This window comes from Xiphophorus couchianus, chromosome 9 (genome assembly GCF_001444195.1).
Source record: "Xiphophorus couchianus chromosome 9, X_couchianus-1.0, whole genome shotgun sequence".
Taxonomy (NCBI): domain Eukaryota; kingdom Metazoa; phylum Chordata; class Actinopteri; order Cyprinodontiformes; family Poeciliidae; genus Xiphophorus; species Xiphophorus couchianus.
In genome coordinates, this window is record NC_040236.1 from 19,815,624 (window position 1) to 19,937,519 (window position 121,896).

General features: G+C 41.5%; 4 protein-coding genes across 6 annotated transcripts; 1 reads left to right on the plus strand and 3 right to left on the minus strand.

Annotated features, from left to right (window-relative positions):
• Positions 1-55,093: 55,093 nt before the first annotated feature.
• Positions 55,094-59,888, minus strand: bloc1s2 (biogenesis of lysosomal organelles complex-1, subunit 2). The gene is made up of 5 exons (XM_028028378.1): positions 59,678-59,888; positions 59,372-59,488; positions 57,415-57,534; positions 57,175-57,279; positions 55,094-56,282 (listed from the first exon to the last, which is right to left on the minus strand). Exons 1-5 carry the CDS (start codon positions 59,841-59,843, stop codon positions 56,251-56,253), a joined length of 540 nt encoding a protein of 179 aa, XP_027884179.1. The 5' UTR covers positions 59,844-59,888; the 3' UTR covers positions 55,094-56,250.
• A 1,125-nt stretch (positions 59,889-61,013) lies between these two features.
• Positions 61,014-99,417, plus strand: usp24 (ubiquitin specific peptidase 24). Of its 3 annotated transcripts, none has more exons than XM_028027741.1 (67): positions 61,014-61,437; positions 64,965-65,133; positions 65,335-65,402; positions 65,494-65,637; positions 66,726-66,851; positions 67,129-67,164; positions 67,271-67,336; positions 69,327-69,392; positions 69,730-69,804; positions 69,940-70,098; positions 70,199-70,313; positions 70,411-70,514; positions 70,939-71,046; positions 71,155-71,250; positions 71,359-71,520; positions 72,733-72,825; positions 74,423-74,530; positions 74,606-74,755; positions 74,839-74,970; positions 75,643-75,754; positions 75,833-75,909; positions 76,022-76,162; positions 76,317-76,370; positions 76,493-76,626; positions 76,776-76,842; positions 77,206-77,316; positions 77,407-77,505; positions 77,593-77,766; positions 77,842-77,927; positions 78,327-78,435; positions 78,516-78,671; positions 78,754-78,851; positions 78,966-79,061; positions 80,708-80,930; positions 81,029-81,191; positions 81,276-81,437; positions 81,812-81,882; positions 81,976-82,136; positions 82,825-82,886; positions 83,017-83,208; positions 83,305-83,419; positions 84,375-84,519; positions 84,610-84,729; positions 84,820-84,945; positions 85,016-85,114; positions 85,218-85,300; positions 85,384-85,525; positions 85,613-85,732; positions 86,584-86,798; positions 87,353-87,477; positions 87,574-87,715; positions 88,874-89,024; positions 89,110-89,205; positions 89,294-89,397; positions 89,500-89,613; positions 90,829-91,036; positions 91,148-91,237; positions 91,407-91,509; positions 91,601-91,719; positions 91,815-91,928; positions 92,016-92,081; positions 92,158-92,224; positions 92,328-92,406; positions 93,340-93,415; positions 95,201-95,287; positions 95,386-95,496; positions 96,999-99,417. In XM_028027741.1, exons 1-67 carry the CDS (start codon positions 61,159-61,161, stop codon positions 97,059-97,061), a joined length of 7,884 nt encoding a protein of 2,627 aa, XP_027883542.1. In that variant the 5' UTR covers positions 61,014-61,158; the 3' UTR covers positions 97,062-99,417. The 3 variants fall into 3 exon arrangements, with proteins under 3 accessions (XP_027883542.1, XP_027883543.1, XP_027883544.1); XM_028027742.1 differs by having other exon boundaries at positions 76,493-76,608; XM_028027743.1 differs by lacking the exon at positions 72,733-72,825 and having other exon boundaries at positions 61,159-61,437.
• A 1,302-nt stretch (positions 99,418-100,719) lies between these two features.
• pcsk9 (proprotein convertase subtilisin/kexin type 9) lies at positions 100,720-111,289 on the minus strand. The gene is made up of 12 exons (XM_028028759.1): positions 110,791-111,289; positions 110,423-110,614; positions 108,454-108,586; positions 106,301-106,434; positions 106,061-106,202; positions 104,769-104,965; positions 104,513-104,696; positions 103,580-103,756; positions 103,341-103,489; positions 103,097-103,262; positions 101,258-101,424; positions 100,720-101,156 (listed from the first exon to the last, which is right to left on the minus strand). Exons 1-12 carry the CDS (start codon positions 110,971-110,973, stop codon positions 100,965-100,967), a joined length of 2,016 nt encoding a protein of 671 aa, XP_027884560.1. The 5' UTR covers positions 110,974-111,289; the 3' UTR covers positions 100,720-100,964.
• Positions 111,290-112,694: 1,405 nt separating this feature from the next.
• Positions 112,695-118,830, minus strand: bsnd (barttin CLCNK type accessory subunit beta). Its single transcript, XM_028028760.1, has 3 exons — positions 117,433-118,830; positions 116,318-116,385; positions 112,695-113,002 (listed from the first exon to the last, which is right to left on the minus strand). The coding sequence occupies exons 1-3, from the start codon at positions 117,607-117,609 to the stop codon at positions 112,909-112,911; spliced, it is 339 nt and encodes a 112-aa protein (XP_027884561.1). The 5' UTR covers positions 117,610-118,830; the 3' UTR covers positions 112,695-112,908.
• Between the last annotated feature and the right edge of the window lie 3,066 nt (positions 118,831-121,896).

The following is a 121,896-nucleotide window of genomic DNA, read 5'->3' on the forward strand; positions in this document are numbered from 1 at the left end:
GTCTGCTGACCGACCAGGCAGAAACGTAAAAATCCAAATCTGTAAACTCGTCAGTGAACATTTGCACCGAGTGCCAGATTTAGCTAACAACAGCACTCCTAAGTGTGAAAGCGGTTCTTGAAGTGAAGAAGACCAAAGGTGAAGTACTGTAATGGGCCCCTTAGTGAGATTGTTCTCACTACATCCCATAAGCCTGCTACTTCCAATAATTTGCAGAAGTCTTTTGGATGAGAGGTGGAACCTTTTACTTAAACTGTCGGGATTTTTTGCTAAAGGTGTTCATTTCTAAAGGTCCTGCAAAGAAATGGCTGGTAGATAATCCACATCCAAACTTGTCTGAAAGACACAAAACAGCTAATTTTCCCCCATGTTTGGCATATTATTTAAAGAACATCATAGGTGTCACTTGAGCTACTTTGTTTGACTTCAATTTATGGCTTATGATCCCAAACTGAGGTCCCCTTGTTAGAGGGGAGCAACGCTTTTTGTGGCCTGGATATAGAGAAAAGTAGTTCAGTCCAGAGTACTAAAGTTATGGTTATCAATTAGATTGATTAATAGGCTTGTGTTCGCACTGTCAGGGAGAAAACCGCTAATTGATTGGGAAAAAGAGAACTTAATGATATGAACCAAAAGACCCAGAACCAAGAAATAGCTTTAAACCGTGATCTCAAACGTCGAAGACTTAAAATTACATCCTCTTACCGCAGTGTGACCCACATGTACATTCGCAGGCATCGGACATGCTACCACACATACAGTATATGTGTGTGTGTACGTGTGGAGAACCTGGCCAAACACAAACACTGCATTCCTCAACAATGGAGGATCTTATAGATGTTGGCAGGGCTCTTCTTCCCACAAGCAGCCTCATCCTCGCCTCCATCTGCATACCGCAGTCCACAGGAGACAGGCTGGAGCTCCGAACGGCGCTGAAGAACCTCTGAGAAGGCTGCGTCTGGTGTGACCAGCCCTCCCGTCCGCTTACAGAACACAAACAACAACACCAGCGGATCTGAGGAAACCGGAGTTGGCTCAAACAGGACAGGGTTCAGCTGCAGTTCTCTGAGGTTCACATGGAGACAGCGAGGCACTGAGGGGAGGGGTGGGATAAGGAGATTATGATGGATGTGGTAGTAATTCAGATTCCTCATAATGTTGTCAAAAGCGCCACAAAAACATTTCCAGCTTCAGAGAGAATTACTTTTTTTTTCAACAGCACCCAAAGACTGCCAGTGTCTGTGCTGGGAGAGTCAGAAAGGGACAGATTTCTCATGTCTGCTGTCATGTCATCATCTGCTGACGTCTCCTGCTTGTGCTTGACTTAATTAGACGTCAAGTCTACCACTGAAATGTCGATTCATGTAACCTGACAAGGCCACAACACCCCACCTAGTGGGCGTCGATTTAATTGCAATTGGATAAAAACTCAAAGAGGGCCTCTGGCATAGAGAGGAAGCCAGTTAGTTCACGTGGAAAGTGGAGTGTTCGATAACGTTAAGCGGACAGCCATTACAATGTTCTAGGGGGTCTAGAACATCCAAGGCCGTCATTAGGACTAATGGGGAAAACAAAAAGGCTGCAAACTCAGCATTCTCAGTTGGAGAACAGCACACAGTTTATAAAGATATGAGAGTTGCAAAAGAGGAGAGAGGGAGCGCTGGGGAACTAGGGAAGAGGAGTGTTTGTGTAAGAGTCTGCAGAGGTTCCGGTTGGAGTGCGATGCCATGATGGGATTCATTTGAGCTGTAAACAGCGCGCTGTAATATCATCCACCTGACCCCGCTGGAAGCATCCTGTCCTCCCGCCGCCTAAATCCTCCTCATTAAGAGGTTTACTCGGACATTCCTATATGACTACTCAATGAGGGGAAAGTGTAATCTTCCCTTGTAATGTTGATGCCGTTCGGGAGGTGTTCATGTGAGGAATCTTCCAGGAACAATGGACTCATAGAGGGGAGGGATATTTATAGAGGTCCAAAAATGACCGTTGCACATAGTTCCTAGTACTGTGGTCTGATGGCCGTGCCAGATGACTGGCGGGGGTACATCCTCTTTCTCCTCTTGTTTCCTTGATCGCCGACAGCTTCCTCCTTGTGTCTCCTAAAGTTTTTCCGGACAAGCAGTTCTCTGAGTCACGCTCGAATAGTCCTTTTTCCTACATCTGTGGCTACCACATAAATCACATTGTTTCTGGGATACGGCTTTTGTCCTACTGCATGTCCACAGCTGTGTGTGAGAATTTTCCAAGCTTCCCGATTTAAAGATGTAGTCATGGTCAGAATATATATATATATATATATATATATATATATATATATATATATATATATATATATATAAAGCTTAGATTTTAAAACAGCAAAATAGCTCAAGCTTGAAAATGCAACTGTTTAACCTGTAGTTTTCAAGATTTTCTACGGATTCTGGACTTTGACTAGGTCATTCTAATGCATGAATATGCTTTAATCTAAGCCATTCTACTATATGTATCGTGTTGTTGTCATGTTGGAGGGTGTACCTTCTCTAAAGGGGAAAATCTTTTGCAGGATTTCACTAGTTTCCTCCAGGATTTCCCCGTATTGACTTGAGATAGTGTTTCGTAGCCAGAACCTGGTTTAATCGTCTCTATTTGGATCTAGCGTGCATTAGTTTGTTTTTTTTCTACAAAAACTAGACTGCTTTACTTCTGTGCTTAAATATTGAATTCCTTATCTATTCCATGGTTAATTATTGCTGGAAAAAAATCACAATGAAATAGGTTTTTCTGTTTATATTTACAAATTAAACTTTTGTGAGTATTTCCAGTGTCACAATTTTGGAAACCCCTGATTTAGAGGCTTCAGAATAATTAATAATGAGGGGGATTTCCTCATTTTTGCTTGTAATAAATTCTGAAAATGCCTTATTTGAGGAATTTTATTGGTGGTTGTAATGCAATAAAAATGTTGCCTCACCTTAAATAGAATGATAAACATGTAAAGCTGTTCATAGTACTCTATGAAACTCAAAGCTGCAGCACAAAAACCAAAAATAACCACAGTCATCATCTGGGACATCTTTTTGAACGGGAACACACTGACTTTTTGGAGCGAATTAGGAAGTGGAAGTTGTTTTTCAAAACTTTTAATGCTATTATCTAGAGAGCATGAATGCATGATACCTATAAAAATTAACTAGCCTTTATTATAGTAGACGGTTCTTCGTAACATGGCGTACGGGGACATTTCAATAATGATAAGTTTGCAATATTTTGTGCAGCTATTTCACCCTGTTGAGATCACTGTTTGTTACTACAACTAACACTGACTTTTTTAAGGTCAAAACATTAAGTATAACCCTAGTTGTGTTTTTATTGACCATATAAATTCATAAATTGCAAGGATGGAAATGAATTTACATGATGGAAATGCACCAATGTTGAAAAGAAAAGGAAAACTCATGTTTTTTGATAAAACATTTTTGTGCTAGGATTAAAGCGTTTTTTCGGCTTTACTGAAATTGGTGTATTGAAGACACTGAAAACAATTTTCACTCATCACACAGTCAAGTGATCAACGACCGGATGTTACTACTGGCAGAAAAAATGAAGAAAACAACAGGAAGTGATATGGAGGATGACGGAGTGGCGTGTTTTTTAATAATAATATCCTGTGAACACACTTATTCACATGTAATCTGTAACCTGCTTCTCATGTTACGGAGACATCAATTGCTAAATTGTGTTTGCTCGACATTATCGGGATATCGACAAAGTTTTGCGCACATTTGTAACGGGAACCCACTAGCATAATCATTTATATTTTCCCAACATCATAATTAAACGATGTCAAAATGGCGGCCGCGACTCCAAAGGCTATAAAGATATAATATTGATGCTGAAAATAGATGCTTGAAAAAAAGAAAAGAGAAACTGTCATCACAGAATCAGGTGTCTGCCGGTGTCCAGAGACTGATCGGTGTCGGTTTCCGTCAGGCAGACAGAACGAACGGCCTCTCGGCAGAGAAGTGAGCCACCGGGATGGCAGCCTTGTCACATGTTGTACTCATATTATTTTGTGGCATCGGGCAACGGTGTTGAGTCCAGCGAGTGCCGGAAAATATGTAAGACATATCTTATCAAAAGCTTGCAAACATGCAGAATCCAGTTGTCGGACACTGAGCTGGGTGGTCACTTTGTGGGTGTGCGGTATGTCCCCTCATTCACTACCAGGAACTTAACCCTGCTGGGAATAAACCCCAGAGCCTCTTTGGCTCCAGCTGTGCAGACTCGCAAAGCTCAGAGCGCATGCCAGCTGACATACAGCTCATTTATAGCACTGTGCCTGCACGTCTACATATAATATTCATGCAAATGCCTGTGTGTGGGTGTGTCTGCGTATCCTACGGAAGTGCATTATGTACTTAGCTTCATGTTGTTGACTTTGCTATTGTTCCGGATGGTTCCTCTGCTGCCACAAACCGCTTGCCCTCACCCGTCTCTCTCGCTGCTTGTTGTAAATCTCTGCGGTTCGTCTTTTACTGTCAGTGCTGTGGGACATTCCCAGTGCAGATGCTGGTTGTTTTCGCCACTCATCTGGATCAGGGAGGCCCCCAGTGTTCAGGGAGCCTCGACCGTTCAGAGGGGCACCTGAGAAGGCGGTATCTGTTACAACCAAATCAGAATCTCCAACGAGAGCACGGCTTTTGTAAGCGATTGCTAACGAGGATAGATCAAATTGTGAAAACGTGCAAAATAATCAGAGCCTACTTCGGTTTCGTTCCTGTTTATCTGTTTTTGCCCGGCTCAACACTCTCAAAGCTGCTGACCGTCGTCCCAAAGCATAAACAAACTCTCATTTGGTCAGCCAAAACATCCTGAAACTTTTGGAAGTCACTCCATGCTCCGGCATATGTCTGTTGGTTATCTGTGAGTGTTTTTGTTCATCCCCGTTAGTTTTTTCTTATTTTTATTTGTGCATCTTCTTTGCAGGGATCAGCAAAGTCCTTGCCAAAGAGCAGACCTCCCCTAAAGGAGTCAAAGATGAAGCCCTGGGAGAGAAGAAGGGAGGCGACCGAGGGACACAGAGGCCCTCTGAGTGGAGGATGGAGATAAAAAACATAAACACAAGTGATGACAGCTGGCTGTCATAACCACCAGTCTAATCTCTCACGTTTTCGGAGGGGTAACATTCTGGAAAAGGATAACGCAGAGAACAAATGGATTGTTCAGACCCGATGGCAGGCATGCGAATGGGACGGTTGGGAATGGAGCGAAGGAGTTTGTGTGTGAGGGGGTGTTAAATAAAAAAAACTGAATGTAGAGAATACAGTAGATGTTGCTGATTTATGGTTCGACATAATGGCAGCTGATAAGCACACTTTCTCTAAGCAGGACTCCATCTCAGAAGAGTTTGGAGATGTTTCCCACAGCAACAAACACAGACAGATGAATCCGTTAGACAGCAACTCTACCGACGTCTTCTCGAGTCCGCCCTGTAAATCTTGACGATTATTCACAAGTGTGGTAGTTCAATCATTTGTTCACACCTTGAAACTCTTTGCATGCTTTTTTTTTTTTTTTTTTTTGTTCTGGATACGTTCGCCTTCATTGAACAGTTTTCCATATGTGAGGTGAATTAAAACCCTCTTGTGTAACATGCATCCAGTGCGATGAATAAAAGCCGCACCAACAGTTCCTTATGTAACGTTGCTGTGACTCAGCAGCCTTGAGAATTGATTTTTTTATGGATGAAAGAGCCATGAGAATCAGCCAAAGCCTCGCAAGTAAAACGGTGACTTACAGCATTGTACATTTTGTTCTCTCTGTTTAACGTTACACTAATCGGTTCCTTTTCAGCTTCACCTTGCAAGGTTTCAGCTCGGCCCGTGTTTTTGCTTTCAGAATCGCCTTAAAGCTGCAGTATGTCATTTTTAAACATATTTATTCAAACTGTCCCCATGTCCTGACAGCATAACAGGAGACAGATAATCTGAGAAAAAAATAATAGTCAAACTCCTCTGCTTCCTCCCTGTGTTACTATTTTGTTCAGATAATTATATATCTGTCAAGGATTAAAATAAATAAGAGGCTTAGATTGTGCATTTTTTTAAAAATGATTTAAAATTTTTTTATATAGTATGCAGAAAGGATTGTGTGTGGGTTTTTTTTTTGTTGTTTTTTTGGTAGAGCTGTTCTGGCCATAGCTTCTGAAGTTTTTTTTTTTTTTTTTGTCTGGTGTTTTTGTGGTTTGTGATGTTTTCTGAGAACTAAAGCCATCATACGAATGACGGTTAGTGAAAGAACGGGGACAAGTGAGAAGTCAACAACAATTCTGCATAGTTTTAGACCAATTATTTGTTACAGCCGTTTTGAATCTGTTGTCAAAAACAACAGCAAAAAACCCCCCAAAAAACAAACACTACTAAAGTCCTTTGCAAAAGTAGCACTGAAGTTTTCCATGTGTTTTGGCACATTGCAGCCACAAACTTCAACATGTTTCACTTGAGTTTGAGCGGTGCGTAGATATGGAGTAGAGGGTAAAGTTTTTGTTTTTACAAATAAAAATCCTAGCAGTGTGGTGCATCTTCAGAAGTCAACTAATTAGTTATTTGATCCGAGTATGTATTCAGCTGTTCTGTGAAGGTTTCAGATGTTAATCTGACCAATCAATTTTAAGCTAGCACTTTCCTCTTTCACAAACTGATTGTCTTGTTGACGGCGTTTTGACTTCAGTGAGGAAGACAGCAAGTCATGTAATTTAACATCTTTTTTCTTTTCAACACAATAAGCATGGGGGTGTTTAACGCACATGGCAGACCAAATCATCACAAAGAGAGAGCTAAAGGTGATGCTAATGCTAGGCAGCAAAATGTTATTGTTTATTTACAGGTGGGGCTAAAAAAAGCTTAGCTGAAGAGCATGATTGTACTGTCACTACGTTTCACCCTTTCAGCCATCTAAGCAAGGGTTTCACAGACCATCTACTGATGATATTTGTTTTGGTTTAGTTCCTGGATACTCACAGGAAGTCAGGTATTTATGCTACATGTCTTCTCCTTTGAAACAAAGCAGAATGGCATTAAAACAAAAGGTAGTCTGGAACTACGACTCCAGGTGGGGCTAAAAATCTCTGTTTATGGTTCTTTTATGAAGTTGTATTATCATTTCTACAAAAAGTAGCATTTCACTCTCCACTAGAGTCACTGTAAAAGTGGAATGCGAAAAAGGAAAAGATCAGCTTCATCGTACACGACATGTCAAAGGGGAAAAGATCCTCTGGTTCATTTGCTCTCTTTGTTCTTTTTGGGCATGAGAACAACAAGGTAACTACAATCATCTGTCGAGAATAAAACCAGTGCGCCGTGTCCGTGAGTCCATGCTTGTTTGTGTTTTTGCTGAAATCAAGAGCAGGAATGTGCTGCAGCCTTCTGCCTCGGAGCCGTACGTTGCTTCAGATGTGTCAGGAAGTCATTAATTCAAACCAGAAGCTTTATGCTCACAGGAGCCTGGAAGACTAACTTGCATGGGATCTTGTAGATAGCTTCTCCACGCATCATCTAGCCAAGTTAGTGCGCGACTCATAAAGTGGTGAGCAGCCCAAAGTCTCTTAATTGCTCCGCTGAGTCATCATGTGGGGTTTACAGCTCATTTTTTACATAGCTGCTGCCTGTTGATGTTTAATGCATGAGGGAGCATTCGCGCCAGAAAGATCTGCTACATCAAAATGCTACAACGTAGCATCAATCTGCCCCTGTACAAAGCCATGTCCTGATTTTTCACCCAGATTACCAATTCATCCCCTCTTACTTCCAAAATCCATCCGTAAAGAAAATTCCTGTTTCGCTTTTACCTATGTTCTTTACAAACGGCGTATCTGCATTTGTTATGTGTTATGGCCAAATTTGAGACATCTTAAAGTATTTAGTAAGATTTTTCTAACAACCATTTTTTTCATTGTGCATGACTCGTTGTAACCTTATGACAGAGATCCTGACACCCGATAAAACCAAAAGTGATTAGCCACATCCTGCTGGTAGATGCTATTTGATGGAGTGACACAATCAAATAAGACTATTAGCAGCTTCTAGGAAGTCGTTGAAGTGAGTGTGAAATGTCTCCTTGGCATCTCGTGAAACGTCTTCTGGACGATGCAGAAGACATGATTGATGACGGACTGATACAAACCAAAAGGCCCTTTTGCAACGATTCAATCAAATTCGTAAGGGAGAAGTGAAAATTCAGATCCTGTGATTGAAAACAAATTGTAAAAAGCAGAATATGTTTTTGATACCGAACATTACCTTTTATAGTTTTTGTTATTATCCTTGAGCGGCCGTCACACTCTATCGTGCCACGTGGGCTAAACTACACAGAAAAATGAGACGCAAGTGGAGATAAATAAATGGGATTTTGTGTAATATCAACTTCAATCAAGTTCATCTAAAACGTGTGTCACTAGCTCTGTTTACATTAACCAATGAAATTGCGCAAATGGAAATTACAAACATGAATTTGTTTAATGAAAACACCAATTTTGAATGAAACCCCACGTTTTTCAATAAAACGTTTTTGCGGTAAGGAGAGGTTGTTATTCAGCTGTATCAAAATGGATGTAATGGAATGGACAGACGTTTTTCGCATCACAAGAGTCACGTGATCAACAGTCGGATGTTGCCGCTGCCGCAAGCCACGAAGAAGACGACAGGAAGTGGTAGAAGGAGGACGTTTTTGTGTGTGCGGCCGGGTCTCCCAGCATCACACAGTTCATAAAAAGTTGTGTGTCACTCAAACTTGTTGAATCCATAACTCTTCTGTAAAATCAGCAACCGCAATTTCCCCAAAACGCCGCATATGCGGCCGCTCAAGTACAAAGGCGTTCGTCGCGCCAACGCCTGAATAAGACATCAACGTCTCCTTCAACGGCTGATGACGACGAGAGCTACAGTCACGACTGAATTATGAATATGATATCATGTAACTGCTTACATCTGTTGCTGCTGTGATTGTTAATGATTTATCTCACTGAGAAGCGTTTGATTTTAACTTCATTACTTATTTAATGGAAACACCACAAACGTGAAATTGCAATTTCCTGACATTAGCAGAATATAGACTAACATTTGTAATGAAAACACTCCTGTTGTGAATAAGGCATGTATATCGGAGTTCGTACTTCAGTCGTTACCACTGGTGTCATTGTGTAAGTTTGGCCAGAGAAGCCTAACATGTGGAATCACCTGAAATTGTTGCTATTTTTGCTACAAGTAAGCAAAAATAAAAAGCTAGTTGTGAAAAAGAATATGAAATCATCCATTTGAGACAAATGTGGTCTTAAACCAGATAGACTTGTACAGGAGCAGCTGCCCAACCTGATTCATTAAAAAGTAATCCTCAAACTGAGATCATGGAATATCGAGAAAGTGCTACAAATCTGACATAGTGTGTTGAGGTGAACGATGACGAGTGAGAGTAAGAAACGCCACAACCACCAGTGAAGAGGATTTATTTTTTTTCCCTTCGGGCAGCCGTCTGGAGAAAGTAAAGCCTTCTGTAACTAACTCACTAAAGAGTGAACACAAGCAGAAACGGACATCAACAGATGGAGAAATCAATCCGCTAACAAGATGGAAAACGCTGAACATTTGTTTTTACCCAACTTGACACAAACATTATCTCTATGAATTCAGAATGACTACTTGACTCAAAAGAAGTCATATTTTTCGCCGTCAGGTGTGAAACAAACTTATAAAATCAACCATTATCATAAATGTTGTTTTTCTGTTAAAGATTTTTTTTAGTTACTTGTTCTTTTGGCCACTGATGAATCTTATGGTTATTTGGTAAATATTCTTTATGTGCATCTAGTCGTTTTAACGGACATGTAACAGTCAAGGGACTTGACAGAGTTTTTGTGACAGTGTAATAGACATAATCTGAAAGAAAATTAAACACCTTCACCTCCTTCCAGTGCTATAATTGTCATCTGCAGAAACAGAAATCCACTGCTTTTTGTTAATCAGGCTTGTGTAGGTGATACTCAATGCGCCAATGGCGGAGAAACAACTTACAGAAAACTGTTTATCCGCCATTATTTTTGGACATGCTGCCTATCCTGGGCATTCATGGCATGCTCTGTTATGAGGAAGAAGCTGTAGTGGGTCAGAGCAGCGCGTACACAAGAATGACTGACAGCGGTAAGACCCTTCTCCTGGCTCTGATTGGTGGTTCCTGACTGAGTAATGTGTTTGGGAGAACCAGGAGAAAACAAAGAAGCTAATTTATTTATTTTTTCTTCAGATTATCTGCCTCATACTATACTGTCATAACAAATTGACAATTTTAATATGTAAAATTTTTTTTATGAAAGTTAGGGCTTTGTTCAAATGAAATTTCAACTTTACTCCATCAAACATGAATTTTCTATAAATCTGATGGCAGATCAACACCTGCAAAAGGTTGCATTTGCTATTTTTGAGTAGTGGGAACGATTGACTAGAACGGAAGTGTTGGATCAGCGCGGGTTTACCAATGGAGAGGAACGGAGTGAAGTGGACGGGTGAGGTCAGGAGAAGGAAAACCGAGATCTCCAGGCAATGTGGGCCCACTGCCACGTTGAGGCGAAAAGCCCCCCCATCAACAGCAGAGCCCAAAGAGGCCCTTCATGCATCACAGCCAGAGGCTCTGGATCTAAGCATGTTGCAGGATCCATCACTGAAACATATGGTGGCAATCTTCACTAAACATGGGATTGTTGAGACATCAGGGAGTACGGAGTGCAGATTGGAAAAAAAAGAAAGAAGGAAAAAGGCTGGTGGATGGCGTAAAGAGCATGTTATGGGTACACATAAGGGCAAATGTGAATAAGAGAGTGCAGGATAATTGATTTCCAAGAAGCAGGAGTCTGGTTTCCATCCATGTAGAAGTTATTTTCAATTCAACTGTAACCTTATGATGAGCTCTTTGCAGCATAAATCATCGACTGCAAACCGTGAATGTCACGATCTCTCCCCCTTACTGGGTTTAGGGCGCCTTGACGTTTTATTTCACGTCGTTCGGTGCAGTCCGCACTTGGGCAGTCCCGCAATGCAAATAACTACATTACCACTGTAACAGGGTTTTATGACAGTACATGAAACAGCAGCGAGGGGCTGTAGCTGGAGCCTGTATACCCGGCACACCCAGCGTAGCTTGGACGGCTCGCACGAAAACAGCTATGAAGCTGTCACAGCAGCAAACACACAACGCAGGCCAAGTTAATTAGGTGATGTGATGCACAGCATCGGACTTTTTAGCCCTCAGCCATTAGGCTACACTTAAACTATTCAGAATATGTCATGTGAGGCCAGTCATTTCCCTTCATTTAGCTCTGCTTTATGGACAAAGGTCATACAGCTCCTCTGCTCTGCAAGGTAGAAAGCATGTAATAACATACATGAATAATAAATGAAAATTTGTGTTTCCACGTTATGCAATGAAGCCGAAATAAAATAACGTGTTTTTTATGAGAACATACTGTGTATGTATTTATGTGGGAGAGTATATTTTAGACGAGGAAACATAAAGCTGTCAATGATTTTATGTAAGAAAAACTGCTAGTTTTCAAAAAGTGTCAGATGCATTTGTATTCAGCAGCTACTGTAGCATGTCTTTGCTTTATTCGTCTGGAGACTGACATGTTTGTGCTTTGTTTTTAATGCAAGACGAAGATTGTTTGTGGCTGCAGCACAAACAAAAAAGTGATCAAGTTTATGGGATGTGAATAATTTTATGAGACACTGTACACTAACACTGTAAAACACTTTGACATTGCATCAACACTTTTTTTTGAGATGTATTCATTTTGATGTTATGTATAAAAAATTTTTAAAAAAGAGTAACTTATGAAAAGGCAGAGATGTGAAGGCGCGTTGAAAGCGTTGTGTCTCTCGCAGGGCTGCAAAATCTGTTCTGGATTCCGTCTGTTCCCTAAGATTGGCGACAACCTGCAGATCAAAGCCCAACGACCTTGTGAGGCGGATCTGCAGCTGCTCTGAGGTTTGGCTGTTCGGTTTGATGTTGGAAAGCCAACCGCCAGGTAGAAAACCGGTGTATGCTTATGTGTGTGTGTGTGCATGTGCATGAGAGACAGAGCTGTTCAAACATCTTTCTGATGTAGAAAAAGATTCATTTCAAAACTTTTTTCCCCACATATTACGACATTTAAACTGAAACATTCAGACAAACCACAACCAACTGACCCACGACCCATAAGAGTAAATGTTAATAAATGTTAATAAAGTTTTAAAGATTGGAGCTGTTGGCAGAAGCCGCCTTTTGGTCTTGATACATCTCAGAGTAGTTGTTGGCTTCTCCGTTGAAGACCAACTTTCCTTGAGAACTAATAGAGTCAACTTCTTCAGGTAAGGTAGTATCTGCTTTTAAACTTCTAAGAAATGGTAAATAGTAAATGGACTCTACTTGTATAGCATTTTATAAAGTCCAGAGGACTCCAAAGCGATTCACACTACATTCAGTCATTCACCCATTCACAGGCTGTTGGTGGTAAGCTACCGGATAGTAGCCACGACTTCCAGGAAAAGTGGGTGAAGTGTCTTGCCCAAGGACACCATGACAGCGACAGACAGAGCGAGGATCAAACCGGCAACAGGTAGCGAGACTATCACTCCTACTACGATTGCCACCATCGTCCGTCACACCGAGCCTCCTGAGCTATCCCTTTAAATTTTCCATTGACTCTTACAAACCTACAATACATCACCCTGCATGAATATAATTTGACATTTTTAAACTAATGACAGCAAATGCATACATTGAAAACGCTTCAATCCTTGGGAAATTTAGGCCACTGCTTCGTGGTCTGCAGCATGAACGCTGAGCATTAGCTGGGATCCAGCCTCTTAATGCACCTCTGAGCCCTTGTGTAATCAGAGCTCCCACACAGAGATGCGCTGGATGGGAGGAAGACCAACAGGAGCTTCCAAGATTCGTCCTCCGGGGTTCTGTGTTGGGGGTCTTCGGTGGGGGTGACCATGTGCACAGGAGGCAGAGGCAAACAACAGCTGTCTCTCAGTTTATAAAGGGATTTCTGAGTGAACCCAACGAGAGAGCTGCCCTGTGGATCCAGGAAGGTTAACTTATTGAGTGCATAAGAGTTGTTTGTGTGTGTTGTGGCGTTTTACCAACTGCGGCACTGAAAGCCAGCCTCGATCCTTTTCCCTTTTCCCCTCTCTTGTTTCCCCTCCTGATCCTGACTCACTCAATGGGCCAGTCAGCAGGGTCTCCTCCAGTGAACTTACTCCATCTGAGAGGAATGTGTGAGAGGCTCACACGCACAGCGACACTTGCACACCCACAGACACAAATGCGCAGAGATGTGCACACACTTTCAGGCAGCTGTTGTTGGAAGTAAGATATCTGGCAGCAGCAGGTGGTTTTGAAATACTTACCGGAATTGCAGTCATTCATGGACCAAGGCTGCGTGGGTGAAAACGTTTGTCACCAATGCTTTTTTTTTTTAAAATTCATTCATTAATTCCCAGAAAATATCTTGACCTGGTTTGTCTAACATTCACTGGGTGGGATTCAAGCACAAAAGGACGAGTTCAAGATGATCTTCTTGTTCCTGAAATCCACAAGTAGAGGGAAAGCGGAGCGCCGAGGTGGAGGACATGCCAAGTCCACACATAAAGGAACAGAGCAGTGCTGTACATAGAGGGTTTCCATTCATTCATCCTGTGTCAGACTTAACTTTATGCAGAACATGTTCAACCCGTCTGGGATTGGTTCCAGGTCTCCCAAATCAACCCAAATATGATCAGGTCAATGTTTACTTAGCAGATGGATAAATGGACCGATGGTCTTCGAGCAGATGCATAACATGGAGACGATGACTTATGTGAAGCCGGGCTGAAATCCATCCTCATACTTGCTGTATGAGGATGTTACTGTTACATACTGTAACAAATGACTCCAAACAAATTTAACCTAGCTTACATCTGCCTGTTACGCTAGCCACATTAATACAAAAAACATGCAGTGACTTGCATACGCTTCAGTTCTTCAAAATAAAACCACTTCCTGTTCTTTTATGACTTCTCATCCTGTGTACTGTACCTCACTCATTAGAAGTTCATAATATACAGTGAACTATTTTTATTGTTTAGACTCGACAAACTGTTATATGTAGATGTAGAACATGGTTTCCCAATATTATTATTAATAATAATAATAATAATAATCCTAAAACTCATGGAGAAAATGAGACAAGCATCCAAACCTTATGTAGTGCAGCATATGGAGAAGAGGTGGGCAATATATAAACATGGATGATGTAATTTATATATACAGCAAGAATAAACACTTTGATTCATTAAGAAACTCAGCATCAGTAGGCGTCACTTTATCAGTTGCTTTCATATAAAGAATATGCATATTTGTCATTTCTCAATATGCAATTTTAGAATAACTTAAAGCAGCTCAATCTGGTTTTTGCACGCTGTATTAAACATTAAAAAATTAGAACATAATTCTTGATAAACGTTAAGGGGTTAAAGATAGCTATTAAATTTTCATGTTAAATGAGAGGTTTAAATTCCCAGCCCGTGCTGTTTGATATATTTTATGGCTTTCGTTTGATTAAGACATTTAAATTTTAATCATTAGGTACTTAAGACTTGACGAGGACTTGGGCTTGCAGGCTTTAAATTTGACGTAGTCGTGTAAACACCTCTGCTGCAACTTATGCCGTATGCTTTGATACCAGTAACATCTTTCAAGTCTTGACTTTGATTCAGATATATTATTAATAAAATTACTTGTTCTGGATACCGAGGAGATACTTTGCCACAGCTGGTCCCAATTCCATCAGATGTTGTGTTTCTGCTACTGACAGATGGCTGAAAGCATCTCTGCTGTACGTTAGCAGTATTACAGCGATGCCAGTATCACTTATCAAGTTTCCTTCTCCATATTTCCAGCCTCTCCCTCTGTAAAAATAAACCCCACCAACTTTGGTGCGTCAGTGGTTAGCGACACCACAGCGTGCATCCTTTTTCACTCATTGAGCGTCTGCGGCGATACGGTGTAGTATCTGCTTTTTGTCCCTGGCAGAATTTGGAGGAGTCGTTTTCACCATCATTTATAGCCACCGTCTTTGTGCATCAAAGCATTGCCTGCATTGCTGGACCGTGGCCCTGCAGTAAGAGGAGACGGTGTGCATTCCTGCCGCACATAAATCCGGGCCCCATCACTGGACCGCGCTCTCGCTGCTTACTGCTCTCTGGGTGAAAGTCAGTGGACGCTGCATTCGCTACATTGGTTTTGTAATCTGTGAAATAAAGAAAAGACAGTTTTTATGTTGTTTTAGAGCAGATGCATGCAATATCCTCAGCAAGGTTTGGTTATACAAGTAAAATTCTGTAACCTTTGGGGAGAGGGGTCAAACGTGCGTTTGCTCTTCTGGAAGTCTTCCATTGCCACAAATTGTTGCCATTACCATGACACACACGGGAAGCAGACGAGGGTGTGTCTCACGCTCTTTATTACGCACGCAAGGTCCCTAGATTCTTCGAAGTGATGGAGGAATAGTGGTTATTAATGAGTTATTCTTCTTGAATCTCTTTGCATGCAGACTTTGGTGCTGACTAACATGATACTGCTGCGTGCAACAGCTGAGCTTAGCTCGCCTGGTTGGACGCAGCACGAGAGCGCTCATGTGTTTGAACTCGTCAGTGACCACAGAAGACCCAAAGGGAAGAGCTTGCTGGTGAGAGAGTGAAAGCGGCTTCTGATGAATGCGAGTCCGATGGGTCACTTGACATGCACAAATTGTGTTTCGCTTGCTTGCCTGTAGCAGCAACATCTAGTGGTCAGACTGAAACTAGCTTAGAGAACGTTGTCCAGTCGCCGCTATGCAAGGAGCTGTTATTACTGAAAGACTGAATTGCTAATTTAGGAGGAAAAAAAGTAACAATTCAGGGTCTCTATGCAGTCTGGAAAACTATGGAGTTTGACTTTAGCATTTCCCAAGTCTGGAGTAGGAGAGTGAAAAATATAAGTCATTTATTTGAATTCCAAGACTTTTCCTATGTTATTATCTAAAAGATGGAACAATCCACCCATCTGTCTGTCATCTATCTATGCATCTGCTGGACCAATTGTCTATTTACCATTGAGAAGTGACAATATTAGAGGGGCAGTATTATGTTTTCCAGCCACATAATGCCATTTTACAGTGCAGTCCAGTAACTATGTTGCTTACATTCAGTTGTTATAAAAATGCTGTATATATTCACTTTGTAATTGAAATTGGGCTTCTGTCTCTTTAAGAAAGTCTTTCCAACAGTCCACCTTCAAGAAGTCATCACATCGTTTCTCTGTTAACTGTTTAACAGTCAACGTTTTATCCAGTGTTGTGCTGAGAAGCGGCTCATATGAGCTCAGTATTTACGCAGTTCCACCGCGTTTTTTGCTAATTGCTAGTCTGAAGGACCCGAGTGGGGGAATTGCATGGGGAATAAAGGATTCCTTAAACATTAATGAAAGAATCGTTCATGTCCAGGATGTAACATAATAACATTATAACCTGATGTAAAGCTCAGAAAAGTCCATTTTACATAAGACCACCCCTTTAAGTGTTGATGTCGGCATGAGGTTGAAGCTGGTTGGGGCTGATTAAATGAGTTGACCCACGCTGAACTTTCCATGTGGTTGTTGAGGCTAATTTTGGATGAGCTAAACAGTCTAGTGTTTGTTGTACTTTTTTGGGCTACATAGAGAGAAAGACTGGCCTTCCTTATGTACATCCAGAGTTTGGAGGAGAAATCTAAAATCTGTATCTCTGCTTTCCTTTCTCAATTCCGTGTGAAGTCGAGTCGTTGGGCTCATTGATGAATGTTTTTCTGGCGTCTCCAGTTTCCTCGCACAGTCCAAAAACATCAATATTAGGCAAATTGGTGTTTCTAGGTCGACCTTAGAAGTGTGTGCAAACCATCACCTCCCACCCATGACCTCAAACCCTTTTCTGTGAGCAGCAACAGTCGGTGCAGAAAATGACTGCACTGACCGTCATGTGGGGTTTGGAAGCAATTGGAACAAAACGCTAGTGGGATCCAGAAGTAATGATGGTAACGAAAACTGGGAGGAACACACAGAGAGCCAAGAAACGACAGAGACGGCTTAACATGAAGCAAACAAAGTCTAATGGGGTACGATGGAAGAAGTCAGTGGAGGGGAGGAGGGGCGTTTAAATACTGGGAGAGGGGACGCTAGAACAATAGACTGGGGCTGATTAGTTAACAGGCTGCAGGTGTGAAAGGGAAGAGCAGAAGATATAAGATGAACGGAGAAGTGAGAAAAAGAGAGAGAGAGAGAACGCCACCCGGGAGTGAAGAGGAGTAAAAAAATAGGGGAACTGGAAAAATCATATCTAGAGACACAAACTAATCACAATAATTAGATAATAAACACAATCTAACAAAAATAACTAAGAGCAGACCAAACAGAAATATGTGACCTAGTTTTCATTTCACCTAATTTGAATTCTGAAAAAAACAAAAAAAACATCTCGTAGTAAGTACTTTTTGCTATCCAACTATTAATCAATTAGTCAACAGATTGCACCTACAATGTATTGATGCTAAGTCAACGCAGAAGAGACTGAGCTGTTCACATGTAGATGTCAGTCATTCACGAAAGGAATGCTATGTTGTTGCATTTTAGGCAATAAAATGTTCCATTTTCTTATTCCACAAAAAAAGAAGAAATTATTTATTTGTGCCTCTTAATGTATTTCTAACATTGCATATAAAAGGCTCAAGTAAAAAATCTGCAGAATGTGCCAATGTTTTATCTGATAAATTCATTAATCTTCAGAATAATCGATAACTAAAATAATCGCTAGTTGCAGCTCTACCTACAGACATCATAGGCTTAAACAGAAACGAATTCATCTCCCATTGGGTTGGAATTAATAAAATAAAACAAGGGACTGCGGAGAACGTCACGTGAAACGTCAAAAGCAATAAATGATTACGTAAACACATTATTCCTCTTCAGTCTCGTACTTTCAACAGTCAGTCCACTTTGCATCAGTGTTGTTCTGTCAGTCTAAAACTGCTAGCAGAAATGTGCAACTTTGTATTAGAAAGAACCAGTGGGCCAGCATGAACATTAAGACGGGATCTTCTCATAAGGTTTCCTCAGCTCTCGGCTCAGTCTTTTCCCAGCAAATGTTTGTGTTGAGCGTTGAGTGGCAAAACTGTGACAGGCATCTCTCCCGGCTTCGCAATGACTCCCTTCTCTAAACACAGTCGATAAAAGTTATCCAAGCAACACCAGCTGCTTATCGAGGAAAATCCATTACTGCTGTTGCAAAATCCAAGATCTCAGAACGTTTGGAAACACCAGTGAGGCAATTTGAGAATATTCAATTAAATAGGCTACGCTGGAATGTCTCCTTCGCTTTATAACACTTCCGCTCTGAGGTTTCGCGTCTGGTTACCAGTTTTCCAAGTGACTCACTCTAGAAAAAAACAAATATTCCCTCTTAAGTGTCCTAACAGGAAAACACAGACTGTAGTAATCAAACCAAAGCACTGGAGCTCAAACGCTTGCTTTACTGTATGTTCAGTTTGTATGTGATGACAAGTTGTTATTGTGTCTATTGTTAGCATGGCCCCAGGCCTAACAGCTAGCTGTGGTCTACGTTAATGTTTCCCCCCCCCCCCAACCCTGCCCTGCACGTCTTAGATGTTTGCATGCTTTAGCACACCTGATTCAGATGACTGCAGTTCACAGAGGACAAATGCTAACGAGCATCTTATGAACTCGGGGGAAAAAAAGTCGCAAAAACTCCAACTGGAAAAGTTCAAGGAGTTCAGCAGAATCAGAACTCTATTCACGGCGAAGGACTTAGCAGAAATTTAGCTACTTTCTAATTCAGTTGTGGAGAACGTAAGAGAAATTTTAATTCACGTTTGGAAATATTTATGGCCTCTGTTAAAATGCACCGCTGCTGATAAAGGATGAAGATTTTACAGAGGAAAAGGAGACGATTTCAAAATAAGAAATAAAGATATTAATATCCGTCTTGTTTTCTCAGCCTACGAGCAAACAGGAAATATCCTTCTGCCTCTGGGTTTCTGAAGTTCCCATAGTAACATAGAAGTGGTTCCCAAAGCATAAGCTGTGACCTCTCCACCTTTCACCTCTGACCTGGATGCTCTTTCACCTATCGGAGCTTCAGAAAGTCTGCCGTAATCAAAACAAAGGACATTTCAGTAGCATGGACTATAAAATTCACATCAATCATCAGTGTGCGTGACTCACCAAGGTTGCTTAAATAATAATTTTTAAAGAAATGCATGATTATTGTGTTTTAGATTTAGTCAAAGAGAGAGAAAAAAACAATTTCCCCTGAAAACCTACCAGACTGTTTCCTTTTAGCCCAGGATGACACCAGTCTGTCAAACCTCAAGTGGGCCATGGAGAGACACCAGAGAAAATTCTTAAACTGAACGCGGCTTTTGTTTTATCTCACAAAGCGTCTACTGTGCTATCTTCCCACTCTCATCCTGTAAGCTCTCCTCCGGCATATCAGAGGTTCTGGGCTGTCCATGAAGCCAAAGGTCAGTGGTTTAATGGCTCAATAATGTGCGTATTGTTGTGGCTGTGTGGAGGGGCGAGACGGGACTCGAACCAACAGCGATGCTGAAACAAATCCCTAAAAAGGGAGATGCAACAAAGGGCTTTGTGAGGGGACTGAGGACAGAACGGCAGAGCACAAGAGGAAATAGACTATAAACGTCATTTATTTTTGAAAGGATGATTTTATAACGTCTTGTAAAATTAATTTTCTGGAGAGGACTGTACATCCCACAGATTTCAGGTTTTTGAGTCCTGTGGTGCAACTCGACACCAGAAAGAAGAGTCTGTTTTCCTACTCTTTTGGATATGGAGATTGTCTTTCCCATTAGGACCTGAAATCCATGTGTGTGTGTGCGTGTGTGTGCGTGCGTGCAGGGGTGCGTGCACGTGTGTTTGATATGAGCAGACTAACAAGTTCACATTTGACTGTGCCTAATGAGTCAGAAGGGAAGGACCAGATAAGATTGTGGGACTGAAGCTTTGAAGACAATAGTTTAAGTGGTTTCCCATAAACTCTGGAGGAGCATGACCCCATTAATTCTTTCACTTTCACTCTCACACACACTCAAACACTCAGCTGACCAACCAAATCTCTGACACTATGACTGGAATAAGGGAAAAACACGCTCCTTTTTTTTTTCTCTCTAACTTTCTTGTAATTCTTCAGAAAGGGAGTAAGTGTCTGAGAAGTGAAAACCCCAGAAATATTTCCTTTAAATGAAGCAACGGACCAGTCCAGGGAGGGCCAAGACCCACTGGACAAGAGGAAAGAGACCAGTTTATGAAACCACTAACTGTGTTTCCATTAAGCATAAAATTGTCCAAACTGGAATTATGAAAATAAATTTGCTTAATGGAAATGCAGCAATTTCGTAAAAACTATCATTTGTAGATAATAAAAAAAAAAAAGTGTTTGATAGATGATGAGATGGTTTATCGGCTGGGTTGAAATGAGTTTATTTCGCAAAACTGCAATGCAAACTCAACTCTTTTTCTGCATCACACGAGTCACATGCTCAACCACCAGTGTCTTTTACTACTGGTGGAAAAGACAAAGAAGACGACAGAAAGTGGCATGTGTTGCAATAACTTAGAACGTAAACAAACTTATTCACATATGATTTTAATTGCGTTTCTGATTTAATTGCAAAGTTGTGCTTTTCGACACTAGCGGAATAGCAGCTAAGTTTTGCCTGGATTTGTAACGGAAAGGCAGCTACTGCTTTATGGACCTTTAAATTATGGCTGGTTATTTACTTAGAGAAGATGGTAGATACAAGAAAAACTGAGACAAATCCTGTGCGAAAAATGTAAATAGAAAACATGTAAAGAGTTTCTGGTCTGAGTAACTGCTTTTGTTCTCTTTCATTTAAGTCGATATCCCACTAAAGGACGCACATAATCTGTGAATCCCTTAGAAGCACCTATCTCATTACTCTAACTCTGATCGGCTGGTGACTATAATTTATCATTTATCATTCAGAAATGTCTTCTCTGTTGCTAGCATAGTTTCGGTCACTCATCGGCCAGCTAGCCCAACGTGTCCACCGCCTGGAGTCCAGGCGTTGACAGACTCTCGCCGCCTTACAGAAATACGAGACTAAAGGATGAGTCGGCCTTGAATCCCGTTTTAAAAGAAAACATGACGCCTTCCTTCGTGTGATTTTTCGTCTTATAGCCCACGTTTGACACACTGCCTAGCACATTTGCGGTGAACTTTGTCCCATGATACGCATTAACTAATAACCCTAAATCACATTTCCTGAGGTATGTCTACGAGGGGATATAACTGCTCCACTGTGACTCTGTGACCGAGGTGGTCACGAGTTATGATTTTACAGAGTTTTCTCTTCCCCACCACAGGGCATTTACTAAGTTGCTCATATAACAGAACAGATATTCCTATTTAAACTGCCTGGAGTGACCGCAGAACGACTAGTCGGGTAATTCTCTCCCAATTTCCCAAGTTATCTTTGATGGCGTTAATGCGTACGTTGCGTTGACTTATTACAGACTTAATCCCGAGTCTCATTGGTCTAATTAAACATGTACTGTGGGATATTAAGGCAATGAACTTGGAGAATTAACACAGCTCCAGTATGTAGTGGTCAGAGGATGGCCGTGGCTCAGACCTCAGACATGCACAGAGCATAAATCTAGGCCAATAGCACGGTTTACATTTGTGCTGACAGTGCTTCCAAATATGTTCGCGCTTCAGCCTGGAGAACAGGAAAGCAATTGAGGGCACAAACTGGTAAAAGGAAGAGAAGATGCCATGTTTTCATTCAATTCACAGACTGAGAGAGCAAAATATCCTCGGGGCTCACCAGCGAGGAGGCCAGTGATCGGTGTGGGCAAATCTGAGGGAGTCCAGAGAGAGACATTGAGAAACAGCAAGGTAGGAGGGAGGTCTATTTTGTTTTTTTGTTTTTTTTATGAAATTTGTGACCCAAAAAAAAGCTAGCCAGTGTAAAATGAGGAGAAGGGAATAAATGTGGCCAAATAAGTGAAGCAATCCAGACCAGAACACAGCGATACACTGGTCTTCAGTGGAGCTGATTGTTGTGAAACCCATTGTTAGTTACAAATGAGGTTACTGCTCCAGAAAAGAAAAAGAAACAAAAAAAAAAACAAACAGAATTTACAGGAGATGTTAGAACCTGCAGATAAAGTAACATGAAACTGAACTAAAAATCACAACTCAACCTTTTAAGTTGTAAAAAAGTCAACTTTAGGCAATAAAAGTTTGGGTATCATTTCTCATGAAAGGGAGAACAGCAAAGCAGCAATTTGATGCTTTGGTAGTTAAATGATTCTTCATATGTTTGCATCTAAAACAGACAAAATCTATATATATATATATATATATATATATATATATATAGATTTTGACCTAAATGACAAAGTTAATATATAAACTGGTACTCTCTCTTATATATATTTATATAAATTTTGAGGTATAAGTACCTCGGTCATGTCTAAAGTGGTATTTTTTGTCATTGATATAAAAAAGTGCATTCATATCTGATTTTCACACATGCTTGATAGGAAATGTTCGTCTTTATGTTCATGTTTCAGTGTGTTGTTGTTTCAGGGTTTGGTCCTTTCCCTTCAACTCTCACCAACATCCCTGCTCCTTCCTAAAGGAAGCAGCTCCCCACAGAATGATGCTGCCAACACCGTGCGTCATGGTGGGGAAGGTGTTTTCAGAATGATGAGGACGGCTCTCAGAGTTCATGGGGTCAAATACAAATGCTCAACACACGTTTCAGTTTTTTTCTTTGTTTTCTTTTTTATCCATGAATCGGTTTTATTCATAGTACACCAGCATGTGCTGCTTTGTGTTGGTATATCATGAAAATCCCAGTTAAACGTATCAAATTTTGTGTTTGTAATTGGACAAAACGTAAAAAAGGTTTCTGAGTCCCTTCGTAAGGCATCTGAAACTCCATGCAGTCGCATTGCGTTGACAAAGTGGTGACCTGCTGCCAGGAGTTATTTCTTTGTAGGTCACAGTGTTTTCTGTGAGGCCATCCAGCAGACGGAGCCGGAGAGGAAAATACTTGGAACTCTTTCCACAGCAAAAAGTAATTTCCCATTTTGGGCTTTCAGCTTGAAACTAAATGCATAAGTGTGTGTTTGGACTGAAGACAGCAGGTCACATCGAGAAACGCGCATACGTGGATGTTTTTAAAACACCCGTGATAGATTTACCATGTCCCCTTGAGTTTCTCCCTCATTTTTCATCTCATACGTTTTTCTTGCTTTATGGGTCTCTGCATGAAGAAAGGGGGAGTGTCTGCGTGCGTGCAGATCCACACACAGCTGTGTGTGGATCTGTGACTGTGCACATAAGATGGTTGAAAGAATATGACCTAAATGACAATGAAACTCAACAGCTACATGCAGACATGAATAAACACACAGACTTTTGTCCCAACGGTGCAAAATAAGCAGCCCAGAACCGAGTTTGACAGAAGAGCATCTGAGTGCATTTTGGCAGGGAACATGACTCCCAGCGCAGTGCTTTATAGGCAGGTATAAAACATGAGGCTCTGAGTTTCCCCTGAGACAGCTGAGGGTCTGGAGGAGTGGAGACTTTTGGAGGAGAGAGCCAGTGATGTAAAGTTTGGAGTCAGGAATAGTTGGGCCGTTATTAAGGACCATAATACATACCTGTGTTTTGCTTGATGTCACATAAGGCAGGGCTAGTTGATATGCGTAGCATACTTCAGCAACAAGTGCTTTTACATTACATCACATAGAGCAGGGGTCAGCAACTTTTTCCTAAATAAAACTTGCCTCAAGCCACAAAAAACTACTAAAGAAAATATTGTACTAGTTAACAAAACGAAACTCCAGTTTTATTCTATTTTCAGATTTTGTAACAAAATTCCACATTCAATTGAGACTTTTTGCCAAAACTCCAACAACTTGATGCTTTCCATCCAATCCGAGTTTCAGCTATTTCGCAATGCCGTAACGGTGGTACAGAAAAGACTTCCAGCTGTAGCTGAAGGGTCTACAAAATTAAGCAAAAGTACATCTCACTTTTTACTCACTGATGAGTGAGGGTGACATGTACATTTTGAACCAAGCTAACTAAAAGCTGCCCACAGTGAATCAGATAGTTGGGCATAAAGAAAACTGCATGTGATTTGGTAACAATGCTCCCTCTCAGTTGGCTTGTATTAAGAGTTTAATCCAAAATTGCTGATGAATAGCTGATGTTAGACTTGGGTGATTCAGTATTTCCATAGCCATTCTTTTTGATCCTAGGAAACTCTCAACGTCCTTGAGAAAAGAAAAAAAAAAGAAGTTAAAGTTTAAAAAAAAAAACATTCACCACATGTTTTTGTCTGCATTTTCACCTCCCAGACAGAATTTTTCAAAAACTTTTGTTTGAAAACTCAAAAGACTTACCAACACGAATACAACAAAAATCTGTAAATGTATGCAAGAAAGCCTCAAATGTATGTACAAAGAGAAGCAAGACATCAACAAAAACCAAAGTCTCATGTACTAATGCTGACGTGGATCTCCCACCAAAAACACGGCACATGCTTAGAGAAAATTATATTTGAACAAATGTTGATGCACCAAAAAGTGCGTTTGTATGGATCTAAGCTAATTTTATATTTGCATGACAAACAGTGTTAAATTCACATGAAATGTCATGTCAAACCTCCAACAAACAGTGTTTTAATGGCAGATGTAGTGGAGTTAATTGCAGTACCCAAGACATTTTTTGAGTAATTTTGCCTCATAAGCAAACACTGAGGCTAAGACAACAGGCAAGAAAATTTTCTTACCAGCCCTTCATCAGGTCTATAAGGATATTTGCAGGAAGCAATGGAGAAATCAAGTCCAAGTCTTTCGCAGCCAGAGAAAGAATGAGAGGAACAATGTGAGTGTGAAAGTTGTGTCGGACGCATTTTGCACATACAAAATGGGTGAATAAAGACTTTAACAATACCAGCTTGTGAAATCTGCCTTCAGGAAAATGCTTTAAGATACACATTAGCATTAAAATATGCTTAAATGTAAGTACCGCAGTTACTGCAGCACGTTTTCATGCTGCCATAGAGCTGCCACTGGAATTAACTCACATAAAATCAGACATAACTACCTTCACTAATTGATTTGACTATCAACGAGTGTCGTTTTGACCAAAAATGGGATGTTTACTGCTGACGAACATGTGGTAGTCGCCTTCGATTGCCATTTCATTCAACTGGACATGAGATCGGCTACAGGTCTTGATCCATTTCCTGCATTATTCCGGACTCCGTTTGGGTTTTGGAAATGTAATAAATGGTATTCCGCCCTCTAACATCACAAGCCCAACAAATAGCTGTGTTCTGTACCCCAGATCAAACTCTCATCTGTTCGTATTATTCGTAACTCACGCTGAATGCAGAAGAATGTTGGGGGAAGGGTGAGGCAGAGTCATTTCTGATGTTTCTCGTTTGGTTATTCACATTACAACCCATCAAACAGACATCAATGGTTAGGAAGAACATCCTGAAACTGTTATTACACTAGCAAAAACAATGCAAAAAGGAGGTCACAGCTTTCTAGTGAGGCACGAAGATCCAGCCTTTGAGATAAAGCAGCTACCTTGCCAAACTGTTGATTAGGGGAATTTCAACAGTTTTATTTACATTAGGAGAAAAGCTCCTGCTGCAGACCTGCTGTAATACTGCTCTGTTTAACTGTACTTTATGTCATGTTGATAAACCTGGCTGACAGGATCCTCCTATCCCTAAAACTGCAGCTCGTTTTGAAATGCCTCCTGTGAACCAGATTGTGGTCAGCAGCTGGATGGGTACAGACAGGATAAGGCTGTTTATCATAAACCAAAGTAGCTGAAGAACTCTAATGAAACTAAGCCCATTTTTAAGGCTAAAGTCTGAACAACTTGGATGTATTATTTAATGATGTGTCTCAAAATGATGTCATATTTCTCATCAATAACAGTTTTCCTTCAATTGTGAAAACATGTTTACGTCCACCATGCAGATAGTATGGGTTCGCACAGACATCCATGGTCGCTTCAATATTTATTAATTTATTTTCTCCCCTCCAGGGGTCTTTTTGTGGGCTCTAGTGTCCCTTATATGAAAGTAGGCTGACAGGAAAGGGGGAAGGAGAGGAGGGAAGACATGCGGCAAATGTCGCCGGGTCCTGGAATCGAACCTGCGACGGCGAGGACTCAAGGCCTCCAAATGTGGGTCGAACTATCACCTACGCCACCACAGCATGCCGGTTGCTTCAATATTAATAGATCTGAAGTTTGGCACAGAAACAAAAGTGGGGGAAAAAATATGCAATTTAGAGAAGCGCTCAAGATTTTTTGCAGTGCAAAGACATTGAGCAGTTCCTTCCAGTTCATCTTAACACTTAAGTGCTACTGAAGTGGTCATGTTGTGGTGGGCTGCATATTTAGAGCCACTTCTTATTGACTTGATTTTACAACTTTTAATGTTCCAGTGGAAAGTACAAGTCACGTGAGCACAAGTTGGTAATGGAAGAGCCAACTGTTGTGGCTTCACTGGCATGAAATAGCCGCGTGCCCTTTTGTGACTCCTGGTGCTCCGAGGGCTTTAACTGCTCCATGAGTGTGCTTCCAGCAGGAAGTTCCCACTGCCTTGGCTATCGGGGCGGAAAATTTGTGTTTGTCAGCCACCTTAACCATAACTCACCCCCTGTCTCTCTCGTTCCCCGTCCCTCTGTCTCATTGTAACACAAACTGAAACGCACAGAGATACGCACACACAGAGACATGGATCAGCACATGCTTCGCTCCCCGGCTCCCAGAGCTGCCACAGACCAACAGGGATCTGACGGTTTAATTGAGCCTGAGGTGAATCTGTTTCTTGTGTGAGGGATTCAGCTCGCAAAGCAAAACAGTTACCTGGGAAAGTTTTATGTTGCTGTCAGCTTAGTATCACAACTGTGGTTGATTACAGCAGGCCAAAGACAAGCAAGTGAATTTAGGGCTCAAGCCTAGCATTATGCAAAATTCACATTTTGCACATATTTGTACTGCTTCTAAAAACAGTAATATGTGAATACAACTCGTTCTTACTACAAATAGTATGAAGTACGGCACAATCTGTTGCTGTTAGCTGAACTAAAAGGAGGCCCTGTATCTGTGTCTGTAACAGATACAGTGTCTTGTAAAAAAAAATATCCATGACCAGTGATTTTTGATTTTTTTTTTTTTTTTGCATTTTGGTGCGTTACAAAAGCCGTGGAACAAACTTCAGTGTAGTAAACATTAAAGTTTCCACCTGGCCTTCACCAATAAATCTCAGAAAAGTGTACTTGGCAGCCTTGAGTCAAGGCTTTGGAGACATCCAGCTTTTTGCTGCAGCTACAGCTGTAAGTCTGTTGGATTTGTGTTGCATTCCAGATCGGGAGATTGAATTTATTTATTTATTTATTTTGCCCATTTTCTTTGCAGAATACCTCAACTCGGTCGCATTAGTTGTAGAGCATATGTGACCAATTTGACCAATTTTCAAGTCTCGCCACAGATTCTCAGATTTAGGTTTGGAGTTTTAAGTGGACAAATCAATATGCTTTGGTCCAAAACATTCATTTGTAGTTCTGGCTGTATGAACTGGGTCATTAGGTTTCTGCAGCAAGGAGAACTTCCACCCAAGTTTTAAGTCTTTGGCAGCCTCTAACAGGTTTTCATTCCTGTTCTGCATTTATTTATTTCGCCAATGTTCCCATCAGCTGACTAACTTCCTCGTCCCTACTGAGAAAAACATCCTCCGCCCTCCACAGAGAGTGAGACATTTGAATTTCCCATCACATCGATAATTTTGCACCTTTTTATCTTCAAAACTGTGCATTATTTTATTACTCATGGAGCCATTGTTAGTAAAAGCATGCTCTACTAGATGCAATGTGCTGCTCTTTAAAACTCCTGCATCAGTGACTTTTAAAGGTCATTATTTTTAAAAGGGTTTGAGAACACGTCACTTGAGAAGCGCGAGTGGTTTAGTCAAATCGAAAACAGAAGGGTGATAAAAGCAATTCTGCGTGGAGCCCTTTTCCTGTTCGGAGCTTGATCTAATTTCACCAGGCCAAAGAGGTGAAACGTGGATCCCACAGCTGGGAAGTAAGAATCTCGAGAGCGCCCAATGCACGTGAGGCACGTTTCCATCGGTGACCGAATGTGTCGTTTTACAAAAAGATGGCAGGTTTTGGAGGTATTTGGACAAATAAGTTGTGAATGCATCCAAGTGTGTGGACTCATTCTTTCTTTCCGAACCAAAAAAAGAAAGAGTTTAAAATCTGCCATAAGGGAACACTCTTAGTAAGGTTTAAAATGTCCCCCTTTCTTTCCATCATTTGTGTTCGGATATTTACACAAGTGATCATTCTTCCCTAAAAACAGTTTTTATCATTCATGGGAGACTAAATGCGGGATTGTTTCCAGCTTGGCTGCTGAGGAGAGGCTTTTGATCAAAGCACAACCACCCAGCTCGGAGCTTCACAAACTCTTGATGTAATGCATGCTGGAGAAGAACGACAACAAGAACAAAATGTAAAAGTGCTAACAAAAACCTGATACGGGGTGACTCACGTTAGCAGTGCTTGATGGCGTTTCTCCGGTGCTGGAAAGTAGCCTGCCCTATAGACGATGCTTGAGTGGATAGTGCCTCTAGTCTGTTATTCTATTATAATGTCTGTTGTGTTTTTTGGTAGGTTTCGTATCTAAAACCATTTTGTTTCCATTCTTGACCTCTGATCAGAATGATCTGACGTGACAAAAGAAAAGAAGATCTTTCCCAAACAAATGCTAACTGCAATATGTTTTTGTTTTGAGCTTCCAAGTGAAAAGAAAGCACTCCAAATTACGCTTTCTCATAACATAAAACAAGCACTATAGTAACTCCTTCTCCCAGAACCCAGCAAATTCACTGAACTTGATTTATCCTAAATATTTACTAAACTCAGCAGATTATGAGTTCGTACCCTGTTCTCGAGTTTCTTACTTTAGGGGCAAAATAAGGTCTTTATTCATTATTCCCTGCTGACTTCATTGTCGAAGCATTTCTTTTTTTGCCTTTATTGAGATCATAATAGACGGAACGTCCATCGTTTCAAAACAAGTGAATCTGTTGATCGGGTCAGAACCAAGCTCACCTGCACACATTCTTTCACTGCGAGAGTCTTATTACTTAACGGTGGTTTCCAGGAAAACCACAAGACATGAGTGAAATGGGACTCGACAGTATTTTCCACAAACCCCTTTGACCTTATTCTAAGGCAAAACCCAGAGAGGATTTTCATAAATATCAAAGAATGTGAATATCAATGTTCTCTGGACTTATTCAGAGACTTACAAACGTATTCAACTTTTCACAAACATACGTGTGTTTTACTGCGACTTTATCTGATGCAGAGCAACACTCTGTAACTGTGAAGTGAAAAGGGAAGGATTATGCAGTTATAATTACATTTTTCTGCCCTGCGACAGACTGGCGACCTGTCCGGGGTGTACCCCGCCTCTCGCCTGGAACGTAGCTGGAGATAGGCACCAGCAACCCTCCCGACCCCATTAGGGACAAGGGTGAACAGAAAATGGATGGATGGATGGAATTACATTTTTCAAAAGGATACTTTTTAGAATCACATTTTGCTGAGTTTATATCAGGAAGTCTTAGATTTTTGCCTATTTCTTTTTTGCAATATAGCTTCACTAAATAAAGGTATTATAGTTAGGCAATTACTTGATTAGTCCCTCATATAAAGTTATTTTGTTACTGTACAATAAACTGGATACAACAAAAATAAAACACTTCTCAAGCTTTCTTCCAAAATTTTCCTGAGTTTCATTCCACCAATCTTCACTTGCATTAGGTTTTATTTAAAGGCATCAGAGTAAAGGGAGTTGAACTAAAATCTCCTTATCTTTTGACTTTGATTTTGTAAGAATCTAAAAATATATGTACATCTTTCTCCTTCCTCTTCATCATTTTGTGCTGCTTTGTGAAAACTACCAATTAAATATCTACAAGTTTGTAGTTTTCAATGTGGCAAAACTGGGAAAAAGTTCAATATTCGTGAGTTGCTTAGCAAAACGTTACAAAGCATATGCCAAATTATAAACAATACAAAAATATTAACAAAATCCTCAAATTAAGGAACAAAAGAATAAAAGAACTGGTAACTTTGTATCTTGACTGAAATGTCAAAATGAGAGACATCATTATGTATAATATGTTTACAGGTGAAATGGCTCAACGTGGCTCGGCTTAAAAACATCAACATTACTGACAAATATTTCATTGTGCAGTTGTCTCAAGCCACTTCCTGGACTGAATGGAAAAATAAATGACGGAATATTGAAATTAATGGCATGACCGCATTAACGCACTCAGGGTTAAATTAACATATTGCTAAAGAAAATCGGCGTATTCTGCTGTGTCCCTCCCTACATCAGAGCAGCACATGAGCTCATGCAGAAACCTATACATGTACTTGACTGCACTTTGATATCTTGCGCAGAATAGCTGTAAAAGCCACAGATTGCAAAACATAATTGAAACAAATTTGTCAAAGAAATGAAACCCTGGTGGGATCTGGATTTAATTAGAATCAAATTACCGTTTGCTTGCACAGCAAAATTAAACCTCCATCTGGCCACTTATTAATAGAAAGAAACACATGCCAGAGGAAAACAGAACGATTTGCATGAACATGTGTGTAATTCATGTGTAAGGGGGCCATCATCTTTTTGAAGCAGGTTTCTCATGTTGACTCAGCGAAGACGTTGCCAAGAACATAAATAAATATTGGAGAGGCTGAAGTTGGGTTTTGCTATCAAATATTGAGTTCTCACGAAACAGACCAGAGGTGCACTCACCACACACACACACACACACACACACACACACACACACACACACACACACACACCTCTCTTCTTTCTCCCCCACAGCCCCCTTCAGAGTCCCTCCCTCAGTTGGATGCTGGATTTGGTGAATAATGTTTGGTAATTCAACACAGATTGAGCAACATGACAGGCTCTTGTTTTCTTACCCTGTATTTTCACTGTGTGCGCGCGTGCAGGATGAGGACCCAGCGGCTGTTTCACCGATTTGACTTTATCAAGACTTTGACCCAAAACCTAATTCGATTCAAAACAATCAAGCAATCGTTTCGGGACACAAATATGGGTCCAATTAAAACTAACTCTCCACTCCCTAAGGTGATGCTACGGTTGAGGCGCACCTTAAGCCGCTTTCGAACAGACAAACACAAACACGTGCAGCGCGTATGTGAGGAGTAGTCCAGAGTTGACAGAGATGTTCATGTTCAGCATTAATCTGTCACAATAAATCAATGAGCAGCACAATCTTTGATGTCAAGCACTATTGCACAACTCTGGTTCAAGGACTGAAGGGGTGAAAAGCAACCTTGGCCTGTGTTCTGGTTCCTTTTATTGCATTTGCAATCTCGCTCTGCGTGAAACTCTGGTTCTTTGGAAAGAAAGTAAAATACAAGTTAGGTCTGATTAAAGCTACTGCAAACAGCACTGTGGACACATTAATGTTATGAATGAGTTAGCTTGAGGCTTTAATTTCTAATTGTTGCGCAATGACAAGTACACTGTGGTCCTGGAAAATGTACACACACTTCTTAAAATGTCAGGCTCATCTGATGTAAATCAATGATACAATGGTGAATAATTTATATAATAATTTTAGATTCAAGAAAGACACAGTATGCGTGTTTGTTGATTAAGATGTTGACGTTCAATCAGACCTGGTCTGAGGTTGAATGAGGCCTTTCCAGTTTAGCATATCAACCACCACGGTCTTTCTAAGCCCCTTTTATTTGATCAGTGTCTTTTTCTTTTTAATTTTACCATTATTATTTTTTACATTCTTTCATTTGCATTGAACATAGCTTGTAGAGTTACCTTAAAAACTATTGATAGATTAAATTGGGTGGCTTAAGTTGTGCCTCAACTGTTGCTTTGCATGGAATATCTGGGTTTATTTGAGTCCATCAGAACCTCAAGGTTGTCCGTTGCTGAGTCTCCAGACCGTAATATGGAGACGCTCACCAAACCAAACCGCACATTAACCTGTTGGAGAGCGACTTGCCAGTAGAAAAGATGCCCTTGCGGAGCTCCGGTACGTGTTGCGCGGTTCCAAACTAATCAGACCAAACTAATTTTCTGGCTGCAAAAAGTGTGTTTTGAAAGGCCTCCAAAAACAAAAAGGGCATGTTCCTGTGTTGACACTCTGTCGGTAGTTTTCATCACCTTCCGACAGATGAGGAAACAAAAAGAATTTTCCTAAGAAAATCGAAACTTGGAGAAAGAACCCAAAAATGCTTTATGTGTGCTCGTTTCATTGTGTGGACAAAAAGGCCGATGGAAGAAAACCCGTTATTCAAAGCAACTGAGCCAGTGAAGTAGCTAAATATACTAGTGCAGGTTATTTTGGACCACTTCAAGTTATTATCCTCTTGCCACATTTAAGCTGTGATAGCTGGCGTTCCTACATATTTTACAGCCTAAAACCTCTGACGAAAGCCGGTTAGGGAGTTACTAACATGTAAACAAATGGCCGTTCAGTTTCACGGCGAAAGTCGCACCCATAATTCACGCGAAGCCTCATGGGACCTAGGAAAAAGGTGGATGGATCATTGAAGATTACTCTGATCTCAAACACCCCAAATATACCCAAACGTACCCCGCTACGTTACGTAGAACAGAAACATATATAATTCACTGGAGCAAGAGTGTCTGTTCCAAATTTGCATGAATCTGTTTGTGAAAATCTTAGCAATACCCACAGCAGTGTTTGTGTAAACTGGCGTTGATACAGTAGAAAAGTTCATCACTAAAGTTTGTGACTAGACTTATATCACATCCTAACTACTGTGTGCTGTGTTCATGTTTCTTTTCAGCTTGCCAACATGGAGTGGGGAACCCTGGTTGTGTGACATTGATTAATTTCACCAATCCAGCTCAGAGTGTTCACATGCAATAGCTTCTTCTTTTTTTTTTATTTCCCAAACAAAGGTTTGCACAGCTGTGGGAGAAAAGATTTATTGATTCATGTACTGAAAGATACATTGCAACCAAATGTCGGCCTAGATGAGGATTTAAGTTACTTTAATCTGAAGTTGTCAGAGTCAGCTGCCAGTTTTCTGTTGCAACAAATCAATTATCAACAGATGTAACCGTCCTCCTCACAGTCTAATAGAGATGTCAGGATTTCTAGTTATTTGGATTCTTACGGTCTGCAGCCTTACACCAAATCCTTAAATAACTGCATGACTCCAGATATGAAAATGATCAAACTGAAAATCTCAACCACCAACCAATGAGAACTCCTGACTCCAGTGACATTTGCTCTACATAAATACATTGACTAATGAGCTCTTTTGCAACCAGAATGTGTTTTGCACCAGAACCAAATTTCCTCACCTCACATCTGTGATGTGCGTGCCTGTCTGTCTTCTCTTTGGCAGTGTGTGTATGTGGAGCTGAGAACAGAAAACGGAGGAAAAATAAAACATTAGCAAATCCTAAGCGAGTCGTGTTAGAGGAGTTTGACCACAGAGTGCAGGGAGTTATTCAATAACTTCAGCTGCTCATGCATTCAGAAGCCATCATGGGAAAAGACCAGAAGAGAACAATAATAATGTGGCTCATGCATACTCGTATTGTCAGTGTGTACATGCAAAGACACTGCAGCAGTGAAGGCATTTTCCTGTTCTCCAGACATTTCACCAGTGTGACTGTTTAAGAGCATTTTTCGGTGTATTGATCATACTGTACTTACCACAGCTAATGCTTCACTAGCTTCTGGTCAAGTGCCTGTTAATCTCAAGATTGCAGCGATCCGCCTGCATTTAGAAAATGTTTACTTGGATCCTTCCGCAGTTACATTTCAAACCTCAATATTCTGGCCAAGAGTTTAGAGAATGTTTGGGTCAAGCAGTGAACTGCTCTCAATTAATACGGTATTCTGGACCACTTTCAGGCAGGGGTTAGGAAATTTCACTGAAACATCTATTGCTTGAGTTTCAAATGTCAAATATTTGTGATGAAGGGTAATGCAGATACACTGCAAAAACACAAAATCTTAAGTACTTTTACTCTTGTTTCTAGTGCAAATATCTTAGTACATTTGAAATGAGGCAAAACGAACTCAGAAGTAACGTTTCAATAAGATACATGAGCTAGTTTTAAGTTGATAATTGCGTAATATTCATGACAAAGTGCTTGTTCCATTGGCAGATTATTTCACTTATAACTGTGGAAAATTGTCTTGTTATAAGTTAAATATTCTGCGAATGGAATAAGTTTTTTTTTGCCGGTGAAGTTCTGGTTGGATACATGTCTGACCAGAACTTCCCTAGACTGGTTGCAATCTGCACAAAACGCTCCAATACAAAACTAAAGCAGATTATTTTCTTCTGTAACTCCAGGACTCTTAAACTCCTTTCCTCTTACACTGAGATCAGCAGGCATGGTGGCTTCCTTTAAACGCCAGCAATAAATGTATATTTTTAAATCTGCTTTTGTTTAATGTGCTTGGTGTTTTTTTGTTGTTGTTGTTGTTGTAGCACTCTTTATTTATTTTTTGTTTTTACCTAAAAAGGTTTACATACTTACCCCGCCTGGATGACATTTGACATTTTATTTGCGCAGCCTATGCTGAGGCAGCTTTTTCTGCTACGCTAAATAAAATGCAAAATCGTTACTGTTGCATGTACTTTTCTTCTTCTTATTAGCTCCCATAAAGGTACGGAGGTCTTCGAAGCTCCTGGGGCCAATGATTATAACTGCTCTCCCTCAGAGTCCACCAACCAGCAAGGGGACCAATAACTCTGGAATTACCTGCCTTTTTTTTTTCCAGTAACCTGAAACAATAAAACAGAAAAAAGTTCTCCAAAGAATATATGCTATTTTATCAGCTGAAGCTCTCTGGGGTTTGATAATTAAAAGAAGTAAGATGGTCATCGCAAGGTGAGAGGTAAGAGGGGGACAGCAGGATCCCCAGGAAATGAGAACAGCTGAAAGCGAACTGTGGGGATAGTAAAGGCAGATGACGGAGAAGGAGAAAAGGGACTGAGATTCGGAGGAAGAGAGTAAGCCAAATCAAAACCAGATGCTGGCTAAATCTCAAGTATTGTTTCCCAACTCAAACCAGCTGCTCGCTCTTGGCTTATCCATCAAAATAAACATTTTTTTCATACTGGCCACGAGTTGCACAGACCTGTAGGTTATTAAAATCAGCACTACACCTCAGCGTATATCCACTCATTTAAAAACATGAAGAGAAAAAGCTGTTTACTTTAATTTAGACTACTTTAACGCCACAAAAGTACCTTGAAAATGTATTTGTACCCCTATAACGTTTATAGGGGTATGAATATAAAGGGGCATTTTGTCACTTTGCAACCACAAACTTCAGTGTATTTTACAAGGATTTTGTGTGATAAATCATATGTCGAAGAGTTTTCCAAATTTTCTTGCAACAAGAATCTGAAAAGAATGACACAAATTTGTATTTCAATACCCCTAAAATATCTCATGCAGCCAAATGTCACAGTCACTGAACAGAGTGCACCTGTAAAGAAGTTATTACAGCAAGCAAGAAATTAAGGATAGAAAAACAATAAAGCATAGGTTGTGGTGCTTATTTTTATACTTAGTGTTTTCATTTACTTATAACTCGTTTTTCACCCCTCTACACGTTGTACCATTATAGAAAAATACAACGATTTCACATTTGAAAATCGCATGTGAAAGTCGTAAAACTCACATGTGGTCTGCAAAAATATTCACATTATGTGAGTCACATGAAAAAAGGAAATGCATAAATTTGAATTTGGAACAGTTCATGGTAAAAAGAAACTAAATAAATGAAACATAGCAATGAGGAGCTGCTCATGCTGACATGACATATATTAAGTATAGTCCGGAAATTCCACTTTTGTTCAAGACTGATTAGCATGAAGTTATTGTTAAAGAAGGTGTCCTGGTCAGACGGGACCAAAACTAAACCTTCAGGCCTACAAACAAAAGATTGGAAGTGGCAATCTTTTTACAGAGGGAGCTAGCGCTAGCTTTCAGGCTGCGCAATGACCGCAATGCATGCAGCCAGAACTACAATGGCTTAGATAAAAAATCATATCTGTTCAACAGAAGTTTGCTCTCTCAAGGACAAAGCATTGTGAAGAAATGACATCAGCACCCGTGGAGGATAAATCCCACATTTGTTTTGTTCTCTGTTGGATCATGCTCTTCTCCTGTTCCTACTTCAAAGTCTTCCTCAGGATGGACATGTCTGAGTCAATGTTCAGTGTGGACAGACAGAAACACAGTTTTCAATTATGTGTGTGATTTAAACCTTGTTCTATGAAGTGATGATATCTTCTGATTGAAACAGACATTAGATGGAAACAAAATAAGTGAAGGAATACTCATGGCGGATGCTATAAAATGGATGTCAATCTGGATTTCCCACTAACGTAAAATGTGGAAATCACTTTGTACAAGATTTGAATGTATGGATGCATTGATGTTGCGGACCAATAGCAGGTCATTAACCAGTAGTATTCAGATATTTAGTACCGTCCATCAACCACCACCGTGTTTCAAGGGTGATGCTTTAGGAGTGATGTTGAGTCTGGGTTCTGAAGTAGGAAGGGTTAAATGGCTTTCAATGCTTCCACAAGATAATGCATAAGTACAGAAAATACCCCCTAAGCATTGTCTGGGACTGCACAGTTCTGTGTGCTGATCAAATAAGGAAACCATGAAGTATATTTCCTAGCTTTAAAGCAACAGCATAGAAAAATTGGCAAAGATGTGACAAGAGACTGGCAATAAGAGGAATGTGAGAGGGATATAAAATGTAAAATGGGAGGAATGTTGGGATTCTTTTTGAAACTGAGTTTTTTTTTGTGTGTGTGTGTGTGTGTGTGTGTTTTTTTTTCTGTATTTTGCAGTTGTCTATTGTCAACTGCCCATATGTTTCCTACCATCAAGCCGTCACATACCAGACCCAGCTGGACTCCGGACAGGAATTAACCACTGCGAACTGACAGGGGCATCCAGGCCAGACGGCCTGAGTGGCCTTGTGCTGTCACTGTACACCATCCTTCCTCTCCATATTCAGCCTGCACATAATGTACAGTGCCCACTTTTTACACATAAATATGGATCGGTTCTGTTTAGCCACTCAGCTGCAGCGTATTCCCCCAGCAGAACTTTGCTGTGTTGCGTCATCCATTGCCAAGAAAAACAAAGCGGGGCTTTGGAACCTGGAGAGGCCATATCCTGATGCCTCAACGGCCAGCTTCATGTTCCTGTGTGTGTGTGTGTGTGTGTGTGTGTGTGTGTGTGTGTGTGTGTGTGTGTGTGTGTGTGCGCGCGCGCGTGCGTGCGTGCGTGCGTGCGTGTGTGCGTGTGTGTGTGTGTCAGCCTGGGTGTGTGGGGAAGCGGATGGGATCAACATGCAGATGGAAGTTTGTGATTCGGCTTGGACAGTTTTGTGTGCAGTCAATTAAAAACAATTAGGACGCTCTTTTAATTTTTCAGTTTTGTTTAGGGGCAGAAATCTACGTCTATTTTGTCTGTCTTTGGAATAAAAAATGATTTATTTGCATGTCAATAACAAACATGAACCTCACCAATTAAACTAAATCAACAAAAACGCAAATTCCAACAAAAGAAAACATTAGGACACTATAATGGTTTATAGTCATTCTTACATTTTTCCCAATTTTCCTTAAAATTAAAGTTGTTTTTGTCTTCCTTTTAAAATTACTAGGGAAAAAATCCTATTTCTGCTTACAGCCTTCATTACAATGGATCTCATAAGACCTCACAAGACAACTATCTGCTGAATAAGATCTCGTCATTTGCTGTCTAACACATGCATTTCTTCACATTAGATTCCTTCATGCAGCTCGAATGCATTTTTTCCTGGTTGTCCTCAGGAAGAACAAAACAGCAGCTGGTGTCTGTAAGAAGCAGTTGGACAGTGTGTAAACCCCTTAAAAAAGTAAGAGGACTGAGATCGTCAAATTTAGAGTTTTACATTGCAGTCTTTTCTGGAAAAAAAAACTACAAAAAAATTGTTGTTCCATTTCGCGCACGCTTGTAAATGGAAACGCAGCTGATGAAAAATATGGAAAAAGTTGCCTTTTCTCAGTCAGCCAACCGGCGATGTTCAGCAACAGGTGGGGAAGGGGCGACGCTACGGAGCTCTTTATACAGAGCCGGAGAAAACTCAGGTGAATCTGGCGCCTTCTCGGGACAACTCGTTAAACCGCAGCAACAGTATGACAGAAAAATGTCAACAGCTTGGAAAACGAAACTTTTTTTTTTTTTTTTTTTTGCGGGATCTCGGTCGACACTGGTGCCGGTCCGTGTCGGCCTCGGTTACCGCGACAGAAGGCCGTGACAATCTGGCGGCAGGGACGAGTCCAGCTGGTGCTGTCGTGCACGCAGAGTAAATCTGAAACGGGTATGGAAGAAGATATTTTCCTACAGCAGGAAGCGATGGAGGAATAACAACAACGACAAAAAAAAAAAAAAAAAAAAAAGTAATAATAACACACTCAACGTTGTTTATTGTTTATGCAATCTCTGTCCTGTTATATCCACATTGGTTTTAGGTCAGTTCAACACGACTCAGCAAAACCATCCTCGGAGACTTGGTGTTTCTCTTAGGTTGTGAGTGATAAACACTCAGCGAGGGAGTCTCGATGACCTCATGCGCTGTCCTGCAGTCTTGTCCGCCTATCTGCGGGTCAGCACACACTCATGCGCTTGTCTCCGGGGCTTAGCGCTGGTGTTGGACTCCAGTCAGATCCCAGAGGGGCTGTCAGCCAGTCACAGGTCAGCACTATCAGAGCATTGCCGGTGATATCGTTCGACAAAGCATAATGTAAACACACCTGGGTGCCGTAATAACGCCCGATTCCTTCCTCCTCCTCTCCTCCTATATCTCTGCTGCTCTCTTATCTCCCATCCAGCGTTTTTCTGGAACCGCTCTTTCTTTTGCGCTTCACCCCCTCCCATTTTCCCTTCCTACACAGATGATTTACTCCACATTCAATGAAGCGAACTTCTCTGCATTAAACGTTTTGCGGGCAGAATCGCGTTACGCACGCAGATGAGACTGTTTTTATGAATTGCTGCGCGTTAGAAACGACCCTGGTGTCACAAGACGCGGAGATAACCGCTTTCAGGTGCCAAGAGGGAGAGAGCGTAAACGACGGGAGACGGACCCGTGAATATTGTAAATTACACGTCACGGCCAATGCGTGCGCGCGCGTGCGAGCGTGTGTTTGTGCTGCGGTCTGACGAGTCTCACATCTGCTGTTCGTTTACTTTATGTTCAGCTTTCATGTCAGTGGATATCGGGAATATAAAGAGGGAGAGATCTGTGTAGTGGCCTCTGTAGCATAAACCTGTCATGTAGTAATTCCTGTGGGCCAACAGATAAATGAAGAGGCCCTACCAACATGAGACAACCATCGTATGTAAATCAGATCATCTTGACGACTGAGTGGATGAGGGATGAGAGTTGAGGTCAATATTATTTGGACGGGACACCGGATCCAGAGGTTAGTCAAAAGTTATATGGTCATCGTGTGAGGTCAACAAATTCCTCTGATCATTATTGATCCGTGTTGGATCTTGGTACTAATCACCTTTATCATGTTTAATTGTTTCTTACTATGTCAGATTTTTTTTTTTTTTTTTAAAGTGGGGGTAGTTCATTAGTTCATACTAAACACACCAGAGCACCTTGTCAATCTTGCCTTATTTAAGGGTTGAAAGTGATTTTCCAGGATGTCCACCAGCAGGATATTGTGCTGTTTTTGTTTGTTTGTGAGTCATACGTTATCACACACAGCCAGGATCAAACCCAAAGCTGAAATGAAAGTCTTTTAAAAATATGTATAATAAAATTTAAATAAATTATGAAGGAGTACAGTGATCTGGATGGACAGACAGACAGACAATCAAACACAATGCTCTAGAAAAAACACACTGAAGTTTGCATTTATAAACTTCGCTAGCTGCTATTCCGTTAACCTTAAAATTGCGCTAAATGGAATTACAAAAATAATTTCACTTAATGGAAAATGGAACGTTTTTTGAGTTAGGATAAGGTTGTTTTTCGGCTGCATCAAAATTAGTGCATTTCGCAAAACTGCAACAGAAGCAACAACTGGAAGTTACTATTGGAACGGCAGAAAAGACGAAGAAGACGACAGGAAGTGGTGGGAGGGTGACAGCGCAGCGTGTTTGCTACTGACTTATGTGCACAAGCTTGATTTTAGCTGCATTTGTTATTTAATGGAAATAAAGCAACTGCAAAATTGTGTGTGTGGGGTTTTTTTTACATTAGCAGAATATCAACAAAGTTTCATGCACTCTTGTAATGGAAACGCAGCTGATGAAAAATATTTTTAAAAGTTTTAGAGGTGCAAAACATTTTGCAAAGCACTGTATGATTTAAAATGAAATGTATAAACATTCAGGAAAAATCCCACACCTCTAGGCCAACTCTGATTAGCTCAATAACCTTTGACCTGGAAAGACCTCAAAAAAGTTTTTCTAAACTGGCCTAGCAGTTGTAAGCCAAAAGAAATAATTACAGTCGACTTGCAGAGAGAACAGAGCCGAAACAATAGCAGTTATATCACTGATAAACCTTGAAATGTGAAATGGTGCTTTCTTTATGAGGTCACGCTAATCCATCCTCTGGGATCTGCGTAAGTTGAAACATCATTCAGTTAAAGAAAAAAAAAAAAAAAACATGGCCGACCCAACCCTGAAGCTGTGATAAGCTGCTGTCAGTCATTAACTTTTAGAAAAGAATAACAAAAAAAGAAGAAATCTATTTGTAATTGAAATCACATGTTTTTTTTCTGTCACACATGTTTCAGATGATCAGTCGCATTGTAGAATCAGACAAAGATAATCCAAGCAAACGCAAGAAGCAGTTTTAAAATATTTCTCTATTTGATTTCAGAAAGCTGTCCAGATCGACCTGCACACGAAGAGCCATCGCCACCCCAAAGCTACAGCTGCCATTTCCCCCAGTCTTTTCCTGATTTCTGAATTATGAACATTGGACTTTGCTGGGGAAGGTGAGGCCTGAATTTTGACCAATCCTTCTCATTCAACTGCAAAATCTCTGTTGACACCCGAACCTGCTAGATGAAGGCATGTGTGATATTACATGATAACATTTGGCATTGTTTGTTTTTTTCCAAAGACTAATTTTATGTAGGACATTGAATGGCCAATATAACATTTTTCTTTTGCACTTTGACAACTCCTCAAGACATAATTTCATTTGGATTAAGAGTGCTGTTTCAAGAAGTTACTTGAAAATGTTATATGCACTTTAAATATCAACTATGTTAAAGTCCTGTCCTTTCTGGGAAGGTTATGTGCATTAATTAATTAATTAATTAATTAATTAATTAATTAATTAATTAATTAATTTTTTTGTTGCCAGGCTATGTTATGGCAAAAATAAACATTGTAAAAAGGGTTTATTTTTGCCTTTGATTGCAACTTTTCTAAATAGGTTGTAGCAAAATCTGCAATTTTAGGCTGCTAAAAGTAAGATCATAAATGAGATTGCCATTTGAAAACTGGGGTAAATACTTTCAAACAGCACTGTTGATACAACCTGGGTTATTTTTGCCCTCTCCAGCAGAGAAAACCCACAGCAAATATTTGATTTCAGAGCGGAAACAAGAGACGCGTACAGTGCAGTGATATTTCCATGACCCGGCCCTCCACCCCCCTCGGTGAGAGATCTCTTATCAGCCGATGACAGGAAAGGATAAGTAATAGACACGAGCCGAGACTTGCCCAAACTAGTTGCATCAATCAAAGGAGCAACTCGCCCTGGAGCTTAGAATAACTGCAGCTCGATCCCCTCCGCGTGCTTCGGCTGATTATTGGCCGTCCCCTCTCTGTGCCTGCCTCACAAATGACCTGTGATAATGATCCCGCTACGGCTCACCTCTGACCTCTGAAAAATCGAAGCCAGTTGTGTGCAGAGGGAGAGCGCTGAGGGGGAAGCGTGGTTGTGTTCGTGTGCGCAGTGGACCCCTGCCTGCGCTGAGTGACTGAGCCGAACTGTTGCCACACAGCCAGGGCTTCTCTGAAGAAAAAGGAAAAAAAAAAAAGAGGAGTAGAGCCAATAATGCACATGCCTGTTTCTACCATCTAAAGCAACCTTGTTTTGTTTCACTGTAGATCATACATACAGCCGATATAGGAATGTGAAAAGCAGACAGGTTTTTAAGCAAAGTACGGTAGACAACTGTTTACCTGAAGTTAGCGGCTGGAGGATTAAAAGTCTGGGACAAGATGGAGCCAGGTGGCAGGTGTGATTTGTCGTCGCCAGGGTCAGGTGCTGGATGGACACACCAGGTAACCCACCTGCTGACAGGAAATCCTCTACGTCACACACCAGGAAGCCAGTGACGTAGGTGTGCAGACCCAGAGCAACATTCCGTCACCCAAACACAACGCCACCAGAACACGCTGACCCCGCCAACACCCATATCCTGTCATTATGCCATTAATGCTTCCCCTTTGCTCCGAGTCAATCCATCACAGCAACATGCCGAGCCTGTGCTCCAATATTCAACCTGTAACTTAGTCATTTTGATCTGAGGCTGAAGAACGAGTCCTTAGATCAAATTCAAGGCTTTGCTGAGTTCTTACCAACATCTTCCTTAGTTGTTGTAGAAAGATTTTTTTAAAAGTCATTGCAGCAGCAAATGTTTTAAAGTTACATAAAATATATTCATATTTTATAAAACCATAGATGATGCATGGCGGTAGTGCTCATCATCTATTACTCATCAGAGGAGACGTCAGCGTCTTAGTTATGGATTCAACACGTACTCATGACAACTTTTTATGAACTGTGCGGTGCTGTGAGAGCTCTGGTAGAGTCAGCTGCACATTGTACGACGCAAAACAAACTACATCATCTTCCTACCACTTCCTGTAGTCTCCTTTGTGGTTTTCACCAGTAGTAACAGCCGGCTGTTGATCACGGGACTCGAGTTTCCATCGCAGTATTACGAAACATAAATATATCAATACGGCTGAAAAAATATATAAAATCACGTCCTCCCAGAGCAACAACTTTTGATCAAAATCGTGAGAATTTTCTAACTTTGCGTCTTTCCACTAAGACAATTTATTTCTCACAACTTCAATTTGCACAATTTTATGCTTAATGGAAACACAGCTAGCGGTTGGAGAATCTGAAGTTATCTCCAGCGGAGGATCAAGGCGATAGATTGCTATGTGACATGACGTAACTGTGGAGCATGCGTTATGAAAATTAGACGAAAAATATAACTTGGTCACTACAACTATTGCTGACACTCAACAGAGGCTTGACGTGATGATTAGACACAGGTGTGTCAGAAGCACACCAGAGAATCCCCATTCGTCCAGAGATCAGCAGACAGGAACGTGAGAGTTGAGGGACAAGGTGGAGAAGACAGAAAAAACACACAGTCACCCCAGGATCGTGACACTGTGTTTTTTCAGTGCTTTGGCCGATCCGTCGTCTCCTGAACCAGAGCCTGCAACTCACGTTTTTCTAACTTTACTCCTACGGTTCACTTTCTTAAAAACAAACCAGCAGGGCAAGACGCTGACACTCAAGAAGTAAAGAAAGCATCCTGTTGGACTCTGCTGGTCGTGTTTCTCATTTCGCAGCAACACAATGACTCAGAGAATCTGGCAAACATTTTGGAGGAGTGAGTAGCAGTGCCCAGCATATATTTCTGTTCCGAATCCATTAGTTCAATGCTTTGTTGCCCAGAAAGCATCAAAGTCTGTCGGTCTTGTATAGTGAGAGTTGTGGCGTGTAGCAGCCAACTATTCACTTTATAGTCCCGGGGTTTATGTGCATGTTTATGTACATATCCGGGGATGTTCAGCTGCGGTTCGAGGTCTACATAAACTCATTATGGTTACAAGATAGTTTTAGGGTTTTAAAGATTTATTGGATCCTTTCTAGTGCGAGGACTTTGAAAAACAAAAACTGTGTGGACAAACTGGAATGTCTTTGGAATTTCCTCAAATTCACACAAGGTCAAAATGATTCAAACTGGCTAATTTAGACATATAAATCTTTGGACAAAAAAAGATTATCATTCAACATATTTGAAAATTCTATTATCCTTTGTCAGCACAGTAAAACATTTCTTTGATAGCACTCATTGGATTGAGCAATATTAAAACAGTTTGAACCAAAGTACAGAGCGATGACGAGGCACTATAGGGTCAAACAAGTTGACAAGTTATTTTTGTACACATTCCTGAACAACGATATTAAAATCTGTGTTTTGATTTGTGCGTCATCACTTTGTCTCAGTTCTGGGGAAGACCTGAATGATCCTCTTTAGATGGAGCATGTCCAGGTAAACTATGGCTTAATCAAGTTTAACATCAGGAACTATCAAGCTCACAGTCAGTCTTAAAGCCCAATAGAATAATAAGGATGTCAACTAATAAAGACAAAAGAACAAAGTACAAAATGTTAAGCATTTATACTTTGGTGGTGAGTGCAACATGCTGTAGGCTTGTCTTGTTTCTTGGAGGGAATGATCAGGGATGATGACGACCTAATAATCCCTCATCTTCAACCCCCATCAACAGCTAGACGGCTGAAACTGGGAGACAATTGACTATATCAAGACCAAAATCCAAACGCACCTCAAAATTAAAGTCAAAATTGATAAAGCACGCAAATATTATACTTCTATCATGGCTTTCCCAAAGTCTCAACCTCAATCTAATTGAAAATGAAACAGAGTTGTCAAATATCCAACCTGGATTAACACAGAACATGACTAAAAGCATGTATGCAGAATTCAGCATACTTATGTAATTTCAACCAAATATTAGTAGAGTGTACTGTATATGCAGTCAGGATCAAAAAATTTGAAATTTTTTTGAAAAAGTACATTTATTTCAGTTAAGTAACTCAACTCACTGAGAGAAATATATCCAACTATTCACAAACATTTGCTTAAAGCTAATGAGAACACAACATTGGAGATTATATAATTACATCAGACCAATAAAAAAGAAAATTGTTTAAGAAATGTGGACTTAATGAAAAGTATATTAAATTTTGCCTAAAGGCTTTTTTAAAATGTACTTTTGATCTAACAATTAGTCATTCTAATTGACTAAATGTGACTGTATATGTCAGTCTGTATGTATATTTCGGACCTGATGGGCAAGAAAAATGCTAAATATGTGCATTACGTTCTGATTAAAACAACACTGAAGTCATTTGTTTGTAACTGTATGTCTATGTCCTGGCTCAGTCATAAGTGATATCTCCGGGCTGTGCAGGGATGCATGGGGTTGATCCAAAGCTCCCACAGCATGCTGTTTTCCTCTAAAGGTTTGTTTTACTGTTGAAGCACTCTGATCCACAGCCAGGCACACAAACAAGGTGTATGTGGGGGTGTTTACGTGTGTGTGAGTGTGTGTTTGAGCAGGCTCTTTATTCTAATAATTGTTTGGTTTGGACTGCGGGGTATCGCAGCAGATTGCCAGGAAATAAAACAGTCCACTGTCTGGCTAGCAGAAACATAGTGGGGGTCTCAAGTAACTGATCCGAGTTCGGTGGGTGGTACTAAATGATTTGATAAAGAGGTCAGTGTGTTGGCCAGAGCTCCTCTGGGTTCAAACCGTGAGAGTTTAGAACTTTATTGAAATGGAAAGCGCAGAAACCTCCACGATGAGACAAGTTTTCCTTCTCGGTGGAGCTTTAAACAACAAATACTCACAAAATAAAGACACATTTCCCTTTGTCTTTGTTTCCTTTTGCACACCAAGCCTCGGAGGACCATCTTCAAAGCAAATCTTCATTTTGGTTCCCTCTTCTCCTTCTCTCTGCCGGTCTATGTCCCAACCTCATTTCCCCTCATTCCCAACCATCGGCCATATGGTATTTCCATTCAACCTTGTGTGAGACAGTTAAGGGACGGTTGTTCGGTGTTCAAGATGGACTTTTGTGGTAAAAGCTTAATGGGGTGCCTCCCTGGTTCGTGTTTGACATAACTATTTTAGACCAGCAATATCGGAAAACACACTTGGCGCTCCTCAAATGGAGCAGTGGACTGTGATGCCCTTTAAGAAGCTGAGAGGAAAAAAACTTGGTGTGGATCCAAATCAGGATAGGCTGATGAGTGCCTAGTAAGGATTTGATGGAGAGAGGAAGAGACATAGATATAAGAACCAAAGCCACGTCATAATTTGCAGTCTCTTTGGAATGCTTGTCTAGTCATTATTTCTAGACTTACTGTTCTGCATGTTGGAGTACCTACCTAGCAGCAAAATGTATTGGGGTCTTTCTGTGTATGGGTTCTCTCTTGGTACTCTGACGTCCTCCTCCTTTCCAAAAACATGCATTGCTTCATCTTTCCCTCCATTGTCTTTCGGTCAGGTGCGTAGCATCCCACAGGAGGGCATTCCAGAAATACATCCACCTGGCAAACTCTCTGCAGTGTCATCTGGGGATTCCAAGGCCTTCCCATACCAGAAAGGATGTAAGACCTATCCGGGGAGCTCGGGGTCTGCCTTAGGTCTCTTCCTGGTAGGATAAGACCTCCAAAGGAAGGTGGAGGAGAAAAGGCAGCGACTCCCGTAGATGACGGAGGTCTACAGTCTAACAGGTTGAGTCCCAGCCACCCAACAGAAAAGGTACACAGTTTGAAATGTGTCCTTATGGCCATCATCCATGTCTTGACCACAAAGAGGCTTCACTTTTTGACTAAGGTCTATTTGTGCAAGATTGAATCCCCAATCAATTTATTTATCCCTTACTCCATCCTACCATAAAGTACCTAAACTTTTCCACTTGAGGCAGAGACTGAACCTTGAAGAAATATGGCCTCATAATTGCAGGTGCCGTCTCTTGGGGAAAACATGGCTTTTGATGGAATACTGTGTGTGGATGACCACCAGCCTCATGTTTGAGTCAGACAAACATGAGCCTAACTCATGTTTGTCTCATGAGTTAGCCTGGGGAGAAATTGCCGACATGTCCAGGGAAGCACTAATGCTAGGTTATGGTTCTTTATTGAATAATCCAGTGTTTACTTTAGAGTCTAAAATATTTGTATACACAATACAGTTTATTTGCTGCAAGTGCTATTTGTATTTTTTTTCCCTGCAAGGGCTTTGGGAAAGTGGGTTCTTTCTTTGCCAATTCCCCATCTGTCCACCAAGTTTTCTGAATTTAAACTTGGAAGATTTTCTGTAAACCAGCTCTACGATCTGATTACATATCTCTGACTCAGTTTCCACCTTGGCAAAGGAACAAAAGCTTCTTTTGAGTGTGTTTCCAGAAGGGCAAACAAACACAGACACAGTTGTAAACTGAAAAAGTATTCATATATCCATTATTCAATGTATGTTTCTTTCATAAACTAATTCAGCTAAACCTAAACATGAGATGACGTATCTTCAGTAACCCTAAAAGTTCAATTGCTGATTGACTAAATAATTGTCAGTGGTGTTGTCTGAGGTATGTTTTTCACCATAAAATCAACTTAAATGAAGAAGAAAATATGAACTAAACATATATTTAAAATTTTCATTATAGACAAGGATCGTCCTATTGTCGTCTGCACCTGCTCATCCTTCCAGGGTTGTTGGGGGGTCGGTATCTATCTGCAGCGGTGAGAGGCAATCCGGGGTACCCAGAGAGCATCCACACCTGCACTGGGAGAACATGCAACCTCTACACCAAAAGACCCCTGACCGGGATTCAAACTCAGCACCTTTTTACTATAGAGCAACAATTTTACCATCCTTGCAGCCCTAGTTTGAACAAAGTTGAAAATCTTACCTATACCTTATAAGGGTGGTAACATATTGGGGTAAAACATGTAGGGGTTTTTTATGAAAAGTGAAGTTCTGATTTTTTGTATTTTTTTTTACTGTTTTCCAAAAACTTTTTTTCTGTTTTTCTCCCAACATTGCGTTGCCTATAGTTCTTTAGAAACGTGGTGGCACAGGGGCAAAGCACAACCCACGTATTGAGGCCTTAGTCCTCGTGCTGGTGGTCGCAGATTCGACTCCCAGTCTGGAGACATTTGCCGCATGTCTTCCCCTCTCTCATTACCCTCTTTCCTGTCAAACTACTTTCAAATAAAGTCCACTAGAGCCAACAAAGCTTTAAAATAAAATAAAAACATGGTGGGAGTGCACAAGCTTTTCTCACTATGCTACGCAGAACAGTGCAGCTATTTGTCCAAATGAGGCATACTGAACCTCAAATGTGCAAAACAAAACTCAAACATATTGCATTACACCTGTGCTGGTTGTACCCGGAGACAAGCAGCTATCCATTTATTGTATAAATTAAAGCACTTTTACAATATTAAAGGGCCACAGATAGATTTGTAGATGGTCAGATTCATAGAAGTCTCTAGTTTTTAGTTTTTAATAGCACCATCTACTGTACATAACAACGCAAACAAAATATTATGAAAATGAATCTATTTAAACAAGTACAATACATAATAGTCACTGTTTTCTGCTGTGCCGTTCAGTGAGCAGAGGCTGGTTTTATGGCCCGTCCCCTGTGGTCGGCTTATCAGCCCTCATGCCTGCTGCATCCTATTATGTTGCCTTTGAATAGCTGCAACAGATTCTTATTGTTGCTACAGCAAGGGAAACTTTTGGAAGCAGTGGCAGTCTGGAAATGGCCAATTTACCTGGACAAGAGCCACTTTCCACTGAGGAGAGAAGCATGTGTGCTTCCTTTGGACTTCAAATAAATGTCCAAGTGTTTGAGTTTCCAGTGTTTGTGTGATCCAAATCTCTGAGCGACCTCATACATGATGACATCCAACCACACATGTCCACTGCTGCGCCGTGCGGCACCTCGACACATTCCCGATGACCCCCAAGAGAGCGGGGCCAGCAAGCCTGTCTGAATATAATAGGCAGTTCCTGAAACGTCTCTGGAGAGAGTTTGTGTCCCAACATCATCCTGCGGTCAGGATCGGAGGTTAGTCAGCACAGAGGTGAGTTTTTCTCATGAATGGTGTTTAGAAGTGAGCACGCCGCTCAGAACAAAGCCTACATGGTTGTGATTTAGAAACAAAAAAAGCTTGATGCTGCAAAGGTGCGGGCGGACGAAGGAGGAAAGGACCCACCCTTCAGCATCCTCATCTGCATCCCAAGAGTTCCTGTTTATGGGGTCTGCTATACAGGGTGTCGTTAACGTACAAACACACCCACCGCTGCCAAGCGAAGGAGGAAGGAGAGCAGTTGAGAGTCTTTAAACAAAAATACATTTTTAGAAAGATCCTCTTGAGTCACGGAACAAAGGCGGGAAGTGACATGACGTCGCACAGGAGGGAATCTGAGGGTCACCGGTGGCATGACAGACACGCCTGGGAAACCGTTTCACACACACACACACACAGACACAACCACGTTTGGCCAAGGTCCTACGTTGCTACCAAAATAACAATCTATTCGTCTCCCATCTCATTTGCTGATTTTAGGATCGAAAGGATGTTTGGTGTTCACTTTGTCCTTCCTTGAGCAGATTCAACAAAGGAGTCCACCATGCTTTATCAGGAGGCGTTTGGATTTTCTGCAACGATCCACCAGAGTGCCGGTGATGAAGGATTATATAATAAAAAGAAAATTGCATAAGCTTTGTCACATCACAGAGCCGACGGGAGTTTTAGTCTCTTCATTACTGATTAATATTAAACTGGCAGTTTTCATGCATTCATATGAATCAGAAGCAATATGTTTGTTTTTGCTTAAAGCAGGATATTGCTGTGATTACAGGTGACCCCGTCACCAAGGCTGCTTCATATGCTCCAAAATTCAAACAGATGAGCAAAAACACACACAGCAGTAAAACTAAAGTATGACACACCGTGTTTGCAAAAGTATTCACACCCCTTCAGCTTTTCTGTAGTCTGTCAGATTCCTTCCACAGATATTATTTTATTGGGGTTTTATTTGATAGACTAACAAAGATCCTGTCAGTGGTGGGAAAAAAAACAAACACCATCCTCACCATGTTACATGGTGGTGGCACTATCATACTGAGGGACTGCTTTTATTCAGCATGTATGGACAACATGGAGCCTGGTAACTTCTAGCAGGACATCGGCTGTAAACATACAACCAGAGTTACAATGGAATAGTTTAGATCAAAGCATACTCATGTGTTTGAACGTCCCAGTCAAAGTCCTTAACAAAATGAAATTCAGAATCAGTAGCATGACTTCAAGCTAATGCTCACAGACGATTTCCATCCGACCTGATTTTTGCGGTGCACGATGAGAAACTCATCCATGCGTTTGTCTTTAGTTGCATTAACTACTACAACAGTGTCTCCACAGGTCTACCTAAAAATATCAGGCAGCTGCAGTTGATTCAGAACGCTGCTGCTCACTTCCTCACTAAAACCAGGAATATATCATCCCAGTTCTGCAGTCTTACCACTTGCTCGATACAGGTCAGAGAATACTCTTTAAAATGCTTTTGTTAATTTATAAATCACTGAAAAGCTAAGCACGAAAATACACCTAAGACCTGACACTGCTGTACCAACTTCACAGACCACTCCGGTCTTCTGGTTCTAGTCAACTCTGCATCCCTCGAATCAGAACCAAACATGGAGAAACAGTTTAAATCAGGGCTAAAACCTATTTGTTGCATTTGAGTAACAATAAGGAATGCAACTTTTTATTGCTTCTCTTTATTTTGCCACAGTAATGTAATGTCTCCTTTTTTGTGTGTTTGTCTTGCTTTATTTTTACCCCGTAAGGCCCTTTGAACTGGTTTGTTGCTGAAATGTACTGGGCGAATAAACTTGACTTTGACTTGTCACAATAACCACAGATTTGTGGTGGTTTTACTGAGTCAGGGGAGCTGAATACAACTGTATCAAATTCTGAGTTTTGAATTGGAAAGAGAAGCCTTAAGCCCTGCAAGTTCTCCAGGAGGTCAAACATTGTGTTGTTGGTGAAACTGATTCAATTATTTAACAAAGTTGAGTGGTTTGTCAGTGGCATAACAGATTTAGAGACGTTTACGTGACAAGACGAAGACGTGTTAGAAAAGTAAGCAAAGGTTAACCGTAGAAATGAGTCAAAGAGGTAAAGGGTCAGTCTCTTCTTTTTCCTTTCTCATATGACTCCACATACATTACACAACACCAACATCCAGTCTCACACATCTGTTGTAGATCTATTACAGAGTGTACAAATCTAGAAACCAGAGGGGGTAAAGCCATCAATCCTGCTTCCCCCTCTCATTCTCCCTTCTCTTCGTGACAGTTTGAATAATTTAGGAAAACCTTATGTTTACTGGAAGAGTAGGAACCTATTTTTCAGCACAGTGCTTAAACCAGGAGGGAAAGGCAACATGCAAGCTGGATAATTGAACATCGGTTCCTACGACGACGTCATCAGCTGGATAATTTGAGGCAATCAGAACAAACAGGGTTCAAATCCGTAAAGTAAATCTGGAGATTCAGTTACACGAGATGACTCCTTCTTGGATGAAAGTGTGGCTACCTCACAGACCCACATCCACACAAGCAAGCGGCGCTAATATCATTTGTCTGTAACGCCTTTTTTTTTTTTTCCTAATTCAATATGTGGACAGTTCCTGGATGTGATGGTAGACCCGGAGATAATAGATTATTCAGGCTTTGGAGTAAGGGAGAGATGGCATCTCGATACCTTAACATTTATACTGAAAGCCACGTTATATAACGCTCTGATTCATGTCACAAGGATTTCAATTCATAAAAACTTGTCAATAGTTAAATACAATGTTTTTAAGTAAACAAATGTTCAGAAACATTTTTATTGCAGATCATTTTAAAAATTCACATAAAAAACACTTGAAATTTGCAGATTGTTGTACTATAAATACACCTTATTTTTTCTTTAAATCTTGAATCTCTTTTGTTTTTTCACCACAGAGGTTACCATGAATGAGCTCCTATGAATGATGAAATGGTGAAAAGCATGTTTGATCTGAGCGCTGTAGACATTTCACAGTGTCCCCAGGTCTCAGACCCTCTTAAATAACGAACAAAAAAAAAACGCAACCTGTCTCAAGTGAATCAAACAACGTTAATGTAAAAATTCAGAAATATACTGCAAGTATTGAATACATTGTTCATCTTTCAGTTTAGTGGCAGGTTAATCAGGCCTAAGTATGTAAAGGTCCAGTGTACCAACAAATATTTTAATTCTAATTGTAAGATTTGCAAAACAAATATGTAGAAGGTCCTGGTAAAAAAATTAAATAAAAAAAGTTCTGGTGTTCTGACTATCTGTGTTACCCAATAATTCGTCTTACACAAGGTAAAACAAATAACTGAGGAAAAAAAACAGACTGGATCTGGGGAACTAGAGTACGACACCCAGAGCAGTTCCCTGTGAATGTCAGGGATCCAAACAACGCAGCAATCTAAGCTTCTGCGCCTTCGACCCATCTGGTCCCGTTTTAGTGTCGTGCATTGGAGTGAAGGTCTGGACATTTGGGTTTACTCAAAATGGACTGAATTCCAGCTTTGGTTGAACTCTTCAGAGAACATACTTGACAAGAATCTGAATTTCGGTTTCGGGTTTCTGAGAGGATGGATGTGACAGGTTTCTCAGAGGGCTCCTGCATCCTCACCTTCATCGTCCACATGGCGGACGATGAAGGCGTGAGCTGAACGGTTGCCATGCCAAAAGTTGATGTGGATTTGCAGGCTCTTCTTATTGAAGGTGTTTGAAGTTTGACTCACTTCCTCAGATCTCACATGTGGCTTAGATTTGCTGCCCAAACACCAACCAGATCTGCGGGCCTCTTTGAAATGAATGGATGTAAACATGAACACCCCCTTGTCGCTTATTTCAAGCTGTTTGGATGGCTTTGTAGTGGCACGGCTTTACAGGGACATTTAAATGGCTCGAAGCGAGGCAAATGAGGATGGTTCGTCCAATCTGTGTGTGAAAGTAAGAGGAAGACAAAAAATATACAAAGGGATTTCACAACACCGCTAAAGTTGTTGACATTGGCCAGCTACAAATGCTCAGACTGCACAGGACGGAAAAACAAAGAACAAATGTGGTTTGAAAATCATGCGAGTGTCCTCTCTCACTCATTCATGAGCAAAAAAAAAAAAAAGAGAAAACATATGTGCTTGCCTGTCAGTTACACAAGTCTGTGGTGTGGCATCTGGCCCTGTTATTGTTAACTGGCTCAAGCTCCATTTGAAAGTGCTGAAGAGATCAGCTCCAATGCTTCTGCTGATGATGGACATGCGTTTGACACTTTGCCTCGTCGGATTGCTGGGAAATTCTGGCATCCATCACCTCAAAGCAAATCGAGGTCAAGCTGTTCAAAAGTATCCAAATCAGATCCATCTTCTTTCCGAATTTTCAGAGAAGTCAATATCTTTCCTTCAAGAGATATAAAACATAATAGTTGATGCACACAGCATTTTACAAATCTTTAAGCTGTTGACACATTTCCATTGGACCCTCATTTAAAAAGAATCAAAGGATTAAACAGAAAATTGAGAATAACTATGGAGAGATAAGAGGAAACAAGAATTCGTAACATAATCTGTTCTGTGCTCTGGATCAAGAGTTAATCTTTGGAGAAGCAACAACAAAGACAACATGACTGAAGGCGGAAAGTGTAAAAATGAAAGGAAAACGTTTGCAAAACCTTTCCAAGAGAAGCCGCAGTCTGTATGGATTAAAGCTCTGTGGTGGCGCTCTTGAAAATCCTATCCCCCAGTTTCTTTTGTCTTTGACAAAATGACGCCTGGAGGGCTGAAAGAGAGAGATACACGTCTGAGGTTCTGTCACGCTGCAGTGCTAGAAGGACCGCGTGTCACGAGGGACGAACGACAGCGAGGGATTACCAAGGTATTTTACAGTAAGATGTGTAACTCGATGTCAAATAAAATCACCTAGTCAAAATGAACTTGGTTTTATAGCAGGAAAACAGTTCTGAAACAAAACATGGTAGAAAAGGAAAGAACCGATTTACATTGATAAGCCGTGAATTACGAAATTACATCATCTTGAGTAGGAATTCATAAATTTGAACCGTTTCACTGCAAACTTGCAAAATTCATTGTGTTTTATCTGACTTTCACATCAACAAAAAGTAGTGCATGGTTGTGTAATTGAGGGAAAAGAAAACATCAGTTTTTGCAATCCTGGAAGAACACCTGCAAGAAGTTGCAAGATATTCAGCTTCAAGCAGGACGACACCAAACGACTGGTTTAGATAGCATGTTTTACAATAACCTAATCACAGCCCAGGCCTAAATCCAACTGTAAATCTATGATAAGATGTAAAACTGATGTACAGAGATGTTTTCTATCCAGCCTGAGCCTGACATATGTTACCACAAGAAAAATATAGCCTCAAAATTCCTCCAGCTGTCATTGGAAAAAACTAAATATCGACTCTGCAAAGTAATTGAAATGCCAAGCTAAACATTTCAGATTTTTACTTGCAAAAACCAACTAAAAATTATTACTTGTGTTGATAACAAAGCAAAATAAATGGAGGTTTTCAAGTGGAAGGTGTAAAGGAGAGGTGAATACTTTTCCAAAGCAGAATAATCTGCTATCTGAACTGAGTTTCTCCACCATAGCTGGAACCTACAAGCTATAAAAACTGCATAAATTCCTTCCACCTGCCAAATCTTTAAGCCAATTATTTAGCACAGAACATGCAATACCCACCCAAACTTAACAACATGAGAGGCTTGGCTATGATTAATGTTACCTTCTGTACTTTGCTTGACTGCCTCCTGGCACGCACATATAAGACTCCAGAAAACTGTCCAAAGCTCAAGACGCCGAGTCGAGGGCCTTTAGGAGAGGACAGAGGTGTTTACTCTGGGGGTGAGGGGAGGGGAAAAAATATAAAGCAAGGAAAGGGAGAGATGGAAGGATCACAGAGCAACAGTAAATAACGTTACAGTATGAATAACGAGCTCCCTCTGTGCCAGCGTCTCAGCTGAACTAATGACAGAGGCCTGTTTTAGATTAAGCCTCACACACAAATACACATCCTCGTGCGCAGAGATTGGCATACAATCAGAAGAAGGATCCAACGAGCTTAGATGATCTGCTGTTCAGTTGACGTGAAGATGGAAACAAAGGCAGCAGATGGCATCCATCCGTTGCTTTGAATGTGCAGCTAGATGCCATCCGTTCCCCTCTGTTGAAGCTTGACTCTTGTCCTTTCTGTGAGAAAGCAGTAACTCCATCCTTTCTTATTTTAACAGTGGTCCAGTTCCTCCAAGCAGGAAAACAACTGATATCTAAAAAAAAAAAAAACTTAAAAGAACCAATCGTGGTGCATGACTGCCATCTGCTGTCAGTGGTGGGATTAGGCTTTATTTCAAAGAAACTTTTATTTCAGTGGTGCGTTTTCAAGAGAACGTGACATGATGTTGACTTTATAAGGAATTGTGTGTGAGCTACAAATTTAAAACAAACTGTAGAGTTTGTCTTTAAACTCAACATTAAAACCAAGCCTCAGGTTTAAGCAGTTTGGTGTCTCATGAACACTGCCTGACAAAATAATTAATGCAGAGTAAACTCAGATTATTGCCCAACATTTTATAAAAGAAATGCCTGAAAAAAAAAAAGGTTTCTGACATGATTAAGCTTTAAATATGTTTTAAGAAGCAAATTAACTACATATGTGTCATTTACTTCACTTTTTGATAAGAACATCTTCCTGATATTACTTAGGAGAGGCTAACCGTTGGACAAACATGTGGCACATCTTGGTTGCATGAACAGAAACCAGTGATACTGGAGTCAAATTTACAGCCAACACTGTGGTATTAGTGTATAAAGATGCCTGCTTTCGCTGGAGTGTTTCTTATTTTTGCTTCAGCCACAGTTCACATTCTCCCCTGTAGCTCTTGAGTCTACTGGTAAGTAGAGTGGAGGGCAGGGATGGGTGAAGAAGGCGAGAAGGCACCGAAACCCTCAGTCTGCCTCGTCTTCTGTCCCTCATCGCTTCTCCAGTTTCTTGAATCTGGCTTCTACAAATATAAAAATAAAAAAGGATTGTTCCTTCCACAAATAAAAAGCGTGTCCAGTCTCTAGAACCGAGATGAAACAATAACAGATTTCAGAGTTTCCCACAGTGTATTATAAGCCTGGCGGGCCACCAGGCTTTACTTGTGCCCCCACCAGACTTGGCATTATTTATCAAAATGTTTTTAAATCATTGCCTTTTTAAGACTTTGTAGTTGGTGTTTAGGTATTAATCTTCCAGTCTTCCAATAATGCATAACTATCAAGTGATATTTTCACATTTTCTGTAAACTTATAGATTTTTTAACTCAAAAACTTGGGGGCTGGCTGGATGATTGACTGCCCTAGCGCCCCGAGCACAGGGCTTAGCAAATTTTAATTATAGCTATGATCAAAATTAAAAAGGCTAAATGCATTTTTTTAAAGTAAAATTGCAATTTTCTTTATCGCTAGATGCAGAAGGAAGTAAATTATAAACAATCTGTAACAAACAAACCTGTTTGTCACTTTTGTTCTCCATGTAAATCACGTATTGTTGAGTGCGTCATACATGATGCAGCGCAATCAGAAAGTAGGAAGTTATATATCTGATCGTTTGATATTCAGTCATTATTTTCCAACAATGAAAACATTCCTTTTGCAGTAATCTCTCCTGTGGTAGTCCCCATGTTTATTTTCCTCCTGTTGTTTTGCAGTCTAAGAACTGAGTGATAGGATTTACTGCAATAACTCCAGTTTCTAACAATACTTTTTGTATTTTCTTAACATGTAGAACCAAATTGGGATGATATTGATAGCGGATATGTCTTTTTAATTTAAAAAAATCCATAATTTCTCAGCAGAAACTACACTTTGCCAGATATCTAAATCCTCTCTACTGTGTAGCGCATGTCTTACCCAGCTTCTTGGAGTATGCATCCAATTTGTATGCAGCCTGTTCGAGGGATGACACTTGCTCCTCGATCTTATTGATTTGATCCAGGTAAGGCTGTAGGCTCGCATCTGAAACAAGCACACACAAACACACACACACACACACAACAGGAATCAGAAATGGAAAAAAACAAACGAAAAAAAAAACTCTAATTCATGAATGTTGATATTTTTTTTTTCTTTAAAATGATGCTAAATGCTTACACTTGTTGTTGAGATCCTGCAGATTCCGGCTTATGTTGATACTAATGTCCTTCATTTCCATGTATTTCAGGCTTGTGAGCTTGTTCATGTTCTCCAACAGCAGGTAATCTTCACACGTTGCTGAGAAGAAAAGCACATTTGTTCATGAGAGAAAAGAAACAACAGTAAAGAAAAATGGAATAGAAATAAGAATACGTCAATTTAGAGACACACTTCTTACCAGCATACACTATTAATTAATGAACACCAAACACCAGGTGTTTGTGAGATTGCTGGCGACTTGAAATTTGTCAAATGTGCGCTTCAAAGCTATCCAAACACATCATTTACTGTACATCCATTAAGCACTCCTAATCTTAGAAATACGATAAGATCCAGTAAACGTATGTCCATTTGAATTTGTATTATAATAAAAGTTGTTATAAAATTGTTCAGAGTGTTTAAATTAATTCCAGCCCAGAGACTTCCCTGTTTTAATTCTATCAGCATGTTTAAATTGTGATGACAATCTAGTCCTCAGATTTTCTATGAGATGTAGTCCAGAAATCTGGTTAGACCATTCCAAAACTTAAATACTTAAATAATTTTGTATAACGTTGTAAGGTTGGACTTCTTCATGTACAATTTTCTATGATGGTTCTGGGTTAAAAATAGACTTTGAAACTTGTCAATTTCATGATTCATCACCATAATAGCCATTAAGTCTGTTGTTCTTTAGGCGATGCTCACCGGTTTTTGAAAATCATACTTTTTGAAATTGCTTCCTTAAGATCCGACCTTTGGCCCTGCTCCTCTGTTTTGGGAGGTTTAACCAGGTTTAGATGCTGCCCTTGTCTAGGAGTTTTGCTAAACTCATGTTCTGATGAGTTTTACTAACAACCACTGTTATTAAGGAAACTGCTGTCGCATATTTTCCTTAATTGACGACTGTCTTCGATGTGACATGCTATAAATCTAATGTTGTGGGTTATTTGTACCACTCTGGTAGGTAACTTGTAGAGGTGTGCCGATTGATCGGCCACTGATCATAATCCGTGAAAAAATGTATGATTGGTGATCGCCCATCGCGGTCTCTTGTTGCCGATCACCAAAACCGATCACATCTATATCACTTTGCAGCCTGCGTGCGCAGCTCATCTCCTCTTTCCTTCACACTGCGCAAGCGCACAGCAGCAAATCCCGTCATGTGGAACTATAACGCACTGAGAGTGAATGGGGACGTTTGCGTGTTGCAGCGGAAATTTATCTCGGAGGTGAAGCACATCAAAATGCATCAACATATCGAATCTAATATGGCATTTAAAAAAAAACAAGCAATTGACCGAGTTTGGCTATATCGAGGCTCAATGCAGAAAACAAAGGACATTTGGAACGGCCGAATTTATTTTGATGCAGCCGGCATGTATAATATCAAATAATGTCAAGAAAAAAGGAAACATTCATTCAAAGTCAAATGCCGGCTGCATCAAAATAAATGATCGTGAGATTTATTTGACTCATGTATAATTTAGGGTATTGAAAACCTTACTGTTAAATATTGTTTTACTGATTGCAGGTTTTTCAACTATCCATTTGACTGAATAGCTGCTGTATTTTGCAAGTTTTACGTCTAAAATTAAGTGACTTTATTGCCAGATCACTTTTCCATTTTGCCAGATCACACAGTAGCATTTATACTTAAATGAAAGAATCGGAGCAACCCTTGTAACTTGTACAACGAGATTAACCAGATTCATTAGAAATAATGGCCAGAGAGAGGTCAAGAAAAACTGCTTTGACAATAAGTAAGACTAAAACAAGTCTGAGTGAAGTTTGGGAATATTTTTAGAAAAGTGTTAGGTAGTATGTAAATTAAGTGTGGTAAATACATTTTAGACACGCTTAAAAGTAGATTGCAGTATCCAATGGCAGCTTTAGAGAAAGAGCACAATAATAGCAATGAGAATAGGTTTAACACCTGTTAGCTCCCCTTGCAGGAAAATGGCCATCTTCTCAAACATGTCAGAGCACAGCTCGTTGATATCTGGCTCTGCGGGCTCCACAGCCTCCTCCGCGGTCTCCACACCTCCATCGCCTGGGCACAACAATTTGAAACAGAACTAAATTAATCCAGATGAGAATTTGGATGAAACCACAACTGCAATGCAATAAACCATCAGTCAACAATCAGATAAAAGCAAAACAAAAACAAAAAAAACATTTGTTTACTGTGTGCTCTATTGCCATTTGGGTGCTAAGGAAGTGCAAGGAAAGCACCACGTACTGTTTGCTCCAGGTTTCTTTGGCGCACTCGACGGGGTTTCCGGTGGATCGTCTGGGCGTTCAGCCGCAGCCGTGCCGCTAGCAGCTGCGATTAACCCCGCTGAGACGGCTGCTGGTTCCCTGGAAATACTGTCCATAGCTGCGGCTTCATCTCCAGTTGCAGCCATTTTGTTCCTGTTTTGTTTCGTCCATTATCACGTGAGCCCGGCGATCACGTGACGCGTTCGCGGCGCGGCATAAAGACCAACGCCCCCAGACCGCCCCTACGCACGCGCAATGCCACGCCCTTCTTTGTAAAAACGTAAAATCGCTGTTCTGGTGTTGCACAAGAAGGGACTTTTGAAAGCGTAGTGTTTATTAAAGTTTTAATAAACTTTATTTTTTGGACAAAAATAAGAGGGGCAAATTACTTGCGTTAAACGATATTTTCTCTTTTTTTGTAGAAAAATGTATGGTTAAAAAAATACCTTCAAATCTATTTTAAATATCCTATAAATCTGTGCTGCATTTCCACATACATGTGTTCAAGTAGTTATAAAAATATGTAGAACAATTTCTATTGTACGGAAAACAGGGGAATCATTGCATCAAAAAGTATGAAAAAATATATAAAAGAATTTTAAAAAAATCTAAATGTAAAAATAATGCTTTTTTAAAATTATTTCTCACCACTATTTGTAATTGGCTCCCTTGTCCCAAATTACAATTGAATTGGAAAATTATTCATACGGTTCGCAGAAATAGATTTAAAAGTAGTTTATTTAAATCAATATGTGGTGCTCATTGATCAGCTAGGGATTCCTCAAAAGAGCTTAAAAATTATCTTTAAAAATATTACTTTTGACATTATTTACATTTTAGTGAATAATGGCACACCGTAAATTATTTATGCCCAACTATTGTTGTTGTTATTATTATTATTATTATTAGTAGTAGTAGTAGTAGTAGTAGTAGTAGTAGTAGTAGTAATAGAAGCTATTATTTTTGCTATTATTATTATTATTATTTTATTTTTTAATATAACACTAATATTATTATTAATATACTACTACTACTAATAATAATAATAATAATAATAATAATAATAATAATAATAATAATAATAATAAATTATAGGGCAGCTTACTGGCATGTTCTGCTCGGCCGCTTTATGTTCATCTTTTGAAAATAGTAAAGTTCATATATCATGGACTTCCAAACATAACTCCTCCAGGTGAAGCCGCACAGACGGTAAACACTAATAAGGTTAAAATCACAGCTGAATCATCTAGTATTGTCAGCGTGCGCGCTCCCGTGGCCAGACTGCAGTTCTCGGATTGCAGAATTCACCGTACCACCTGTGTCGGCGCTGTTCTGGGAGAAGCAAATCGTGACAGGCAGGCTAGCTGCGGCGGCGGACTGTAAACATGGCGGCGTGCACAGCTACAGGGCTGTGCCGAGCACCGCTGTACAACTAGTGTGGGAAGCGGAGACACCCCGAAAATGGAGACCGAAGAGGAGCAGCACATAACGACGCTCCTCTGCATGGGTTTCCCAGACCCTGACGTGATACGGAAAGCGCTCCGGCTGGCAAAGAATGACATCAACGAGGCAGTGGCGCTTCTAACGAACGAGAGCCCCGGACTCGGCTATGGATACGAGCCGATGGAGAGTGGGCCTTCCACCGGCTTGGGCTCCAGTGGGGACGGGGAAAACAGCGGGAGGACTGGGACTAGTGGGTTCGATCCCCCTCCAGCATACCACGACGTCGTGGAAGGCGAGGTAAGCGCAATACGCATCGGCTCCAGGAAATACGGTCGGTTGTAAGTTGCAGCAGAAAGCAGGCTCGCCCATTTAACTAGCTCAACTTAGCGGCTTCAAGGCTACCAGCAGCAGCCCCTAACGTGGGCTGTCGGGGAGAAAATGATCCACCAGTCCCACACAGACAGGACATGCTAGCACTTCATGCTGATATAAAAAGAGCTCTTGGACAATATGTTAAGGAATTTTACAGCTAAAGCTTAATGACAAATTCACATTTGCAAGCTAGCCTAGCCTAGCTAGCTAGTAGCTTTTTTTCTAGCTAAGTCGGAGGGTGAAACCCGCCAGTAATTTGGAGCAGCAGCGAAAGCATCACTTTCACAGATGTTTAAAGGAAGCTCTAGTTTAGGATGGCTCTTTGATTGTCATCCAGACTGTTGGAATGATTTGCCTCGTATTATCTGCCTCTAACCAGGAGGCTGTCTGACAGCTCGACCATGTTAAGATTTTATTTCTCTCTAACTTGACTTTGAAGCGGTTTCGCAATATCTCTATAGCAAAGGTGCCATTTTGGTAATAGTTGTGTGTAGATCCATATGTTCTCATGCTATTGAGGGATCGCTCTTATGGAAGCAGCAACTGGTTGCCAGTATAATACTTGCTTACGGGTCCTAACTTCGTCCAGCCCGCTGTGTTTATGTGCTGCGAAAGCCATTAAATCCTCCGGCCTCTCATAAAGCGCCTGTCAGCATAGCACAGTAGGATTGCTTTGACTGACCCCTAAAGCAATGCATAGCTGTGTTTCCTCTTCTGCCTGACCTTTGACTTGTTGCTCTGTTAGAAAACCTGTTGTGGAATGAGAATGCTCTTCCAAAGTCTGTGATTTCATAGGTTATGAATCAGCAGCTAAGTGACTCTTACAGATAATATTAAGGCGTTCAAGCAAAAGGTCTGCTGTAGATATTGATTATGACTTAAGATGGATTGATTTTGCTTTTTAGGTCTGATCTGCTAATTCCAACATGAAAAATAATAATAATAATAATAATCTGCAGCAGGATATCCGTCAGTGGTAGTAGTCTGGAATCCATTGTAAAATGAACAAATTGCAACAATATTCCCATTTATACATTAAATATGACCCTAATTTTTGTACTTTTTTTTTATTAAGCTCAAAAAATGTCTTTTGGTTTCCTATTCCTAAACTAAGTCTGATTTAGCATCATCATTCCTTTTAAAAATGTTTTACAAATTAAAGTTACTATCACAGTTATTAGAAATTACCCTTATAACAAATCTGAATTGGGTGAACCAGTCGAGAATTAACAACTCTGAGTAAGTAAAGAATATGAAACCAAGCTGGTTTCACATTTTGGTTTGGCCAGAAATTAGCTTCTGGCAAATCAGAAGCTAATTTCAGTTTTTTTGTTATGTGAAACAAACACATAATGAAACTCGGATGAATTACATAACAGCTGCAGGACGAACTTTGTAGAAACCCTTTCCGTTTATCATGTAGCGATTTAAAGTACGGCAGGGTGATGCATTAACCACCGGGCACATCAACAACCAAGGACTCTGTGACAACACAGACATTTTTCAAAACACCTCTGGAGCAGAACTTCCTGACGGGAACTCGTCAAAAGTCACTTCCGTGTGAGGTTTGAAGATGTGAAATGTTCTGCGCGTGCCGTAACACAAAGGACGAACGCGACTAATTCCCCCCTCTCACAGTTGCCGTGTTTATGTGTAACAGACCGGTGATTGGTCTGTGGCCTCGTGTGTTGCTCCTAAATATAGTTCCTCCCTCGGCCGCTCCGACACACACACACACACACACACACTGCAGTTTTTGCGCAGAGTTCCCAAGAGGGCTGTGGGCGCACGGTAACAGAGTGGGGCAGAGTTACCTGCTCGCCCCAACACACACACGCCCACACACACCCACAGCAATGCACACATTTTTCCTTCCACTCTGCTTATGTCTTCAGGTGTGAAAAAAAATTAATATTGGTCATTTCGTTTCTGATTGGGATGTCATTTGGTGTTCCTGCTCGGAAGTCTCAGATTTTCTTTGCCATATTTCTGTTGGGTTTTCAACCGAACGTCTCTATTATCTGTGTCTTCCTGCTGTTTTCCACCTCTCATCCATCTGCTTGTCGTATCTAATTTTCCTAGAAAGGGGAAAGGATGGAATATAATGCATCTCCGGTTGCGTCCTCCTCCCTCCTGCTCCCTGCACTTTGCCTCCGCCCGGGGCCGGCAAGAGATTCTCGTGTGCGAATGTATTATGGATTTGGAGTTATTAGAGAAATTGAAAAATTAATATAATATGATCACAAGAAAGCAACAATTAGTTCTTGATGCTGTTTCATAGACACGAACAAACACATAGAATGGCCCGCTTAAAGTTGTTTTGCAAAAGCATACTAAGCGGAATATTATTAGTTTTTACCGTTCTGCTTTTTGTAAACTAACAACAGTATAAAACAGGTTTATTTTAGCCGATGAATTATCAGGATTATTTGTCATTGGTTGCTTTGTCCACTTTAAGAATAAGAATAAGCCACTTTAAGAATCTAACCATAAACGTAGACAGAGATTTTAAAGAGATGCAGCAAAGGCAAACGAGGTGGATTAGCGGTTCTTGCTAACAACTGATGGTCTTATCCAAGACGTATTACTGTGAAATATCATCTCTGCTGCCTTGATTCTTATCTGTTAGAATGTCGTGACAGTCATGTGTCTTGTCACGCAAGTCTTCAGTCAGAGGCCTCTTCAGATTCATTGCACGACTGACGGCTACTGGAGATTCTTCCTTTGGATCCAGAGCTAAAAGAAACGTTAACGATTTTGAACCAGCCTCAGTAACCGTAACATAAAGGTTATGCCTGAGGAGTACGCTGAATAATACGTAAGCCAGTATCTGGATATGTGTTCAGATCAGGAAGACTTGATCCAACTGGGTTGTTCTGCATTAATATTTAAACTTGGTGGAGCCCACAGGCAAAATGGGCCGTAATAGTTTTTGCTCATTTATAATGTAGCTGGAGATGAGTTCTGGGGGGCTCGGTGGGGCGCAGGGGTCTGCAGATCACATCAGTTACAGCTCAAACCTTCGGTATGGGGACGGTTGCTCTCGAATACGACAATATGTTTCCTGTTGCTGGGCCGCGCAGTTGTGCCTGACCTTATGAATATATTGGCAAACTTTTTGAGGTAGATGATTCCGCTTGTTTGTTTTTTTGTTTTTCAGCTGAGGCCAAATTATCTGTTCTCTTTCTGTAGATTTCTCCTTCATTTGCTCAGTTGAGGCAGATTAACATATCAAGCTCCCTAATTAAATGCGTGAAGATGGAGCAGAGATGAAGGGCAGATGCTTCAGAGGCGATTTGCATTACCCTCGCATCACGCAGAGGGCGGTTTGGATAGTCGTAAAACAGAAAGGACGAGCTCTGGGAGGCGGGAGGGATGATGGTGGGGGTGGGAGGGGATAGAGTCACCTTCTGCGTGTTGGTAATAAATTTGCCACGCCCGTCTGTCTGCAGCGAAGCAACGACGAGAACGGGAACTGCTCGGGAGGCAGCATGGAGTTCCCCACCACCAACCTGTACGAGCTGGAGAGCCGGGTCTTCACCGATCACTGGTCCATACCCTACAAGAGAGAGGAGTCCCTGGGCAAGTGCCTCATCGCCTCCACCTGCCTTGCACGGCACGGTAAGAGAACGCAGGTCATCTTATTTCACATTCCAAAACACAAACCACCGTGGTGGTGGGATGGTGTCGTTGGACCGCCGGGTGGTTTTTACCACATGCCGTTCCTGCGGACGCTTAGTCTCACGGCTGATTGCATATCCGACCAAATATCGTCCTCTTCCGAGTTTAGATTCAGAGCGCTGAACCTCCCTCTCTCGTCAGGTCTGGCGGACGCCGATGAGAACTGCAAGCGTTTTGTGGATCGGTGCATGCCGGAGGCCTTCAAAAAGGTGAGCTGTGAAAGGAACGGCGCGACCGCCGGACCAGACGGGCTGGCCGCTCGTCGACTTACTCTATCTTCCCGTTTTTACGTCTCGCCAGCTGTTGACCAGCAGCGCCGTACACAAGTGGGGCACGGAGATCCACGAGGGGATCTACAACATGCTGATGTTGCTGGTGGAGCTGGTGGCCGAGAGGGTGAAGCAGGACCCCGTCCCCGTCAACCTGATGGGGGTCCTGAACATGGTGGGCTGTCTCTCTGTGTCCAGTAGATTGTTTTACATACAGGGAACCTCTCTGTCCCACGCCCCCTGAACCCATCACGTTCTAACCACAAACTTCAATGTCTTATATTGGGATTTTTATACCATAGATCAACACAAAGTGGTGGGAAAAAAGGAAAACTTGTTTTGAAAATATTTTTTTAAATATCGGAAAAAATATTTTTCTTTATAATGAGCCTCCTTTCATCTGATAACTATGAGGTAACGTTTGTAAAGTTGCACGGTAAAAAATAAATGGCAATATTTTGGTTTATTTAAGTCATTTTTCAATAATATTTTCACCATGTTAAATATGCATTTATAAATGTCAGAGCTCCAAAATAAATATGTAGCTTTCAAATTAAATATCTTGCTTGGAAACTAAAAACAAAATGTTTAAGTCTGACCTAAATATGTATTTTTCAAACTAAACATTTAATTTCCAAACTAAATACTTAGTTTAGCTTGCTACATATTTAGGTCCCAATATTTAATTTGGGAAATAAATATTTAGTTGGAAAATTAAATGTTTAGTTTGTAAATTAAATATTTAGTTAGTAAAACTAATTATTGTTTGCAAACTAAGTATTTATTTTCCAACTAACTGTTTAAGGCTGAGCTAAATATTTATTTTCCAAACTCAAATGTATTTTCCCAACTTAATATTTAGCTCGGACCTAAATATTTAGTTCGTCTAGCTAAACATCTCCTTAGCAAGCTAAATATTTAGTTTGAAAATCACATTTTTAGTTTGGAAAATAAATATTTCCTTTGGAACGAAATATTTTGTTTGTAAACTACAGTAAATATTTAGTCTGAAAACGAAATACGTTGCTTGTGAATTAAATAATTAGTTTGGAAATCTGACATAACATGGTTAAAATATGACTTTGAAAAAATCAACACCCATTTTTCTAAATAAATCAAAATATTGCTGTTAAATTTTTGCTATGGATCTGTGGTTGGATGTATGATGTCACCGTAAGGGATCAGCAAGGAGTCTTGTTTGCATTACTACTGTAGATGCCAAATGTCATCTAACCGTGTCACGTTTGTTTCTGTTGTGAGCAGGCCCTTAACCCCGACAACGAGTACCACTTTAAGAACCGAATGAAGTCATGTCAGAGGAACTGGGCCGAAGTTTTTGGAGACGAGGCCAACATATTTGCAGTCTCTCCCAGCAACACCTACCAGAAAGTAAGGGACGCTCTACTTTTCTGTCTTCGAGGTTTACCCAGAAGCACCGACATGTGTGCAAAGTTGCCCGAATATTTATATAGCAGCTTCCTTATTAGTCTCTGTCTATGTTTCACGGACCGGCAGACGAGTTTTTCATCCTCGGCGATGTGTAGCCGAGCCAATAAGCTCATGAAAACACGCGTGACTGACACACAACAGCTGTCAGCCACGCGTCCGTCTGTCAGAGTTTGCGCTGTCATTGTTGAATGAAAGCATGATTTGTTTTCCCTTTCAGGAGCCCCACGGTTGGCTGGTTGATTTAGTGAATCGAGTGAGTGATAAATTGTTCATGTTTATAAATGATAAATGTTTGCAGTACTTTTGCTTCATATCTTTGTTTTTGTATTTTTCCCCCTCCCCTCTTTTTTGTGGTGAAGTTTGGCGAGTTGGGAGGATTCGCTGCCATCCAGACTAAACTCAGCTCAGAGGAGATCGAGATTGCTGTAAGAATATCCCTTCCTTTCATTTCTTTCCATTAGAGCTGGGCGATCGATTAATCAAAGTTTTGGTTTTCATTTTTTCGGGGAAAATCTGGATTTGTTTCTTTCACCAATATAGTCATAGATTTTTTTCCATAGGTCAGAGTAATGTCAATACACCCAAAGGCCCGCCATCTTGTTTGACAAGCATGTTTTACAACTTCTATTTATTTGGACTTTGAATTCAAGTCAACTCTACAACAAAATTTAAGGGTCAAGCTAAGATTTTATTTATTTTTTTGTTAAAAATAAAGTTTTTTTATGAAAAGAAAGCACAAATAAAGTTTATTAAAGCAGGAAATTGTATCTGGTTTGGAAAATGAAATATGTATTATTTTTAAACCATATCGCCCAGCCCTGCTTTGCATACTGTAATACCTGAAATAGTAGTTGCACATTTCGTGCATGCAGAGTGACAGACTTTGATGGAGTCTATGACAGCATAGAAGGTCACCATGTCTCCCCCCTCCAACCCACCTCTGCTCTCAGCTGCAGGGGGCTGAATGTGCCTCTTCTGCCTCCCTCCCAGTAACGCTCTCTTACTCTGACATCCTCCCGCTGTGTGACGCTTGAAATGCCCTGTTGTTTTACATGTTTCTGAAAGCGTCCTTGTGCGGATGCTTCCTTCACCAGAACCTGGCCGGAACCGCAGCAGTTTGCATAGCAGTTGACGCTCGGCATGTTAACAAGGCTAAAGGCTCAACGCGGACTAATTTGGCACTCTTAAGCAGCGGAGAGAGCTCAGGAGTATCTGCGAGCGTTAGCCATCGAATGCTTAACCTACCCCAAAGACGGCAGAGACTGAAAGAGAAAGGAGGAAAGATAACGGGAGGAGAGCTCCCTCCTCTTCTGACTCCCAGAGGTGGCTCATTAATCTGTCTGCTTTGAGGAGGAAGTCGAGTGGGATGGAGGGTCGGGGTCATTGAGGAGAAGGAGCTTCTTAAATTATGATTACAAAGGATTTCTTTAAAAGGACAAACAGAAACTAATCACTGTGCTTTTGTGACTAAGCACTGACAGAGGGAATGATGTATAGAAGAAAAATCTTTAAATGTTTGATATGATGCTTGGTTTAATCGACATGAAATGCACAGTATGGTTTTTACTGTGCAACCACATGCTTACAGTACATCACTTTTTAAGGAAGCCATAATCTTTTAGGGTGTTTTCGCAGCTGTTAGACTCGGCTTGATTGGGGACCGAAATTGCAACACTTATTACATTTTTAGCTGGTGCAATTCACTTTCACGCCGCATTATGTCAAATGTACCAACAACCCTTTTACATGTGGTGGCGCTGCACCAAGAACTACTGAAGATAAAGGCACGAAAACCTCCGAAGAAGACACTGAGCGCAACTTCCTTAATGAAATGTCAACAAGAATGGAATAGCTTCAAATTTAAGAAAAATTCTGCAACTGCAAAAATCTGACGCTAATCCATTTTTGTTTGCGTTTCGTGAAGAAGGAAGGAAGGAAGTTGCGCTCATGTCTTCTTCAGAGGTTTTCTTGTCGTTTCCTTCAATGGTTGTTGCAGCGCCACCACAGGCGAGGATGTGGACAGCTTTTTTGTTTCTCAAAGGGTTTGGTTTGTTTGCCACAGTGTGTCGTAAAAGCGACCCGCACCAACTGAAAATGTAAAAAAGAAAAAAAAATGTTGGAATTTAAGTTCCAAATCGAACCGAGTCGATTGGGAACCACCAGGTGTGAAAACACAAGATAAAAATCCAGTTTGAACTTTAGGCCTTCACATTTATTTGAGGTAAAATATTTGCTGTTTGTGGTTTTTATAAGTGTCTTGCTGAGGATTGAGAAGCACAGATTATGTTGTTGCTGTTATAAAACCTTAAATATAGCATGAGCTAGCTGTACTGCAGGTGGTATTGATGAGTTGATCTGCTTATTGATTTGTGTGTGTTTGATATCCCTTCTGTCTCTTTCCACCTGTGTGCTCAGTGTGTATCAGCCCTGGTCCAACCCCTTGGTGTTTGTGCAGAATATTTAAACTCCAGCCTCGTCCAGGTGAGCTAATATGTACTCTGTATTCTCACAATGAATGCTATCACATAGTTGCAACAATGTTAAAATACTTCTTAGATTTGAATGATTAAATAAAAGGAAATCTTAGAAATATAGCCACTCACACACAGTGTGGACTATTACATTTTTCTATTTCTTGTTTTGATTAGTTTACTTCCTGCTAGCATAAATTTCTACTGTTTGTTTGTTTTTTTACTCGTTGCTTAACGTGACCCATGACTCCCATTCTGGTTTCAGTTCTATTTTGATTTGCTGCATCCGCTTGCTCCTTGACCTTGAACACAGATCAACAAAGTCACTTGTTCTTGTTTTTGTGTAGCCCATGCTCGATCCCGTCATCCACAAGACCATCACATATGTGCAGAACCTGGAGGAAAAGGACCTGAAGGACAAGGTAGTGTTTTTGCGAACCGTGTTGTATTCGCTGCCGCAACTGCAGTGGGAAAAGGTCACCGAGACAATCATAAACTAAGGTGGTTTCTTTAAAAAAAGAAATCTCATGGATTGATCAAATTCTTTCTAACCCCAGCGTCTGGTGAGCATCCCCGAGCTGCTGTCGGCCATCAAGCTGCTGTGCATGAGGTTCCAGAGGGAACTGGTCGCCGTGGTGGACGACCTGCGGCTGGACACCCTGCTGAGAATGCTCAAAACTCCCCACTTCTCCACCAAAATGAACTCCTTAAAAGAAGTCAGTTTCCTTGGGGTTTGAAGTGCTGAGGCAGCTTGTTTCAGTGCCTTTTTTTTTAAAAAAGTGTTTTATCAAACTTTTTTTTGTTCTTATCTGGTAGGTGACCAAATTAATAGAAGAAAGTACAGTGTCAAAAACGGTAAAAAACGCCATCGATACAGATAAACTTCTCGACTGGCTCGTGGAGAACTCGGTCCTGTCGATAGCGCTGGAAGGTAAGACTTCACGAGTGAAAACCTGTCAGGAATACGACTGAAACTGTTTTCAACATGATGTGTTTTGATGGTTCATGTTTGATTCTTGTTGCTTTAGGTAACATTGATCAGGCTCAGTACTGTGAGAGGATAAAGGGAATCATTGAGCTGCTCGGGAGTAAGCTGTCACTGGACGAACTCACCAAGATCTGGAGAATACAGGTTAGAAATAACAGTTTTGGTTATTTTTGGTTTGCAAGACTTGTGAGACATCAGAAATAAGTGCAAAAAATACATCACCCTGGAGTTTATGGATTTTTTTAAAATAAAGTTTTACGCTAAACAATATTATATGATTAATAGCCACCCCTAGGGGTCAGCCATGTGGTATATCTTCAGTCATAGTGATGCATCAGAGGATGACGGGATGTTTAAATAAATCAGAAAAGCAACGTAGGTGGTGTGGTCACTTTTATATGGTACCAAAAGTGTAGGGAAACATATACATAATATATATAATATCAGTAAATATTGGTTATTGATATAACAGCAGTATCATCGGATATTGATATCTGGCCAGGTTTTAATATCGGTGTATCCCTACATATAACTTAACTCTTGACTTTATTTGTGTTTTTTTTTTCAGGCTGGTCAGTCCTCAACGGTGATAGAGAACATCCACACAATAATTGCTGCTGCTGCAGTGAAGTTCAGCTTCGATCAGCTCACCCACCTCTTCGTCCTCATACAAAAGGTCGGTGCTGATCGCGTGTCTTACACTAAAAAGTGACTCTTAAGTGTGTGCTTCCTTACAACTGGTCCTTTTGTGTGTGTGTGTTTTTTTATTTTTTTTATTTTATAGAGCTGGGAGGTGGAGAGCGACCGCGTTCGGCAAAAGCTGCTTAGTTTGATCGGGAGAATAGGCAGAGAAGCTCGCTCGGAAACGACTACAGGAAAGGTGTGTTGGGTGCAGAGAACTTCCTCTGAGTAAGCTGCTGGTGTTTTGTTGAGTCTCATGCGTGTTGTCTTTTTTCGTTTTGTTTTGTTTTGTTTTTTTGGTGTTTAGGTGCTAGAGGTGCTGTGGGAGCTGGCTCACCTCCCCACCCTGCCCACCAGTCTGGTTCAGCAGGCCCTGGAGGAACACCTGGGGATCCTCAGCGACGCCTACGCCGTCAAGGAGACCGTGAAACGCAGCTACATCATTAAATGTATCGAAGACATCAAGAAGGTGAGGCACGGATGTGAAACGTTCTGCCTTCTGGGTTATTTATTCTGCCTCACAGTTTTCTCTATTGTGACATTTTAAAGTTGGTGTGTGAGTTTGTGTTTTTAAAGACAAAAGATTTTTAAAGTGTTTAGTCTGCAGCATTAAGCAGGAATAGTCACAGAGTTGTGTGAATTATTATCACTATTACTTTTATTAGTGATTTGTATGGAAACATGAATCCTTAATGCTGACACTGGCTTATAAAGCAGTTTGCTAAGGACAGTTTCGACCATATTAGGTTTTAGGGCTGCAACTAATGATTATTTTAGGAATCAATTAATATTATGATCAACTGATTAATCATGTAAAAAAAAAAGGCACATTTTTAAAGATTTTTCATTTAAGTTTTTTATACAATATCAGAAACACATTAAAAGATGCAAGTAAACAAACAATGTAATTCCTTTTTAAAATAAGTAACTATTACATTTTGTGAACTTCAATAACATATTATTCCTTTACCATATGTTTGATAATTTTATGAATCATTTGATTAATAATTTGATAGCAAAAAGTGCTTAATAGGGATTTTGTTTACAGGATTTGAATTATCCCACTTGAGTAATTCTAGGTCAAACATTTTACAAGTGTTGTTTTATTATATCTAAATGCAACACGTTTATATTTTCATTTATTCATTTATTTACAACAATTTTGGCTTAATGACGGCTCTGAATGTGTTGTTATTTTAGTAAAATGGCCTTTTTTTAAACTGTATACTCTACAAACGATTAATCGACAACTAAATTAGTCGACAATTATTTCCAATAATTGATTAATCACGATTTATCCGATTAATCGTTTCAGCCATGTTACATTTGTGAGATTTTAAGACTGACTCCCAGTTTGCATTGTTAAGATACATTTTGTTTGTGAGGAATAAGAACTTCTCCTCTCATCACGCTTCATTCTAACAAAACAATTAATGTATTTCACCTAATTGTAAAGCAGATCATAACAGCAGCGAGTTCTTTCTCACCTGCAGCTGTTTCTGTGCGAACCACAAACTCTACGCTATACATGCAGTTTTTGTTTTTTTTCTTTTCCAACACGCTTCAGCAAACAGTCGTCATCTCACTTTAACTGCATGTGCCAGCTTGATACGGCTCATGTTTGTTTGTTTGTGTGTGTGTGTGTTAAACGCCCGACTGTAAATAAAATGTATGTCTCTAGCATCACACTCAGGAGGACGATAAAGGCAGCATCACTCAAAGCTCATTTCATATTGGCACTTGGCACAAGAAGAAATCTAACTCACTGGCTAAAGTAAGAGCGTAATCCCATTTAATTTATGTTCCCACTAATCTGGCTGGTTCCTGCCCACCGTCCAATCATGGAGAAGGGTTCTTTCACGCAAGGGCTCCTTTGGTCACAGGTTCGATTGTGTTACAGGTGATTGCAGCATGAGGTAATTTAACCAGGTCTGTGCTGATCTTTTGCTCGCTCAACTAAATTGGCTTTGGCACTTACTAATGATTCCACACTTGGCGTTGATCGGGTTCTGGGCGAGAGCCGTCTGTGTGATTAATCTTGTTTTGTTTTGTTTTCAAGCGGGTGAGTTTTTTGTGGACATTGGAGGATAAGCGGCACCTTCTTCCACCGTATTAACAAGAACATTGAAATTATTTCATCTTTTATTGGAGTACATGTTTTTCACTAGACAATATAGAGAAGTGGAAGGCTGCACAATATTGGGAAAGCATAAAATTGCTGCATAATGTTGCATTTATTGCTTGAATCCTGCCTCCTGTCTCACCCACCGCTTTTCTATTGAATTTCTATGGCGACCAGATCTGACTTACCGTATTTCCTGGACTAGACGTCTCTCCAGAATATAAGTCGCATTAGTACAAAAAAAAAAAAAAAAAAAGCAACATTATGAGTCGCTCCTGACTATGAGACGCAGTATCAGTCAAGCTATGAAAAAAAGTGTGAATTATAGTCCAGAAAATATGGTAATCCTGGAGTCTCTGACTACAGAGTAAACCAAGGTATTACAGATCCACCACCGTGCTTAACAATGAACCTCTTCACTTTTTTAACGCCAGCCTCACCTTGAGTCTTTTCTTGTTCGGAAGCTCAACTGTTGTCTCATTTGACCAAAGCACGTGGTTGCAAGGAAAAGCTTAGCAAACTCCACGTGTTTTCATTTGTGACTATAGGACAGAAAAAGGTGTCCAGTTGCCATGTAGATAGTGTTTGAATTATTTATTTGACAGTGGAGATTTGGTGGATAGTTAATGTCTTGTAATAATCTCCTGATGTCTGAAGATCAACAGACACCTTCCTTAGTTGAACGTTTTTCTTGTCTTTCCTATTTTTAATAGTATCTAAGAAAAAACGGCCTCCCCGAAATGTCAGGTTTTTTTCCCCACGCAGAAACTTGGCGTCAGTGATTAGTTGTTAAAATATTTTTAGACTTCTTAAGTTGCCACCAAATGAAGCAGTAGTTAGTCAGCTCTGATATTTATTTTTTAATTTGGGATTTTTCTTCTTTTCGTTCAATAAACACATTGAAATTAAAGGCGACAGGTGACTAAATTCTTCACAGTGAGACAATGCTGCTGCAATGAAAGGTGAATCTACATGTTTACTTTGGGTGGCAGCAACTGTGGCGGATACTTTATGCTCATTCAAAAAGTAATCCAATCAGAACCACGGATGCGCAACAGAAGCATCTTGACTTGAAGTTTGGGGAAAACGATTTAAATCTTATTGCTTTGTATCCGTGGCTCTGACTTCTATTCTATTTTTTAAATTTATTTTACAAACTTCAAAGGTGGCACGGACAGAAAATGAAACTTGATTGTGGTCGCCAGGGCTTTCATAGATGGTGCCTGTCGTTCTGCATGTGTGTTTACAGGCTTCTCAGCAGAGCACTCCTCAGACGGTCTGGGTCGTCCCCGCTCTGCGGCAGCTGCACGAAATCACCCGCTCCTTCATCAAACAGACGTACCAGAAACAAGACAAGGTACCGTAGCGCAGCACCGCCTCACCCGCGTCGCACCGGGTGGCGCCGTTGTGACTGTTCTCTGCCTCTCCACAGAGCATCATCCAGGACCTGAAGAAGAACTTCGAGATTGTCAAGCTGATCACGGGATCTCTCGTGTGCTGCCACCGACTCGCGGTGAGCGCGTCAGGGAACAACGGCCTGTCCGCTTCGACCCTGGTGGACGGCAGATACACCTACCAGGAGGTCAGCGTTGGGTTTTATTTGGTTTTTCAGCTCGTGAAACTTTCTGGAAACTTATTCTTAGTTTTTTCAAAATGTGTGTCCAGTATCTAGACAGCCACCTGCGGTTCCTGGCGTTCTTCCTTCAGGAGGCCAGCCTGTACCTGGTCTGGAACAGAGCCAAGGAGCTCTGGGAGTGTCTGGTCTCGGGTCCGGATGTCTGTGAGCTTGACCGCGAGGTATGGAGAAGGGAAACCTTGTGCTCAGCTGTTTCTCATGTCAGGCACCTGATGTTTTTTGTTTTCTTGGCTCAGTGGAGGAATGCTGTAAAACATTATCGCATCTCCTTCATAAGGCAGAGGAAATGGATCAGAAAAGCATTCACTACAAATGTAGACTAAATATTTATAAAGAGATGCATGAAAGTTCCTCTACAAGTCTGAAAAATCAGGATGGCCGGAGATCCTTAAAAACTCTTAAATTCATGTATCTAAAATTAAGGCCTTAAATATCTAAAAAAAAAAAAAAAAAAACAACAACAACAACAACATTTAAGGTGTTAAATAAGTTATTAAAAAAATCTTAAATTTTGTTACGCTGGACTATTTAATCGTTTATTGTATGTATTATTTGTCATGTGACTTTTCACACGCAGACGTCTTCATGGCGTTCTGTGACTCACTGCTAGCTGTTGTTAGCTACAAGTGTACGTAACTAACAAGTGTTAGCTACACTTGTTTTGTACACATTGACATATAGGTCTGAAATTCCATTCATGGCGGTCTTAAATTTGAGTTGGTGAAACCACGAAAATAAAATTTCAAAAAGGTAGATTTTTTAAAATGGATACTGTGTGGAAAACCTGCTGTAGACATCATATCATTATTAATATTATTTTTTTGTACCCCCAGTTGTGTTTTGAGTGGTTCACCAAGGGCCAGCATGACCTGGAGAGCGATGTTCAGCAGCAGCTCTTCAAGGAGAAGATTCTGAAACTGGAGCCCTATGAGATCACCATGAACGGTGAGAGGCTCAACAGCGACCCCTACAGCTCTGAAACACCCGCGGCAGGAAGTTGACCTTGTTTGTGTCTCTCCTCAGGGTTCGGCCTGTTTAAGACCTTCTTTGAGAACGTGAATCTGTGTGACCATCGTCTGAAGCGCCAGGGAACCCAGCTGGTCAGTCCTCACTTGTTTTTTGTTTTTTTTTCTCTTCTCTTTGGTTAAGTGAAGTCTAATTATAATATTCATTCATATTTATTGTATAATTTCTTCTAAAAAAAACAAAAAGTGTGTGGAGCGCCTCGACCTGTCAGGGATGGATTTTATTTGGCGCATCGCCATGGAAACGCCTGACGAAGAGATAGCTAACGAAGCGATCCAACTGATAATCACTTACAGCTACACCAACCTCAATCCAAAAATGAAGAAGGTCAGTGTGTCGTCTGCGTTTCCCGTCAGTATAAACTGAACATCTGTCTGCTGGCTAGACAGATGTTCTAAAATAGGCATGTTGAAAAAAAGACAAAGATTGGAAATTGATTTTAACTTAAATCTCATCTCTTTTCAACTTTTCCACCTTCCAGGATTCTGTCTCTTTGCACAAGAAGTTCATTGCTGATTGTTACAAGCGGCTGGAGGTAAGCCCTGAAAATCATAACAAGTTTTGATTTTAGAATCGTTAGAAATCAAAGCCCAACGGAACATTTCTACTTTTTCTCTTTCTTTTTTTAAAAATTTATTTTTTTATTTTTTACCCCAGGCCGCAAGCTCGGCCCTGGGCGGGCCCACTCTAACCCATGCTGTTACCAAGGCAACAAAGATGCTGACGGCCACTGCCATGCCAACGGTAGCCACGTCTGTACAATCACCTTCCAGGTACAGAGGGGGGTTTGGGTAAGAGCATGGCTACTTAACCTATTAAACATCAATCTTTTTCTTTTGTTGTTGTTTTGTTTATGTGATGATAAAATGAAGCTGTTGTTTTTAACATTAGATACTCGTTTAAGTGTTACTGAGCCGTTTCTGTGTATGTTGACTCCTAGATCCACAAAGCTGGTGATAATTGAAAGACTGCTGTTATTGGCTGAACGCTACGTCATCACTATAGAGGTATGCTAGGAAGCCTAAATGTGTTACAGCAAAGGAGCTTTGTTTGTTTGTGATTTCAATATTTGTCTTTGTTTTCTACATTCTGCTTCTTTGACAATGCTAACTACTCTAACTTTGCTAATTGCTAATATGAGATGCAAAAGCCTGTCTTGATTAAAATTTTAAAATTGTAAAGCTCTCTCTCCATTTTTGTGTTTGGAGTGTGACAAAAACATCAGAAATCGACCAAGTTGTCCGATTGGTGCATCTCTTAAAAACTCAGGCGCTCCAGATTAAAATTATGCTCCACGATTTGTAGTTGGTCTGTGTTTGGGAAAACGATTCGTTTTGAACTCTAACCGGATATTTTCTGTTTCTTCGTAGGACTTGTACTCGTTTCCTCGCACCATTCTACCTCACGGGGCGTCTTTCAACGGACACCCCGTCACGCTTCACATCACCTACGAGTCAACCAAAGACACTTTCACTCTAGAGGTATTCTCAGGGGAGGGACAAAACCTCCAACTTCTGCCATGAAATTTGTCTCTTCTTCCACGACTGAGCGTGTGCCGTGTTTCCCCGCAGACTCACAGTAACGAGACGATAGGAAGCATCCGCTGGAAGATCTCCGAACACTTGAGCTGTCCGGTGGATAACGTCCAGATTTTTGCCAATGATAGCGTGGTAGGCGTTGCTCGTCACGCTCGCCTGGTTTTCAACGTGTTTGCGCGTTGTGTGTTTGTTGACTTTCTTCTTCTCGCCATCCATTAGCTGACCATGAACCGAGACCAGAAGCTGCTCTCGCAGCTCGGCTTCAGCGACGAGCAGAGCCTGACGGTGAAGAGCTCCGGCACCGGGACTCCTTCAGGCAGCTCGGAGTCGTCGGCCTCGGCCTCCAGCAGTTCCAGCTCTGCCGTTTTCAACTCAGCCTACGCCTTGGAGCAGGTGAATACACAAACGCACACACACACACACTCACTGAGGAGAACATCATCTCTGATGCGTCTTTTTTATCATCAGGAGAAGTCCCTCCCTGGGGTGGTGATGGCTTTAGTGTGCAATGTGTTTGAGATGCTTTACCAGCTGGCTAACCTTGATGAGCCAAGGTGAGATGATTATTATTACCAGAGTTATCGTCAGCAACAAAATGACCCACATCAGGCGTTTCCTTAATCTTTTATCTCATTGGAAACTTTTTTTTTTTTTTACACAAATATGGAACAGTAGCTTAAAGTCACAATGTTTTCACCTTATAAATTTAGAACAAAGTTATAAAAAATTTACCCAGACTTTACATAGCAACATCATCCCATTAAAAATAGGAACAAGAGGTGGCAGCAAATTCACTTTTAAGCAGAATGCATCTGATAATGCCTTATGTTTAGTAGGTAATATATTGATAATAGAATAATAATGCAAGTTATGGAAACAGAAAGTTGAGTCTCCGTGGTTCAATTCAGACGCTGTTTTTCGCGTTAATTGTTATTTTTCTTTTTAACCTGTAGGATCATCCTCCGTGTGAGGAAGCTGCTGCTGCTAATTCCAACAGACCCCGAAGTGCAGGACGCACTCGACAACTTCGTTCCCAAAGAATCCAGCGTCTGGAGCCACCAGGTACCTGAGGGCATCTGATCAGATCTGGTCATCACACCTGTGAAGATCTCTACTCTAGTTTTTGTCTCTTCTGTTTGCAGAAAACCCTGTTCACCCTCGGCCAGGGTTCAGGCTCTCGCTCTCCGTCCGTGACGCCCAAGCAGCAGCATCAGCCCAGCGCCGCGTCCATCTTGGAGTCGCTTTTTCGATCCTCTGCGCCCGGCATGTCCACCTTCAGAGTGCTTTACAATCTGGAGGTACGCAGGCATCTGCTCCTTTTAGCGAACCCGAGTTCAAACCTCGGGTTGCCTCATCGTTTCGTCGTCTGCGTGTGTTTAGGTGTTGAGTTCGAAGCTGATGCCGACGTCAGACGATGAGATGGCCAAAACCAGCAGCAAGTCCTTCTGTGAAAACTTCCTCAAAGCAGGAGGCCTGAGGTAAAACAAACTACTTTTCACTCTCCGGCCGTCTAGTCAGGCTGCGTTACATTCCGTCACCGTGTTTTTGCCGTTTTCGGTCCTGACGGCGACGTTTCCGTGTTCTTCCTGCAGTCTGGTGGTGAATGTCATGCAGAGAGACTCCATCCCGTCCGAAGTGGACTACGAGACCCGACAAGGTGTCAACTCCATCTGCCTTCAGCTGGCCAGGTGAAGGGAATCTGTCGAAAAATATTTTTCACACGGGCACAGCACATCAAAACCCGTTTTGTCAGGGTTTCAACCTTTTTCATTTCATTTTTTTCATTTCTTGAAAGTTCTTGAAACTGACAAAGTAGACATTTTTGTCATATTTGCTTTATGTCACAACATAGTGCACAAAGGTTGAATAGTGGGAAAATGAACATGTTTTTTTTAAGCAAATTTCAGCACAGATTAAATTATGATCATTTGTTTTTTAAGTTTTAACTCGGGTTCGTAATGGGATGTAGATCTAAACTTTGACTAGGTCACTGTAACACAACGATATGCTTTGATCCAAACCATTCCATGGTGTCTTCGCTAATCAGTCAACCACGTTTATTTGTATATGGAAAAAGTGCACAGTGCAGTTTTCTGGAAGTTTGTTCCAGATTTGTGGTGCATAGAAGCTGAATACTGTTTCACCATGTTGGGTTCTGGGGCTGCAGAACCAGAAGATCCCATATGTTCAGTGTTTCAGGTCTTTAGTTGTGTGTGTGCAGAATTTTCCTGCAGCGTCACCTTGTTTATCTCGCTCCAATATCCAACAACTCTGACCGGCTCTGGTTTCCTTGTTTCCTGGCGGTTCTTTCTTCAGGCAGTGCTTTTTTATTTTTGCTTTCTCACACATAACGTTCTGTGTATAGGCCAAAGATTTTCCATTCGAAGCTTCTTATGGGTCTCCTGCAACAATGGCTGTCATCCCACTCCTCCATAAATCCGGCGTTTTATGGAGGAGTGTAAAACCGCTAGTTGTCAACATATTTTCCTATCCAGGCTGTAGATCTCTGCACCTCCTCCAGAGTTACTAACGCTAGTTCTCTTATTTAATTATCTTTTTTTGTTGTTTTTTTTTTTGTTTTTTTTTTGCCTCGTCTGTCAATTTGGTTAAAAAACTTTTCCTGGACGGTGCCGTATTTTTTCATTTTTTTTGGATTTATGATTACAGTAGTTCTTCTCTACAGCTTTATCCCTGTTGGTCAAACGCATGCAATGGAGATAAAGCAGACTGAAGGTTTTGGTTGTAACATTGTACTATGATTATTCTGATGATTAATCATTCAATCAGATTTTAAAAATCAGCACATTCTACAGATTTTCAATTTAACACTTGGACCTCTTTTTTTTTTACACAATATGAGGGATGCATTAAAACATGCAAATAATTAAATTACTTGACTTTTTTTTCTCCATCGTCTAAAATGCATTCTATTTGTGTACGCTTGTATCAAAGAATGCATCTGCAGCTACAAAATATACTGTACTCATCTGTTTATTTTTTTAGATTAATAATTGGATAGCAAAAGGTGTTGTTTTTTTTTTTGCTTTAAGAGTTTGTAAATTGCAGTTAATGATTAATTGATTACTAAATTAGTTGGCGATTATTTGAGTAGTTGATTAATCACCATTAATTTGATTAATCGTTTCAGCCCTAATGGATCCTAAGCGTGTCTCCAACAACAATGCTGACATGCTATAAGCAAAATGCTGCATCTTTACCCATCTTAACTCAAAGCTTGTGTAATTGTGTGTTATTGATATATGTGATGATGTATTTTGTAGCGTCACGTTCCTGCTAAACCATCAGATTTCTTTTTTTTTTTTTTTTTTGGCAGGTTCCTCCTGGTTGGTCAGAGTATGCCTATGGCCCTGGACGATGACGTCATCAGGGACGGCGACGCGCTGTCGTCCCGGCCGTTCCGTAACGCGGGGCGGACGGGTCGGCAGCTGTCGCTCTGCGGGACCCCAGAGAAGTCCTCCTACCGGCAGATGTCTCTGTCCGAGCGCTCGTCCATACGGGTGGAGGAGATCATTCCTGCCGCTCGCGTTGCCATTCAGGTGCTGGACTGAAACCTTTCCCTGAGAGAAAAGAAAAACGTATTTTATCACACAGAATGCGGTTTTCTTTATGTCCACATTTCTTGATGCTTGTCTAGACCATGGAAGTCGGGGACTTCACCTCCACCGTAGCCTGTTTCATGCGTCTCACCTGGGCTGCTGCCGCCGGCCGACTGGACCTCGTTGGCAGCCAGCAGCCAATCAGAGAAACCCACAGCGCGCTGCTGCCGCAGGGAGTCCGCACCAGAGTCAGCAGCACTGGTGGGAAGGAAAACTATAAAAAGAAATATGTATCAGTAAGTCTGATAAGCATGCCTTGTGAGATTGTTGCTCATGCCTCTGCAGGAAGCAACTGCAGCTCCAGCAGCGAAGGCGAGGCCACCCCGACCGCGCTGCATGCTGGGATATGCGTCCGACAGCAGAGCGTCTCCATCAAGGACGCCATCATCGCCCGCGAGGCTCTGTCACTACTGGTTACCTGTCTGCAGCTACGCTGCCAGCAGATGTGTAAGCGGCTTCAGTGCATTATCTCAGTTCCTCCTTAAAGATGCGATCGCAGCTATTAATGCAAGTTCACTTTCCGTATTCGTAAATGCTGCAATTTTCACAGACTCTATTGCAAGTCGGACCGATCGCCTCAATGTTTTCTGTTTCCTTTTTTGCTGACCAATCATTACAGCTCTGCTGAATTCTGACCAATCCTCTTAGCCTCCTTCAAATTTTACTTCCTGTTTTATGACTTTCTTGAAAGCTGATCCTGCAAGGTTTGCAAAAAGCACTTTGAGAAGTTCGGATCATTCTGGAGGGACTGAGTTGTGATGCTGCAGGCTTTGGCATCTTAAAAAGAGACTTTACACGCTGTGCTTTTTCTCTCTCTACAGCTTCCTTTTACACCCTTCCTTCCGTCAGCGATTTCATTATCGATATTCTGCTGGGCTCTCCCAGTGCAGAGGTAATCCTCACTCTGAAGAAACTTCAAAGGAAAAAAAAATCGTCTCTGCGCCGTCACGACGATTATAAAAGTTCTGCTTCCACCTCCTTTCAGATCCGCCGCGTGGCCTGCGATCAGCTGTACACGCTGAGTCAGTCCGACACTTCGGCCTTCCCTGAAGTCCAGAAACCCAACCTGTTCCTACTCTCGGTCATCCTGACCGCCCAGCTGCCGCTATGGAGCCCCACGTCTGTCATGAGAGGCGTCAACCAGAGGTACCAAAGCAAGAAACACGGACAGAACGTCAGAACATTGTAGACGTTTAATGCAGGGCTACAACCAGTGATTATTTTAGTTATTCATTAATCTATTATTATTATTATTCTGACAAGTAAAAGGATGGTAACACACATTCTGTACATATTTTAATTTAAGCCTTTTTAAATATAATATTAGGAATACATTAAACGATGCAAATAAGTAATTAAATTAATTTTTTAAAATAAAAAAATAAACATTTTATTACCTAAAATGCACGGCCTGATATTTTGTAGCAAAGGATGCAACAAAAAACATACTTAACATCAAAACAGTGTAAAGTTGATCTGTGGATTATTTTTATGAATTAACCAATTAATAATTGGACAGCAAAAGGTGCCAAGTAGGACTTTTTTATTTTTTTTTTTACATTATTTGAACCGGGTGAAGCTAAAATTCCCACTTCAGTTTTGCGTAGAACATATTTACAGACAAATGGGTTTTTTTATCTTGAATTCTAAATGTTTCTTTTTTTGGCCTACTTGCTGTTCTGAGCTTGTTGTTCTTTCAGAAACTGGCCTTTTTTTGAGTATACCGTATACTGTTAACGATTAATCAACTACTGAATTAGTTGACGATTACGTCAATAATTGATTAATCACGATTAATCCTATTAATCATCTCATGTTGACTCCTTCTCCTCAGGTTACTCTCCCAGTGCACTGAATATTTTGACCTGAGATGCCAGCTTCTGGATGACCTTACCTGTAAGTAACTTCCATCAGGCAAAAAAAAATAAAATTTTTTGTTTTGTTTTTTACCAGATGAAAGAGTTTCTGATTGAAATCTTCCCGACTTGCTTATCAAAGATTTGTTCTCTCTCCCGATGTGCCTCAGCCTCAGAGATGGAGGTATTGAAAGTGAGCGCGGCCAACATGCTGGAGGACGAGATTTCTTGGCTCGACAACTTTGAGCCCAGCTGGAGCTCAGAGATGGAGACCAGCGAGGCAGACAACATCCTGCTGGCAGGACACCTCCGACTCATCAAGACCTTGCTGTCTCTGTGCGGAAATGAGAAAGAACACCTCGGTTAGTGGGCTTTGCGCCCCAGCGATGCTCGTCTGCAGCTCAGTGTTTGTTTTTTTAATCATTATCCGGTGACGTTTTGGAACTCTTCCTCTCCAGGTCCATCTCTGATCCAGCAGCTGCTCGATGACTTCCTGTTTCGAGCGTCTCGCATCATCATCAACAGCTCCAACCCGACGCCCTCTCCAGCCCCAAGCCACGACTTCCACCCCAAGTATGAAAATTAGATTTCTCCCTTCTTCTTCTTCTTCTTTTCTTTTGACTGACAAAAAAAAGGAAAAATTAGAGAAAAAGAATCTTTTGTTATAGACTAACCCTTTCATTTCACATCGATATAAAGATTTGATTTGAATTGTCCAATAATGGGCTCTGTTTAGTGATTGTCTGAACTTTTATTAAATACAAATTAGGAACTGCCACCATCTCCATCCAGCCTGAAAACAAATCTACCAAACGGATGTGTTCCAATAAAAATCTGACAGTAATACCTCAGCATATTACTTTTCATATTTCTTTTTCTTTTTTTTCATAAAATTACATGTTTCGCCACTAGTTGGCAGCAGAGCTCTTGTTGGGCTCTAATCTGACAAATTCCACCCCCACTAACAAATCACCATGCACTTCACACATTTTATTTTATAAACAGTCTCTGTCTTGTAGAATACGGACTGTTATTGTTGACTGTTGTTATGAGCAAAATGGCATAAAAATATAAAAAGACAAAAAAAAAAAAAAACCAGGTGCAAATGGGGAAACGAGCTGCAAACACATGTAAAAAACAAAGGCAACAGAAAAGCGAAGCAAACAAATAAATGCTGCAAGAACAGAAAGCAGAAGCAAAAATAATCAAGCATACACTAAAGAAATGATATTTAATTGCATTTCAGTCAATACCATTTTCATTTTCTCATTTAAAAATCGAATTGAATTATTTGCTCATTTGCATATTGTATGTATTTCTAATATCGTATGAGAAAAAGCTTATGTTGGTGAAAAATCTGTAGTGTGCCAATGTTTTTTTTTTTATCCAATTAATTTATAGAATGACCAGTTTCTAAGATATGCGTTAATTGCAGGCAGCCCTACTGAGAATCAGCAGTAAAACTAAAAGATGTGTGTGTGTGTGTGTGTGTGTGTGTGTGTGTGTGTGTGTGTGTGTGTGTGATCAGGTGCAGCACGGCTAGCAGCAGACTGGCAGCCTACGAGGTCCTGGTGATGCTGGCGGACAGCTCGCTCTCCAACCTGCGGCTCATCACCAGAGAGCTCCTGTCCATGCACCACCAGTCAGATCCGTCACTCTGCAAGGAGTTTGACGTAAGATGGCCGCTCAAAAAAACATTCGAGGAAAGGGAAAGGAGGTTATTATTTGCTTATATTCATTTTGTAACTCGCGACTCTTGCCAGCATTTACCTCCCGTGGAGAGCCGGTCGGTCTCGGGTTTTGTCGGGCTGAAAAACGGCGGCGCCACGTGTTACATGAACGCCGTGTTCCAGCAGCTCTACATGCAGCCCGGCCTGCCTGAGGTACGCTGACCCTTCTTCCTCTGCCGCTTTAAATGTCATCCCAGCACAGCCGAGTTCGTTTTCAAACCGCGTGTTTGCGTTGCGTTGAAGGCCTTCCTGTCCATTGAGGATGACACAGACCAGCCTGAGGAAAGCGTCTTCTACCAGGTCCAGTCGCTGTTTGGCCACCTGATGGAGAGCAAGCTGCAGTACTACGTGCCAGAGAACTTCTGGAAGGTAACGTTTAAGCCGGAGATCGGGTTTTCCGCTCTTAGTCGATACACGCTGACGTCCAAGCCTGTTGCAGATCTTCAAGATGTGGAACAAGGAGCTGTACGTCAGAGAGCAGCAGGACGCTTACGAGTTTTTCACCAGCCTGGTGGACCAGCTCGACGAACATCTCAAGGTACTCCACACGCAGCTTCGGAACCCGACAGAAAAACCAGCAAAAAAAACTAGGAAGTATTCACGTTTTGAACAACCTAACTCTCAACGTGTCTTTCCTGCAGAAAATGGGGCGGGAGCAAATCTTCAAAAACACATTTCAGGGAATTTATTCCGACCAGAAGATTTGTAAAGATTGTCCACACAGGTCGGAGGCGCAATCTCTACCTTTACAAGATTTTTATTTTTTGTTTATTTTGGTGCTTAAGATATTAATGTTTCCTTCCGCAGATATGAGCGTGAGGAAACATTCATGGCCTTGAACCTCGGCGTGACTTCATGTCAGAGTTTGGAGATTTCGTTAGATCAGTTTGTCAGAGGAGAGGTGCTTGAGGGCAGCAATGCATACTACTGTGAAAAGTGCAAGGAGAAGGTTGGTGTTTTGCCCTGACCTCATTGACTCTGCAGTATTCCTAGACGCTGAAAGGTTTGTGTGTGTGTGTGTTTCTTGTCTGCGCAGAGAACCACAGTGAAGAGGACATGCATCAAATCTCTACCCAGCGTTCTCTGTATCCACCTCATGCGATTCGGCTTCGACTGGGAAAGCGGGCGATCCATAAAATACGACGAGCAGATTAGGGTAAGAAGACTTTTTTGTTTTTTTTACTTTAAAAAGGTGTCTTAGAATTTAAAAAAAAAAACAACAAACTTTTCTTCTTGTGATTTTAGCCCCGGAAATCTTCAACTTGAAAGTTTTGCGTCCTTAAAAAGTCTTAAATTCATGTATATAAAAATGTTAATCACAGATCTTACATTTTGTTGTGGTAGGATTATGTAATCTTGTTTATTTTTCTGTCAGGCAAAAGTTTGAGTCACCCACAGACATTTTCATTGCATTCTGTGACTTAATGTTGTTGAGGCTACCGCTGATTAGCTGCTAATATCCCATGGTAACTAGCTAACTTCTTTTTGCATCTATCATGGATAAGTGCAGATTTATTGCCACCGGCTCTCTTCTGTTGCCAGCCCATGCAATGCTAAGGACATTCTGTGAAAAAAAACCTGGAATTACAGGGGTTAAGCCTGTAGTGTGAGAAGAACAAATCTGCTGCCAGTAGTGACAAGCAGACCGCAGAAATATCACGGTTTTGTGCCTGTGGCGTGGCTACAGCTTCCCAGAAAACCGTCAGTGCTGCTACTACTGGCACTGATCTAAAAGCAGCCTTTTGTGCGACGCAAACTCTGAAGTCAGAGTACTAAACACGATGGTCCAGCACCTGTTGAACAATTTTATTTCAACAAAATTGTCACGATGGAGCGAAATACAGCTGGAGGAGGAGAAAAGGAGACGGAAGAAGATTAAAAACAATTGGAAAAAATGTCTCTGTCTTAAATTTCATTCATGATGGTCTTCTAAAGTCTTAAAGTTGAGTTGGTGAATGCTGCAGAAGCTCTGCTGCTCTGTGACCTGGCTGTGTGTGTGCCTTCCAGTTCCCCTGGGTGCTGAACATGGAGCCCTACACCGTGTCCGGAATGGCCCGGCAGGACTGCAGCGGGGACGGGGCCGAGGGCCGAGGCGACGGCTCCTCGGGAGGATCCCCCAGGAAGAAAGTTACAATTTCAGAGAACTACGAACTCGTGGGCGTTGTGGTCCACAGTGGCCAGGCGCACGCAGGACACTACTACTCCTTCATAAAAGACAGACGGTAAGACTCTGGTAGTGTAGTTTTCCATGGCAGAGTTTAGAAAGTCCCGCTTTGGGTGCCTGAACACACCGTCTGCGTTCCTGTGGGCTGCTTTAGGTGGTAAACCTCTCCAGATGTTTGGCTCTGGAAGACAAGAATGCTGACTGGGGTGGTGGATTATAATGAGGCCACAGATGGCTGAGGATTACATGCACCTCCTATTAAACATGAGTTTGTCTTAACCTTTATGTCTCGTAATGACTTTTTCCATAACATTAAGAAAGAGTAAAATCAAGAGACTAAAAACATTTAGCCAGAAACGACAAGTTTCTGCTAAAAAAGTATATTTGGGCTGCATGACGGCAGGGAAACATGTCATTGTGTTACAGTTAAAACCATGTCAATAGTATCTATGCGTATCAATAGCAGTATAAAAAGTAATATTTGCACTACTTTGTGCATTAAGTAGTGCAATTAAAGTATAATCAAATGTAGTATTTTGATTAGAACTATTTCAGTGCAAAAAAAGACATTGTGATTATTATTTATTTTTATTTGTCGCGTGTTTCTTGCAGCGGAAACGCTCGTGGGCGCTGGTACAAGTTCAACGACAACGTAGTGGAGGAGTTTGATATGAACGACGAGACTCTGGAGTACGAGTGTTTTGGCGGAGAGTATCGCCCCAAGGTTTACGACCAGTGTAAGTTTCTGCTGATCCTTTTCATTCGTTGTTTTGTTTGTTTTTTCAGTAGAATGTCTTATGACCATAAATAATCGAGGAAACCTGATTTTTCAGCCAACCCGTACCCCGATGTGCGAAGGAGGTACTGGAACGCCTACATGCTGTTTTACCAGAAGATCAGCGACCAGAACTCGCCTGCCCTGCCGAAGAAAAGCCGAGTCAGCATCATGAGGCAGGAGGCGGAGGATCTTTCCCTGTGAGTCGTCGCCATGGTTTCTCCAGTCGCTGTTGTTGTCGTAGCATTAGCCAACATTAGCCGCTCTGTGGTGCAGCAGTAGCCAGTGTTATGGAGCTGCGAGGAAAGGAGGACATGGTTGACATTTACTTATTTGTTCTAATTTTATGACGTTTCAACCGCAAGATAAAAAGAAATGCATCTCCACTTAATGCTGCCATCACCATGTTTCGTAGTGAGACATGTTTGTTGAGATTAAAGTACATACAGAAGAATGTGAAGGCAACTTGTTAGCACCATGTTTTATTTAGAGGTGTCAGAGTAATTGACACAAGAGTTTTCAGTTTAAAACCTGACAAATTGTGCAAAAGTAACTACTTTCGCAAGAAGTTACTTGGAAATTAATATTGTACTTCCTGCTTGTCTACCAAATGTTAAAACTGCTGCTTTAAACTGCAAAACATATTGTTCATGCACGGTAACTGTTACAGAAACATCAAATAAAGATTAGACACAATAGAGGGGAAACGATTAATCAGATTAATCACGATGAATTGCGATTAATCAATTTTTGAAATAATAATTAGTGATTGATTAATCGTGAACTATGATATTCAGGCTTTAAAAAAGACAATTTGTAGTTAAGTAATTAAGCCAAAACTGGAAAAAATAAAATAAAATTGCATTCAAAGTAAAAAACAAAACCTTCTTTGTCAATAAATCAATTTTGTTTTGCAGAACTCTTCAGACGGCAGCTTTAGTTTCACCAGCTTCAAATTCTGTAAAAAAGACCAGATAAAACATGTTGCTGTCCAGTTATTGATCAGTTAATCCAGATCTACACTGTATTGATGCAGACAAGCAGAAAGTGCTGAACTTTTCACATGTTGTTGTTTAAAGTATTTTTTAGCTGCAGATGCGTCATTTGCAACAATTGATCTACAAAATAAAAGATTTGGTTTTTTCTTCAAAAAAAGAAATGAAATTATTTATTTGCATTTTTAATGCATTTCTACTATTGTACAAAATTAGCTTATGTGGCAACATGAAATGAAAAATGTGCCCTTTTTAAAAAAAAAAAAAAAATCTGATTTATCATCGAGAGTGTGCAGTTACTAAAATAATCGTTCGCTGCGGCCCGAGACACAAACGGCTTTTTTAATGCTGCGTTGTTGCCAGGTCTGCCCCATCCTCCCCCGACGTCTCCCCCCAGTCCTCTCCTCGGCCCCTGAGGGCCAACAACGACCGCCTCACCCTCCTGACACGCCTGGTCCGCAAGGGTGAGAAGAAGGGCCTCTTCGTGGAGAAGATGCCCGCCAGCATCTTTCAGGTAAAACGCCTCAGCCTGACAGGTCAGTCACGTAGGGACGTTTTAAGGCGTTTATGCCAGGATTCCCTCGTTGTGCATTTTGCAGATGGTCAGAGACGAGAATCTGAGGTTCATGAGAAACAGGGACGTCTACAACAGCGACTACTTCAGCTTCATCCTCTCCCTGGCTTCAGTCAACGCAGTCAGTGTCTGATGAGGAAAACTCCACAGTTACAGATTGTGAATAAAACTTAACGTTATACAATAATCAGAAACCCTTTTTTCCGCAGACAAAACTGAAGCACCAAAACTACCAGCCTATGGCCAAAGAAAGCCTCCAGCTGGCCGTCCACTTTCTCTTCCACACCTACTTGCACACCAAAAAGAAACTCAGGTAATCGACCGCTGGCACGTGTGGCGACGCGTTTCTGTCAAGAAGTAGAGGAGTGAGCGTAAGAGAACTCGGCGTAGTTCACATTCTGCGTGTCTCCTGCAGGGTGGACACGGAGGAATGGATGGCGGCGGTGGAGGTGCTGCTGTCTAAGAGCAGTGAGGCGTGTCAGTGGATGGTGCAGTTCCTGGTCGGATCAGAGGGACGAGAAATCATCAGGTCATTTACCGCCTGGTGATGATGATGAGTTGTTAAGCATACCTCTATCAGACTAGGTGGTGCTAGACCACCTGTCCTTTTTTAATGTTGTTATTTTAATAATTAAAAGAATTTTGTTAAAGGCACTTAAAATGCATCCTGGTTTTGAGTAGATTTTTTTTTTTTTTTTTTTTTTTTTACCCCCTGTGGTCATCAGGGTTTACCCTTCATCAGGGTTCACTCCTGTGGGTGTCTTGTAGAGCTGGACAGCTGAAAAACTTCACATCACAATGTACATGTTTCATTGATAATTATTGATTAGTTTTGTGTAATTTAAATATCTGAAATGCGTCCAAACTGATGGCATGACCTTTCCTATTTTATCCTCATTTTTGAGACACGGTGGCAAAACTTGAAACTGCTGCTGTGTTAGTTACTCAACAGGTTGTTGCTAGGTAACCACAGGTTACTCAGCAGGTTGTTGTGAGTGAGTTAGTTGATGCCACCACCCTTGCTTAGCTGGCCGACTAAAGTCTTTCCTCTGCCTACATCCCCCAGAATGCTGTGCAGCTCCTGATCGGCATTCAGTGAATTTTCTGTATATCGAATATTGAGAGATAACTTCAAACCCAAATGTATTTATTTTCTTGGGAGTGTGTGTAAATTGGCAGTGACATTAAGACAATTGTCTGGAAGAGGCAATCAAAAATCCGCCGGCATTTCTGCAAGGTGCCCATTTAAATATCTGTGCACACCACTGCTACAGATTTTTTACATCCACCTCCTGCAGCTGTAGTTAACATGCTAACATGCTCAATAGTATGCGATATCCTCATTCTGTCTGCATCTGGAGTCGGAATGTAGCAATGGCGTCTCAAACCCATTCGCGTGTGCGTGGTTCTCGTCTCCTGGATGCCGATTGGCTGAAACAGCAGGGCCGGTCTCTGGAATGTAAACATCCGGAGCCGGAGGACAGTTTCCTGAAACACGGGGGTTTGTAGAGAAATGCGTCAGGGATTTGACTGTCCTGCCTTGTAATCATGGGGTGATTGTTTTATTCGCACGAGCGATTGGCTGCTGAGCATCGCATGTTGACGCACCGGGAACGCCTTCTGGCAAACGGTGCCAGATCCTGGAATGTGTCCTCAAGGCCAAAAGCAGTAAAACAGAAAGAAGAGAAAAAAAAACAGAAGGAAAGAAGGGATTTCTGGCTTATTGTTGACGTCTCTGCTGCAGGGTTTGTCTGCTGGAGTGCAGCGTTCGGGAGGTGAGGACGGTGGTGGCGTCCGTCCTGGAGAAAACTCTGGAGAGCGCGCTGCACTTCGGAGACCCGGGCCTGGACAGCCTGACCGACGCCTTGCTGTCGCTGCTGGACAAAGACGTTCCTGAGAACGTGAAAAACTGTGCCCAGTACTTCAACCTCTTCAGTAACTTTACCCAGAGGGTAATTCTTCACTGCAGTGTGAACTTTTAAAATATTTGTGAGATTTTAAAGAAATGATGATAATAATAACATCCTCACAGAGAGTTTTAAAAAAAATGAATGTCTGTTCAGGGTTGCGGTCCCTGCCAGCTGCTGTTGAAGCACTCAGCCTACCGTCGGATGCTCATCTTCCTGTTGGGACCCAACAGGCAAAACAACCAGGTATTACTCTACACCAGTTTTGCCATCGTTGGTAATTTCAATTCTAAAATATTATGATTTTGACATTTGCTCCAACTTCCTCTTCTGCTGCTGCTGAGCGATGGAAGCTCTGTAAAATGTTGGGTTCAGGGTTGCAGGCGTCCTAAGTTGACTCTTGTCGTTCTTCCAGAACCGGCGGTGGAGTCCAGCTCAGGCCCGGGAGTTCCTCCACCTCCACAGCAGCCTGGCGCTCATGACGCTGCACTCTGACCTCAGCCCCCAGCGGACCCTCGGTGAGCCACCTTCTGGTATTTGAATCTCTAGATTCCTTCTCCTTCGTCTCTCGTCGGACGGTCGGTTTTTATTCGTTTCGCCCCTCCGTAGCTCCTGGGGGATCCAAGCTGCCCGCGAGTAGCGTCCACTCCTCCGGCCCGCTCCTCCCGCTGCACTCGGACATTCTCGCATCTCTCTTCACTCCGGAGGGACAGCCTTACCTTCTCGAGGTTAACGAATCATATTTGACTTTGCTGAACGGGCCAGAAAATGTGAAGCTCTCTGACTGATGCGCTGCTGTTTTTTCGCCGTGAACCCCCTCCAGGTGATGTTTGCGATGCGCGAGCTGTCGGGGCCTCTGTCTCTTCTGATAGAAATGGTCACCTACTGCTCATACTGCAACGAGGGCTTTTCGCTGGGAGTGCTGCAGCTACTCAAGGTACACCACACAATCTTTAAAGAAGAAAAACAAACAAAAAAAATTGATGCCAATTTAGTAAATATTGATATAAAACCTTTAAAACAGAGTCAGATGGAGACGGCTCCGCCTCACGAGCTGAAGAACGTTTTCCAGATGCTGCAGGAGATACTGGTGAGCGTCACTTTCGTCACTCTCATCACCGTTTGGTTTTCACCCGCGTTAACCTCCAGCGAATCCTTCATCTCAGGTTGTTGAAGACCCTCTGCAGTCCCAGAGGCTCAAGTACGCCTTTGAGTCGGACAAAGGCTTGTTAGGTAAGGAGGGGCGGTCGTGGTCGTTGTTATTTACTGGCTTAAAGTCACGACTGAAAGCATCGTAGCTTGTGAGAAAAACTAACGCCACGCTGTCGCCTCTCAGCTTTGATGCACCAGAGCAACAATGTGGACAGCAGGCGCTGCTACCAGTGTGTGAAGTTCCTGGTCACATTAGCTCAGAAGTGAGTATGCAGAGGTTCGAACTGATTATTTTAGCTAGACAGGTGTCCTCTTTTTTTAAAAAGAAAAGTAAAAAAAAAAAAAAAAAAAAGGGTAAAATTGGTAGACGCACACAGTCTTCTACAATTCAAGTAACATAATTTCCTTTTTTGCTTGTAAGCGAGGAATTAGTTATTTTCCTGTGCACAGCAGCAGCTGATGGGAGCGTTACTCAACGCTTTGCAATAGGGCTGAAACAATTTATTGTATTATTAGTGATGAATTCATTTCTTAAAATAATCAACAACTAATTTAGTCATTAATTATTTACAGGAGTATGCAGACTGTAAAGTATGCCATTTTCTGACCCAAAAAAAAAAAAAAACACTCCCAGAGCAGTAATTAAGCCAAAACTGTACAAAAAATGTAAATATGTTCTACCAAGAACTCTTTGAGTGTCATAGTTTTAGCTCATTAAAAATATGTAAAATTCTCCTATTGAGCACCTCCAGTTATTTATCACTTTATTGAAAAAAAAAAGTCTATTCTCAGAGGGTTTACTTAAGTATTTATTTCTTATTTATTTATCTGCGAATGCGTCCTGTGCTGCATTATTGCATTTTAGGCTATAAAATGTTTTATTTTCCTATTTTGAAAAAAAATATTAAATTATGTTTATTGCATTTTTTTTGTTGTTGTTTACATATTTTTAATGGTGTATAGAATAAGAAACTCTGCAGAACTTTGCGTTGCATATAGTATCCGGTACTTTCTCTGGCATCACATTAAAGTGACGTAAAACAATTTTAAGAGACGCGAAGCCATAACTTTTTTGCAATATCTTGATAAGTGTAACCAGCCACTTCCTTATTGTATTGTGTTAAGTAAACAACATCCTTCACTTCTATTCGCTCAATGATTGTCATCCTCCATTTGTTGTTTCTTTTTTGTTACAGGTGTCCTCCAGCCAAAGATTACTTCAAAGATTTGTCTGGCCACTGGAGCTGGGCCGTACAGTGGCTGCAGAAAAAGGCAGGCTTGTTGAATCATTCTTATAGAAATGTACAATAATAGGATCTTTTTATTTTTTATTATTGCTCCGTTGGAGTCTCTTCCATGTGTTGTGGTTTTATTCGAAGCAAACAGGAACTGAGAGGAAACTTTTACCTTAAACCAGTTGCTCCAACTCCCAACTTTTGACTGACTCCTGCAGATTAAGCGTCCAAGTCAAAAGTTTTTAGTTCCTGATCTTAAATCATTTCACATTAGGTGAATTACAAAAAAGAAAATCATAACGACACATCATCCAACAAGAATCTTTATCTTTAACGGCATATCTGACTCAACAGTAGAGTTTGCTTTAGTGCCGGCCCAAGGTTGGCATGTTTCTCTCTGTTTTGATGTGACTTATTGATGATGCATCCTATAACAAGGTACAGCGCGGGTGCAGTTAATGGCGTGTTGCTTTTCTGCTTCAGATTGTTGGCGCTTGGCTTCGACTGTCATAAAATGCAGTGATTAGTTTTTCAGCGTGAGCAGAGCACTAAAGAGCTGCTGCAGTCGCTCTTATGCTGTGAATTTGATTGTAACACATCAAAAGGCTTAGGTTTAAAGCAGAGAACCAGATTTCATAAAAACAAAGAGCGGTGCATCAACCATGAAACGTTTTGTAAGACATAAACGCAAAGACTGGTGGAGATCGTTGGGAAATGACTTCGTGTCCTGGTGGATTTAAAATAAGAACAAATTACTTCTTAGAAATGAGAGTTTTCATCGACCTTGACGAGAGACGACGGCGCCGCCGCAGGAATTAAGTCGGGTCAGGAGGTTCTGTTACTGATCATTTTAAATATTAGTATAAAAATGTAAGCAGGGTTCGTATGGGTTCTTGAAAATGCTCAAATTTCAAGAACGTCCTTGAAAGTGCTTGATAGTCAAACTCCAGAGTTTTGTAATAAAGCCTAATTTTGGAAAGTGTTATTTACAGTAGAAGCCAGATATTTAAAGATAATTTTTTAAAACCCTTTTTTTCCCCCCCCTCACTGTCTAAAGTTAAATCAGACCAAACTTCTCTTGTTTTTGGCCAGATAGAATTACCTTTTTTTTTTTCTTATTTGATCAATGCCAGTAAACCGATCTGGAACATCTTTTTTTTCTTCTTCTTCTTTTTTGTGACTTTCTTGAACCAGTCAGGTGTACAGAGAAAGTGTGAGACATTTCGAAACAGAAAACTTTGTTGTGTTTTACTTTATCTTGTGGAATACAATCACAAGATATTATTAATAACAAATATAAATGATTAGTAATAATAATTTAATATTAATAATATACATCTTTTTTAGTTCATTTGTATTGTTTTTATCTCCAATATGTGGCTCTGAAAAAGTTTGAAAATTTACCATAAAAATCCTAGAAGATGGCTAGAATTATACTGTGGAAAAAGTGTACAAACCCCATTTAAAACATTATTTTTTAGGTTTTTATTTCTCAGTTTGACTTTTTTCTAAAAGCTGTCATTTTAGACGGGTTTTTTTCTATAGTCTATATTCCAGTACTTGTTTCTCAGTAATATCTATCATCTCAGTGTGATGCACAGTTCAGCTAAACCTCCAGCAGCTGTTAATTTGCCACGACGTTGAGCATCGTGCTGCGTTTAGGTCCCGCGTGTTCGCCTTTTCTGTTGAGATTATTTCTGCTTTAGTTGAAATGAAGCAGAGTTTTGTTTGTGTGTGTGTGTGTGTGTGTGTGTGAGAGAGAGAGAAAGAGAGAAAATCTAAATATCTAATGTAAGAAATCCTTTTCTTTTGCTCCCTGCAGATGACTGAACATTACTGGACTCCCCAGAGTAACGTCTCCAATGAGACGTCCACCAATAAAACCTTCCAGCGCACCATTTCTGCACAGGTACTCACACGCAAAAACCTCATCAGCAGTCACACCTGCTCTTCTGCTGCCTTGTCAAACCCACGTCTGTGTGTGTGTGTGTGTGTTAACACCTGCAGGACACCTTGGCCTATGCCACGGCATTGTTAAATGAGAAGGAGCAGTCTGGCAGCAGCAACGGCTCCGACGGCAGCCCGGCGAATGAAAATGCAGAGCGCAGCCTCCGACAGGTAGTCATCATCATCATCATCAACAACAACCCCGCTGGCTGCTCAGAGCAGCGGGGCTCTGAAAATGACTCATGCTGTGTCGGCGGCTCACATTCAGCTCACACAGCCAGGAAGAAGAGGGGAAACAATGGAATAAAAATGGCTGAGCTCACTGGCTTCTGTGGAAAGATTAGAGGAGGCAGATTGTTTCCTCCTACGGTTGTTATTAGCCGTGGATTGGAAGCCGTTTTCTTTCTTCTGACTCTTGTCAGCATGCCTACACGGGATCGTCGGGAGGCTTTTTGTTCTTCTGGTATGAATAGAACACACAATGAGTGGGTTGGATTGAAATTATAATCCTGGTGTCACTGCCTAGCTCATGGAGGCTTTATAATTGTTTTTCCAGTTCTTGCCTTCAGAAATAGAGAAACGTATCCGCGCTCCTGGAAGTTTTAAGTTTTATTGGGGTTTGACGTGAAAGCGGCACAAAGTAGTGCACTACTGCGAAGTGGAAGGAGCGTGTTGGATGATTTTCAAAGGCAACTTGTTGCTAAGCCTGACACGGATAAATTAAAATGAGCTCCATAATTCCCGTTCTGATGAGTCACGATTTTTGAAGGGCAGTTTTGTTTACAGAGGCTTCAGAATCCATTTTATTTGTGGTTTTTGGTTGCGTGTGGTTTTTATTTCTGTTTTATTTGTTTTTGTTGTTCGTTGTCTTCTAATTTGAATATTTGATGTGTTTTCCGCTTCCAGTGTGGAGAGTTTTGTTCAAAATTAGAGTGTATTAATCTGAGAGGGCAGACTTGCATTATTATGCTACGGTTAATATATTATTAGAAAATGGTCTCGAAACAACAATATTATCATTTATCGCAATACTTTCTGGGACGATTTATCGTCTAGCAAAATTCATTGTAATAGGCCTTGGACTTCGATTGTTAATATATTACTTGAAAATCTCAAAATAACAATATTATCGTTTATTGCCATAATTTCTGGGACAATTCATTGTCTGGTAGAATTTGTTTAGTGTGTCAGATCTAGTTGCTGCATTTTATTAATTAGAATTAGAATAAAGTGGACTTTCAGTTCATGCCACACCACTCCCAATTCCTGGTTGTAAATTTGTGAGATGTTACAGATTACCCTTAATCCACCTACTCTTCGTGAATTGTCATACAACAAGAGTACGTCAGAGGCTTATTCAGTACCGCTGTAAAACAGACTGCTACAGGAAATCCTTCCTCCCCAGCGCTACTAGCACCACTTTGAAGAGCCTTACATAATGAGCTACAGCATTTTAATTTCCCTTTGTGATAAACAATTTTTAAATTAAATTAAACACTTCAAGATTCTACCTCACTGTTGGGCACTACTTTAATTGGTCTCTACAGAACTCCAATAAAATACTTTAAAGTTGCAGCTGCAGACATGAATAAATAAAATATATGAATGCTTTATCGAGACACAATAAGTGGTTCTGTGAATACGTTACATTTCTGCCTCCTTCTCTCCCGCAGGGCTCGGAGTCTCCCATGATGCTCGGCGATTCAAAGAGCGATCTAGAAGACGTGGACTCTTAACTCCTCCGGCTGGCGGGATGACTCCGGCGGCGGGGCGGCATCGGGTCCAAGCGGCCGGGCCGGGTCGGAACGGCCGGCGCCGTGCCTCTGATTGGACAGGACTCTCGGAACTCCACAGGAAGCCAATCAGGACACTTTATCTCGGTCGCCAGGGCAACCAAGCAGCTGCGAATAAATCATGAACTACTTCCTGTCAGAGCGGCCAAGGCGACAAATTCTCATTAAAAACCACAGCCGATCGGGTCGGGAAAAGCGCGCTCAGCGGATAACTTCAGTTTATCCTTCTTTTTTTTTTTTATTCACTCGTAACGACGTGGAGTTGGAGGACGGGCTCGGGTGGTGTTTTATCGACGCTCTGCTCATGTTTGCCAATGTTTTTTTTTTTTGCGACGGGCTTTATTCACTTTGTAATTAAGATTTTTGCTCCATATGTGTAATTTTCAGTGTAAGATAATATTTTAAAGTCTTCTCCTCCACAGCCATGCAAAATGAAGGAGGCGACCGCTGGAGCTGCTCTAGTGCGCGCGCCCACAGGAACTCACAGGCGCGCGCTTGTACAGAAACACCTCCACCCTCACGAGCTCCTGGGATGACGGGGCGGGCGGGCGGGCGGGGTTCAGTATGCACTTTATAGTCCAGCCCAGGCTATTGTGATGTACAGCAGGATGGGTCAGTTCCTCCAGAGCCACTCAGCGCTATTCTCTTCTGTTTGGGTTTTGTTTTTAACAATGTTTGCAGTGCCACTTACTCAAGCCGCTCTCCCTGTGACTGGACCTTTGACCCCGGAGCCACAGGGGACCCCTGTGGCTGTCAGGATCGGGACAGATCTCAAACTAGCAGTGCCATAGTCAGCACTCAGCCCAACCCCTCACATTTTGTATTTTTCTCTGCCCAGGACAGGGAGCCTCACGTGCCGATTTCTATTTTATTTGATTCTTTTCATCGCTACGTTTTGTTTTTTGTTTCGGATCTTCAGCCTTATGCAACCTGATCTGGACAGGCCACCGGTGCCGACTGAAGGGGAAGCTCAGGAGCACGTTTTTTTATTTTATTTTTATGTTTTACTGTTTTTTGCTTTCAGGTGCCAAGGGGTTACACATCCACAAACACACACATGCACAAGAGGAATGACTCATTCAGTACGCTCACATATATGCACATCAGTCCTTTTCACGTCGTTGTTACCAATGCTCTGGTGGCTTTCTTGCTTTGTCTGTCTGCCTTTCTCAACACTCACATGTAGCTTCTAGTGTTCACACTGCGTTACCTTCATCCCCTCACGCCCCCCAATCATCGGGAGTCTTAAAGTGCCTTAATCTCCTGATGGACGCCATCCTCACATGTTCAGTCAACGCCTTGCTTCATGCGCGTCTCCTGTAGGACTGCTACAGGCCTCCCTGTCACAGTCCGAACAGGGAAAGTCACCTCTGTGTGTCGTGATAAAGGATATTTGTGAATGTAGCTGATGGAGAGTGGGGGGGGGGGAGGAAGGAGTGTACACACACAGGGTTCTGGTGATGGTAAAAAAAACAAGAAACAAGAAAAATTAAAAACAAATAAATTGCTGCTTCTTTTCACTCTGTTTCCAGGCAGTAGAAACTGGCGTAGTTCAGGCGAACACCTTTCCACTCAGCTAGCTTAGCAGGTCAGCTATCAGCTTTAACAGGTCAAAGTTTACAGTGTGATGACCCCACGGTGTGAGGCAATCACGCGAACTGACATTTCTGTTGAACTGCTCGCGCCCCGCCACCCCTCCCTCCTCTCGGTCTCATTTGTTGTGAATGTCACGGCGTGCTGCTCCGGCACGTTTGCATGTGTGGTGGTGAAAGTTTGTGCTTTTTTTTTTTTTTTTCTTATTTTATTTTTCCTTCTTCTTCAGCGTGACGCAACAACAAAAAAAAAAAAATCACCCCCCCCCCGTGTTGTTTGCTATGTGATTCGGTATCATTAGCACTTACTGGCACGAGCGAGGCCGCTCCAACTTCGCGAGGAAGCTGCGTTTGCGGCATCGTGCCAAGCCGTAGCGTGGCCATGGCAACGCGGGCTGCGCCCACCTGAGGAGTGCGTCTCGTGCGCCCGGGCCTCCTCTGCACCAACACAACTATTTAAAGACAGGGCAGGGGGCTTCGAGACAGAGTCTTTTGTTTTATTGTGGGGAGGGAGGAGCAAGTGCGTGGGGTTGGGACTTGGCATCCGTACGGGGTTTTTACTGTGTTTTCGATTTTGAGAGTCCACTTCCGACAACGCAGCAATCTGTAACGCATGTTAAAACTCGATTTTAATTTGTACATCAGAGTTTGATTAAGGGGAAATTTGATATAAAATAAACTGGAATGCACAACCTTTTGTAAACGTAGTTTTCGTGCCATGTCTGCACATCGGCCTAATTCTTCATCTGACGATCATGGTAGAAACGACTCTCAAGGTTTTACACCTGGAGACACAAAGGGATCCTCTAAAGTTATGAATTTATCTAACTCTAACATCAAGTGTTCAAAAACATCCCACACTTTCCTTTCATATTAGGCAGAAGCAACTATTCATTGGTTTAACTTTTCAAATAAAGACTGGACACAATCATGTTGTTGTTGCTGAAAACAGACTAAATCCTTTTCAGTTTTCTTAAATCGAGCCCAAAAGAAATAAATTTGTAATCTGCTTGGCTTAGTGTCAATAAGGAAAACATGCAAAACACTTTTGAAGTTTTGGATCTACAATGGTTTAGACATTCCTACACTAGTTTTTTTTTTAAATTAAACATATTTCATTCTTAGCTTATTGGATAAAAAAAAATTCATAATAAAACAAATTTTAGTGATGTAAAAAGAAAGAAAAACTGCAATTATTTGGCAGATTTTTTTCAAAACCTTTTTTAGTTCGTTAGCCTGAATTTGGTTTCCAAACTTTCTGAATCACCTGGAAGAGTTCAGGAACAATCAAAGTAAAGATGTTTGGCCAATGCTACCCTGCTCCATGTTTGGCAAAAGTCAGTCACAACATAACTGTCACTCAGACCTACAGGCACAAACCAATCGAAAAAGGTGAGTTAAGAGGAAAGTATTATGTAACATTGACTTTTGGAGCTTTACATCATCTTATAATGTTAATCCCTCATCAAAAACATACCTGGAGAGTCGCTTTGATTCTTTCCTGCATGTTTGAGAAATCCTTTAATCTCTATGGCAACCATTCAGCTATACAAAACGTCTGGGTGGACCTAGCTCCGCCTTTGAGGACAAAGCTCCTCCTCAGAGCTGCAGTTTCCAAGCATCCGCCTCACAGCAGCTGAGCCCCACTCAGCTCCTTCAGACTAGCCAGCAGCACTTAGCAAACACCTGGTGGAGCTGCACATCTGCTGAGCTAATCTCAATGCAAAGTTGGTAAAAAAAAAAAAAAAATACATTGTTAAAGGGTTATTAAAGGAGGCAAGTTGTGATGACTTCCTGAAGGCGGAGTTTCAGGAAGAGCCGGAGTTTCTTAAAGAGACGCAGGCTCAATTTCAAGATGTTAAACTACAAAGTCAAAATTCTTTTAAGTCATATATGCAGCATTTTTACGACTGAAGGCAACAGCCACTTGACCGTACTAAAAAATGGAAAACACACAAAACTGCCCCTTTAAGTGTTATGTGCTGTGTTGGGCTCGGACAGACCGTACGTCAGGTACGTCATGATTGTTTATTATGCTTGTTCGTACAAAGATACAAAAAATTAACAGGATATATTTATTCTTTAAACCTGTATCTCCCAGATGGTTTGAAGACGGCTAACAAGATAATGTGGAGAACGTTTCGACTTAATCATATGGCTGTAATCGACATCTTTGCAGAAGTGCTTACTGAAGGTTCATTAAAGTGTCTCCACGGGGTGAAGGAGCTCAGAGAGAAGACGGATGACACTGTGATCAGTTGGGAGTTGTAGCAGGGGGGTCTGGCGGTGTGACACGGCAGCAGACGGCTACGCCCTCCGCCTCCACTTCCCCCGCGCTGCGGATCCGGCAGCCGCTGCCCTCGGGCACTGACCCGACAACGGCAGAGCCCTCGGAGACGGCGCTGCAGTCCGTCACAGTCCAGCCCGAGGGACAGGTCACCTCAACCTGCGAGAAGAAAACCAGGATACCCGAGGGGTTATAGAGACATCTGGGGGCAGGGGGGAGAGGAGACAGGATTGATACATGTCTCCGGTTTAATAAAACACCTGCTCTTTGTCAGACGACGTGGTTTCCAGCAGACGGCACTGAAGAGACGGAGCGTGGCAGCAGACTGCGTGCGACGTGACTCCGTCCTTCACCGAGCAGCTCCTCCCGGCGCCGCGATGAGGGCGGGAGTCGGACGAGATCTCGGCTGCGGACCAACTGGTGCAGCCTGAGGAGAAATAAAAGCACTGAAAGGATGGAGCCCGTTTTCCTCCCAGAAATCATCTTGAAAGAAAAGCCAAACAATTCGGTCTGAGATTAAAAACCATTGGAGGATGCCGTCATGACATTTGAAGCCTCCTTTTTACACCTCACACAGTTGGCATTTATCCTGCCCAGGAGTGTGTGTGTGTGTGTGTTTTCTCTCTCTCTCTCCTTTGACTGATTGCCATGGTAACATAATTGACCTAGAAGCTGCTGTGTATAGCAAATTGAATAGCTTGCACACTTTATATATGCAACAGAAGGATATCTGAGGAGCATGTTTCACTGTGGCTCTCTCTCGTCTGGTTCACGTCGATACGGTTTGATTTGACTGCAGCGTGTTTCTTCACCTCGTTATATTCACACAGTAACTGGGGGGAAAAAAATTAAAAATCATCCTTGAACTTCCCTAGATTTTGTCTTATTGCAAACACAAACCTCAGCCAGTGTCATTAGGGTTTTATATGATTGACCAACATAAAGTAGTGCGTAAATGTGCAGTAGAAGCAAAAAAAAAAAAGTTTTCCAAATGAGAATCTTAAATGTGTGGCTTGCATTTATATTCATCTTCGGATCTGTGAGCAACAATTTGTTGGGATTTAGGTTTGGCACCATGTCATATGAACATACTTTATTCTGAATTATTATTTTATACTCGCCATATTTTTACACTTATTCTGCTGGAAAATTAATATCTCAAAAAGTTTGTTGTTTTTTTTTACCATTTCCTTCCCGCTAGTTGCTCTACCTTTAGCTAAATCCAACTTCCCCGTCCCTGCAGAAGAAAACTATCTCCACACGTGAGTATTATCTGCAGCTTCTTTCTCTACACATGGCATCTTGCATGCCAATCAAAAGGCTCAATTTTGGTTTCTCCTTCTTCTGTGTCTTCTGCATGGTTTGTAGCAAACTGCAGCCGGACTTTGGACAGTTCTAATGACGCCAGCCTGCACCAACAAAGTGTTTTGCTTATTGCAACCAGCATCAGCTGATAGGCATCCCCAAAACTCAACTGCGACCCCAAATCCTCCAAAAATTGCACTGCAAAAACAAAATCTTACCAAGTATTTTTGGTAGTGTCTAATGCAAATATCGTAACACTCGAAATAAGACAGAACTAACTTACCAGTAACTTTTCAGCAAGAAATATGAGCTTGTATTAAGTCAGTAATTCCTTGATATTGATGGAAAAAATGCTGGTCATAATGAAATAATCTGCCAGTACAGCAAAACATTTACCTTAATGTGGGAAAAACGTCTTATTCCACTGGCAAATCTTTTAAATCATAGATTGTACTTATTCATTATTATTAAGGAATTACTGATTTATAACAAGCTTGTATAACTTGATGAAAAGTTACTTGTAAGTTAGTAAGGTATTTGCATTAGAAACTAGACCAAAACACGTGTTTTTGTAGTAAAAGCCACGTATTTATTTTTTTTTTTCTTCCGTTCCTCAACAGTGCAGAGCTTCACTTGAGTATTTTACAGGAATTAAACTTCCAATGAACACGGCTGGGACTTCATGTCAATGACAAACCCCTCCCCCCAAAAAGAGTTTTGCTTGCTATCACTTGGCCTCAAGAAAGGCCGGTTTGCTTGTTGCTGGTCTGCCGCTGGCTGGTCACGCTCCTTACCCGTGAGGTGGTTCTGTGGGCCCGCACACTGAGCGTCCCGCCCGGGCCCGGGGCTCGCGTGGGCGCGGCACTGCAGACCATCCACCACACAGCAGCGGGCCACCGCGAACACCCCGTTGCCTGTCAGCCCGTTGTAGGCGACGCACTCCATGCGTCCGCTGCTCTCCTGCGAGACCAAGGAGACGCGGCTTCAACCCGCTGCGCCCGCGGAGTTTCTGTCAGTTTGGGCGGCGAGTGAACTCACGGTGAGCGTTTCTCCCACGCGGGCGCCGTCAGGGGCGTAGCTGCTGCAGCCCATCATTTCCTCCCCGACGCGACAGCGGCTCACGGCCGCGTCCGCGTTCGACAGGCCTGACCTTTCTGACCACACTGAGCGACACAGGAGCTCGACACCTGCACGTGGAAGTAGGACAAACCCGGTCTGAGGTGCACGTGGGGGTGGGGGAATTGTGCAAACTGTGCTGAGGTCGGGAAGTCACTAACTTGGTGCTGGGTTGTTGGCGGGAGGCATGGCTGCCACCAGGTTTGGAGTTGTGAGACGATGCGTTTCAGACAGAGACAGGAAGTTAATTGTGTTGCTAACGGAGTAATGCAGCATCACCTGCAGGACCTGCACCGGGGAGGCCATCTGATTGGCGGACAGGATCACGGCTGCTATACCTACACACACAAAAACAGACCAAAGTAGAGGTGTGCCATAATGTATACCGATAACGATACTGATACCAATACTTTCTATTTAAGATTGATATATCATCAAATGTCTGACATTTAGGTGTTTTTGTGTTTTGTTTTTGTTCTCTGTCCCAGGCTTGAACAAAATAATTCAAAGTTTCCATCCATTTTCTAACACCCTTGTCCCTAATGGGGTCAGGAGGGCTGCTGGTGTCCAGCTAACGTTCCGGGCGAGAGGCGGGGTTCACCCTGGACAGGTCGCCAGTCTGTCGCAGTGCAACACAGAGACAGACAGGACACACAACCATGCACACACACACTCACACCTAGGGAGAATTTAGAGAGACCAACTAACCTGACAGATGGAGCCAGAGAACCCGGAGACACATGCACAGGGAGAACATGAAAAACTCCATGCAGAAAGACCCCGGGCCGGGAATCGAAACCCAGGACCTTCTTGCTGCAAGGCAGCAGTGCTACCAACTACAAAATACTTTAATAACATATTAACATATATTTTTTTCTAAATAAACTGCAGAAAATATAATTTTTGAAGGTAGAGCTAAGAAACTACGGTCCAAAAATAAAATCTGAAGATGTAATCAGAAACTAAATGATCAATTTTACGACTTGGTGTCGATATCTTGATTTTTTTTTGATCGCTCCGCCCACCTCCAGACCAAAGTATAAAACATTATAACTCGGCTGTTTGTCATAGCGGCTGTTTGCGTCGAGGCCCACCGGCAGCGTGAGCGGCAGCCTGCGACGTTCCGCTGTGTGAGGTGAAGCAGGTGCTGCAGTCGCTGCTGGCGCTAACGATGTCATCACCGGGCGCAAACAGGTCGACGCAACGGCCGAAGTTGGTGCCCCCTGCTCCTTGCGACATGAGCTGGTCCTCAGAGTTCACGGCCCCTAAGGTGATGACCTGCACAGACGGAATGAGGGTTAGAGGTCGCGATCCGGCCTGTGTCTGTTTCCGTAAGTGTTCTCCTTCGACCTCGGGTTCTGAAGCGGGCGAATAGAGGCAAGCGTCTTCTCTGTAGTTCCCTGCAGCGGCGACGACGGCGGCTCCGCGGGCCACCGTCTCTCTGCATGCTGCGTTCAGTGACCGGCTGAAGCCGCCGATGAAGGGCAGCAAGACAACCGCCGCGTCCACGGGGCGCGCCAGTAAGGTCGCTCGGATAAACTCCAGCCCTGAACAGGAAGCGAAAAGACCAGCAAAGGTAAGTGCAGGTTCACTTCTTTAACTTTTTCATGTCACAACCACAAAATGGAATGTGGCGTTTTATTAGGACTTTCATGTTTGATTATTTGTGGAATATTTTGCTGCAGTTACAGCAGGTAGGTCTTAACTAGCTCTGCCTGTTTACAGACTGAAACTTTTACCCATTCTGTTTTGGGAAAACAGCTCCAGCTCGGTCAGATAGGATGGAGAACATTTATGTCTGGACTTGGACTGGACCATTCTAATACATGAATTAGAATCCTAATTCTAATATATTCTTGTTAGTATTAAGAATGTATTAGAAAGTTTAGATCAAAGTTTAGATTTGATCTAAACATTTTTAGATCAAAACTAATTGTGAGTGGTCTCAAGTCTTTTGTCACCTTTAGCGGGTTTCCTTTCTTGTATTTAGCTCCATCCATCATCCAATCAACTCCGACCAACCTCTCATCAGACCGGACAGAAATCACATGTGGCGTACCCCAAGGTTCAATATTAGGACCCCACCTTTTTTATATCTAAATACTCTAGCTAGCTCAGATTTGAACAAGTAATAAGAAACCATAACTATAATGCAGATGGTACACGTCTCTACATTATGATGTGACCAGGTGATTCCGAACCCATTCCAATACTAAACAGAACAAATCAAAAAGAAGGGAAAAGAGAAAAAAAAATAAATGCATGGGAATGTTGTGCTAGAGGTTTTGTGCAGTTAGTCTTTCCTTTGAACATGGTGTGTTACCAAAAACAGATCACTTCTGGTCTCATCTTAGCAGCGCTCTTTCTTCCACACGCCTTTATTCCAATATTTTCTAATAAACCTATCCGACTGTATTTAGGAGGTTAAAGTAAAGGGGCTGAATACAAAATGTATGCCACGCTTTTCAGATTTTTGAAAGTTGCAGCAAACTTTACAAAACATCCACCATTTTGCATCTATCTAAAGCACATTGAGGTTGTCTGGTTGTAACTCAAAAATAAGTTTGAAAAAAGAAGAAAAAAAAAAGAAGTTATCTTTTTAGATGCGATCTTGTCTGGTTTTAACAATGAAGCCACCCGACCTGCCAGAGCTCCGGAGACGGTTCCTTTCCCCTGACAGTTCAGCACACGGACCAGGTTAACACCGACACCCCGAGCAACACCCGAATCCGATCCCGTCACGACACCGGCCAAGTGCGTGCCGTGACCGTCACACTGACTGGCCTGCGAGAAGGAGGAGAAGAAGAAGGAGAAGAAGCTGAGCATGGCAGCGGGGCGGAGGTCAGGGTGAAGGTTTTGTTGCCGAGCTGCTGTTGACAAACCTGCCTATGAACTCTGACTCCGTCCTCCTCAGGAACGTTATTAAAGTCTGTGATGAGAACTCGTCCTTCAACCTCTCTGTGGGAGCTCTGCACACTGCCATCCATCAGGTACACCTCGGCCATCTCTCCATCATCTGTAGAGGACGACACGCGAAGAAGGCAGGTTGAGTTACCTCAGCTGTGTATGCAGATAGACGACGACAGAGCTGGAGGACAGACGGACGATTTAGCTCTACGGTGGACATAAATTAGTCTAGTAAGATACTTGGTTTTTCTAATTTTTAAAATTAATTTATCTTTTTTTGTGGTCTTTAAGCTGAAAACAAGGATAAATGAAAACTAAACTGAAATATTGTGGTTAAAAGTAAACACACACACACACACCATGTTAAATGAGAATCACATCCAACCGTCCACCATTAAAGTGCCTCCAATTAACCCTAATTGAGCTTTTTCTGACATTTTCTTCAGTACAAATCTATGAACCGCAGAGAACTTCCAAGACATTACTTTGATCTCATTGTCAAAGAGTATCAGTCAGGAGAAGGGCACTAAAAATTTACCAAGGACCACAGAGAAGGAAGTCATGAAGACTTCTCAACTGATCAGAAAGGCCTTAAAGAAGCTTTCTGGTCATTTAGCACATGTGGCTTTGTGGCAAAAAAAAGAAAAGGAAAGACTTGCTAAAGTTTAATGAGACAAAAAATAATACGTGAAATCTCCAAAAAGTATGAGGGGGGTAAAAAAAACAAGGTTGAACATTTTGGCCATAATTCCAATCAAACGTTTGGCACAAAACCAACTGAATGTCACCAAAAAAATAAATAAAAACACCAGAGGAAAGCGCCGTGATGATGGCATCATTCCCTGCGGCTGACAGCTGGAACCGTCGGCCTCAGTCAAGGTGGAGGAAATCAGACACAGCCTCTATATCAGTGAGATGGCAGTACAAAGCCTTCAGTCGTCCTCTGGGAAGCTGAAGATGAAGAGGACCTTCATCTGTCGTCACTGCGATGACCCAAAGCATGCAACCAGATACGCAACAGAACGGGCTGTAGGGTGATGTGGAGCGGGCAAAGCACAGACCGGGGACGTTTTTACAAAGCTAAGTAGGCAATACCAACGGATCAAAAGACGCTTCAACAAAGTATCAGCTTCAGTATGTAAATTTAATTAGTTTTAGTTTTTATGTTAAAATTATGGGACGCTCAGTTAGTGCAGAAGCCGTAGAGGCTATTTCCTGTGAATTTACTGTACGATGGCGGCCAGTAGAGGCTAGAAAATCTTAGACCAAACATACATTGTAGAGCTATTTACCTTGGTCTGTTATTTTTGTTTTTGAGCTGGCTTTTATATCAATGGTGTGTCTGTGTGTGAGCAATTTAATATATTTAAAAGTGACTAAAAAGAGTAAATACAAGCTGCAGCTGTGGAGAGCAGTGCTAGATGGAGAGGTTGGCAGATTTACAGCTTTCAGACACACTTTCAAGAAGTGCTCGTGGTGTCCTTCCACTATCCTGACTGAAAAAAAAAACATGTCTTTTTTTTTTTTAAACTACTCTCTCCACCTGACAATAAAACTCATGAGACACAGTCAGGGGGATTTTAAAGTTGTTATTTCGTAAACCTGTCACCTTCTGCATTGTTTACTTGCTGAGCAGACGATGTGGCTGATGTTTGAAATGTCAGCAGTGTTTTCCTGTGAGATGCAGTGTGTGTGTGTGTGCGCCCGTGTGGGCGGGGGTGTGTGTGTGTTGCAGGGGGACGACACACTGATCACAATCTCATAAGCTCGTATGAAACATCTGCGCGTGGCCATCTGCGGTCCAGGGTCACCATGGTGATAAGAAATGCCAAGCCAATACGTGGGTAATTTAATTTGGATGAACTGAAGAGCTCTTCTGAACGTGTCTGGTTTTTACCTTTTCAGTCACCGTAACGCCTGCAGAAAGTTTGAAGCCGTCACACAAACACACACACACAAAAAAGTGCTTTATGTTATCACCAATGTTAAAAATGGGTTTGAAGTAGAAACGTGTCTCTCTGGCGTTATAACAGAAAGCAGCAGTTAAGTTGAAGAAAAACGAGAGAAACTGGGAAAATATCGTAAAAATAAGCAAAGCTATAAATGGTGGATGCAGACGGAGACTCACTCGGAGGCAGGTACGTTGCGTTTACTGAGACGCCACCGTGAGGCTGCAGTAATCGCTGCAGGTTCCAGGGGGCGCTCTGGGCAAAGATGGACGAATCTTCCTCTACGTATTGGACATGAGGAAGCTTCAATGCCTGACAGGAGAACGACCAGAAGAAGGCAAAGAAAAACAAAAAAAACAAATCAGTGCACTTGAGTGATCATATTTTATCAAATGTTTCAAATAACTTAGAGACGCCGGCGATAGAAGTAATTTAATTAAAGAATAAACATGGCTGTCCTGTTTTTGGGTTATTTTTGTAGAAAATATTAAGTATTTGACAGTCTACTGAACTCTCAGTGCTACTTTATTCATTTTCTGTGAGGTAAATATCCATCCATTCATTGCAGGGTCATGGTGGGGGTGGTGCGTCCCAGACAGTTCGTCAGTCCATCACAGGTAAAGTAAATATATTTAAGGTAATTTTTCTTCTTCTTCTTTTGTAAATTGTAGTTTTTGGTTTTTTTGTGATGGGAATGTTTAAGGCTCCCAAGATCCCAACGCGCTCTGTTCTCCTTAAAAGGTAACCAGAGGTTAAGCTCTCCCATGACCAGACCAGGTGCACTTGAGTAACCATGACAACGAGACAGGTCAGCTGGTTATAGAAACACCGGGACCTCCGAGGGCTTTTATTTACATTTCTGAACAGAGTAGTTGACTGAACTTTGACCCAGGCCTGCTGTGAAGCACCTTCTTTATTTTTATCGTATTATTATTATTATTATTATTATTATTATTATCTTGTTTGTTTTATATTTTTACTATTGATCTTCTTATGTGTCTGGAATAAATATTTGATTGATTGACATATAATCTTGTCGCCATTGGGACCAATGTCATAACTGACTGGACAACTTTACTTTCCAGTCTGCTAGGACTGGAAAGTAAATAAAAACTATTATGTACTATGAGGTACATAATAGGTTTCCTAGACCTCAGAGATGGACCAAGACAAAAATATATATATATTTTTTTATGTTTAAACAACTCCAGTTTCAAAAAAATATGAAATATTTATGAAATATGAGGGTTTTACCATTTTACCATTAGTGGTTATTTACACTAAATATCAAGCTAGCTGCTATTTGCCAATGACCTGCACTGTGAAACATAAACCCATAAACGTTAAGCAGCAATTGTAACTTATATGGGTGAAAGTAATTAAAATAGTTATTTTCTTATTTGCTCCTATTTTTGTACCAGACGTTTAATCTGGACGGATGTTTTAAGCACTTTCTGCTTTACACTGGGTGTTTCATATGAAAGGTCATGATAAAACCGTGATCTACTATGTTGGGTTTTTTTGTTTATAACTTCACTGCAAATGTCACAGAGGCTGAAAGGATTCTGACACTGCTATAGGAAGGACGCATGGACGGACAGAAGGATCGATATTTTAGTCAAACAGAGATTATCTTCACTATTATAGGAGCCTTCTCCATTGAAATAAAATACTTCTGTAATTTCCTTCATTAAGTAAATGGCGGTAAGAGTGATGATTCAGAAATCAACCTTAGTTGTCAGTTTAAAGTACAGAAGCATAAAACCTGTGGAAATGAAAGGTTAACACCAGCGTTATGATGCTGTAAATCACAGCTTCTCACCAGGTGTAATTCTGGTAAAACACGTTTTCCTCATAAAAACTACATGCTTGCTGCCAAAACTGCTGCCGTTAAGGTTCCCACACTTAAAACATTTGCAGTTTTTCGTGATCTGATGCATTTTTTGGGGTTGTTGTTGTTGTTAGCATCAGCTGACTCTCATTTTTGCAGTTGTAACAAGATAATCCATGCAATTTTACCCTTTTTTAGATGCCTTTTTGTTGATTTTTACTTGTGTGCATCAACCTCTCATAATGAACTTCAGACAATTGGCATCAGACAGTGCTGATTTTAAAAGGTTATTGCTGTTAGGTAAAGTATTTATTTACCAGGTGAAGTACATCGTGGCTCATTTTGACCAGAAAGCCCTGCAGAACTCCAGAGTAGGTCTGCAGGACCTCCAGCGGGTTTCCTCTCCGGGCGGCTCTGGCTCTCAGCCTCCTGACGGTCCTCTGGACCTGAGACTCGTGCGTCCCTTGGTGCAGGACGACCAGGTACTGACCGGGCATGCGCCAAGCCGCCTGCAGGGCAACGCAGGTGAGAATAATAATAATGATGATAATAATAATAATAATAATAAGATGACGATGATGATGATGTCTACATGAATCCGCTGCACTTTTTCTTTGAAGATGACTTGGTGTCACTGACAGATGACTGACTTCTGGCTGACGCTGCGCCGCCAGCGCGCCTTTACCTTGTTGCACTTGAGGAACTCTGCGGCTGGCTCGCCTCCAGTTCCAGGCTGAAGCCCGCCGTCGTCGTCGCGGATCCGCTCCAGGACCGTCTCGTCGTCCTCAGCGCGGTCCTGCGCGCACACCGCCGTACATGATGCGCACAGACACAGCGCCCAGCCGATCCATCCAGAAACGGGACGCATTCTGCACACCTCGTTTTCTTCTTTCTTTTCTTTAATTATTTAAAAAACATATATATATTTTTAAAATCCCCGGATTAAATATTTAAAAGGAAATCCCCGATGAGAGTTTTTATTTCAGTCTGACTTCTGCAGATGTTGTCGGCGTGCCGCCATCCCCGGGGGCTGCTGCGCGTCCTGCGTGCCACACAGTCTGATGACAACCTCCAACCATCTGCTCTGATTTAAAAAAAATATATATATATATCGAAGAATTGATTCTTATCATTCAAGGCGGGGACTGGTGACGTCCCCGCGGCTCACGCCACCTCTTTTGTATCGAATGATTGTCCTCCGTTAAAAGCAGCTCTTTCTGTGGAGGAGTCATGTTTCACGCTCCTCTGTGACTGCTGCGTGTCAATCAAAGGGGGAAGAACTTCCTCCCAGGGATTGGTTGATGCTGCTTTAAGGCGAACAGCGTGTTGCTGCAAAAGTTTTCTCATGTCGTTGATTTGTATTATTGTCTATGGAGGAAAAGGTAATAGACTTATTCAATTTGATTTTATGTGCTAGGTGAACAAAGAGCACTGCACATGTTTCAAGTGGAAGGAAAGTCATACGTGTTACGACATATTTTGCAAAGAAAAATCTTAAAAGTATGACGTGCCTTTGTTTGAACCCCTGCTTTACTCTGATGTCCCTAAATAAAGCTACAGCATTGGCATCACGAACACCTACTAGGAGGTTAGAATATCCAGCAATATCCCCAAGATTTGGACACTGACCTCTAGCGGCCCAAAAGCTGCAAATCTGCTAAGAATCCCACCCAGCATATCCCAGCACAAAGCCCTGAACTTGCTGGAGGGAGTAGATGTATCGCTTTTAACCTGAATGCACATTGGAGTCTCTTTTGGGATTGTTTTATTTTTAATATACATGAGACTTTTATTCCTCTTTTTAAAGTCAGAATGGAAAAAACTAGAAACATACCAACAGAATCTGCTTTCGCGACGCGACGTTGCTTCAGTTATTGTTGGACTCTCATGTGATTTCAAGAATTTTATGTCGAATGCATTCATTTCTCTGCTCTGGCGTTTCCACTACGTTGATTTATTTTACATTTTAAGCATGGCATTTCCATTTCACATATTTTGACCGGTAAGCCCTACTTGAGCTCATAGACAAGATGCTTTTGCTCGAAACCTTCAGCTGGGCACCGAGGTTTGTCTTTGCTTCCTTATACTCTGATTAGCAGATTTCTTTCGATTTCTTTAAAAGCAAATATTAAATAGATCGAAAGCTCTTATGAAATTTGTTGGTGTCAGAGGAAAAAAATGGAGTTATACATAGGTTGGATTTCATGCACAGCTGTCAAATAATTTACATCTAGAAAAGGGGAAACTCCCCACCTTGACAACTTCGAATTTAATATTAAAATATTGCCTACTTTTGTATTACAATTCAGGGCTGAAAGAATTGCGGTTCGTTTTTTTTTTTTCAAAATCCAGATTTGTGTGTTTAACAATAATGGACATGGAGAACAAATATGCTTTTCAAACATGGGTGATATTATTATTTGTATTTTACCACTGGAGAATTGTAGGAACTTGTTTTATTTGAAGCATCAATGAGTCTAAAAAAAAAAAAAAAAACAGTTTTGGGAAATTTATTTAAAAAAAACACACACACAGTTCTTCAGGTGGAAAAATAATAACACAAATCCTTCTTTTTCACTGTAAACAGCGCCATCTGCTGGGGCTACCGTGTAAAAACACGTTCGTTAAATCATTTCCCATGACAACAGAACCGACCCACGTAGGATAATTTCCTTTCAATAGCAGCACAAGACTTGTTCTAATTAGATATATTACACATTTGCGTTGCTGGTTCTGTCACTCGGCTTCAGTCCTGAGTTGCTTTTGCTTTTGACCCAGTGAAGTTTGCTCGGTTCGCTCTCCTTCAGACCAGATGCAGCGTGGGGCAGCTGCGGCTCTCATTCATCTGCACACCGTCCGACCTTTGGCCGCAGGAACCCGGCCGACACGCAGCGTCCCTGAAAACAAAAGCGAATAGTGGCGGTGGGAGGAGTAGAAGATGAAGGAGGAGGGACAGGAATAGAAGTCCAGCTTCATCACACTGTCCCCGTTTATTTTATTTTATTTTTAACTCTGAAGAGGAGCTTTGCTGAGCCGGCATGTCTTTATCGAGCAGCCCAGTAATTACAGACCCACTCAGGCAGCAGGAGGCGCGTGAGAGCCTCGTTTCTGGCTCGAGCGCTTTAATCAAGAGATCGTTAACGGCCCTCTGCTCTCGCGCCACCAGCAAATTCAATCCTCCTCGGTCACAAATGTCGTGGCGCTATCTCTCCTGTTCCCCTCATTCCGCTCTTGAGAACCGCTTGCAAAAAAAAAATAGAAGACGAACGTCTGCGTAGATATGATCGGTTATGAAATCTTCTTTCTTTTTTCTTGTAAATTTAGCTACTTTTCAACAAGGCCTGAGCAGAAAGGAGAGCTAACGACATTCTCCTTATTTGCCCAAAGATGGTTGCTGAGGCTATGCTAAACCATGTTTAACTGCGCAATGTACTTCCCCACCATGTTAAATGTAAGGCATTAAGTTTGCGTAATATTTCGGGCTCGTTTGAAGAAAACTGGAAAAAAATATTTCATCTATTCTAAAAAATAAAAGCAGGATCTAGCAGATATTTGAGCACCAAGGTGTACTTTAGCATATAAGTCAAAAAGTATTTACCATGAAAATAAGGAAAGCAGAAAACGTGGGGAAAAAAATATAACTTTGTGTTGTAGCTAACATTTTAGTAACCAGAATTTTATTGTAAACGTCATGGTTTTGTCCCAATTTAGTTACATTTTTTCCTTGAATGATGTGGGGCCACACAAAATCAGTTCAGGGGCTGCAAATGGCCCCGGGGCCTTTCTTTGAACACCCTGGCTCTAGCTTGTAAATCAGACTGCTGCTTTCAGGATGCATTCTGTTGCTTATTTGTATTTTGGAACCACGTCTCCCTGAAAACCTAACCATAACCTTTAGGTCGTAAAGAGATGACGTCACATCGGGTCGTTTCTATTTTCCTCTCAGCAGAACCTGGAGAAACTGAAACACACACCCGGAAGTAGTCCAGTCAGATTTATTTATCAACCCTGATCAACTCGATTAAGCTGTCCCACGGTTCTCTTTGTTTTTCCTTACGTCTAAATTTCTCACAAAGTTTTCCTTCAGCATCACTGAAACTTTGTTGGTTTTTTTCCCCCCCTTCCTTCGTGTCTACTTTAGTTCAGGAACGATTCAAAGACAGTTTGCGCCAGACGTGACGGCCTCTAACTCCTTCCCACAGAACGACCTTCAGGCTGGTCCAGGCAGCTGTTGTGCTGAGACTCCGTCTGTCAACAGAGCTGGGAACGAGACGGTTCCGTCTGGTCTCAGTTAACCAGTCAGAGTCCGACTCGCTTCAATGAGACCCAATACGACTCGGGTCAAAGCGAGGAGTTTGATTTTCTGATTGGGTTGCATTCTGGGATGGGAAGTCGATCGACCCGAAAGGTTTTTTTCCACCCCGGCTTTCGACCGTCCTTCCTTTATCCTCTACACGTGTCCTTAAATTAAGACGAGTCAAAGAAATCAAATAGAAAGAGATGATGAAGCCTCTGATCAACTAACAATACCGTTTCTCTGGAATCTAACACAAAACACAAGGGAATTTGTTAGGTTTCTTTTCCTTTTTTGTGACAATACGTCTACGTAATACAATTTATACTGTTGGTAAACTTATTTCCCCTTAAGTCAGGGGTGTCAAACTCCAGTCCTCAAGGGCCACTGTCCTGCAACTTTTAGATGTGCCTCTGCTGCACCACATCTGAACAGAATAATTAGGTCATTAGCAAGACTCTGGAGAACTGATCTAATTAAGCCATTTCATTCCAGTGTTTTGTACCTGTGGCACATCTAAAAACTGCAGGACTGCGGCCCTTGAGAACCGGAGTTTGACATCTGCGCCTAAAGTGATGCCACATATGTGAGGTAAATGTTGTGAGTTGACCATGCGTAGGCCTGTCAAGATGACTAATTTTGCTGAACAATAAATTGCTCCAGAGGTTATTGTGGTAAACGATAATATTGTTGTTTGAGACCCTTTTTTTTTCTCCGAAGAGTTTTTACGGCGCTAGTGGCTAGTATTTTTTTTTTTTTTTTTTGCGACAGTAGGCAAACAGGAAAGAGGACGAGGAGAGGGGGGAGGACATGAGGCAAAGGTCGCCGGGACCCGAACCTGAGGACTAAGGCGTCCAAACGTGGGGCGTGCTAACCCCCTGCGCCACCACAGCACGCCCCTTGAGACCATTTTTAAGTAAAATTATGGTAATGGCAAAATAATAATGTAAGAGCACATTGTAAAAGATTAGCCAATTTTAAATCTTAATGGACATTTAACACTAGACCTGGAAGACATTTTAAATATCCAAAATAAATAAACAAAACAATAAATAAAATGAATTCTGAAGTCTTTGTAAACAAAATTGTCCTTCAATTGACGGCTGGTTGAGACCAAAACACCAAACTGAAGACTTTCATCATCCAGTCTTTGGTAGAAAGAGAGAGAGAAAAAAAGAGATAAACCATAAGTCATGCCAGTAGAGATATTTGAGTTTGTTTTAATTTATCATGCGATTAATTGATTTATTGATTATTGTGACCTCCAGCCCAATGAAACCTTGTGGAATCAGTTTGGGCGCACCCTTTGCACCAGACTGACCACCACAAGCACACTTTGCTGACCTGCAGCAAACACTGGTTAAGCAGTAGGATGTCATCCCACATCAGTGTGTGACCAAGGAGGATGAATACATTTCTTAAAATGCCAAAATGAAAGGTTTAGTTTGCTTTCATTTGCGTTTAGTTTTGCATCTCAACCCTAATTTTTCAGAATGCGTAAACTGGTGCGCCTACTAATTGGAGATTCTTGGTTTTATTAGCGACTGGCTATAAATTGCTGCTCAATTTGTAATTTAAGTGTCAAAATTGTAATTCTGAAAACAAATTACATTTTGTAACGTTTAATGATTCTCCTTAAAGGACATAATTACACGGCTCCCACATTAAGGAATATATCTCATGTTCAAATATGTCAGACTGAAGGTTTTTATGTCATCAGGCTGATGCTTAAATATTATTTTGCAGCCTAACGGAGTGGAGACCCGTCCTCCGCTCTCCCCTGGAACTCTGCTGCTGTCACCGCGTTCAGACCGGCTGATGGGCTCTCAGCAGACGGAGCACAGGGAATAGGTAAGACCCAGATAACTGGCACCATGCTGTGTGTGTGTGTGAGTGTGTGAGTGTGTTAAGACAGCACCTCTCATCTCTGGCAGAGCCCATCAGATCCTCCAGGCTCTCCTTCTGAATCACGGGCGTCACGACGATCTGACGAACACACGCCTTTGTTTACAAAACCTCACTCTAGTACATCCTGCATGTCAAAAACTCAGAGTTTTCTTCAGGCAGAGGTGGGGCGAATACCCCAAAAAGTAGCAGCGCTACTTCAATGTGTTTTTTGTTTTTTTTTTACTCTAGTGAAAGTAAACATATCCATTCAAGAAATTACTCAAGTAGGAGTAAAACAAAAAACAAAAGAAAAACAACCAAAAGCTACTCAAGTATTGACCAGAATATCAGTCCTTTAATATTAAAAAATGACATCAGATGGACCAAAACATAAAGTCAAGTATGTGGAAACGTTGATAATTAGATCTATTTTTAAGTAGCATAATTACAAAAAAGGGAACTTTTTTTTTTCGAATCTTAGTCGAACTTGTGGGTAACGCTTTACAATAAGCCTCCTCTATAGATTGCTAATAAATAGTTTATACATATGTTATTAATTAATCTATAAGCCTTTTCTAAATAACTAATAACTGTTTATTGGGCATTAAATAAAGACGAGTAGGAGACTATGTGCTAAAATATTACATTTACAATTGCTGATTGTACTTACAAGTTAGTCTGAAATGTTTAGTATAAAAACTGTAGATCAAACGCAGGTGAACAGATTTGGCTCACTATTTGGCAAGAATTTTGTCTCCTTCTTACCCTTAACTGATGTGTAACAAAAGTCATTAATGATTTGTAAAGTGTTTAGAGATGAATCAATAACATATCAGGGAGCATTAATGTAAAGTGGGACCTATTTATGGATCTTTAACAGAAACTGCAGGTGTGTGTTTGTGTCTGGTGGGTTTTTGGTTAGAACAAGCTCACTCTTCATTCAGTGAAGTTACTTATTGTGGGCAGAGAATCCAAGAATTTCATGTAAGAGCAGCAATGTTTCATAATAAAATTACTCAAGTAAAAGTAAAAAGCACAGCGTAGTAAAAATACTCCTAGAACTCCCCCCCCCCCCACACACACACAAAAAAGTTACTAAAGCAAACGTAATTGAGTAAATGTAACTAAGTACAACCCGACTCTGACCTTGGGATAGCACTGGCAGAGGCTCCACACTGTCCCAGCACAGACCATGGTGACCCCGACGATACACATCGTCACGTAGACGTGCGGGCGCTCCTGCATCATGAGGAACAGGCCCACGGCAACCACAGAGAGGCCGGCCACTATGAGTCCGTACCGATACGGCTTCCCCTCCGCCATCGCTGTGAACCTCTGCTGCAGCCCTCAAGCCTGCGCTGACTTGAAGCATGACGAGGGGTGGGAGGGTAAGAAAGATTTAGTGGGCTCTTTGTGTGACAGAGCTTGAAGGTGAAGGTGGAGAAACTGCAGTGGTGGTTCCACTCCGCTGCTTATTACAGCCTGCAGACACGCTGCTCAGGTCAGGTATAAAATTGCAGGTGTGCGTCTGTACCTGAAAGGTCACCTTGCTTCAGGCTGCTGTACTAAATAAAATCTCAGCTTGTGGGGGCACTGCTCAGTCGGCTGTCGGTGTTTGTTTGGTTTACAGCCATCCTCCTGTTTCCTCCTCTTCAGGGATTCCCTTCCTCTGAATAAACGGCTTTATAGCAGTCGACACCAGCCTTAGAAAGCCGCTCAGCCGTTTCTTAGCTCTAGTTTATGGTGATGTGACAACAAAACGAACAACAGGCTGCCTGCAAACTGTGAGCAATCGGCAACAATGCGCTGTTAGCATTCTGCTGTCATTGCTTTCCAGTGCAGGAGTCACATGAATTCCAACAGGTTAGGAGGATTCCCCAGTTTGGTGTCTAGAAGAGGCCAGCATCAATCTGCTGACTTGGGATCCAACAAGATGGAATGTACTAGCAAGACATAGTGACATTATTAGCATTTGGTGTTTTATTACAACCAGTCGGCGTTTAGCTCATGTTTAGATTCCCTTTAGTGTGTCGTGTGTCTAATTTTTGCACATCTGCTCTACTGGCATCCAGACTGGCAGACGTTTAGTGTCCCGGGCCACTGAAAACACTTTGCCATCTCTCCATTTCATTCAGTCAGTAATCTCCTAAGAATGATGAACCACATGATGACTAGCATGAGGTTAACAGTGGCGCCCCCAGAGGGGGGAATGGCGGTTAACAGGGGACTGTGGCCCGCTTCTTGGAAAGTGTTGGAGTCATGTTCCGGTCACAGAAAGACATACAGGGTTATCTTCTCCAAGCAAGAAATAAATGTAAAAAACAATAAATAAGATTTATAAAATTTAAAATATATGTTTATATATTTTCTGGCTATTTGTACGCATGGCAGGTTTACATTTAAAAAATTAAAAATAGGCACACACGCAGATAAACAGCTCTGGGAAAAAATTGAAGAGTCCACTTCATTGAACCCCATTGAAAACCTCCTGGTTACTCCACCAAATATTGATTTCTGAACTCTTCCTGAGCTAAAACATTAGTATTGTTGTTTCTAAATGAGTATCAACTTGTTTTCTTTGCATTATCTGAGGTCTGAAAGCACCGCATCTTTTTTTTTTGTTATTCTGACCATTTCTCGTTTTCTGCAAATAAATCCTAAACTTGGAATTTCAGAGACATGTTGTCAGTAGTTCACAGAATAAGAGAACAATGTCCATTTCACTCAAACATAAACCTATAAAAAGTAAATTCAGAGAAACTGATCATTTTAAGTGGTCCCTTGTACTCATATAAATGTTTTGTATTTTCGCGATCTTGAGGTCTGAGTTTGGAGGGCCTCTTTGCCGCCACCCTGATCTTTGGCTCCCTCTGCAGATTCTCTATTAGTTTCCAGTGAACAACTCTGGTTGGTTCACTTCACAATGTTAATATCAATTCCAGTCAGCAGAAACACGTTGGTGAAATTAAAAGATTACAGCAAACCTAAATCTGTCAGGGATACGATGTTAAAATCACTTCAGGGTTAAGATGATCAGCGGCTTTGCGCTCAATTATTTTGTAAAATGTGCAGCGTCCCAGAAAAGCTCAAAACGTGCTAATTGGTGCCTGGAGGGGGAAAACATGCACATCCAGTCATTTCTCTAGCATGGTTTGATTTGTGGGTTTGTTTGTTTTCCTTTTTCTTTGCTTACTGATCTCTAAATTTGGACACATTTTTAGTTATTAACAAGTTGTTCCAACAATAACTCAATATCTCCCAAGATTGTAATCCTATAAACTAATAAATGCAAAATTTCTACCTGTAATTAATTTATTCCTTAATAGTGCAACAATAACTCCACGCTAAAGAGAATTTTGAAACGGCAACATAAACGTAATTTAACGTGTTCCTCCCGTGAAGCAGTTGGCAAATATGTAGCTGTGGATTTACTGAGGCTAGTTCCCTCTATAGCCTGTACAACACCAACTAATATACACAAATATTGAAAAAATAATAATGCCAGAAATCCTGGAAAGTATTACAAAGACATCCTTTATTTTCTTACGTTAGAAACTGCCTTATCTGATGACAAACAAAGCATATTTTCATCCCGTTCTCAGTGCATGACACCTTATACATGTGATACATTCATCTTGCAGCTATAAAGAGGTTGTTTAAAAACATTTTTAATACAAGTGGATTATTTCTTAAAATCTCTATATAAAAATAACTGAATTTAGCTCTTTTTTGCGAATCCTACATTAGCTGGGAGGCTGCACACAGGAGAATCTGTCCAGGCCTTCGGGTTAATGGGTGAGCTAAGAATGGAGTCCTCTGATGTACTGGCAAGATGCAACCCACTTCCTGTACACTTCCCCTTTAAAATGGGCCAGGGCTTTTATTTCATCCATCCATCCATTTTCTTACACTTTTGTCCTTAGTGGGGTCGGGAGGTGCTGGTGTCTATCTCCAGCTAACGTTCCGGGCGAGAGGCGGGTTCACCCTGGACGGGTCGCCAGTCTGTCGCAGGGCAACACAGAGAGACAGGACACACAACCATGCACACACACACACACTCACACCTAGGGAGAGTTTAGAGAGACCAATTAACCTGACAGTTATGTTTTTGGACTGTGGGAGGAAGCCAGAGTACCCGGAGAGAACCCACCATGCACAGGGAGAACATGCAAATTCCATGCAGAAAGACCCCGGGCCGGGAATCGAACCCAGGACCTTCTTGCTGCAAGGCAACAGTGCTACCAACTGCGCCACTGTGCAGCCTAGGGCTTTTATTTCCAACACAGAATTAGTTTAAGGTTATTGCACTTTTTTATGTTCCCTTCTTACACTGATTTTGTTTGATTTTTTTGCCTGAAATATACAGGAAATACCTTATATCTTAAAATGAGTTTTTCATATATCGTTTTGAACCTCTTGATTCTGCTGTTACACCTGATAACAAAGGTAGTTTTTCTATTCTATTCTTCTGGAAAGTATTAATCATCCTTTCTTTTCTTCCCCCCCCCCCGTTTCTCAAAAATCCTGGCATTTTATCAAGAGTTTGGACACTTTACAGACCAGGCCAGAGTGAAGCAGCCAAGGGGAAGAAAAAAGAAAAAAACAAATAAATGGATAACTGCATAAAATAAACGACATGGCGGCAGATTGAGACAACACTGCATATGGGTTGCAGGCTCTAGTGAATTAAAAACAAGATATGTGCTTTAACATAGGTATGCTGCAGATATATGAAACTGAAGTTTCTCGTGTTTAAACGTAAAGACAAGACGACAGATCTCACACCAGCATTTCCTGACAACAGTTGAACTTCCACTCCTGTCTCTGTGACGGCCCAACCGTCCACGGGAAGCCTGAGCTAAAAGTCGAGTCTCGATTGGTCGACTTCAAGGCACGGAGGAGGTTTGCTGCTGTGAGTTCAGACAAAGCTCTTCGCTTAGAAGAACAGTAGGCACCGGAGGAGTGTAGGAAGTCCAACCCAGTTTTAAACTTGCTGGCTGCCATCTTGATTTGCACATGCAGTGTGTTCAGGAAGTTGCCAATCGTCGTGCTCGTAGTCTGGCTGTTCGCCGGGCTCCTGGTTCGCCTCCTGGTTTATGTGCTGGCTCTTCATCACCGTGTCGTACGACGGCGGCGGCTCCATGGTCCAGGGCGGCGGGGTGGACGGCAGGGACGGTTCGGGCTCCGGCGAAGTGCTGACGGCGTTCGTCGACATTTCCCGGCGGATTCGGTCCAGCCTCCTGATGGGAACACGCCAGAGACTCGGTGAGGACTTCCTGTTTTAATCTGAAACAGAAACTTCCTGAATACTTCCGGAACGCCTAACATGCAAGTACAGTACAAGCGCCCGCTACAAATCTGGTTTCCCTGTTAATGCAGATGGACACTGAATTTTTTCTGAGTTTTCATTTCATAGGATTTGAATTGTAAATAGGGCCACCAACAACAACCGGCGAGTTTTGGGACGCACCTTTTCAATAAAATATTCATTTTAGAAAATACTGTAGAAAGCTGCATGTCCTGTTCTTATTCAGGAAAATAAACAAGAAAATAGGAAGCAATTTACTAAAAAAAAAAAAAAAAAAGTGGGAAAGTCAAAAGTCTGAGATC

What these genes read in the sequence shown, in the direction of transcription:
- bloc1s2 (XM_028028378.1), bottom strand. Translation starts at nt 59,843, where the DNA reads ATGGCTGCAACTGGAGATGAAGCCGCAGCTATGGACAGTATTTCCAGG. An exon ending in GCAGGATCTCAACAACAAGT is followed by an intron (nt 57,280 to 57,414) that starts GTAAGCATTTAG and finishes TGCTTGTTTCAG; the next exon opens with ATGCGAGCCTACAGCCTTAC. An exon ending in TGCATACTCCAAGAAGCTGG is followed by an intron (nt 56,283 to 57,174) that starts GTAAGACATGCG and finishes TTATATTTGTAG; the next exon opens with AAGCCAGATTCAAGAAACTG.
- usp24 (XM_028027741.1), top strand. Translation starts at nt 61,159, where the DNA reads ATGGAGACCGAAGAGGAGCAGCACATAACGACGCTCCTCTGCATGGGT. An exon ending in AAGACACTTTCACTCTAGAG is followed by an intron (nt 77,317 to 77,406) that starts GTATTCTCAGGG and finishes GTTTCCCCGCAG; the next exon opens with ACTCACAGTAACGAGACGAT. An exon ending in CACACCAAAAAGAAACTCAG is followed by an intron (nt 89,398 to 89,499) that starts GTAATCGACCGC and finishes TGTCTCCTGCAG; the next exon opens with GGTGGACACGGAGGAATGGA.
- pcsk9 (XM_028028759.1), bottom strand. Translation starts at nt 110,973, where the DNA reads ATGCGTCCCGTTTCTGGATGGATCGGCTGGGCGCTGTGTCTGTGCGCA. An exon ending in CGCAACGTACCTGCCTCCGA is followed by an intron (nt 106,435 to 108,453) that starts GTGAGTCTCCGT and finishes CGTCCTCTACAG; the next exon opens with ATGATGGAGAGATGGCCGAG. An exon ending in GAGTCAGAGTTCATAGGCAG is followed by an intron (nt 106,203 to 106,300) that starts GTTTGTCAACAG and finishes TCCTTCTCGCAG; the next exon opens with GCCAGTCAGTGTGACGGTCA.
- bsnd (XM_028028760.1), bottom strand. Translation starts at nt 117,609, where the DNA reads ATGGCGGAGGGGAAGCCGTATCGGTACGGACTCATAGTGGCCGGCCTC. An exon ending in TCTGCCAGTGCTATCCCAAG is followed by an intron (nt 116,386 to 117,432) that starts GTCAGAGTCGGG and finishes TGTGTTCGTCAG; the next exon opens with ATCGTCGTGACGCCCGTGAT. An exon ending in GGCTCTGCCAGAGATGAGAG is followed by an intron (nt 113,003 to 116,317) that starts GTGCTGTCTTAA and finishes TTTTGTTTTCAG; the next exon opens with GGACGCTGCGTGTCGGCCGG.